Raw genomic sequence first — 103,194 nt, forward strand, 5'->3', positions numbered from 1 at the left:
CAGAGCGAGACTCCGTCTCAAAAAACAAAAAAAAAAAAAAAAAAAAAAAAAAAAAAAAAAAAAAAAAAAAAAAAATTTTCTTCAGACCAGGCACGGTGGCTCACAGCTGGAATCCTAGCACTTTGCGAGGCCGAGGCGAGCAGATCACCTGAGGTCAGGAGTTTCAGACCAGCCTGACCAACATGGAGAAATCCCATCTGTACTAAAAAATACAAAATTTGCTGGGCATGGTGGCACATGCCTGCAATCCCAGTTACTCGAGAGGCTAAGGCAGAACCGCTTTAATCCCAGAGGTGGAGGTTGCAGTGAGCCGAGATCGAGCCTGGGCAACAAGAGTGAAACTCCACCTCAAAATAAATAAATAAATAAAATAAAATAAAATAAAGTGTCTTCAAAGTCTCTTAGAGTTTAGATTAATATGTAGATAATTAGCTATATAATTATTTATTTGTATTTCCAAAGTTTATGGGGAACAGGTGGTGGTTAGTTACATGAGTAAATTTTTTTTTTTTTTTGTATTTTATCTTTATATTTTCTTTTTTTTTTTTTAATTATACTTTAAGTTCTAGGGTACATGTGGATAATGTGCAGGTTTGTTACATATGTATACCTGTGCCATGTTGGCATGCTGCTCTCATCAACTCGTCAGCACCCATCAACTCGTCATTTACATCAGGTATAACTCGCAATGCAATCCCTCCCCCTCCTCCCTCCCCATGATAGGCCCCGTGTGTGATGTTCCCCTTCCCGAGTCCAAGTGATCTCATTGTTCAGTTCCCACCTATGAGTGAGAACATCCGGTGTTTGGTTTTCTGTTCTTGTGATAGTTTGCTGAGAATGATGGTTTCCAGCTGCATTCATGTCCCTAAAAAGGACACAAACTCATCCTTTTTTATGGCTGCATAGTATTCCATGGTGTATATGTGCCACGTTTTCTTAATCCAGTCTGTCATTGGTGGACATTTGGGTTGATTCCAAGTCTTTGCTATTGTGAATAGTGCCGCAATAAACATACGTGTGCATGTGTCTTTATAGCAGCATGATTTATAATCCTTTGGGTATATCCCCAGTAATGGGATGGCTGGGTCATATGGTACTTCTAGTCCTAGATCCTTGAGGAATTGCCATACTCTTTTCCATAATGGTTGAACTAGTTTACAATCCCACCAACAGTGTAAAAGTGTCCTATTTCTCCACATCCTCTCCAGCACCTGTTGTTTCCTGACTTTTTAATGATTGCCATTCTAACTGGTGTGAGATGGTATCTCATTGTGGTTTTGATTTGCATTTCTCTGATGGCAGGTGATGATGAGCATTTTTTCATGTGCCTGTTGGCTGTATGAATGTCTTCTTTTGAGAAATGTCTGTTCATATCCTTTGCCCACTTTTTGATGGGGTTGTTTGTTTTTTTCTTGTAAATTTGTTTGAGTTCTTTATAGGTTCTGGATATTAGCCCTTTGTCAGATGAGTAGATTGCAAAAATTTTCTCCCATTCTGTAGGTTGCCTGTTCACTCTGATGGCAGTTTCTTTCGCTGTGCAGAAGCTCTTTAGTTTAATGAGATCCCATTTGTCAATTTTGGCTTTTGTTGCCGTTGTTTTTGGTGTTTTAGACATGAAGTCTTTGCCCATGCCTATGTCCTGACTGGTATTACCTAGGTTTTCTTCTGTGGTTTTTATAGTATTAGGTCTAACATTTAAGTCTCTAATCCATCTTGAAATAATTTTCCTATAAGGAGTAAGGAAAGGATCCAGTTTCAGCTTTCTACTTATGGCTAGCCCATTTTCCCAGCACCATTTATTGAATAGGGAATCCTTTCCCCATTTCTTGTTTCTCTCAGGTTTGTCAAAGATCAGATGGCTGTAGATGTGTGGTATTATTTCTGAGGACTCTATTCTGTTCCATTGGTCTATATCTCTGTTTTGGTACCAGTACCATGCTGTTTTGGTTACTGTAGCCTTGTAGTATAGTTTGAAGTCAGGTAGCGTGATGCCTCCAGCTTTGTTCTTTTGACATAGGATTGTCTTGGAGATGCGGGCTCTTTTTTGGTTCCATATGAACTTTAAAGCAGTTTTTTCCAATTCTGTGAAGAAACTCATTGGTAGCTTGATGGGGATGGCATTGAATCTATAAATTACCTTGGGCAGTACGTCGATTTTCATGATATTGATTCTTCCTATCCATGAGCATGGTATGTTCTTCCATTTGTTTGTGTCCTCTTTTATTTCACTGAGCAGAGGTTTGTAGTTCTCCTTCAAGAGGTCCTTTACATCCCTAGTAAGTTGGATTCCTAGGTATTTCATTCTCTTTGAAGCAATTGTGAATGGGAGTTCATTCATGATTTGGTTCTCTGTTTGTCTGTTACTGGTGTATAGGAATGCTTATGATTTTTGCACATTAATTTTGTATCCTGAGACTTTGCTGAAGTTGCTTATCAGCTTAAGGAGATTTTAGGCTGAGACGATGCGGTTTTCTAAATATACAATCATGTCATCTGCAAAGAGGGACAATTTGACTTCTTCTTTTCCGAACGGAATACCCTTTATTTCTTTCTCTTGCCCGATTGCCCTAGGCAGAACTTCCAACACTATGTTGAACAGGAGTGGTGAGAGAGGGCTTCCCTGTCTTGTGCCAGTTTTCAAAGGGAATTTTTCCAGTTTTTGCCCATTCAGTATGATATTGGCTGTGGGTTTGTCATAAATAGCTCTTATTATTTTGAGATATGTTCCATCAATACCGAATTTATTCAGAGTTTTTAGCATGAAGGGCTGTTGAATTTTGTCAAAGGCCTTTTCTGCATGTATTGAGATAATCATGTGATTTTTGTCTTTGGTTCTTTTTATATGCTGGATTACATTTATTGACTTGTGTATGTTGAACCAGCTTTGCATCCCAGGGTTGAAGCCCACTGGATCATGGTGGATAAGCTTTTTGATGTGCTGCTGGATCTGGTTTGCCAGTATTTTATTGAGGATTTTTGCATCGATGTTCATCAGGGATATTGGTCTAAAATTCTCTTTTTTTGTTGTGTCTCTGCCAGGCTTTGGTATCAGGATGATGTTGGCCTCATAAAATGAGTTAGGCAGGATTCCCTCTTTTTCTATTGATTGGAATAGTTTCAGAAGGAATGGTACTAGCTCCTCCTTGTACCTCTGGTAGAATTCAGCTGTGAATCCATCTGGTCCTGGACTTTTTTTGGTTGGTAGGCTATTAATTATTGCCTCAATTTCAGAGCCTGCTATTGGTCTATTCACGGATTCAGCTTCTTCCTGGTTTAGTCTTGGGAGAGTGTAAGTGTCCAGGAAATTATCTATTTCTTCTAGATTTTAAAGTTTATTTGCGTAGAGGTGTTTATAGTATTCTCTGATGATAGTTTGTATTTCTGTAGGGTCGGTGATGATATCCCCTTTATCATTTTTTATTGCATCTATTTGATTCTTCTCTCTTTTCTTCTTTATTAGTCTTGCTAGCGGTCTGTCAATTTTGTTGATCTTTTCAAAAAAACAACTCCTGAATTCATTGATTTTTTGGAGGGTTTTTTGTGTCTCTATCTCCTTCAGTTCTGCTCTGATCTTAGTTATTTCTTGCCTTCTGCTAGCTTTTGAATGTGTTTGTTCTTGCTTCTCTAGTTCTTTTAATTGTGATGTTAGAGTGTCAATTTTAGATCTTTCCTGCTTTCTCTTGTGGGCATTTAGTGCTATAAATTTCCCTCTACACACTGCTTTAAATGTGTCCCAGAGATTCTGGTATGTTGTATCTTTGTTCTCATTGGTTTCAAAGAACATCTTTATATCTGCCTTCATTTCATTATGTACCCAGTAGTCATTCAGGAGCAGGTTATTCAGTTTCCATGTAGCTGAGCAGTTTTGATTGAGTTTCTTAGTCCTGAGTTCTAGTTTGATTGCACTGTGGTCTGAGAGACAGTTTGTTATAATTTCTGTTCTTGTACATTTGCTGAGGAGTGCTTTACTTCCAATTATGTGGTCAATTTTGGAATAAGTGTGATGTGGTGCTGAGAAGAATGTATATTCTGTTGATTTGGGGTGGAGAGTTTGATAGATGTCTATTAGGTCTGCTTGCTGCAGAGATGAGTTCAATTCCTGGATATCCTTGTTAACTTTCTGTCTCATTGATCTGTCTAATGTTGACAGTGGGGTGTTGAAGTCTCCCATTATTATTGTATGGGAGTCTAAGTCTCTTTGTAAGTCTCTAAGGACTTGCTTTATGAATCTGGGTGCTCCTGTATTGGGTGCATATATATTTAGGATAGTTAGCTCTTCCTATTGAATTGATCCCTTTACCATTATGTAATGGCCTTCTTTGTCTCTTTTGATCTTTGATGGTTTAAAGTCTGTTTTATCAGAGACTAGGATTGCAACCCCTGCTTTTTTTTGTTCTCCATTTGCTTGGTAGACCTTCCTCCATCCCTTTATTTTTAGTCTATGTATGTCTCTGCATGTGAGATGGGTCTCCTGAATACAGCAGACTGATATGTCTTGACTCTTTATCCAGTTTGCCAGTCTGTGTCTTTTAATTGGAGCATTAGTCCATTTACATTTAAGGTTAATATTGTTATGTGTGAACTTGATCCTGCCATTATGATATTAACTGGTTATTTTGCTCGTTAGTTGATGCAGTTTCTTCCCAACCTCGATGGTGTTTACATTTTGGCATATTTTTGCAATGGCTGGTACCGGTTGTTCCTTTCCATGTTTAGTGCTTCCTTCAGTGTCTCTTGTAAGGCAGGCCTGGTGGTGACAAAATCTCTAAGCATTTGCTTATCTGTAAAGGATTTTATTTCTCCTTCACTTATGAAACTTAGTTTGGCTGGATATGAAATTCTGGGTTGAAAATTCTTTTCTTTAAGAATGTTGAATATTGGCCCCCACTCTCTTCTGGCTTGGAGAGTTTCTACCGAGAGATCTGCTGTTAGTCTGATGGGCTTCCCTTTGTGGGTAACACGACCTTTCTCTCTAGCTGCCCTTAAGATTTTTTCCTTCATTTCAACTTTGGTGAATCTGGCAATTATGTGTCTTGGAGTTGCTCTTCTCAAGGTGTATCTTTGTGGCATTCTCTGTATTTCCTGAATTTGAATGTTGGCCTGCCCTACTAGTTTGGGGAAGTTCTCCTGGATGATATCCTGAAGAGTGTTTTCCAACTTGGTTCCATTTTCCCCTCACTTTCAGGCACCCCAATCAGACGTAGATTTGGTCTTTTTACATAATCCCGTACTTCTTGCAGGCTTTGTTCATTTCTTTTTCTTCTTTTTTCTTTAGGTTTCTCTTCTTGCTTCATTTCATTCATTTGATCCTCAATTGCTGATACTCTTTCTTCCAGTTGATTGAGTCTGTTACTGAAGCTTGTGCATTTATCACGTATTTCTCGTGTCATGGTTTTCATCTCTGTCCATTCGTTTATGACCTTCTCTGCATTAATTATTCTAGTTATCAATTCATCCACTTTTTTTTCAAGATTTTTAGTTTCTTTGCGCTGGGTACGTAATTCCTCCTTTAGCTCTGAAAAGTTTGATGGACTGGCACCTTCTTCTCTCATCTCATCAAAGTCATTCTCCATCCAGCTTTGATCCATTGCTGGCGATGAGCTGCGTTCCTTTGCAGGGGGCGATGCGCTCTTATTTTTTGAATTTCCAGCTTTTCTGCCCTGCTTTTTCCCCATCTCTGTGGTTTTATCTGCCTCTGGTCTTTGATGATGGTGACGTACTGATGGGGTTTTGGTGTGGGTGTCATTCCTGTTTGTTAGTTTTCCTTCTAACAGTCAGGACCCTCAGCTGTAGGTCTGTTGGAGATTGCTTGAGGTCCACTCCAGACCTTGTTTGCCTGGGTATCAGCTGCCGAGGCTGCAGAAGATAGAATATTGCTGAACAGGCCGGGCGCGGTGGCTCAAGCCTGTAATCCCAGCACTTTCGGAGGCCGAGACAGGTGGATCACGAGGTCAGGATATCGAGACCTTCCTGGCTAACACGGTGAAACCCCGTCTCTACTAAAAAATACAAAAAAAAAACTAGTCGGGCGATGTGGCAGACGCCTGTAATCCCAGCTACTCGGGAGGCTGAGGCAGGAGAATGGCGTGAACCCGGGAGCCGGAGCTTGCAGTGAGCTGAGATCCGGCCACTGCACTCCAGCCTGGGTGACATAGCAAGACTCCGTCTCAAAAAAAAAAAAAAAAAAAAAAAAGAATATTGCTGAACAGCGAGTGCAGCTGTCTGATTCTTGCTATGGAAGCTTCCTCTCAGGGTTGTAGTCCACTGTGTGAGGTGTGGGGTGTCGGTCTGCCCCTAGTGGGGGATGTCTTCCAGTTAGGCTACTCAGGGGTCAGGGACCCACTTGAGCAGGTAGTCTGTCTGTTCTCAGATCTCAACCTCCGTATTGGGAGATCCACTGCTCACTTCAAAGCTGTCAGACAGAGTCATTTGCATCTGCAGAGGTTTCAGCTGCTTTTTGTTTGTTGTTGTTGTTGTTGTTGTTGTTTAGCTGTGCCCTGTCCCCAGTGGTGGAATCTACAGAGAACGGCAGAACTCCTTGAGCTGCTGTGAGCTCCACCCAGTTCGAGCTTCCCAGCCACTTTGTTTATCTACTTAAGCCTCAGCAATGGCGGGCGCCCCTCCCCCAGCCTCGTTGCTGCCTTGCCGCGAGATCGCTGACTGCTGTGCTATCAATGAGGGAGACTCCGTGGGCGTGGGACCCTCCCGGCCAGGTGTGGGATATAGTCTCCTGGTGTGCCCGTTTGCTAAGATCCTTGGTAGAGCACAGTATTGGGGTGGGAGTTACCCGATTTTCCAGGTGTTGTGTGTCTCAGTTCCCCTTGCTAGGAAATGGGATTCCCTTCCCCCTTGCACTTCCCAGGTGAGGGGATGCCTCGCCCTGCTGCAGCTCTCACTGGTCGGGCTGCAGCAGCTGACCAGCACTGATTGTCAGGCACTCTCTAGTGAGATAAACCCAGTACCTCAGTTGAAAATGCAGAAATCACCTGTCTTCTGTGTCGCTCGCCCCGGGAGTTGGAGACTGGAGCTGTTCCTATTTGGCCATCTTGCTCCGCCATGAGTCTTCTTTCTCGTTTTTATCTGATTATATTTCCTTTTCCACCACAGCCTTCAATGTGCTCCCAATTATCACTTTGCATATTCTACGAGAAGAGTCTTAGCAAACAGTTTCAGGAACAGAAAGGTGGAACTCTGTGAGATGAATTCATACATCACACAGCAGTTTCTCAGAAAGCTTCTTTCTGGTTTTTATGTGAGGATATTTCTTTTGGCCGTATAGTATTCAAAGTGATCCAAAATATCAGGTCTTAGATTCCACAAAACCAGGACTAGCAAACAGCTCCACGAAATACAGCTGTAACTCAGTGAGTTGAATTCACACATCACAAAGTAGTTTCTCAGAAAGCTTCTTTCTACTTTTTATCTGAAGATATTTCCTTTGTCACCTCAGGCCCCGATGCGCTCCCAAATATCACTTTGCAGTTTCCACGAAAACAGTGTTAGCAAACTGCTCCATGAAGACTAAGATGTAACTCTGAGATGAATTAACGCACCACAAAGAAGTTTCTCAGAAATCTTCTTTCACATTTTTAATTGAAGATATTTCCTTTCTTAGTGTAGGCCTCAATACGATCCAATATAGCCCTTCTCACATTCCCCAAAGACAGTGGTAATAGACTGCTCCATGATGTGAACGTATAACTCTCTAAAATGAACTCACACATCATAAAGCGGTTTCTTAGAAAGCTTCCTTCTAGTTTTCATCTAAGGATATTACCTGTTTCACCATAAGCCTCAATGAGCTCCAAAATATCACATTGCAGATTCCATGAAAACACTGTTAGCAAACTTCTTCATGAAGAGAAAGGTGTAACTCTGTGAGATGAATTCACACATCACAAATCAGTTTCTCAGAAAGCTTCTTTCTGGTTTTTATCTGAGGATGTTTCCTCTGTCTGAGGAGTCTTCAGAGCGATCAAAAATATCCCTTCTGAGATGCCACAAAAACAGGGCTAGCAAATGGCTCCACGAAAAACATGTGGAACTCTGTGAGATGGATTCACACATAACAAGGCAGTTTCTTAGAAAGCTTTTTTCTTGTTTTTATCGGAGGATATTTCCTTTGTCACCGTAAGCTTCATGGCGCTAAGAAATATCCCATGGCAGATTTCAAGAACACAGTGTTGGCAAACTGATCAATGAAAAGAACAGTGTAAGTCTGTGAGTTGCATTCACACGTCACAATGCAGTTTCTCAGAACGCTTCTTTCCAGTTTTCATCTGAGGATATTTCCTTTGTCAACACAGGTCCCAATGCGCTCCCAAATATCACGTTGCAGTTTCCACCAAAACAGTGTTAGCAAACTGCTCCATGAAGACTAAGATGTATCTCTCTGAGATGAATTAACACATCACAAAGAAGTTTCTCAGAAAGCTTCTTTCACGTTTTTAATTGAAGATATTTCCTTTCTCAGCGTAGGCCTCCATGCGATCCAATATAGCCCTTCTCACATTCCCCAAAGACAGTGGTAATAGACTGCTCCATGATTTGAACTTATAACTCTCTAAAATAAACTCACACATCATAAAGCGATCTCTCAGAAACCTTCCTTCTAGTTTTCATCTAAGGATATCTCCTGTTTCACTATAGACCTCAATGCGCTCCCAAATATCACTTTGCAGATTCCATGAAAACACTGTTAGGAAACAGCTTCATGAAGAGAAAGGTGTAACTCTGTGAGATGAAACCACACATCACAAAGCAGTTCCTCAGATCACAGCTTTCCAGTTTTCATCTGAGGATATTTCCTTTTTCACCACAGGCCTCAGTGCGCTCCAAAATAACACTTTGGAGATTCCATGAAAACTGAATTAGGACACTGCTTTATGGAGAGAAAGGGGTAACTCTGTGAGATGAACTCACTCAGCACAAAGCAGTTTCTCAAAAAGCTGCTGTCTAGCTTTTCTCGAAGGATATTTCCTTTGTCACCGTAAGCTTCATGACACTAAGAAATATCCCATTGTAGATTTCAAGAAAACTGTTTTAGCAAACTGATCAATGAAAAGAACACTGTAACTCTGTGAGTTGCATTCACACATCACAATGCAGTTTCTCAGAACGCTTCTTTAAAGTATTCTTCAGGCAATATATCCTTTTCCACCATAGCCCTCAATGCATTCCCAAATATCACTTTTCAGATTCCACGAAAACAGTGTTAGCAAACTGCTTCATGAAAAGAAAGGGGTAACACTGTAAGATGAATTCACACATCTCAAAGAAGTTTCTCAGAAAGCTTCTTTCCATTTTCATCTGAGGATATTTCCTTCGTCGGAGGAGTCTTCACAGTGTTTCAAAGTATCACTTCTCAGATGCCACAAAAAGAGTGTTAGCAAACAGCTCCACGAAACACATGTGTAACTCTGTGAGATGAATTCACACATCACAAAGCAGTTTCTCAGAAAGCTTCTTTCTCGTTTTTATCGGAGGATATTTCCTTTGTCACCGAAAGCTTCACGGCACTAAGAAATATCCCATTGTAGATTTCAAGAACACAGTGTTGGCAAACTGATCAATGAAAAGAACAGTGTAACTCTGGGAGTTGCATTCACACATCACAATGCAGTTTCTCAGAACGCTTCTTTCCAGTTTTCATCTGAGGATATTTCCTTTGTCAACACAGGTCCCAATGCGCTCCCAAATATCACGTTGCAGTTTCCACCAAAACAGTGTTAGCAAACTGCTCCATGAAGACTAAGGTGTAACTCTTTGAGATGAATTAACACATCACAAAGAAGTTTCTCAGAAGGCTTCCTTCTGGTTTTTAATTGAAGATATATCCTTTCTCAGCATAGGCCTCCATGCGATCCAATATAGCCCTTCTCACATTCCCCAAAGACAGTGGTAATAGACTGCTCCATGATGTGAACGTATAACTCTCTAAAATGAACTCACACATCATAAAACGGTTTCTCAGAAAACTTCCTTCTAGTTTTCATCTAAGGATATTTCCTGTTTCACCATAGGCCTCAATGCGTCCCCAAATATCACTTTGCAGATTCCAAGGAAAACAATGTTAGCAAACTGCTTCATGAAGAGAAAGGTGTAACTCTGTGAGATGAATTCACACATCACAAAGCAGATTCCCAGAAAGCTTCTTTCTGGTTTTTATCCGAGGACGTTTCCTCTGTCTGAGGAGTCTTCATAGCGATCCAAAATATCACTCCTGAGATTCCACAAAAACAAGCCTAGCAAACGGCTCCACAAAGTACATGTGGAACTGTGGGAGATGTATTAACACATCACAAGGCAGTTTCTCAGAAAGCTTCATTCTGGTTTTTATCCGATGATATTTCCTTTGGACGTGTAGTCTTCAGAGCAATTCGAAATATCCACTCTCAGATTCCACAAAATTAGGGCTAGCAAACGGCTCCACGAAATGCAGGTGTAATTCAGGGAGTTGAATTCACACATCACAAATAGTTTCTCAGAAAGCTTCTTTCTTTTTTCAGCTGAGGCTGTTTGTGGTCTCCAAGCGCCCCCGTGTGTCTCATTGCACATTCTGCGAAAACACTCTTAGCAAGCTTCTCACTGAAAGCAATGATGTCACTCTGTGAGCTGAACTCACCCACAACCAAGCAGTTTCTGAGAAGGCCTCTCTGCAGTTTTTATCTGAGGATATTTCATTTTTCACCATAGGATTCAATGATATTCAAGCTATCACTTCTGAGATTCCACAAAACCGGCGCTAGCAAACTCCTCCAGTGGTTTAACTCTGTGAAATGAATTCACCATTAAAGAAGCATTCTGAGAAACTGCATTGTGTTGTGTGAATGCAGCTCACAGAGTTACGGTGTTCTTTTCATTGATCAGTTTGCTAACACTCTTTTCTTGAAATCTGCAATGGGATATTTCTTAGCGCCATGAAGCTTACCGTGACAAAGGAAATATCCTCCGATAAAAACGAGAAAGAAGCTTTCTGAGAAACCACTTTATCATGTGTGAATTCATCTCACAGATTTACAAGTTTCTCTCCATGAAGCAGTTTCCTAACACTGTTTTCGTGGAATCTGCAAAGTGATATTTGGGAGCGCATTGAGGCCTGTGGTGAAAAAGGAAATATCCTCAGATGAAAACTAGAAAGAAGGTTTCTGAGAAACTGCTATCTGATGTGGGAATTCATCTCACAGAGACACACTTTTCTTTCATGGAGCATTCTGTTACCACTCTTTTTGTTGAGTTGGGAAGGAATATTTCGGTTCGCTATGAAGACTATACAGACAAGGGAAATATCCTCCATTGAAAACGTGAAAGAAGCTTTCTGCGAAACTGCTGTGTGATGTGTGAATTCATTTCACCGAGTTAAACCACTCTTTGATGGAGGAGTTTGCTAGCGCCGTTTTTGTGGAATCTCAGAAGTGATAGCTTGAATGTCGTTGAATCCCATGGTGAAAAATGAAATATCCTCAGATAAAAACTGCAGAGCGGCCTTCTCAGAAACTGCTTGGTTGTGGGTGAGTTCAGCTCACAGAGTCACATCATTGCTTTCAGTGAGAAGATTGCTAAGAGTGTTTTCGCAAAATGTGCAATGAGACACACGGGGGCGCTTGGAGACAACAAATAGCCTCAGCTGAAAAAGAAAGAAGCTTTCTGAGAAACTGTGATGTGTGAATTCAACTCCCTGAATTACACCTGCATTTCGTGGAGCCCTTTGCTAGCCCTAATTTTGTGGAATCTGAGAGCGGATATTTCGAAACACTTTGAAGACTACACGGCCAAAGGAAATATCCTCGGATAAAAACCAGAATGAAGCTTTCTGAGAAACTGCCTTGTGATGTGTGAATTCATCTCACAGAGTTCCACACGTATTTCGTGGAGCCCTTTGCTAGCCCTGTTTTTGTGGAATCTCAGAAGTGATATTTTGGATCGCTCTGAAGACTCCTCAGACAGAGGAAACATCCTCAGATAAAAACCAGAAAGAAGCTTTCTGAGAAACTGATTTGTGATGTGTGAATTCATCTCACAGAGTTACACCTTTCTCTTCATGAAGAAGTTTGCTAACAGTGTTTTCGTGGAATCTGCAATGTGATATTTCGGAGCGCATTGAGGCTTATGGTGAAACAGGAAATATCCTTAGATGAAAACTAGAAGGAAGCTTTCTGAGAAGTCGCTTTATGATGTGTGAGTTCATTTTAGAGAGTTATACGTTCACATCATGGAGCAGTCTATTACCACTGACTTTGGGGAATGTGAGAAGGGCTATATTGGATTGCATGGAGGCCTACGCTAAGAAAGGAAATATCTTCAATTAAACACGTGAAAGAAGCTTTCTGAGAAACTTCTTTGTGATGTGTTAATTCATGTCAGAGAGTTACTCCTTAGTCTTCATGGAGCAGTTTGCTAACACTGTTTTGGTGGAAACTGCAACGTGATATTTGGGAGCGCATTGGGACCTGTGTTGACAAAGGAAATATCCTCAGATGAAAACTGGAAAGAAGCGTTCTGAGAAACTGCATTATGATGTGTGAATGCAGCTCACAGAGTTACGGTGTTCTTTTCATTGATCAGTTTGCCAACACTGTGTTCTTGAAATCTGCCATGGGATATTTCTTAGCACCATGAAGCTTATGGTGACAAAGGAAATATCCTCCGATAAAAACGAGAAAGAAGCTTTCTGAAAACTGCTGTGTGATGTATGAATTCATCTCACAGAGTTACACATGTATTTCATGGAGCTGTTTGCTAACACTCTTTTTGTGGCATCTGAGACGTGATATTTTGAATCGCTATGAAGACTCCTCTGACGAAGGAAATATCCTCTGATGAAAATGGAAAGAAGCTTTCTGAGAAACTTCTTTGTGATGTGTGAATTCATGTCACAGAGTTACCCCTTTCTCTTCATGAAGCAGTTTGCTAACACTGTTTTCGTGGAATCTGAAAAGTGATATTTGGGAACGCATTGAGGGCTATGGTGGAAAAGGATATATCCTCATATGAAAACTTTAAAGAAGCGTTCTGAGAAACTGCATTGTGATGTGTGAATGCAACTCACAGAGTTACAGTGTTCTTTTCATTGATCAGTTTGCTAAAACTGTTTTCTTGAAATCTACAATGGGATATTTCTTAATGCCATGAAGCTCACGGTGACAAAGGAAATATCCTTCGAGAAAAACTAGACAGAAGCGTTCCAAGAAACTGCTTTGTGCTGAGTGAGTTCATCTCACAGAGTTACCCCTTTCTCTCCATAAAGCAGTTTCCTAATTCAGTTTTTGTGGAATCTACAAAGTGATATTTGGGAGCACATTGAGGCCTGTGGTGAAAAAGGAAATATCCTCAGATGAGAACTGAAAAGCAGCGATCTGAGAAACTGCTTTGTGATGTGTGAATTCATCTCACAGAGTTACACCTGTATTTCGTGGAGCCGTTTCCTAGCACTCTTTTTGTGGCATCTGCGAAGTGAACATGTGGATCGCTATGAAGACTGCTCGGACGAAGGAAATGTCCTCACAGAAAAACTAGAAAGAAGCTTTCTGAGAAACTTCTTTGTGATGTGTGGTTTCATATCACAGAGTTACACCTTTCTCTTCATGAAGCAGTTTGTTAACATTGATTTCATGGAATCTGAAAAGTGATATTTGGGAGCGCATTGAGGGCTATGGTGAAAAAGGATATAACCTCAGATGAAAACTTTAAAAAAGCGTTCTGAGAAACTGCATTGTGATGTGTGAATGCAGCTCACAGAGTTATGGTGTTCTTTTCATTGATCAGTTTGCTAACACTCTTTTCTTGAAATCTGCAATGGGATACTTCTTAGCGCCATGAAGCTTACAGTGACAAAGGAAATATCCTCCAATAAAAACGAGAAAGAAGCTTTCTGAGAAACTGCTGTGTTATGTATGAATTCATCTCACAGAGTTACACATGTATTTCGTGGAGCTGTTTGCTAACACTCTTTTTGTGGCATCTGAGAAGTGATATTTTGAATCGATATGAAAACTCCTCGGACGAAGGAAATATCCTCAGATGAAAATGGAAAGAAGCTTTCTGAGAAACTTCTTTGTGATGTGTGAATTCATCTCACAGAGTTACCCCTTTCTCTTCATGAAGCAGTTTGCTAACACTGTTTTCGTTGTTCTGAAAAGTGATATTTGGGAACACATTGAGGGCTGTGTTGAAAAAGGAAATATCCTCAGATGAAAACTGGAAAGCAGCGATCTGAGAAACTGCTTTGTGATGTGTGAATTCATCTCACAGAGTTACACCTGTATTTCATGGAGCTGTTCCCTAGCACTCTTTTTGTTGTATCTGAGAAGTGATCATTTGGATCGCTATGAAGACTCCTTGGTCATAGGAAATGTCCTCACAGAAAAACTAGAAAAAAGTTTTCTGAGAAAGTTCTTTGTGATGTGTGGTTTCATACCACAGAGTTACACCTTTCTCTTCATGAAGCAGTTTGCTACATTGATTTCGTGGAACCTGAAAAGTGATATTTGGGAACGCATTGAGGGCTATGGTGGAAAAGGATATACCCTCAAATGAAACGTTAAAAGAAGCGTTGTGAGAAACTGCATTGTGATGTGTGAATGCAACTCACAGAGTTACAGTGTTCTTTTCATTGATCAGTTTGCTAAAACTGTTTTCTTGAAATCTACAATGGGATATTTCTTAGCGCCATGAAGCTTATGGTGACAAAGAAAATATCCTCCGAGAAAAACTAGACAGCAGCTTTCCGAGAAACTGCTTTGTGATGAGTGAGTTCATCTCACAGAGGTACCCCTTTCTCTCCATAAAGCAGTTTCCTAAAGCAGTTTTCGTGGAATCTGCAAAGTGATATTTGGGAGCGCATTGAGACCTGTGGCGAAAAAGGAAATATCCTCAGATGAAAACTGGAAAGCAGCGATCTGAGAAACTGCTTGTGATGTGTGGTTTCATCTCACAGAGTTACACCTTTCTCTTCATGAAGCAGTTTGCTAACACTGTTTTTGTGGAATCTGCAAAGTGATATTTGAGAGTGCATTGAGGTCTATGGTGGAAAAGGATATATCCTCATATGAAAATTTTAAAGAAGCGTTCTGAGAAACTGCATTGTGATGTGTGAATGCAACTCACAGAGTTACCCCTTTCTCTTCATGAAGCAGTTTGCTAACTGTTTTTGTGGAATCTGAAGTGATATTTGGGAACGCATTGAGGGCTATGGTGGAAAAGGATATATCCTCATATGAAAACTTTAAAGAAGCGTTCTGAGAAACTGCATTGTGATGTGTGAATGCAACTCACAGAGTTACAGTGTTCTTCTCATTGATCAGTTTGCTAAAACTGTTTTCTTGAAATCTACAATGGGATATTTCTTAGCGCCATGAAGCTTACAGTGACAAAGAAAATATCCTCCGAGAAAAACTAGACAGCAGCTTTCTGAGAAACTGCTTTGTGATGAGTGAGTTCATCTCACAGAGTTACCCCTTTCTCTCCATAAAGCAGTTTCCTAACGCAGTTTTCATGGAATCTGCAAAGTAATATTTGGGCGCACATTGAGGCCTGTGGTGAAAAAGGAAATATCTTCAGATGAAAACTGAAAAGCAGCGATCTGAGAAACTGCTTTGTGATGTGTGAATTCATCTCACAGAGTTACACCTGTATTTCATGGAGCCGTTTCCTAGCACTCTTTTTGTGGCATCTGAGAAGCGATCGTGTGGATTGCTATGAAGACTCCTTGGACGAAGGAAATATCCCCAGATGAAAACTGGAAAGAAGCTTTCTGAGAAACTTCTTTGTGATGTGTGGTTTCATCTCACAGAGATACACGTTTCTCTTCATGAAGCAGTTTGCTAACACTGTTTTCGTGGAATCTACAAAGTGATATTTGGTAGCACATTGAGGGCTATGGTGAAAAAGGATATATCCTTAGATGAAAACTGGAAAGAAGCGTTCTGAGAAACTGCTGTTTGATGTGTCAGTGCAACTCACAGACTTACACCATTATTTTCATTGATCAGTTTGCTAACACTGTTTTCTTGAAATCTGCAATGGGCTATTTCTTAGTGCCATGAAGCTTATGGTGACACAGGAAATATCCTGAGATAAAAACGAGAATGGAGCTTTGTGAGAAACGGCTTTGTGATGTGTGAATTCGTTTCACAGGGTTACACAGGTATTTCGTACAGCCGTTTGCTAGCCCTGTTTTTGTGGAGTCTCAGAAGTGATATTTTGGAACGCCATGAAGACTCCTCAGAGAGAGGAAATATCCTCAGATAAAAACTAGAAAGAAGCTTTCTGAGAAACTTTTTTGTGATGTGTGCATTCATCTCACAGATTTACACGTTTCTCTCCATGAAGCAGTTTGCTAACACTGTTTTCATGGAATCTGCAAAGTGATATTTGAGAGCGCATTGAGGCTTAGGGTGAAACAGGAAATATCCTCAGATGAAAACTAGAAGGAAGCTTTCTGAGAAACCGCTTTATAATGTGTGAGTTCATTTCAGAGAGTTATACTTTCATATCATGGAGCAGTCCATTACCACTGTCTTTGGGGAATGTGAGAGGGGATATATTGGATCACATTGAGGCCTACCCTGAGAAAGGAAATATCTTCAATTAAAAACCTGAAAGAAGCTTTCTGAGAAACTTCTTTGTGATGTGTGAATTCATCTCAGAGAGTTACATCTTTCTCTTCATGAAGCAGTTTGCTAACCCTGTTTTTGTGGAATCTACAAAGTGATATTTGGCAGCACATTGAGGCTTGTGGTGTAAAAGGAAATATCCTCAGATGAAAATAGGGAAGACATGTTCTGAGAAACTGCTTTCTGTTCTGTGAGTGTAACTCACACAGGTATACTTTTCTTTTCATTGATCAGTTTGCCAACAGTTTTCTTGAAATCTGCAATGAGCTATTTCTTAGCGCCATGAAGCTTACGGTGACACAGGAAATATCCTCAGATAAAAATGAGAATGGAGCTTTGTGAGAAACGGCTTTGTGATGTGTGAATTCATCTCACAGGGTTACACAGGTATTTCGTGGAGCCGTTTGCTAGCGCTCTTTTTGTGGAATCTGAGAAATGATATATTGGATCACTGTGAAGACTCCCGGATGAAGGAAATCTCCACAGATAAAAACTAGAAGGAAGCTTTCTGAGAAACTGCTTTGTGAAGTGTGAATTCGTCTCACCGATTTACACGTTTCTCTCCATGAAGCAGTTTCTTAACACTGTTTTTGAGGAATCTGCAAAGTGATATTTGGGAACGCATTGAGGCCTTTGGTGAAACAGAAAATATCCTCAGATGAAAACTAGAAAGAAGGTTTCTGAGAAACTGCTATCTGACGTGTGAGTTCATCTCTAAGAGATACACTTTTCTTTCATGGAGCATTCTGTTCCCACTCTTTTTGTTGAATCTGGGAAGGGATATTTGGGATCGCTATGAAGACTATACAGACAAAGGAAATACCCTCCGATAAAAATCAGAAAGAAGCTTTCTGAGAAACTGCTTTGTGATGTGTGAATTCCTCTCACAGAGTTACACCTTTCTCTTTGGGGAATGTGAGAGGGGATATATTGGATCGCATGGAGGCCTACACTGAGAAAGGAAATATCCTCAATTAAAAACGTCAAAGAAGCTTTCTGAGAAACTTCTTTGTGATGTGTGAATTCATCTCAGAGAGTTACATCTTTCTCTTCATGAAGCAGTTCACTAACACTGTTTTCGTGGAATCTGCAACGTGATATTTGGCAGCGCATTGAGGCCTGTGGGGAAAAAGGAAATATCCTCAGATGAAAACAGGAAAGAAGCGTTCTGAGAAACTGCATGCTCTTGTGTGAGTGCAACTCACAGAGGTACACTTTTCTTTTCATTGATCAGTTTGCCAACACTGTTTTCTTGAAATCTGCAATGAGATAATTCTTAGCGCCATGAAGCTTACGGTGACACAGGAAATATCCTCTGATAAAAATGAGAAAGGATCTTTGTGAGAAACGGCTTTGTGATGTGTGAATTCCTCTCACAGATTTACACGTTTCTCTCCATGAAGCAGTTTGCTAACACTGTTTTCATGGAATCTGCAAAGTGATGTTTGGGAGCACATTGAGGCCTATGGTGAAAAAGGAAATATCCTCAGATGAACATAGGAAAGAAGCGTTCTGAGAAACTGCATTGTTATGTGTGAATGCAACTCACAGATTTACCGTGTTCTTTTCATTGATCAGTTTGCCAACACTGTTTTCTTGAAGTCTGCAATGGGATATTTCTTAGTGCCATGAAGCTTACGGTGACAAAGGAAATATCCTCCAATTAAAATGAGAAAGAAGCTTTTTGCGAAACGGCTTTGTGATGTCTGAATTCATCTCACTGAGTTACACGTGTATTTCGTGGAGCCGTTTGCTAGAACTCTTTTTGTGGAATCTGAGAAGAGATATTTTGGATTGCATTGAGGCCTGTGGTGAAAAAGGGAAGATCCTCAGATGAAAATTGGAAAGAAGGTTTCTGAGAAACTGCTATCTGATGTATGAGTTCATCTCACAGAGATACAGTTTCCTTTCATGGAGCATTCTCTTACCACTCTTTTTGTTGAATCTGGGAAGCGATATTTGGGATCACTATGAAGACTATACGGACAAAGGAAATATCCTCAATTAAAAACGTAAAACAAGCTTTCTGCAAAACTGCTCTGTGAAGTGTACATTCATTTCACAGAGTTACACCACTCTTTGTTGGAAGAGTTTGCTAGCTCTGTTTATGTGGAATCTCAGACGTGATATCTTGGAAATCGTTGAATCCCATGGTGAAAAATGAAATATCCTCAGATGAAAACTGCAGAGAGACCTTCTCAGAAACTGCTTTGTTGTGGCTGAATTCAGCTCCCAGAGTTACATCACAGTTTTCAGTGAGAAGCTTGCTAACGGTGTTTCCGCAGAATGTGCCATGAGACACACGGGGGCGCTTTGAGAGCAGAAATATCCTCAGCTGAAGAAGGAAAGGAGTTTTTGGAGAAACTGTTTGTGATGTGTGAATTCAACTCACGGAATTACACCTGTATTTCGTGGAGCCATTTGCTAGCCCTGATATGGTGGAATCTGAGAAAGGATATTTCGAATTGCTTTGAAGACTATAAGGCCAAAGTCAGTATCTTCCAATAAAAAGCAGAATGAACCTTTCTGAGAAACTGCTTTGTGATGTGTGAATTCATCTCAAGGAGTTACACATGTATTTCGTGGAGCCCTTTGCTAGCCCTGTTTTTGTGGAGTCTCAGAAGTGATATTTTGGAATGCTATGAAGACTCCTCAGACAGAGGAAATATCCTCTGATAAAAACTAGAAAGAAGCGTTCTCAGAAACTTCTTTGTGAAGTGTGCATTCATCTCACAGATTTACACGTTTCTCTCCATGAAGCAGTTTCCTAACACTGTTTTCGTGGAATCTGCAAAGGGATATTTGGGAGTACATTGAGGCCTATGGTGAAAAAGGAATTATCCTCGATGAAAACTAGAAGGAAGCTTTCTGAGAAACCGATTTATGATGTGTGAGTTCATTTTAGAGAGTTATACTTTCACATCATGGAGCAGTCTATTACCACTGTCTTTGGGGAATGTGAGAGGGGATATATTGGATCGCATTGAGGCCTACCTTGAGAAAGGAAATATCCTCTATTAAAAACGTGAAAGAAGCTTTCTGAGAAACTTCTTTGTGACATGTGAATTCATCTCAGAGAGTTACATCTTTCTCTTCATGAAGCAGTTTGCTAACCCTGTTTTTGTGGAATGTGCAATGTGGTATTTGGCAGCACATTGAGGCCTGTGGGGAAAAAGGAAATATCCTCAGATGAAAACAGAAAAGAAGCGTTCTGAGAAACTCCATTCTGTTTTGTGAGTGCAACTCACAGAGGTACACTTTTCTTTTCATTGATCAGTTTGCCAACACTGTTTTCTTGAAATCTGCAATGGGATATTTCTTAGCGCCATGAAGCTTACGGTGACACAGGAAATATCCTGAGATAAAAAAGAGAAAGGAGCGTTGTTAGAAACTGCTTTGTGATGTGTGAATTCATCTCACAGGGTTACACAGGTATTACGTGGAGCCGTTTGCTAGCACTCTTTTCTTGGAATCTGAGAAATGATATATTGGATCACTGTGAAGACTTCCCAGACGAAGGAAATATCCTCAGATTAAAAAGTAGAAATAAGTTTTCTGAGAAACTGCTTTGTGAAGTGTGAATTCCTCTCACAGATTTACACGTTTCTCTCCATGAAGCAGTTTCTTAACACTGTTTTCAAGGAATCTGCAAAGTGATATTTGGGAGCGCATTGAGGCCTGTGGTGAAAAAGGAAATATCCTAAGATGTAAACTAGAAAGAAGGTTTCTGAGAAACTGCTATCTGATGTGTGAATTCACCTCTCAGAGATACACCTTCCTTTCATGGAGCATTCTGTTCCCACTCTTTATGTTGAATCTGGGAAGGGATATTTGGGATCGCTATGATGACTATATGGACAAAGAAAATACCCTCAGATAAAAATCAGTGAGAAGCTTTGTGAGAAACTTCCTTGTGATGTGTGAATTCATCTCACAGAGTTACACCTTTCTCTTCATGGAGCCCTTCGCTAACACTATGTTCGTGGAATCCGCAAAGTGATATTTGGGAGCGCATTGAGGGCTGTGGTGAAAAACGAAATATCCTCAGATGAAAACTGGAAAGAAGCGTTCTGAGAAACTGCATTGTGATGTGTGAATGTAACTCACAGACTTACACTGTTCTTTTCATTGATCAGTTTGCCAACACTGTGTTCTTGAAATCTGCAATGAGATATTTCTTAGCTCCATGAAGTTTATGGTGACAAAGGAAATACCCTCCGATAAAAACGAGAAAGAAGCTTTCTGAAAAACTGCTGTGTGATGTGTGAATTCATCTCACAGAGTTACACATGTATTTTGTGGAGCTGTTTGCTGACACTCTTTTTGTGGCATCTGAGAAGTGATATTTTGAATCGCTGTGAAGACTCCTCAGATGAAGGAAATATCCTCAGATGAAAACTGGAGAGAAGCTTTCTGAGAAACTTCTTTGTTATGTGTGAATTCATCTCACAGAGTTACCCCTTTCTCTTCATGAAGCAGTTTGCTAACCCTGTTTTCGTAGAATCTGAAAAGTGATATTTGGGAGCGCATTGAGGCCTGTGGTGAAAAAGGAAATATCCTCAGATGAAAACTGGAAAGCAGTGATCTGAGAAACTGCTTTGTGATGTGTGAATTCATCTCACAGAATTACACATGTATTTCGGGGAGCCGTTTCCTAGTATTCTTTTCGTGGCATCTGAGAAGTGATCATTTGGATCGCTATGAGACTCCTCAGATGAAGGAAATGTCTTCACAGAAAAACTAGAAAGAAGCTTTCTGAGAAACTTCTTTGTGATGTGTGGTTTCATCTCACAGAGATACACCTTTCTCTTCATGAAGCAGTTTGCTAACACTGTTTTCGTGGAATCTGAGAAGTGACATTTGGGAGCGCATTGAGGGCTATGGTGAAAAAGGATATATCCTCAGATGAAAACTGGAAAGAAGCATTCTGAGAAACTGCATTGTGATGTGTGAATGCAACTCACAAACTTACACTGTTATTTTCAATGATCAGTTTGCCAACACTGTGTTCTTGAAATCTGCAATGGGATATTTCTTAGTGCCATGAAACTTACGGTGACAAAGCACTCTTTTCGTGGCATCTGAGTAGTGATAATTTGGATTGCTATGAAGACTCGTCGGACGAAGGAAATGTCCTCACAGAAAAACTAGAAAGCTTTCTGAGAAACTTCTTTGTGATGTGTGGTTTCATCTCACAGAGATACACTTTTCTTTCATGGAGCATTCTGTTACCACTCTTTTTGTTGAGTCTGGGAAGGAATGTTTTGTTTCGCTGTGAAGACTATACGGACAAAGGAAATATCCTCAACTGAAAACGTGAAAGAAGCCTTCTGCAAAACTGCTGTGTGATGTGTGAATTCATTTCACAGAGTTAAACCACTCTTTGATGGAGGAGTTTGCTAGCGCCGTTTTTGTGGAACCTCAGAAGTGATAGCTGAATATCGTTGAATCCCATGGTGAAAAATGAAATATCCTCAGATAAAAACTGCAGAGAGGCCTTCTCAGAAACTGCCTGGTTGTGGGTGAGTTCAGCTCACAGAGTGACATCATTGCTTTCAGTGAGAAGATTGCTAAGAGTGTTTTCGCAGAATGTGCAAAGAGACACACGGGGGCGCTTGGAGATCACAAATAGCCTCAGCTGAAAAAAGAAAGCCGCTTTCTGAGAAACTGTTTGTGAGGTGTGAATTCAACTCACTGAATTACACCTGTATTTCCTGGAGCCATTTGTTAGCCCTGATTTTGTGGAATCTGAGAACGGATATTTCGAATCGCTTTGAAGACTACACGGCCAAAGTCATTGTCCTCGGATAAAAAGCAGAATTAAGCTTTCTGAGAAACTGCCTTGTGATGTGTGAATTCATCTCACAGAGTTCCACATGTATTTCGTGGAGCCCTTTGCTAGCCCTGTTTTTGTGGAATCTCAGAAGTGATATTTTGGATCGCTCTGAAGACTCCTCAGACAGAGGAAACATCCTCAGATAAAAACCAGAAAGAAGCTTTCTGAGAAACTGATTTGTGATGTGTGAATTCATCTCACAGAGTTACACGTTTCTCTCCATAAAGCTGTTTCCTAATGCTTTTTTCGTGTAATCTGCAAAGTGATATTTGGGAGGGCATTGAGGCCTGTGGTGAAAAAGGAATTATCCTCAGATGAAAACTAGAACGAAAGTTTCTTAGAAACTGCTCTCTGATGTGTGAATTCATCTCACAGAGATACACTTTCCTTTCATGGAGCATTCTGTTACCACTCTTTTTGTTGAATCTGGGAAGGGATATTTGGAATCGCTACGAAGTCTATACGGACAAGGGAAATACCCTCAGATAAAAATCAGAAAGAAGCTTTCTGAGAAACTGCTTTGTGACGTGTGAATTCATCCCACAGAGTTTCACCTTTCTTTTCTTGAAGCAGTTTGCTAACACTGTTTTCGTGGAATCTGCAAAGAGATATTTGGGAGCGCATAGAGACTTAGGGTAAAACAGGAAATATCCTTAGATGAAAACTAGAAGGAAGCTTTCTGAGAAACCACTTTATGACGTGTGAGTTCATTTCAGAGTTATACTTTCATATCATGGAACAGTCTATTATCACTCTCTTTGGGGAATGTGATAGGGGATATATTGGATCGCACTGAGGCCTACACTGAGAAAGGAAATATCCTCAATTAAAAACATCAGAGAAGCTTTCTGAGAAACTTTTTTGTGATGTGTGAATTCGTCTCACGGATTTACACGTTTCTCTCCATGAAGCAGTTTCTTAACACCGTTTTCGTGGAATCTGCAAAGTGATATTTGGGAGCGCATTGAGGCCTGTGGTAAAAAAAAGGAAATATCCTCAGATGAAAACCAGAAAGAAGGTTTCTGAGAAACTGCTATCTGATGTGTGAATTCATCTCTCAGAGATACACTTTCCTTTCATGGAGCATTCTGTTCCCACTCTTTTTGTTGAATCTGGGAAGGGATATTTGGGATCACTATGACGTCTATACGGACAAAGGAAATACCCTCAGATAAAAATCAGAGAGAACCTTTCTGAGAAACTAGTTTGTGATAGGTGAATTCATCTCACAGAGTTACACCTTTCTCTTCATGAAACAGTTTGCTAACACTGTGTTCGTGGAATCTGCAAGGTGATATTTGGGGGCACATTGAGGCTTGTGGCGAAAAAGGAAATATCTTCCGATGAAAACATGAAAGAAGCGTTCTGAGAAACTGCGTTGTGATGCGTGAATGCAACTCACGGAGTTACACTTTTCTTTTCATTGATCAGTTTGCCAACACTGTTTTCTTAAAATCTGCAATGGGATATTTCTTAGTGCCATGAAGCTTACGGTGACAAAGGAAATATCCTCTGAGAAAAACGAGAAAGAAGCTTTGTGAGAAACTGCTTTGTGATGTGTGAATTCATGTCACAGAGGTACACATGTATTTTGTGGAGCCGTTTGCTAGAACTGTTTTTGTGGAATCTGAGAAGAGATATTTTGGATCGCATTGAGGCCTGTGGTGAAAAAGGAAATATCCTCAGATGAAAACTAGAAAGAAGGTTTCTGAGAAACTGCTATCTGATGTGTGAATTCATCTCACAGAGATACACTTTTCTTTCATGGAGCATTCTGTTACTAGTCTTTTTTTTGAATCTGGGAAGGGATATTTGAGATGGCCATGAAGACTATACGGACAAAGGAAATATCCTCAATTAAAAACGTGAAAGAAGCTTTCTGCGAAACTGCTCTGTGATGTGTGAATTCATTTCACAGAGTTTCAGCAATTTGAAATGGCTGTTTTTGTGGAATCCACGAAGGTTCATTTGGGAACGCTATGAGAAATATGGTTGAAAAGGAAGCGTCCTCGGATGAAAACTAGAAGGAAGCTTTCAGTGAAACTTCTTTGTGATGTGTGCATTCCACTCTAAGAGTTAACACTCTCTTTTCAGAGAGCAGTGAAGAAACACTTTTGGTGTCAAGGCTACCAAGGGATATTTCGAAGCGCTTTGAAGCCAATGGTGAGAAAGGAAATATCCTCAGAAACAAACTGGAAAGAAACTTTCTGAGAAAGTGTTTTGTGATGTGTGCACAAAAACTGGAAAGAAACTTTCTGAGAAACTGCTTTGTGATATGTTCATTCGACTCATCAAGATAAAGCTTTCCTTACGTAGCAGTTTGGAATCTCTGTCTTTGAGGAATCCACGAAAGCACATTCAGTGGTGCCTTGAGGCCTCTGTTGAGCAAAGAACTATCTTCAAATGAAAACTGGACAGAATCTTTCTGAGAAACTGCTTTGTGTCGTGTGAAACAATCTCGCGGTGTTAACAGATGCTTTTCACTGGGGTGTTCGCTGAGGGTGTTTTTGTGTAAACTGCGCAGCAATACTCGGGAGTGCTTTCAGGCCTATGGTCAAAAAGGAAATATTTCCAGATAAAAACTGGAGAGCAGCTTTCTGTGAGTCTCCTTTGTGATGTGTGCACTGCACTAACAGAGTTATACCTCTCTTCTCATACTGCACTGTGGAAACACTTTTGGTGTATAAGGTACCAAGGGATATTTCAGAGAGCTTTGAAGTCTCTGTTGAGAAGGGAAATAATCTCAGAGAAAAACCGGAAAGAAGCTTTCTGAGCAACTGCTTTGTGATGTGTGTATTCGTCACCTAGAGTTAAGCAACCCTTGGGATTGAGCAGTTTGAAATCGCTGTTTTTGAGGGGGAACTTTGGGAACGCTATGAAAAATATTGTGAAGGAAACATCCTCGGATGAAAACTAGAAGGAAGTTTTCTGAGAAACTGCTTTTGATCATGTGAATTCTTCTAAAACTGCTTTTGAACGTGTGAATTCTTCTCACAGAGTTAACCTTTTCATTTCATATAGCAGTTTAATAACACTGTTTCTGTGTCACTTGAGAAGGGATATGCGGGAACCCTTCCAGGCCTCTGGTGAAAAAGGAAATATCTCCAGATAAAAACTGGAGAGAAGCTTTCTGTGAACCTCCTTTGTGATGTGCGCATTCCACGCACAGAGTTATACCACCCTTTTCATCGAGCACTGTGTACACGCTTTTGGTGTTAAAGCTAACAATGGATATTTCAAAGCGCTTTGAAGCCAATGGCGAGAAAGGAAATACCCTCAGAAACAAACTGGAAAGAAGCTTTCTGAGTAACTTCTTTGTGATGTGTGTGTTCATCTCATAGAGCTAAACCACGTTTTGGATTGAGCAGTTTGAAATGGCTGTTTTTGTGGAATCCGAAAAGGGTCATTTCAGAACTCTATGAGAAATATGGTGGAAAAGGAAGCATCCATGGATGAAAAAACTAGAAGGAAGCTTTCTGAGAAACTGCTTTGTGATGTGTGCATTCCACTCGAAGAGTAATACATTTCTCCTCATAGAGCAGGATGGAAAGACTTTTAGCGAAAAAGCTACCAAGGGATATTTCGGAGCTCACTGAAGCCTAAGGTGAAAAAGGAAATATCCTCAGATAAAAACTGGAAAGAAGCTTTCTGAGAAACTGCTTTGTGATATGTTCATTCAACTCATCTAGATAAAGCTTCCTTACATTGCGCAATTTGGAAACTCTGTCTTTGAGGAATCCACGAAAGCACATTCGGTGGTGCCCTGAGGCCTATGTTGAGCAAACAACTATCTTCAAATGAAAACTGGACAGAATCTTTCTGAGAAACTGCTCTGTGTCGTGTGAAACACTCTCGCAGTGTTAACAGATGCCTTTCACTGAAGTGTTCGCTGACGGTGTATTTGTGTAAACTGTGCAGTGATACTCGGGAGCGCTTTCAGGCCTATGGTCAAAAAAGAAGTATTTCCAGATAAAAAATCGAGAGAAGCTTTCTGTGAGCCTCCTTTGTGATGTGTGCACTCCACTAACAGAGTTATACCTCTCTTCTCATACTGCACTGTGGAAATACCTTTGGTGTATAAGGTACCAACAGATATTTCAGAGAGCTTTGAAGTCTCTGTTGAGAAGGGAAATATTCTCAGAGAAAAACTGAAAAGAAGCTTTCTGAGAAATTGCCTTGTGATGTGTGTATTCGTCACCTAAAGTTAAGCAACCCTTGGGATTGAGCAGTTTGAAATCACTGTTTTTGTGGAATTTCAGAGGGGAACATTTGGAACGCGATGAAAAATATTGTGGAGAAGGAAGCGTCCTTGGATGAAAACTAGAAGGAAGCTTTCTGAGAAAATGCTTTTGGTCATGTGAATTCTTCTCGCAGAGTTAACCTTTTCTTTTCATATAGCAGTTTGATAACACTGTTTCTGTGTCACCTGAGAAAGGGTATATAGGAGCCCTTTCAGGCCTCTGGTGAAAAAGGAAATAACTCCAGATAAAAACGGGAGAGAAGCTTTCTGAGAGACTGCTTTGTGATGTGTACATTCCACGCACAGAGTTATACCACCTTTTTCATCCAGCACTGTGTACACACTTTTGGTGTAAAAGCTAACAAGGGATATTTCAAAGCGCTTTGAAGCCAATGGTGAGAAAGGAAATATCCTCAGAAACAAACTGGAAAGAAGCTTTCTGAGTAACTGTTTTGTGATGTGTGTATTCACCTCATAGAGCTAAACTACGCTTTGGATTAAGCAGTTTGAAATGGCTGTTTTTGTGGAATCCGAGAAGGGTCATTTGGGAACACTATGAGAAATATGGTGGAAAAGGAAGCGTCCTCGGATGAAAACTAGAAGGAAGCTTTCTGAGAAACTGCTTTGTGTTGTGTGATTTCCCCTTGCAGAGTGAACGCTTACTTTTGTTTGAGCAGTTTGCTGGGACTCTTTCTGTGTAATTTGCGAAGGGATATTCAGGAGCGCTTTGAAGCCTATGGTGAAAAGGGAAATATCTTCAGATAAAAACTGGAGCGTAGCTTTCTGTGAAACTGCTTTGTGACATATGTATTTGCCTCCTAGAATGAAGCAACCCTTTGGATTGAGCACTCTGTATGCACTGTTTTTGTGGAATCTGAGAAGGGACACTTGGGAACGCTATGAAAACTATGATTGAAAAGGTAATACCCTCCGATGAAAACTAGAAGGAAGCTTTCTGAGAAACTGCTTTGGGTCATGTGAATTCCTCTCACAGAGTTAACCTTTTCTTTTCATATAGCAGTTTGATAATACTTTTTCTGTGTCGTCTGAGAAGGCATATCCGGGAGCCCTTTGAGGCCTCTGGTGAAAAAGGAAATAACTCCAGATAAAAACAGGAGAGAAGCTTTCTGTGAGACTGCTTTGTGATGTATGCATTCCACTCACAGAGTTATACCTCTCTTTTCAGAGAGCAGTGTGGAAACACTTTTGGTGTCAAGGCTAAAAAGGGATATTTGGGAGTGCTTTGAAGCCTGTGGTGAGAAAGGACATATCCTCAGAGACAAACGGATAAGAAGCTTTCTGAGAAACATTTGGGAACACTGTGAAAAATATGGTGAAAAACGACACTTCCTGGGATGAAAACTAGATGGAAGCTTTTTGAGAAACTGCTTTGTGTTGTTTGAATTCCCCTCACAGAGTTAACCTTTTTCTTTCATTAGGCAGTTTGCTAGTACTGTTTTTGTGTAATTTGCAAAGGGATATTCGGGTGCACTTATAGGCCTATGGTGAAAAAGGAAATATCTTCAGATAAAACCTGGAGAGAAGTTTTCCCTGAAACTGCTTTGAGAATCAGAAGTGGTCTTCTCAGTACTACTTTCAGTTTTTTTCTTTTTTGTCTTCGCTCCTGCCGGATCACCAAGGCTGTTCCTCTGCTGATATTCTTTTAGCTGTGGGAAAGAAGAGCAGTAATACTCATGAGAACTACCAGCCCCTACCACCACATCCTCCTTTATAGTTTTTGCAAAATACTCTTATACACCATCTGATTTAATGCCACCAACAACTGTACAAGGTGTTGTCACAATCAGTGTCTGTGAGGGATGGATATTATGGGCAAAAAAAAAAGTAGGGGGGCAATGATGGAATTTATACTCAGTCTTCTGACTCCAAGCTCTGGGGTTTTGCCACAAATCAGCAGCTGCCAGGAACCAAAACCGGAGTCAGAGATAGAAAAGTAAACATAAATTAGGCAGGAACTGCACTCTGTGGTTTAGTCATACATCCTCACACATCTGTTAGTGTGAAGAAGTGCACCAGTACCTCTCAAATTTTATATCAATGTGCCCTCCTGGCAGAAGCCAGCTTTTTTGTTAAATCTGGAAATTTTTCAGAAAGAGGATAACCCAAGTCTCATTTCAGAGAGAACTGTGATATACTCTTAGAAACCTCTGTGACTGTCATCCCTAAGTACTTTAATGTTTTTTCTTAGGAGAATCGAGGGAAACTGATGCTTCAGAAAGATCTCCCACATTTATCCTGTGGCACTCAAAGTACCCCAACTTGGGATGATATGAGGAAGATTCAAGCTTGTCAAGTTCAGTTTCCCAAGATCTATTCCACAGATGAGCAAATCTCACTTCGGAGACCACTGACTGAAGGGCAGTCTGGTCCCAGAACTGTGGAGAATTAGAATATGAGGTGGAGAACTCAGAAAAAAATGTTAAAGTCTCTCTGGAGAATAGAAACCTGGGAGACAACCAACCCAAAACAATTACCCCATTGCCACCCAGAGATACTGTCAACGTTTTTAGTTCATGGGGGATGTGTAGGCTTTTCCCACTGTCAATGTCTATGAGAAGGGAATAAGGCAGCCTGTAACCTCTTGTTCCTAGGTCCCATATTCCCCATTCCCCTTCCAGCTGGAAATTTGTGCTGCAACCAGAGGAACCAGAAATGGGGTGAGAATGTTCAGGGGACTGGGTCGTAAGATCAAAGGCTGGTCTTGCAGCAGCAATGACAGTTCCTAGGAGGACTGTGACATCACTACATTCCACTCCTCCTGGGGGTGGGAGGAACCACATCAGTGCAATGGCTGAGTCACTGAACCACGATGTGGGAAGGTGACGTAAGGCTGGGACCCAGGTCCTTAGAGACACCAGTCCAAAGAGCCCAGGGAGGTCAGACTTGGGTCAGCAGGAGGGAAGAGCAGAGTCTGCAGCAGGGAACCCCACGAGCAGCAGGGAACCCCACGAGTCACCAGCCCAAAGTCACCAAGGGATGACTGGCAATGGGGGTTGGCTGGGGCTGGGGGACCCAGGTCCTTAGAGAAGTGAGTCCAAAAAATCCAGGGAGGTCAGGCTTGGCATAGCAGGATGTGAGGGCTGAATATGGAACAGGGAGCCCCAGGAGTCACCCACCCAACATCACCCTGGGGTGATTGGCGAGGTCAGGGGCTGGGCTGCTTGGTGAAGGGGGGGGCTGACTGACAAGACTTTGGTGAGGGGAGCCCAGAGGCGCCGGGGTTGGGTGGCCCAGTCCGGTATTCCTCAGGACTGGTATGGACTCTGGCAACGGTTTTGTCATTGGAGGGGATCTGTGGCTGGGTTGGGGGGCCATGACGTGGTGAGTTTTACCTTTTTCTTGGCTGCTGCCAATTTGCTCTGTCGAGTTTCTTCTAACATCACGGGGTGGGGAGGGAAGCAGGGTTGGGGCCACATCAGCGAACACCTCCAGTCACCTACCAGGCAGCTGTGCCACTGAGCCAGAGGAGGCATAACCAGGGAACCACTAGACTGTAGAATAGGGGCATGGCCTTAATGCTCCAAGTCTATTGGTCAATGAGGAAGATGAAAGGGAAAGTAGGCGTGGCCAGGCAGCAGTGTGTCCAGAGAAACCTGTGGCATCACAAGGAAAGCTGACCATGCAACTGCTGTCCCCTCCCACTTTGGGAGGGGGCGGGGCCTGCCTACTCCAGGAGAGGAGAGGGGCCATCCAATCTCGGAGAGGGGAGGGGCTGGCTTTTGCTTTAAAACTTTAAAAATAAACTTTAAAAAATATATGTGTTTATCCTTTATATATGTGTGTCTGTGTGTGTGTGTGTCTGTGTTCCTCCAGAGCTGTCTTCATTATCCAGCATCTATCCATGGTTGATGATTTTGGCCTATATTTTTCATCTTCAGATGGAGCACAAGAATTATCAGTATTACCTCAATTGAAACACAAATCCTATAAAAACGGAAAATCCATAGCATGTTTGATTATTAATGAAGTGGACTTTTTATCCAACATTCCAATAAGGTAAAATAATCACAATGATTTCTCTTTTTTGGAAAAACATTATTCTTATTATCCTACATTATTAATTTTTAAAACAAGAAACATGTCTAATATCTTTAAAAACACAAAGCTTTTGGGCTGGTTGTGGTGGCTCACACCTGTAATCCCAGCACTTTGGGAGGCCTAGGCAAGTGTATCACCTTAGGTCAGGAGTTCAAGACCAGCCTGGCCAACATGGTGAAACCCCATCTCTACTAAAAATACAAAAACTAGCCAGGTGTGGTGGTGGGCACCTGCAATGCCAGCTACTCGGGAGGCTGAGGCAAGAGAATAACTTGAACCCGGAACGCAGAAGTTGCAGTGAGCCAATGTCATGCCACTGCACTCCAGCCTGGGTGAGAGTGAGACTCCACCTCAAAAAAAAATAAAATAGTAAAAAAAAAAGAAAAAGAAAATACAAAGCTTTCAATTTAATAAGCACTCTTCACCACTTGAAGGCAAATACAAGGCCTATTTTTCTAGAATCACCTGGCCTCTCTAAGCCTTTCAAATGAAACTGAATTTCTCACTTGATACTTGGCTATGACTTGCAATCATGAAAACCAAGAATTGTGTTACGTCACTGTGTATTGCTTGTTACCTGAATTCCACACTAGACTGGGATCAAGGGTTGACTCTTTCATGACTTCCTCCATAATCTGTGTACTTCTTTTCCCACACAAAACTAAGCTTTTTTCTAGAGTTCTGCAATTTACAGTTAGTAGACAGGAGTGGTTCTCAAAAATGTAGCCTCTGGACTAGCAGCACCAGAAGAACCTGAGAACTTTTTATAAATGCAAATTCTCAGGCCCCACCCTGGACCTGGTGAATCAGAAACTCTGGAGTAGGGCTCAGCAATCTGTGCTGCAGTAATCCCTCCAGGTGTTCAAGAACCTCTGGCATACAGCAGGTAGAAAAATGTTTCCTTCTGTAGGTCCAAAGCCAGGGATACTATATGTTCTGTCTTGATATGAAACAATGACATGTAATTAAAAGACATAAATCTCCTTCCTACTCCCACCCTCCATCCGATGTGTTTTATTTTTATGAGTTAAATAAGAAAACAAGTGGCAGTCAGAGATTCTGTCTAAAAAGGGTATTTACAAGTGTCAGTTCTCATCCAGCCTGATCTCACTCAATACCATTTACACTCTTACCTCTCAAGTTTTTAAAATGTGCCTTCACAATGTAAGTTGCAGGCACACTAGTAGTTCTATAATAAAACACCAAGTAGATCAGAATGTCCAAACTTACTAGAGAAGAAAAGTGGCATCACTGCCTATATTTTCAAATTGTATTCAACAGGAAATGTAAGTTTTGAATTCTTTCACCTTTACACTTCCAAGTTAATAGAATTAAATCAGAATACTCTTTTCTTTCAAAGCCAGGCAAAGTTTTACTGTATTACTTTTTGTTTTAAATGGATATAAAGCAGAGTTCTGGTAGGCACATTTTCTGTGCCTGCAAAGATGCAGAACTAAACAGTTCCATCTGTTCAATATTAAAACAAAAGTCCTGTAAACCTCGGATGGTGAGTGTAATACTCCAGCACTATCACCAAAGCCTCAAATATGAAAAGATACCAAGAACCCCATTAGCAAACAAAATGAGCTCTTGCCTGGAGCAAATTATATAGTTCACATCTATAATTTGGCTTGCCAATAATTTGGCAAGCCAAAGTGGGAGGATCACTTGAACTCAGGAGTTCAAGACCAGCCTGAGCAGTACAGTGAATTCACATCTCTACAAAAAATTTTAAAAATTATCTGGGCGTGGTGGCACACACCTGTAGTCCTAGCTGCTTGGCAGGCTGAGGTAGGAAAATTGCTTCAGCTCAGGAGTACGAGGCTGCGGTAGCTATGATCATGCCACTACACTCCAGCCTGGGTGACAGAGCAAGATCTAGATAATTATAGTCTGTCCTGCTCCTGTTTACATTAAAATCACTAAGTTAAAATGCTTTCAATCAACAGGATAAAAATTAAGTGAAATGTCACTTTGGAGGTTGGCCAGAAAATAGGCAAAGGAGAAACAGGCACTTCCCACAAGAATAAAAATGGCCAATAAGCATATAAAAAAAGATTCAAAGCCAGGTGCAGTGGCTCACACCTGTAATCCCAGCACTTTAGGAGACCGAAATGGGTGGATAGCCTGAGGTCAGGAGTTCAAGGCCAGCCTGGCCAACATGACTAAATCCTGTTTCTACTAAAAATATAAAACTTAGCCGGGCATGGTGGTGCACACCTGTAGTCCCACCTACTTGGGAGGCTGAGACACAAGAATCACTTGAACCAGGGCGACAGAGATTGCAGTGAGATGAGATCACACCACTGCACTCCAGCCTGAGTGACAGAGTAAGACCCTGTCTCAAAAAACAAACAAACAAACAAAAAACCCATAGGTAAAACTGTGCCTATAACCAGGAGAGAAATAAATCAATGGAAATAGGCCCAGAAATGACACAGATGATGTAATTAGCAGACAAGGATATTAAAAAACATATTATAAATATGCTCCATATGTTCAAGAAGGCTAAAAAGTTTGAACATGATGAGAAGAGAGAAATGGAAGATATATTGACCAAAAAAATAAAAATAAAAAATAAACACTGGCTGGGTGAAGTGGCTCATGCCTGTAATCCCAGCACTTTGGGAGGCTTAGATGCAAGGATTGCTTGAGCCCAGGAGTTCAAGACCAGCCTGGGCCACAGAGGGAGACCTAGCTCTATAAACAATTTTTAAAAATAGCCAGGCATGGTGGTACACACCTGTAGTGCCAGCTACTCAGGAGGCTGAGGCAGGAGGATCACCTGAACACAGGAGGTCAAGGTTGCCGTGAGCTGTGATTGCACCACTGCACTCCAGCCTGGGCAACACAGTGAGACCTTGTCTCAAAATAAAACAAAAAGAATGACTAGAGATGAAATAGTTACCTCTGCAGATATGGGATTAAAAGCAGTTGAAGTCAGTGAGGCTAGGTGTGGTGGCTCATGCCTGTAATCATTCCAGCAATTTAGGAGGCTGAGGCAGGAGGATTGCTTGAGGCCTGGAGTTCAAGACCAGCCTGATCAACATAGTGAGGTCTCATCTCTACAAAAAAAAAAAAAAAAAAAAAGAAAAACGGAATAAAACATTTTCAAAAAATTTAATGAACACAAAATGTAGACTTTTTCACACAAAGAAAAGCCAGGATAATCATCAGCAGGCCTGCACTCTGAGAAATGTTCAAAACAATTCTTTGGTCAGAAGAAAAATGACACCAGATAGAAATTTGGATCTACACAAAGGAATGAAGACCACTGACATAATAAATACATGGATAAATAGAAAAGATCCTATTTTCTCATTTTTTGATGTCTAGAAATAATTGAGGCAAACGTAGTAACATATTGTGGGATTTATGATGGGTGGAAATAAAATGATGATGAGAATAGCACAAGGGACAGGTGGGGAAATGTAAGAATACTATCATAAGCTGGCAGTCACAGTTGAGGGAGGTGCTAAATCTCTGTGATTCCACCTGGAATACTGCATTGCTCCTGGAAGTGGGAAGAAGGAGTTTCAGAGACTTCCCCCGGGCTCTTCCTACTATAGTGGCTCATACCTACAGCTCAGGGGGTAAAGTGAGAGCTCTGTTACCTTCTAAGCATACTTATATCAATTGCATATTTAGGGACAGATAAATGACAACCAGATGGGGCTGCAGCCTCTTAATCCAGGGATCCATTTATTACCTAATCTTCACACGTCCTCAGTCTTTTGGAGAGGGGACATCGTGGCATTGTGGGTCTTCTGGGGTCAGGGTCAGCTCTAATCCTATATAAACGGCCCTCAAACAGTCTGGGTATTCCCTTTTCATCAGCTACAGTTACTTTCATCAATGACCCCACATCCCTTTGGAGAATAATTAATGAATACCATGTAGTAATGTTGCAGGATCTTTTTCCAAGAATACCCAGCCTCCCCTACAATCAATGAGCTATAGGTCTCAATTGTCTCAGTCTGAAAACTGGGTAGGAAATTGTAACTTTTTGTTGCAGCCTTCTGCGTGCCAGATCTTATTATTGTTGTTTCCTGAATATACAAATCAGGAAATATCCTAGGGCTCACACCTGTAATCCCAACAATTTGGGAGGCCAAGGCAGGAGGATTGCTTGAGCTCAGAAGTTTGAGACCAGTCTAGACGACATAGCAAGACCGCATCTTCACTAAAATTAAAAAAAAAAAAAAGCCAGGCATCGTGGTGCATGCCTGTAATCCCAACTACTTGGGACGCTGAGGTGGGAGGATCACTTGAGCCCAGGAGGTTGAGGCTGCAGAGAGAGATGATTGTGCCACTGCATTCCAAACTGGCCTACAGAGTAAGATCCTATCTCCAAACAACAAAATACCCTAGTCAACTGCCTATATAACTCTCCCCAGGAATGCCATCAGTTTTTACCCAATACAACAGATCCCTGGAGGTCAACGCATCCTGGTTATCACTCTAGCCTTCCTACCAATTAAGTTAATTACATCCACATTGTTGATGATGGTGAAGTGCCACCACCTGGCATCTGCTGTTCTGGCCTTCCACCATTCCCACTGACACCACGAAGCCTGGTCTCACGGCAGCATCTCCTCTTGTCAATCCTGGCCTACAAAGGATAGTGCCCTGAGTCTCTGAAAGATTCAGGTGCCCTTCTCACTAGTGCCTTCCTTGTTAGCCTAGAGAGGGGAGTTCCTGTGAGGTTTCCAAGGGCACGTAGTCAAGTGGGGGATTCCGAATCTGCTGGCATATAACGAACCATTCCAACATTCCTACCTCCCTGTACTTTCCGGCTTCTTTGATGCTTTGCAAATGCAGTTCCATAATCTCCACCTAATTCCCTGCAGCAACTGTTCCATCCACATTTCAAGGAGCCACTGCAGCAGCATGTTAGAGCCCCAGGTGTCCTTGCCAAGCCATTAAATCCTGAGAGTGCTCCCACTTCAGTGTATTCTCATGTATACAGCCTTTAGTCTCCCCATGGTCCAACATCCTTATGTCCAGTCCTCCACCTCCTCTCCCAGATTCTGCCAGTACACACTCAGAAGCTATTGCAACATTTTTGGCAAAAAATCATTCTCCCAGACCAGACTGTGCTTGTGACCTTGGGCCATGATGAGGAATGACCATAGCCTGGTGTCAATGTGGGGCAGCAATGATGACACACTTCATCCTGCTGTAAGGCCTTGTTGGAGGCTCTTTGCCTAGTCTCCAGGCAAGGGACAGCTGCCCTTCTCTTAGCAAGGAAAGGGAGCTACTTCTTTTAGCCCAGAGCATTGAGTGGAAACTGGAGGTTCGAAGTTCTCAGATGTATCCACTTAAGTTTCCCCATACCAGATATCAAGATCCCACTGCTCCTTTCCCCTCTCCTCCCCTCCCCTCTTTTCTCTTCTCTCCTCTCTTTTCTTTTCTCCTTTCTTTTCTCTTCTCTTATTTCTTTTCCTTTCTCTTCTTTTTCTTTTCTCTTCTCTTTCTCTTTCTTTGTTTTTCACATGGGATCTCACTCTGTCACCCAGGCTGGAGTGCAGTGATGTGATCTCAGCTCACTGCAACCTCCACCTCCCTGGCCCAAGGGATCCTCAGTCTCCTGGGTAGTTGGGACCACAGGTACATGCTACCACATCTGGCTAATTTTCATATTTTTGTATAGGGATGGGATTTCACCATGTTACCCAGACTGGTCTCAAACTCCCAGGCTCAAGTGATCCTCTTGCCTCAGCCTCCCAAAGTTCTGGGATTATAGATATGAGCCACTGCACTCACATCTCCTTTTCCTTAAGTAATTCTAAATAGACTAAATCATAAAATAAAATTTGTATATTTTGGGGAAATGACACAAAACTGCCATGACAGCTAAAATTAAAAGAGTTTATTTCTCGATTTTCTGCTGTGTGTATGTGTGCGTGTGCACACTTGTCCTTGGTTGGCGCCCTATGTGTGTATCTGCTGTAGCTATTGGGTCAATCTGCACAATGTCTGACTCCACAATTTCCAGTAAACAAAAGCTCTACACGGCCTAATTTTCAAGCAGTCGAGACTGAAGCAGCAGTCTCCTGTTTTTAATTTGAATTAAACTGCCAAGCTGCACTTGTGTGGGAAACTGACAATATTCAACAAGAAGTTTCCAGGTGAGGCCTGTCACCCTCCAGTGTAACTCTAGGGCCTGCTTGGCAGGGGGACTGGCTTTGGCTGGAGGCTGGGTCAAGAGGGCTCTCCTGGCATGGCACATTCCCATCGTAGGGAGGGAACTCTGTTGGGAGCATGAGATGGACCAAGAAGACCCATCCATTAGGAAAGTGGCCCTTGGTCTGTCCAGTTTTAGTGGAGGAGGGTGATTGGTGCAACGACCACTTCTGATGGGAAAACTAGTCGGAGACATGGACGTTCATTGTCTTTACCATGTGTGCCCCACCAGGACCCAAACTGGAGAGGTGAAAAGTTCCAGAAGACAGATCAAGAGTGGTGGACATGTCATGACTGCCCAGGCTGGGATCCTCCCACCACCCCTTGATCCTGCCCTCTGGAACCCGGGGCAGGCTGGCGGAAGTCCTTTTTGTGGTCTGGGCTTCTGGCCAGGATGCCTATGGCTTCCTAACACCCACGTGGGGCAGCCTAGTGTAAAGATCCTGAAAATAGGGGAACAGCAATTGATAAAGTGAACCCAAGATATGACTAAAACTATCTCTGATGGCAAAGCCTTTGATGCTGAAGAGTCTGACTCATAGAAAGATGGCCCTGAGCATGGCAGCTCTGACCAAATCGCTCACTCTGACCTACTGAGCATATGAGCCTAGCTTTGCTCACAGTCGGGGCTGGAGGAAGATCTCATGGAGTCCACTTGATAACTGCACTTCCTGTGTGCCTGTCACAGCTGATTCCACCCACACTGTCCTCTACCACAGCCAGCCCAGCCCTGCCATGCCCTGCCATTGCAGTCAGGGCTCTTTGGGGGTGAGTGACAGAAAATTCACTTGAGTTGCCTTAGGCAAGAAGGGAAGTTCATTGGTCAGTAAGTTAGCCATGTGCAGGGCAGGGAACAGCTGGGCCTCAGGAATACCTGGTCTCAGAGTCACCAGTGCAGTCAGGATTTGCAGGCTCTTTCCCTTGTCTCTGTCTCCACCTCAGTCTGCAGATGAGTTTTGTGCTCTCAGAGAAACTTTCCCCACAAGGTTGGAGTCAGGCTGTTGGTAGCACGAGACTTCCATCTTCCTGGCTTTGCCCCCAACAAAGGATGGTGCTCCCCTCCATTAGTTCCTATTCAGAAAACTCCAGAAGAAAGTTTCTGCTTGGTGTGATCTGGGTTGGCTGGGTAGCTGGGACACTAAAACTGCCAACCCCTCTAGTGTCATGTGGTTGAAGTAGGGTGGGGAGATGTATTAGTTCACGTTGCCATGCCAAAATAACGCAGACTGGGTGGCTTAAACCACAAACACTTATTTCTCACAGTTCTGGAGGCTGGGAAATCCAAGACCTAAGTGCCAGCAAGGTAGGTTACATTCTGAGGCCTCTTTTCTTGTCCCGTAGCTGGTTGTCATATTGTGTGCTCACATAACCTCTTCTTTGTATTTGTGCAGACAGAGAGTGACTGCACTCTCTAGTGTCTCGTCTTATAAGGACACTAATGCTACTGAATCAGGGCCCCACCCTTAGGACCTCATTTAACCTTAATGACTTCTTGAGAAGCCTCATCTCCAAATACAGCCGTGCAGAGGGTTAGGGCTTCAACACATGAATTTAGAGGAGACAGAGACACTCAGTACATGATGGGAAGAAAAACTTCATGAAAAACGGGGTGCAGTGGCCAGAAAAGGGGCAAATTGTTCTCTCCATTTTCCAAAATACACATCACACACACACACACACACACACACACACACACACACAAAACATATGGTCCTGCCTTTGCCCCTTCCCAACAAGGCCACTCCCCACTCCGTGATTATTTACCTCCCTCCTATCCTGCTCTCTGGAGCTGCCCTTTCCCCTAAGTTGTCCTGTGGCTCACTGATTGCTACATGCAGGCAGGTGCACGTAAAGGTAGCCCAGGGCTGGGGGCCTCCTGGACCATGTGTGTCCTAAGCCCTACCATGGGACTGGGCAGGAAGTGGGTCTCACCCATGTCTACTGCCCTCAGGCAGAGCCTGGCCCTAGGACATGAGCTCAGTGGGTGCTGCAGCAGTTTTGTTGGATTCACTTCAGGCACCCTTTCCCCACATCCACTTGTAAGGTTCTCAGAGCCTTGATACCTCTTGTCCTTGGAAGAAAATAATGTGATTACTCAGCTCAGACAAACCTGCTGGTGGCTTCTTGTAATAGAAGGACATGATTTTCTAGTTCAAAAAAATCTACCAAGTGACCAACACAGTGAATGAGGATCTACAACAGGGCACATAATTGGGAAATTTCAGAAAACTAAGAACAGAGAGAAAATCCTAAAATCTTCCAGAGAGAAAAGACAGGTCATATATAAAGAGCCAAGACTCCACATGGCACCGACTTCTTCCCAACAACACTGGGAACTAGAAAATAATAGAGCAATGTTTCCCAATGTGATGAGAAGTTACATTTAAATTACAGCATTATATCCAGCCAAACTATTAATCAGAAGTTGGGGTAGAACAGTAACATTCTAAACTACGTGAAGGTCAGAAAGCTTGGCCTCCATTCACTCTGTCTCAGGAAGCTACTGGAAGATGTGCTGCAACACAATGAGAGGATAAACCAAGGAAAAAGAAGATCTGGGGCCAGGGAACAGTAGATGCACACAGAAGTAAGCAAGCAGAGTTGATCTACTGCCTGCTTGAAAACACTATTTAAAAATCCCTAACCCAAAGGAGGCCAGAGCTCCCATGAATCTGACCCAACAGATTTTGAAGCCAAAGTTGAGGACATTTGAAGCGAAAGCCTGGCCAGACAGAGATGAGGCTCCTGGGAGGGAACAGGTGCAGTCCCGCTCAGGCTGCAGTGTCCTCGGGCTACAGTTGGACAAGGACTCCCTCTGGGTCACAGCTTCTAGGGACAGAGTTTGGGGTAGTTCGACTGTCTGCATTGTAGGACTCTGGTGATGAGCTCAGCTGGGAAACTGTGTTGTAATGGGAAGGGAATGGTTTTGCTTTTCCAAATCATCTACCCCATGCATGCTTGGATCCACATTGAAATTCAGTGTAGAAACTGCCTTTAAACAGCTAAGCCTGAACAAAGCCTCTGGCTTTGTTCACTCCTTACCCCTACCCATCACCGATGCCAGATCCATCCTCCCAAATATCCTTTCATCATGTTACCCTCCCCACCACCTCATGGCACCTTCTATACGACAGGAAATGCCTCCCACCTCAGCCTGGCATTCAAGGTTCTTTCTGACGTGGCCCACCTCTCACCACCGCACCATATCTCCCTGTGGGCCCTGCCAAATTGGATCAACTTTTTCTATCCATGAGCTGACCTTTCCCACCTCCATACTGTTGCTTACACTGTGACCTTCCTGTGCGTGTTCTTTTCCTCCCTCTTCCCAAGTCCAAATGCTTGCACCACCCTGCACAGCCAACGGTGGTACCCAGGTAGTCTGCTATGGGCCTGGAAAAAGGCTCTGAGACATGCTGGCTTCAGGTGGGACCCAGCACATTCCCAGCTTTGGTGGCTATGGTGAGAGACCTCTTCTGCTTGAGAAAAGGAGAGGGAAAGGTAAAAGGGACTCTGTCTTGCAGCTTAAGTACCTGCCTGTCCACAGTGGGGCAGAGCACCAAATAGGCTCCTGTGGTCACTGATTTTAGGCCTTGTCACTTAGACGGAATTTCTTGACCTGCCCTGGGCTGGAGGGGAGCCCACTGCCTTGAAGGGTGAGTCCCAGGCCTGGAAGCATTCACCACAAGTGACTTAAGAGTCCTTGGGCCCTAAGTAAACATCAACAGTAGCCTGGCAGCACCCCCTGTGGGCCTGTGGTGGTGGTCACAGGGCGAGGCTCCTCTGCCTGTGGAAAGGGAAAGGCAGAGTGGGAAGGACTTTGTCTCATGGTTTCAGCGTCAGCTCAGCTGCCGTAGAATAAAGCACCAGGTAAGTTTCTAAGCTTTTTGCCTCCAGTCCCTGGCTCCTACACAGCATCTCTGGATGCACCAGGGCCTGAGGGAACTGGTTGCCCTGAAGGGAAAGACACAAGCCTGACTGGCTTTGCCACCTACTGACTGTAGAACCCCAGGACCTTGAGTGAACATAGGCAATAGCCACATAGTGTTGACAGTGGGCCTTGAGTGAGACCCAGTGCTTTGCTGGCTTTAGGTCTGACCCAGTGCAGTCCCAGTGGTGGTGGCCATAGGGATGCTCTGTCAGCCCAAGTGGCCCAGCTCCGAATGACTCAGCAGAGAGAGAGAGAGAGAGAGAGAGAGAGAGAGAGAGAGAGAGAGAGAGAGTGTGTGTGAGAGACAGACAGATAGACACATAGACAATTTTTTTGGAGAGAAATTACAGGTAGGGAATAAGAGTTTCTACTGCCTGGTAGCCCAGAGAATTCTTCCAGATCTTATCTGAGACCACCAAGTAGCTCCTCTATGAGTCTGCAAGAACCATAGCATAACTGGGCTTGGAGTGTATCTAATAAAGATACACTTTAGATCACCACACCCACCTCCTTTCACATACTTGGATAGCCTTCCCAAGGGTGAGTACAAACAAGCTCAGGTTGAGAAGATGGTGGCAGCTTGACATGAGCCATGGAACATTTGCACCATGGAAAATGGTAAACACTACAGAACAGACTTCTGTTCCCTCTCCGACAGAACCCCTTGTATAACAACAGCACATCACTGCCCCATCCCTGAGCAGAGCGCTGTGTGTTGCAGCAGAGTGGGGGCAGGTGTCTTCTCCCTTGGGCTACAGAATACACATTTTTTTTTCCTCAGCATATGGATCATTCTCAAGGATAGACCATATCTTAGGTCAAACGACAAGTCTTTAAAAATTTTTAAAAATTAAAATAATATCAAATGTCTTCTCTGACCACAATGGAATGAAACTAGAAATTAGTAACAAGAGAAATGTTGGAAACTATACAATCACATGGAGATTAAATAATATGCTCTGGAATGACCAGGGGGGTCAATGAAGAAATTAAGAAGGAAACTGAAACATTTCTTAAAACAAATGATAATGGAAACACAACATGCCAAAACCTATGGGACATGACAGAAGCAAGACTAAGAGGGAAGTTTATGGCTATAAACACCTACTTTTAAAAAGTAGAAAAGCATCAAATAAAAAACCTAACAATGCTCCTTAAAGAAATAGAAAAACAAGAACAAGCCAAAACCCAAAATTAGTAGAAGAAAAAAAATAATAAAGATCAGAGCAAAATAAATGAAATGAAGAAAGCAAAGTATCAATGAATTGAAAAGTTGGTTTTTGTAAAGGATTAACAACATTGAGAAACTTTTAGCCTAACTAAGACTAAGAAAAGAAGACAGAAGACCCAGACCCAAGTGAATAAAATCAAATATGAAAATGGAAACATTACAACTGATACTGCAAAAATTCAAAGGATCAGTACTGGCTATTATAAGCAACTATATGCAAAGAAATAGGAAAACCTACTAAAAATGGATACATTTCTAGACACATCTAGCCTAGCAAGATTGAACCATGATGAAATCCAAAACCTGAATAGACCAATAACAAATACTGAGATCGAAGTCGTAATAAAAAGTCTCCCAGCAAAGAAAAGCCTGGGACCTGGTGCTTCACTGCTGAATTCTACTAAACATTTAAAGAACTCATACCAACCGTACTCAAGCTATTCCAAAACTAGAGACCTTACCCAACTATTCCAAACTCATTCTACAAGGCTAGTGTTACCCTAATACCAACACCAAAGATGCGTCCAAAACAGAGAACTACAGGCCAATATCACTGATGAATATTGATGCAAAAATCCTCCACAAAATATGAGCAAATTGAATTCAACAACACATTAAAGTTAGGGTGCAGTGTCCCAGGTTCACTCAACCCTTCCCCTTCTCCTGTGTGCGTCTACTTTGGCTGTGCTGCCTAGTGGCAGTGGCATTAGCAATGTTGGTGCGTGGGCCTCCCAGGAGAAGGAGAAAGTGAGTATGCCTTTCTCTTGCCTCCTGCCAGGTGTCTGCAGCCTGGCACCAGCTCTGGCCAGGACTTCAAGCAAGGGACCTGGAGATGTTCTTTTCTAATTTCTGGATTGGGAAATGGAGGCAAATTCTGGGTACTAGAGTGAGAACTAAGATGAGGCTTGATCAGGGGAGTCTGGGGTCCTGAAATGCAGAGACCTGAAACCCTCTAGAGCGTGTAGGGAGCTGGGTGTGTGTTCAGTACAGTCACTTCTCTCTGCGCCTCAATGTTCCAGATATTTTGGAGGGGCTGAGATCCTGGGAATTCGTGGAGCCTGGCTGCATGGCCTGGCCATCCTGATGCCCTTGTGTTCTCTATGGCAGGCCCACAAGGCCAAGGAGAATGGCTCCGACAGCTTCATGCATTCCATGGACCCACAGCTGGTGCAAACAAATGGAGACCACCCAGAACCTGGTGGACTCCTACATGGCCATTGTCAACAAGACTGTATGTGACCACATGGTTGGTCTCATGCCCAAGACCACCATGCATCTCATGATCAACAATGTGCATGCACTGCTTCATGGGGGCAGGGGGCTCCTGTGGCACTGAGGATGCAGGTGGCCATGTTGAAGTAGGGTAGCTGCCGACCAGCCCTATGGGACCAGGTCCAGGGAGAGTGGCACAGTCCAGACCAGAGCTGTCCCATAGAAATATAACATGGGACTGAGCGGAGTGCCCCATGCCTGTAATCCCAGCATGTTGGGAAGTCAAGGCAAAAGGATCACTTGAGCCCAGGAGTTTGAGACCATGTTAGCAACATAGTGAGACCTGTCTCTACAAAAAAACTTTAAAAATAGCTGGCCGTGGTGGTGACACATGCCTGTAGTCCTAGCTACTCAACAGGCTAATGTTGGAGGATCACTTTGAGCCCAGGAGGTTGAGGCTGCAGTGAGCGGTGATCTCACCCACTGTACTCCAGCCTGCTGACAGAGCGAAATCCTATCTCCAAAAAATTTAAAACTGAGTAGACAGGTGTCCTGGTGGCATGATAGGAGCTGGGTTCCCTCCTAGATTTGTGACCTTGGACAGGTGACTTTTCCTCTAGACCTCAGTGTCCCTATCTGAGTGAGAAAATGGCAGTGGGAGAAAAGGGCAGACCCCAACTCTACAAAGAAATACAAAAATTAGCCAGACATGGTGGCACATGCCTGTGGTCCCAGCTACTCAAGAGACTGAGGCAGGAGGATCATTTGAGTCCAGAAGGTCAAGCCAGCAGTGAACTATGATCATGTCATGGCACTCCACAGCCAGTGTGGCAGTGAAACCCATTTCAAAAATATTTTTTTCTATTTTTTTCAGAGGGAGTCTCACTCTCTCACCTAGGCTGGAATGCAGTGGCATGATCTCGGCTCACTGCAGCCTCTGCCTCCCAGATTCCAGCGATTCTCCTGACTCAGCCTCCCAACTAGCTGGGATTACAGGCGACCACCACCACACCCGGCTAATTTTTGTATTTTTAGTAGAGTCAGGGTTTCATTATGTTGGCCAGGCTGGTCTCAAACTCCTGATCTCAGGTGATCCACCTGCCTTGGCCTCCCAAAGTGCTGGGATTACAGGCATGAGCCACTGCACCTGACCTAAAAAAAAATGTTTTTATTACAAAAATAAACTCCTATTTCTGAAATTCACTACTGATATGAAGTCACAAGGGAATATACCTTGCACTCTAGCAAACAACAACAACAGGCCAGATTAAATAGAAAATAAAAGATATGTTTAACTCATCAGAAAGCTAAGGACACAAAGAAATCTAGGTTGGATACAGTGGTTTATGCTTGTAACCCCAGGACACTGGGGCACCAAGGCAGGCAGATCTCTTGAGCTCAGAAGTTTGAGATCAGCCTGGGCAACATGGCAAAACCCTGTCTCGACAAAAAATACAAAATTTAGATGGGCGTAGTGGTACACGCCTATAGTCCCAGCTGCTCAGGAGGCTGAGGTGGGAGGATCAATTAAGCCAGGGAGGCAGAGGGACTGTAGTGAGCTGAGATCACTACAGGCTGTACTCCAGGCTGGGTAAGAGTGAGAACCTGTCTCAAAACAAAAACAAAAACCAAAGAAACCTAAATGATCCAAACTCCAGAAATTGGCAAGTCCTTCATAAGAGAGAAGAGACCCCCTAGCTCTTGTTATTCCTAGTTGAACTATGGTAGGAAGATGAATACTATGGGGGAGAAAAGAGAAACTTGCTGAAATTTAACAAAATTTTCACAACCACTTGGGGGCTGGTTTGACATTAGAACCTAGAGGACCCAAATCCACAGATGAAGGCTTTCAACCAATCTTACCCCTTAGATGATGAGGTACAGCAAGGTGTAGTACTCTAAAGGTGTGGATAATAGAAGGAAAGCTGACAGAGCTTGACTTCTCCCAAGGGCAAAATACCCTTTAAAAACGAAAGCAGAGGCAGGATTGTTGTGAAATCCAACACAGGCACTCTTGGAGGCTAAGTGGGGTCAGAAATGCTGAGAAACCCATCCCCTAGGCATTGTGGGCATTCCTCTACAAAAGGGCAGGGCACACATGAGAGTTGAGAAAAATATCCTCCTGTCCCCCAGCCCATTGATTAAAAAAACTCCTGGCAGCAAGGTTGTAAAGCAGGGAAAGATCTCCCACAGTGATAAAAGCTGGTGGCTTAGCTATGAAGCAAAGTCAGATCTCTGGAATCTTGCCAATGCCCAAAATTCAGGCCCTGGTGAGATGAGAGTTCTGATTCTACCTTCATTCAAAATATCTGAAGCTAGATGCAAACTGAATCAAACTAAACTAAAACTGCAATGAAGTCCCAATCTAGAACTCATATACATCAGATTGAGCCACCATTAAATTGGCCTAACAAAACAAAACAAAAACCAAAGGGCATGCCTTGTTTTAGAATATTTGCTTCAATTTCTCTTTTTTTCCCCAATATAAAACGTCCATCATCCAATCAAATATACAAGACATGCAAAAGCAAGAAAGTAAGATTCATGGTAAGGGAAAGGAAGGGCTCAATAGAAGCAGAACTAGAAAAGACCCAGATGTTGAATTATCAGTTTGGATCTTTAAAATAACTGATTAAAAGAAAAAAAAAAGGAAAAAAACCAATAAAATAACTGATTAAAATGCTGAAAAGTAGAGTGGAAAATGTGGAAAACATGCATGAAGTAGTAGGAAATTTCAGCAGAAAATTGTAACTATACAAATATAATGAAACGCTAGAAATAAAAATATTAGAAATGAATAATTCAGTGCAACTATGTATCCATAAATAACTAAAAATAAAAATTTTTTAATGGAGAATTCAATAAACAAGTTTAACAGGTTAACCTTGGAAAGCATCAAAAATCTTAAAGATGGTCAAATGGAAAGTATCCAAACTGAAAACCAAAAGGAAAAAGGGCAGAGGAAAAATCATCTGAGATCTGTAGGTTTATATCAAATCATCTAATATACACATAACTAGAATCTCCAAAGAAGAGAAGCAAGAGAGTATGAGACGAGAGAAAAATGTAAACATATAATGGCCAAGAAAGAACCAGTATTAATGAAAGACACAAACATAGATCCAAGAAGTTCAGTAAACTCTATAAAAAGAAAAACATCCCTAGACATATCCTAGTCAATCTGCTGAAAAGTAAATATAATGCACAGATGTAGCCATTGAGAACAACCACACATTATGGAAAGGGAAATAAAAATTAAAATGATGAATGACTTCTCACCAGAAACAAATGAGGCCTGAGTACAATAAAATAACTTCTTTAAAATACTGAAAGAAGAAATAAAAGGTCAACATAGAGTCCTATATCCAACTAAAATACCCCTCGAAAATAAAAGTAGGGACATTCTCTGATAGACAAAAGCTGAGAGAACTCATGTATATTAAAAACTGCAATAGGGCCAGGTGCAGCGGCTCACACCTGTAATCCCAGCACTTTGGGAGGCCAAGGCGGGCAGGTCACCTAAAGTCAGGAGTTCGAGACCAGCCTGGCCAATATGGTGACACCCTATTTCTACTAAAAATATAAAAGTTAGCTGGGCTTGGTGACATGTGCCTATAATCTCACCTACTTGGGAGACTGAGACAGGAGAATCACTTAAACCTGGGAGGTGGAGGTTGCAGATCGCACCATTGCACTCCACCCTGGGTGACAGAGCAAGAGTCAGTCTCAAAAAAAACAAAAACAGAAACAAAAAAAACAGAAAAGAAAAAAACCACTGCAATAGGCTGGCCACTGTGTCTCATGCCTGTAATGCCAACACTTTCGGAGGGCAAGGCAGAAGGATCACTTGAGCCTAGGAGTTCCAGATCAATCTGGGCAACATATCAAGGCATCATGTCTGCAAAAAAGAAAAAGAAAAATTAGCCAGGTGTAGTGGCATACACTTGTGGTTGCAGCTACTCAGGAGGCTGAGGCAGGATGATCGCTGGAGCCGAGAAAGTTGAGGCTGCAGTGAGCCACGTTCATGCCACCACACTCCAGCCTGGGTGACAGAGACCCTGTCTGAAAACAAAAACAAAAACAGTCCATGGGAGCCGAGTGTGCTGGCTCACACCTCTAATACCAGCACTTTGGGAGGCCAAGGCAGGAGGAGTGCTTGAGGCCAGGAGTTTGACACCATCATGGGCAACACAGCAAGACCCACAAAAAATTTCTTACATTTGCCTGGTGTGGTGACATGCACCTGAAGACACAGCTACTCAGGAGGCTGAGGCGGGAGGGTCGCTTGAGTCCAGGAGCTCAAGGCTGCAGTGAGCTATGATCGAGTCATTGCACTCCAGCCTGGCAGCCTGAGCAACAGAGTAAGACTGTCTCTAAAACAACAACAGCAAAACTGTCCATGGGCTGGATCTGGCCCATGGGCCCCACTTGTTTTCCAACCCCTATAATATATCAACTTAATAAAATAAAAAAGAGAAATACGTAATAATCTTACTAGAAGCTAAAAATGCAACTCACAAAATTTAAAAACCCTGCCTAATAAAAACTCAACAAACTAGGAATAGAAAGGAACTTCTTTGGGCTGGTCTATGAAAAACTTACAATTAACATTATACTTAGTGATGAAACATTAAGACCTTTATCCCTAAGATTGAGAGAACAAGGAAAGGTGTCTGTGCTCACCACACGTTAAATGTTGCACTAGATATTGTAGCCAGTGCAGAAAGGCAAAAAAAAAAAAAAAAAAAAAAAAAAAAAAAAAAAAAAGAAGAAGAATAGTCATAAAATCAGAAAATCAGAAAAAGAAGTAAAAACATTATTTGCAGACTAGACTGTTGTGTATGTATTTAATATAAAACTGTATGGAATATGCAAGAACTATTTCTAGAATAAATGAATTTATCAAGTTGGCATGATTGAAGATTAGCATACAAAAATCAGCCAGGCACACTGGCACATGCCTAAAGTCCCAGCTACTTGGGTGGCTGAGGCAGGAGGATCCCTTGAGCTCAGGAGTTTGAGATCAACCTGGGCAACACAGCGAGACTCAACTCTAAACAAACAAAAAATCAATTGTATTTCTAGATGCTAGCAACAAACAACTTAAAAATGAAAATTAGCTGGGCACAGTGGCTGATGCCTGTAATCCCAGCACTTTGGGAGGCCAAGATGGGCGGATCACGAGGTCAGGAGATCGAGACCAGCCTGACCAACATGATGAAGCCCTGTCTCTACTAAAACTACAAAAATTTGCCGGGCATGGTGGTGCATTCCTGTAATCCCAGCTACTCAAGAGGCTGAGGCAGAAGAATCGCTTGAACCTGGGAGGCAGAGGTTGCAGTGAACTGAGATCATGCCACTGCTTTCCAGCCTACCCAACAAAGGTAAAACTCCGTCTCAAAAAAAAAAAAAAGAAAGAAAGAAAATTTAAAATATTTAAAAAATCAAATGCTTAAGAAAAAGTCCAATGTAAGATATGCAAGTCTTATGCAAGGGAAGCTACAAAACATTGCTGAGAAAAAAATTAATACCTAAATAAATGACAAGACATAATGTGTTCATGGATTAGCTGACTCAATACTATTAAAATTTTCATTCTAAATGGACGTATAGACTCAACAAAACCCCATATCAAGATTCTAGCAGTTTGTTTTTCATTTTTTGTTTTTGTTTTTTTTTAGACAGGGTCTTGCTGTCACACAAGCTGGAATGCAGTGTCATAAACACAGCTCACCCAGCACAGCTAAGTTTGAAAAACAAGATGAGCTAATTATAAAACTTCTATGACAAAGAATCGAGAATAACCAAAGCAATCTTGAAAAAGAACAAAAGGGAAGGATTTACTAGTTTAAAGACTTACTAGAAACAACTGTATATCCATGTTGAAAAAAACTAAACCTCATTCTGTTCACAAAAATTGATTTGAGACGGATCATAGACCTAAATATAAAATCCTAAACCATAAAACTTCTAGAAGAAAATATGTTGTGACTTAGAGGTCATAAATACATAAAATAAAAAACTGATAAAGTCGATTTTATCAAAAAAATTTGTTCATAAAAAGATCCCAATAAGTGAATACACAGAGTCTTTAAAAAAAATCATAGCATATCTATCCATCAAAGGATTTATACCCAGAATACAAAGAATACCTACAATAAAAAGACTCCCAACTTTAAAATCAGAAAAGACATGAAAGACACTCCATGAAAGATATACAAGTGAAAAATAAGCATATGAAAAAGTGCTCAACATCATTAATCATCAGGGAAATGTAAATTAAGATCAATTATTTCATATGTGCTAAAATGGCTAATATAAGAACACTGACAATGTAAATGTTGACAGACATGTAAAGCAACTGCAACTCTCATACATCACTGATGGGAGTACAAAATGGTGAAACCACTTTGGAGAACAAGAGGGCAGTTTCTTTTTTTTTTTTTTTTTAATTATTATTATACTTTAAGTTCTAGGGTACATGTGCATAACGTGCAGGTTTGTTACATATGTATACCTGTACCATGTTGGCGTGCTGCACCCATCTACTCGTCAGCACCCATCAACTCGTCATTTACATCAGGTATAACTCCCAATGCAATCCCTCCCCACTCCCCCCTCCCCACTCCCCCCTCCCCATGATAGGCCCCGGTGTGTGATGTTCCCCATCCCGAGTCCAAGTGATTTCATTGTTCAGTTCCCACCTATGAGTGAGAACACGCGGTGTTTGGTTTTCTGTTCTTGTGATAGTTTGCTGAGAATGATGGTTTCCAGCTGCATCCATATCCCTACAAAGGACACAAACTCATCCTTTTTTATGGCTGCATAGTATTCCATGGTGTATATGTGCCACATTTTCTTAATCCAGTCTGTCATTGGTGGACATTTGGGTTGATTCCAAGTCTTTGCTATTGTGAATAGTGCCACAATAAACATACGTGTGCATGTGTCTTTATAGCAGCATGATTTATAATCCTTTGGGTATATCCCCAGTAATGGGATGGCTGGGTCATATGGTACTTCTAGTTCTAGATCCTTTTTAATCACCATACTGTTTTCCATAATGGTTGAACTAGTTTACAATCCCACCAACAGTGTAAAAGTGTTCCTATTTCTCCACATCCTCTCCAGCACCTGTTGTTTCCTGACTTTTGAATGATTGCCATTCTAACTGGTGTGAGATGGTATCTCATTGTGGTTTTGATTTGCATTTCTCTGATGGCCAGTGATGATGAGCATTTTTTCATGTGTCTGTTGGCTGTATGAATGTCTTCTTTTGAGAAATGTCTGTTCATATCCTTTGCCCACTTTTTGATGGGGTTGTTTGTTTTTTTCTTGTAAATTTGTTTGAGTTCTTTGTAGGTTCTGGATATTAGCCCTTTGTCAGATGAGTAGATTGCAAGAATTTTCTCCCATTCTGTAGGTTGCCTGTTCACTCTGATGGTAGTTTCTTTTGCTGTGCAGAAGCTCTTTAGTTTAATGAGATCCCATTTGTCAATTTTGGCTTTTGTTGCTGTTGCTTTTGGTGTTTTAGACATGAAGTCCTTGAAGAGGGCAGTTTCTAATAAACATGCACTTACCGTATGACCCAGTAATTTTCTACTGTTATTTATCCAAGAGAGATGAAAACATATATCCACAAAAAAAACAAAAACAAAAGTCTGTGTAAGAACATCGATAGCATCCTTATTCATAACTGCCCCAAACTGGAAACAACCTAAAAGTCCTTCACTAGGAAAACGAATAAACAAATTGTGGTATATTTACAGAATGAAATACTACTCAGCAATAAAGAGTAATCCTGAAACATACAATATGGATGTCTTTAAAGCATTATCAGTGAAAGAAGCCAGATGCAAAAGAGTACATTATAATATGATGCCATTTATATATAATCCAAAAGCAGGTAAAGCAAATCTTTAGTGATAAAAATTAGGAAGTGATCACTGGAGTAGGGAGGTGCTCAGGGGTGATTTAAATGTACTTGAGAACTTTCTGGGTGAATTTTAATGTTTTATATCTTCTATTGGTAGTTATTACACAGACGTATACAATTGTCAAAACATCAAACTTAACACTTAAAATGTGTGCGTTTTTTAATAATAGTAATTTCTATATATCAATTTAAAATAAAGGTGAGTAGTGGATTCCTATTCCAGGAGTGTTTGTCTCCGATTCTTCACTGGCCTGTTATCTGTTTGCTTCAGTGAGATTTTTGGGCTCCAATCTATTCAGGGCCAGGCCCTTGATTATGGAATTTATCTTGAAGGGCACAGAATCCAGTGTCCCAGAGACAGCATTTAGAATCTGTGAAGCAATTTTGTGGAAACAACAGTCATTTATTTCCATTGGTTAGTGAGCAACCACTTGAGCATTGTAAGGCACAGACTTGTACACGGACTTCCGTAAAAGTACAGCACTTAACCTACTTTGTTGCAAGCTAGTCAAAATGTAGTAAAAATTAATTATTCAAAGGCATGCAGAACACTATCACCTTTCATTAATCCCATTCTCTAGCATTTACTGCCCTGATCTTTACAACACTCCAAACTAGTACTAGGATTTTTGGATACAAAATCATTTCCTATCCACAGCAGACATCTTTTCCAAAGCAGGTAGACACTCAGATCATTCTTCCTTATTAGAAAACTCTTTAGTGTTTTCCCTAGCTAAATAGAAAAAAAACTACAACTCTGGGTATATGGTAGGAATTTATTAACAAGCAAACAACTTTGTTCATACCAGGAAGACCAGCAATTAGATTATAAATGACTTCAGAGCAAGTGCAAGAACTTAACAATTTTAGATCATTCCATGAGAATGTCTATTTGCCCAAGAAGGCCCACAAGAAGTGCCCTACAAATGCTGGTTATTATTTTACGCTGTACTTCCTCTGAGAAAATGATGTGACGTACAGAGGTGGGAGTACACATAGCAAGGAAGTCTCTCTGTAAAACGAAGCTGGGCAATTCAAGTAATGGTGTTTTTGGATAAGATGCCTAAGAAAACTTAGGACAAAATCCTGCTGTGCATGTGTTTGCTCAGTCCTCAGGAATCCCACTTGGCCAACTGACTCCAGAGAGCTACAGCCTCACTGCACAAGCCTCAGATTCATAATTCTAAGTACAGCCATTTAATGTGCACTGAACTGGCTTAAAGGGCACTACTCTGTTGTTATACAGAAACAAATTTTAGCTATCAGAAGGAACTCTGAAATCTATAGAAACATTTTCAGCCTAAAAAGCTTTCTGGGGAATAAACTGTCTACTATAGATAGTTGGTTTTGTATTTCTTCTTCTTTCTTCTTTCCTCTTCCTCTTTCTCTTTCTTCTTTCCTCTTTCCTCCTTCCTCCTTCTCCTTCTCCTTCTTCTCCTTTTCTTTTTTGACAGTCTCACTCTGTCTCTCAGGCTGAAGGGCGGTGGCGTGATCTCGGCTCACTGCAACTTCCACCTCCCGGGTTCAAGAGATTCTCCTGCCTCAGCCTCCTGAGTAGCTGGGATTACAAGCATGCGCCACTATGCCTGGCTAATTTTTGTATTTTTAATAGAGATGGGGTTTCACTGTGTTGGCCAGGCTGGTCTCAAACTCCTGACCTTATGATCCACCCGCCTTGGTCTCCCAAAGTGCTGCGATTACAAGGCGTGAGCCACCATGCCCGGCCTGGTTTTATATTTCTATAATCACCCTCCAAATTCTCATTCTGAAAGAAACTTGAATACTCCATGGATAAAGGCAGGTGACTTGGAGTAAACTACACCTTTAAACTGGTGTAATCAGTGAAGAGGGTTTCGCAGGTGCCAAATAAGACATAAACGGTTACTGAGGAAATATTAAGTATATAAAGCTAATGTCAACTGGGCATGGTGGCTTGCACCTATAGTCCCAGGTACTCAGGAGGCTGTGGCAGGAAGATGGTTTGAGTCCTGGAGTTCACAGCAGTAGTGCACCCTAATTGTGCCTGTGAATAGCCATTATACTCCAAATGGGCAACATAGTGAGACCCCCACCTCTAAAAAAAATAGTAATTTTTTGAAAAGCCAATGTCGTCAATCAAAGTAAGTAAGGTTGGACTTCTGGAAAGGGTTTAGAAATGCAGGGCTGGCTTGCTGAACTCATTAAAATGCTAGGGTGGCTCTCAAATATGAGGCGAAAGAATGAATACTTTGAGTACTTCTGAACAGTGTATCTGAGGTCACCAACAAAAGAGGCATCTGTTTTGAAGAGATGAGCCAAGATAAGAATTAAGTTTCCAGGGCAATCTTAGGTTGGAAGTCCCCTAATCAGTCTATATATATCATTTTAGCAGGTGCTTTTGGTGACTGAGAAGCAGATACAGTGTGGTGAAAATAATATACTGGTCAAACAGAAGAGCTGGCTCTGATCTTAACTGGTTGAGTGACCTTGGGAATTCCACTGAGTCTATGCAGAATCAAGGTTGAGAGCTTCAGACAAACCAACAGACCTTTTGTTCACTGCTGTACCGCCAGTGCCCGGCACTGTGGGTGGTGACCAATAAAACCTAGGTTTGTAACTTTATTCTGCCACTTACTAACAGGATGACCTCGGGGAAACTACCCATCTTCTTTGAGCTTCTATTTTCTTATTTATAAAATGAAAATAGTAACCACATCCTAAGATTGAGATGGAAGAGCCAGGAGCAGTGGCACATGCCTATGATCCCAGCTACTCAGGAGGCTGAGGCAGAAGGGTTGAGCCCAGGAGTTCAAGTTCAGCCTGGGCAAAATAGCAAGATTGTCTCTTAAAAAAATAAAAAATAAAAATGAACAAGATGGAAACAAAGCATTTGGTAAAGACTAAATAGCCACAATTATCTATCATATACCAATTCATTACATATATTTTAAAAATTAAAATTTCAGGGCATTTCAGTTTTGTCCGACAATTTCCATGATGTGAAGCCAGCTAACTCTGATCTCCAAGATCTCCTTCCTGATTGAGTAAGCTCTCAACACCCATGTTTGTATTGATGATCATGCCCCATGAATCTGATTGGTTCTCTCTACATGGATCTGGAACAGTTAACATGTTAACATGTAATACCTGGAGCTATGGGGTAACTGACAGGAAAAGCAGCAGTAAGAGCTGTAAGAGAATGATGTACAGATGGCAGACAATACCACTTTAGGGGTCCAAAATGGTTTTCTAGTTCCCAGTCCAATCTCATCCTGCCTTTGGGAGTCTCTTAGACAGCTCTGTATCCTTATCCTTTGCCCAAGTTAGCACTGGTGTGCTTATTATTGTAACTAGGCTTTGTTTTCACATGTTCTTTGATCCTCACAATATTCCTATGTAACAGACAAGAGCATAATAGAATGAACATATGGAATCAGACAAGCATGGCCCTGTTAGACACTCAATGTGTAACTTTTGAGTAAGTTAGTAGTGTATGAGTGTCTTTCCTCATAAAATAGGGTAACAACGCCCATTTTGCTTTAGGGCTGCTTTGGAAGATACAGACAAAAGTAAGGTATCTGGCAAAAAGCACTCAACAAATTACAGTGTCTATTAGTATTCCCATTTTACAAAAGGGAAAACTATGGCTGATAAATATCAATATTCTTACTACTATACCACACTTGAAATAAAAAATACAAGATTATCAAGTGAGAAACTTGTGAACTCTAAGTGCTTGATTAAACTGTGAGTCCACTTACATGTGGATTTTTTTCAATAAATACATTGAAATTTTTTTGGAGGTTTGCAACAATTTGAAAACACTTGCAGACAAACCAACATTAAGAAAAAGAGTTGTCATGAATGCATAAAACATATGTAGTCTGTTATCATTTACTACCATAAAATATACATAAATCTATTAATAAAGAGTACAGAGTTGTCAAAACTTATGCACACAAACTCTTACAGAATGTATATGGTACCATTCACAGTTGAGAGAAATGTAAACAAATGTAAAGATCAAGCCTCTGGAAAGGACTGTCAATGCTATCGAAGAGAACCCCGACAGAACATCATGGAAGTCTGGAAGGAGTGCACCACTGAAGACGTCATTGTTGTTATAGAAAAAATCATGGTATCATCAAGCCTGAAACTCTTGGTAGAGAAAACTGTGTCCAGATGTAGCACATGACTTCACAGGATCTATAACAGAGCCCATCAAGGAAATCATGAAAGAGATTGTGGAGATGGCAAAAAAAAAAAAAAGGTGGGAGGTGAAGGGTTAGCTAACAGACACCACACCAGAGGAATTAAAAGACCACTTGATGGAGATGAGCTGCTTCCAAACTAGTGCCAGATGATGAGGAAGAAGATGCTAAAAAAGCAGTGCCAGAAAATGAATTGACATTAGACAATCTGGCAGAAGGGTTCTGATTACTTAAGACTGCTTTGGACTTCTTTCATAAATGGACCCTTCTATTATACCGGCACTGAAACTAAAGCAAATGGAAGGAGGATTGCTACTATACAGAAACATTTTTAGAGAAACGAAAACGCAAAACAGATTATCAGGTTTTTCTGTAAAGTCACACCAAGTGTGCCTGCATCTCCTGAATCCCGTTCTATCTCCTCTACCTCTGCCACCCGAGACAGCAAAACCAAGCTTGCCTGTATTTTCTTCCTCAGCCTACTCAACATGAAGACCTTTATGATTATCCACTTTTTTTTTGAGATGGAGTATTACTCTGTCACCCGGGCTAGAGTGCAATGGCATGATCTCAGCTCACTGCAACTTTTGCCTCCCGTGTTCAAGCGATCCTTCTACCTCAGCTTCCCAAGTACCTGGGATTACAGGCGCCTCCTACCACGCCCGGGTAATTTTTGCATTTTTAGTAGAGATGGGGGTTTCGCCATGTTGGCCAGGCTGGTCTCGAACTCCCGACCTCAAGCGATCTGCCTGCCTTGGCCTCCCAAAGTGCTGGGATTACAGGTGTGAGCCACGGGAACCAGCTGATCCACTTCTACTTAATGAAAAGTAAGCACATTTTCTCTTCTTCACAATTTTTAAAAATATTTCCTAGCGTACTTCATTGTTAAGAACACAGTATAGGCCAGCCATGGTGGCTCATGCCTGTAATCCCAGCACTTTGGGAGGCCGAGGTGGGTGGATTACCTGAGATCAGGAGTTAGAGACCAGCCTGGCCAACGTGGTGAAATCCCGTCTCTACTAAAAACACAAACAAATTAGCCAGGCGTGGTGGCACATGCCTGTAATCCCAGCTACTTGGGAGGCTGAGGTAAGAGAATCGCTTGAACCTGGGAGGTAGAGATTGCAGTGAGCTGAGACCGTGCCACTGCACTCCAGCCTGAGCAACAAGAACGAAGCTCCATGTCAAACAAAAAACAAAACAAAACAAAAAAACCACACAGTATAATAAAACATGTAACCTACAAAATATGTTTGACTATGATATTGGTAAGGCTTCTGGTCAACAAGAGGCTATAAAAACAGGTAAGTTTTGGGAAAATCAAAAGTAGTATGTGGATTTTCCATTGTGGGGGTAGGGTGGGTTAGTGTCCTAACCTCTGCATTGTTCAAGAGTCAACTGTAATGGTATTACAGTTATGTAAAAAGAGTCTGTCTTTAGAGATACATAAAGTATATTGTTATCAAAGAAACAATGTATCTAGTTTAGGTTTGTTTTGTTTCATTACATTGTAAAAATTATTCATATAAGGCCTCTACCATTATACCACAAATCTCTAGAGGGAATGGACTTTTTAAAAGGTAAAGTATTTCCAGTACCTGATTTGCAGAAAACTATTAATAAATGCTACTAAATGCGACCACTATCCAAAGGGTTCTTAACACACATACGTTATTTCTTTTCCTTTATCCTTGCCTCCTCTTTCTCTCCCATGTTTTAAAGCCTACATAATAGGTACTACTTGGCCCTATGGTTGTTCCCTTGCTTAGAAATACTAATTCTGAGCTACATAATTAGCTAACCACATGATCCAGTATTATACAACAATGAAACACTTCAAAAAACCAACACAAGTTAGGCGCAGTGGTGCACACCTCAAGTTGCCTCTAGTTCCAGCTAACGGGGAGGTTGAGGCAGGAGGACCACTTGGGTCCAGGAGTTCAAGGCTACAGTGAGCTATGATCATGCCACTGCTCTCCAGGCTGAGTTACAGAGTGAGACCTTCATCTCAAGGGAAAAAACAAAACAAAACCACAGCCATGTTGTTTCAAGAGAGTCAGGTAGGTATCAAAACAATGCTGATGAACAGGAAAATTGTGCCAATCTGAAAATATGTGGAAAATCTGCTTGGCATTTTATCTTCCCCTAAAGTACTGATATTTTCAAGCCTGTCAAATTCCCCAAATGAAATGAAAACCCTCACTTACCGTATTGACATGTATGAGGCTATGGAACTTGATTTAATCTGAGAATCCTGAAACTGCTTCTCACTAAAATTCAACATGAAAAAAAAAAAAGAAAACCCATACCAACACTGCTAATAAAACTTTTTTTTTCTTTTTTTGAGACAGGATCTTGCTCTGTTGCTTGGATTAGAATGCAGTGGCACAACCATGGCTCACTGGGAAGTCTTAACTTCCCAGACTCAAGCGATCCTCTCACCTCAGCCGGCATGCACTACCATGCCTGGCTGATTAAAAAAAAAATTTTTTTTTTTTTGTAGAGACAGGGTCTCAGTTGTTGCCCAATCTGATCTCAAACTCCTGCACTCAATCCTCTTGCCTCAGCATCCCAAAGTGCTAGGATTGCAGGCGTGAGCCACCGAGCCTGAGCAAGACAAATTCTCCAATCAAACGTCAGAATCTGGAATGAGAAATGCAATCGGTGACCTGAAAACAGTTTGGGGAGTGGGGAAAAGCCTACAAACTTGACTGCTTAACAGAGGTATGCGAACTCTGGCCTGCATGAAAAATCCAGATTCCACCTGTCTGTAAATAAAACTGTTTTGTTTCTTTGTTGTTTTTGTTGAGATAGGGTCTCTGTCATCCAGGCTGAAGAGTGGTGGTGTGATCATGGCTCACTGCAGCCTGGAACTCCTGAGCTCAAGCAATCCTCCCACCTCAGCTCCCAAGTAGCTGAGACTATAAGCACATACCAACATGCTTATGTGCTGATAGTCTCAGCTACTTTAAGCTATTTTAAATGGCTAATTTAAAACCCTTTTTTTTTTTTTTTTTTGGTAGAGATGGGGGGATCTCACTATGTTGCTCAGGCTGGTCTTGAACTCCCAGCCTCAAGTGATCCTTGGCCTTGGCCTCCCAAAGCACTAAGATTACAGGTTTGAGCCATCATTCCCAGCTAGTAAATAAAATTTACTCAGAACAGTTACACCTATTTATTTAAGTCTATGACTGCTTCAGGATTATAAGGGCAGAGGTAGAGTTGAGCAGTCACAACAGAGATTATATAGTACGCAAAGCTAAAAATATATCCCATCTGATTCTTCACAGAAAAAGTTTGCTGACCCTAGTCTAGAGAACAAGAAGATTCAAATATCCACCGCTGTCGGCACTGTGGTACAATATAATGAATCAACAATTTTCTATAACACAGGTACATCTTTTGCAGGGCAGTCAAGGCACCATCGAGGATCTTTTGAAAATATATCAAACTTCTAGTAATTTTTCAGACTATGACTCCCAGTAAATGCTAGGCCAGAGCTTGGGAGTAGGGAAAGATGAGGAGGCCAGATAGGCTTGCAATGGTGTGATCCTTTCAGGGAGGCGTGGCTTCCAATCAGTTAATCAATCAATCAATCAATGGAGTGATAGGAAATATTTCCTTGTACTCCCACAGTTATAGAAGATTCTAGTTTAGTCCAACAGATGTGAAATAGAAAAATAATCTATTTTAGTGACGAGAATCTAAACCTTAGACTCTGGCTCAAAAGCTATGCACATAACCCACCCTCCCTATAGATCTCAGAAAGGGATTCTACCGGCATCCAAATAAAGACCTGGTGAGGTCAAGGATAACCCATATATATTTTCTTTGTTGATAAACAGCACATCTGGCTAGATAACTACATCAGGTTAATGGAGGAAAAAAAAGGTGATAAGAACATATATCCATAATACATTTTAGGCAAATCAAATAATGCATCATAAAAATTAATGTTGGAAATATAGAAATATATACAAAGTGGGATATGACTTAAGGGACATCATTTAAGAAAGAAAAGAAAATTGGTGGGGGAACAAGTTATCTCATGACATTTAACAGTACAGTAACAACACATTTTTAAAACCCCAACAATAGTATCTACCAAATTAACATTTACTTGCATTTCACTGATTTTGTGGCTCTCTTGGTTTGGTTGTAGAGTTGTGCAAGAGCATAAGAGTTTACAGCTGGTTTTTGTTTAGATACATATTTAAATAATATTATAATGAATATAATTTAAGCCAATATTGGAATTTGTAGGGATTTTTTTTTCTCCTTTAAATAGACCCAAACATTGTGAAGATCTGTGAAACATCATTTATAGTTACAAAATGTAATTTCCCAGTCATTTTATTATTTATTTATTTATTTAGAGACGGAGTCTCACTCTGGAGTACAGTGGCGAAATCTCGGCTTGCTGCAACCTCCACCTCCTGGGTTCAAGTGATTCTCTTGCCTCAGCCTCTTGAGTAGCTGAGATTACAAGTGCAAGCCACCATGCCTAGTTAGTTTTTGTATTTTTAGTAGAGACAGGGTTTCACCATGTTGGCCAGGCTGGTCTCAAACTCCTGACCTCTGGTGATCCGCCTCCTCGGACTCCCAAAGTGCGGGGATTACAGGTGTGAGCCACCATGTGGGGCCAAATTTCCCAGTCTTTTTAAAAAGGGAGAGACAAAACTTTCACTTCTAACAATACGACAGACTAGGTTACATATATATTCATTTCTATATATGATATTTTTATTAGAAATACATTTTGAAGATATGTTAACAAGTAAAACAGTAAGAAACAGATGCAAACCATGTTTTAGATTGTATCCTAGCTAGGAAAACCATTTGAAAAGAATATTTCTGGGACAACTTGGGAATTTCAATATGGAATGGGTGAATGCAGGAACTCTTAAATTCCAGGGTTCTACAATTATGATAAAATCACCAGACTGAAAGGAATGAAAAGTGCTTTAGAATCTAATCCACACCTAGTGTTCAGATCCCTTCTATAGTAGTGGGTTATTTCCCTGTCTAGCAATAGGGAATTTCTCAGCTCCTGAGACACTCCATTCCAAATCAGCTCACCTATAATCATTAGAGCTTCTTGATGAACAAAAATGTTTAAAAAAAGGTTGCAGTGAACTGAGATCATGCCACTACACTCCAACCTGGGTGACAGAGCAAGACACTGTCTCAAAGAAAAAATTATTCTCTAATGAATATGAACATACAGTGTGCATTCTTAGTCAACTATTATCCTGTAATACATATACTTACCTCCTGTGCATCTGTTGCTGCCTTTGCATCATCCTCATCATAGCGGTTACAGTTGTACCTTCAAGTAAACAAAGAGGATTCCATAAAGAAAAAAATCAATGAAAAGAAAAAAAAATCACAGAATTTTAACCTGAATTTACAGGTTAACACCAACATTGTGTTTTATAACAGGGAAACTGAGATGTTAAAACACCCAGGGTTCTAATGCTATAATGACAGAATTATCAGGCTGAAAGGATAATTGTAACCTATATCTAGTGTTTGAATCCTCTCTGTAATAAATTAGTTCTCTATCCAGTGATAGGAAATTCCCCACCTCCTGAGGCAGTCCATTTCAGATCAGCTCACAAATCATTATTGGAAAACACTGTCCTCCTAGAACTTTTATTGACTATTGTCTGAATTCCTAACTCAAGTTTTTGAGAAAGAGATAATCTTATCTCTTAGGCCATCTGTTATTTAGGCCAAATATTTCCTTTTTTTTTTTTTTTGAGGCAGAGTCTCGCTCTGTCGCCCAGGCTGGAGTGCAGAGGCGCGATCTCAGCTCACTGCAAGCTCTGCCTCACAGGTTCACGCCATTCTCCTGCCTCAGCCTCCCGAGTAGCTGGGACTACAGGCGCCTGCCACCACGCCCGGCTAGTTTTTTTGTATTTTTTAGTAGAGATGAGGTTTCACCGTGTTAGCCAGGATGGTCTCGATCTCCTGACCTCATGATCCACCCACCTCGGCCTCCCAAAGTGCTGGGATTACAGGCTTGAGCCACCCCGCCTGACCTAGGCCAAATATTTCTAATTTTCCAGGATTATTCACCTTATCTGCTCTTTCATAAACCATAGAAAACCAACAGTTGACAACCTACCATGTAATAGACACTGTGCTATGTGCTTTGCTATTACAGTTTTTCAGAGTCTTTTAAAAGTGCATAATATACAAAATGGTGGGAAGCAGAAACGGGAGCCTACATTATGGGAGCAGCTATTTCTTGAATGCTTACTACATACCATGCTCTTGGCTAAGGACTTTAAATGTACTAACACATTTAATCCCTTAAACATTTTATGAAATATGCATTATTTTCTTCATTGAGAAGAAGAAGAATAAACTTTAGAGAGGATGGGTAGCATACTTAAAGTCGCATAACTACAGAGTTTCAGAGCTTAAACTTTTGCCTATCTCCCAATGGAGGCTTATGCCCTTAACCAGTGAGAAAACTGCTCATATGCTGTGTAAGATTCTTTTTTTTTTTTAAGACAGAGTTTCGCTCTTGTTGCCCAGGCTGGAGTGCAATGGGGTGATCTTGGCTCACCGCAACCTCCACCTCCTGGGTTCAAGCGATTCTCCTGCCTCAGCCTCCCGAGTAGCTGGGATTACAGGCATGCATCACCACGTCTGGCTATTTTTGTACTTTTTATAGAGACAGGGTTTCTCCATGTTGCTCAGGCTAGTCTCAAACTCCCCACCTCAGGTGATCCACCCGCCTCAGCCTCACAAAGTGCTGGGATTACAGGTGTGAGCCACCACACCTGGCCCAAGATTCTTATATTAGTTCAAGTAAGTCATCAATAAAATGAGGAAAGCTATATATATATATATATTTATATATAGAGAGAGAGAGCACGCAATATATATATTTTTAAAGAAAAAATACGACAAAGCCTTTTAGCAAGGCTTTAAAGCATTCCACAATGTCTAATGATGTGCAGGGTAAAACCACCTGCAGGTTGGGTTTTGCCAACAGCATGTGAGTTTTCAATTTTGGTCTAGAGAGGCACACTTGATAATACAGTTATTCTCTGAAAAAGTCATGTATCTTCACAACATTCTGCCTTTGCTCATGTCGCAACTTTGGCCCTAAATATTTTTTCTACTACTATATTGAAGGAACACACCTCAAAATAATAAGAGCCATCTATGACAAATCCTCAGCCAATATCATACTGAATGGACAAAAAACTGGAAGCATTCCCTTTGAGAACTGGAACAAGACAAGGATGCCCACTCTTATCACTCATATTTAACATAGTATTGGAAGTGCTAGCCAGAGCAATCAGGCAAGAGAAAGAAAAGGCATCCAAATAGGAAAAGAGGAAGTCAAATTACATCTCTTCACTGACAATGTAATTTATACCTGGGAAACCCTAAAGATTCGGCTAAAAGACTCCTAGACCTAATAAACGACTTCAGCAAAGTCTCGGGATAAAAAAATGCACAAAAATCAGTAGCATTTCTATACACCAATAATCTTCAAGCTGAGAATCAAATCAAGAACACAATCCCATTTACAATAGCCACACACACTCAAAGTACCTGGGCATACATCTAACGAAGGAGGTGAAAGATCTCTACAAGGAGAAGGAAATCATAGACTACACAAATGGAAAAGCATTCTATGATCACGGATAGGAAGATTCAATATCATTAAAATGTCATACTACACAAAGCAATCTACAAATTACCAATATCATTTTTTTTTGGCAGAATTAGAGAAAAACTATTCTAAAATTTATATGGAACCCAAAAAGAGCCTGAATAGCCAAGGCAATCGTAAACCAAAAGAATAAAGCCAGAGGCATTACATCTTCTGACTGCAACCTATACTAAACTAAACTAAAGAACTAAAACTAGAATTACCATTCAAACAAGCAATCCCATCACTGAGTATATAACCAAAGGAAAATAAATCCTTCTGTCTGCACTGGTACATTCATTGTAGCACTTTTCACAATAGCAAAGGCATGGAATCAACACAGGTGCCCATCAATGGTGAATCATATAAAGAAAATGCAGTGTATATATACCATGGAATACTATGCAGCCATAAAAAACGAAACTATGTTATTTTTGAGAACAAGTATACAACTGGAGGTCATTATTCTCAGCAATTTAACACAGAAACAGAAAACCAAATACTGAATGTTCACACTTGTAAGTGGGAGCTAAACATTAGGTATACATAGACACAAAGATGGAAACAATAAACACTGGAGATACCAAAAGGAGAGAGGGAGGGGAACATGCAAAGGTTGAACAACTACCTGTTGGGTACTGTGTCCACTAATCAGATGATGGAATCATTAGAAGCCTAAATCTCAGCATCACGTAATATACCCAAGTAACAAATCTTCACATATAATCCCTGAATCTGAAATTCAAATAAATGAAATAAATGGTATTGGGAAAACTGAGTATCCACATATGAAGGAACGAAATTGAAGTCTTATTCCATAAATAAAAATCAATTCAAAGTGAATTGAAGTCTTAAACACAAGACCTGAAACCATAAAATTCCTAGAAGAAAACATGGGAAATTTCCTTGACTTTGACCTTGCCAGTGGTTTTTTGGATATGACTCCCAAAACACAGGTAACAAAAGTAAAAATAGACAAATGGGTTCAACCAAACTACAAAGTTTCTGTACATCAAGGAAACAATCAACAAAAAATTGGAACCTATGAATTGGTAGAAAATATGAGCACACCACGTATCACATAAGGGGTTAATATTTAAAATAATAAGAAACTTAATAGCAAAAAAAAGGTGCATTAAAAATGACCAAAGCACCTGAATAAACATTTTTTCAAAGAAGACATACAAATGTTCAATAGATATATGAAAAGATACTCAACATCACCAATCACCAGATAAATGCAAATCAAAACCACAATGAGATATCATCTCATACCTGTTAGGATGTCTATTATAGGAAAGATAAAAGATAGCAAGTGTTGGTGAGGATGTGGAAAAAAAGGAATCCTTGTACCCTGTTGGTTTGAATGTATATTGGTATAGCCATATGGAAAACAACATGAAGTTTTCTCAAAAAATTAAACATCGAACTTTCATGTGATCCAGCAACTTCTCTAGTGTATACTCAAAGGAAATGAAATCAGTATCTTGAAGAAATATTTCCACTCTTATTTATTGCAGCATTATTCACAATAACCTAGATAAGAAACAACCTAAATGTGCATCAATCAATGAATGGATAAATTGTGATGTGTAAATATATGTATGAATATATATATACACAGTACGCATATATTCCATTATATATTATGTAATAATATACATAATTATGTATAAATCTAAAAGAGTTGAATACATAGAAGCAGAGGATAGAATGATGGTTACCGGGGCAGAGAAGTGGGGGGAAATGGGGAAATATCAGGCAAGAGTTATAAAGTTGAATTTGTATAGGATGAATAACTCTAGAGATCTAATGTACAGCATCACGACTATAGTTGATAATACTGTACTGTATACTGGAAATTTCCTGAGAATAGATTTCAGGTGCTCCCCACACACAGACACACACACACATGCACACACACACACATGCACACACACACAAAGGTTACTGTGAGGAGATGGATATGTTTTTCACTTTAGTAATCATTTTACTGTGCGTGTATACACATGTTAAAAATCATGTACATTTTAAATATATACAATATTTTAAAATAAAATTGACTATATAAAAGGAAACTTTATAATCGAGAATTTAAAAAGCAATAGCATGAAAAACAAAATTGGTATACTAGACAAAAATATGAGATATCATCAGGGGAAGACACTATTCAGAAGAAAATTAGTGGAACAAACAGCGCTTCAAGAATTTAAACTTGGTAAGTTATCACTTCAGGCCAAGCTGGGAATGCATCAGAGACTAGTAAGTATTGATATGTAGAAAGAGGAGGGATATTCTAAAAACTAGAATGAAATGAGTAAAAAAAGCACAGAACCAGAAAAATGAAACAGTTATTCAGTAGACATGGTGAGGATCAGAAGTTTTCAGGGATGAGAGACTGGGGTGTAATTCTATAAAGGTAAATTGAGATCAGTTTGGGAAGACCCTTGACTGCCAGACTGAGGGGCCTGACATAAGTATAGATTTTTAAAAATCTTCTTTTAAGGGCACCAGACAGCTGTAGAAGCAAAACACTAAAATTTCAGAGAGCTAGGAGCCCTTCCTCAGTGAGTTGATATGGCCAGCCATTTACTTCTCTGGGAATACTTGTCAAGTCTAGGCCTATGCTGAGGATTGAGCTTGGCATAAGCAGAGAAATTCTAGTAGGGGAAAGAGAAAGCAGTGGAACACTTGGATGTGGGCTGGTAGGACTAACTGAAATCTAGAAGAGCCCCAGATACATATCTGCTTTTCAATGTAAGACATTCACTGAGTGTTTGAAGGGGAGAGGGTATGGTGTGCTGGAAGACTGGGCCAGAAAAATCCCACAGGAATATCCCACAGTCTTATTTGGGAGTAAATGCTTAGGAGAGAGTTCCACCAGAATGAGGGCCTTACTACAAACACACCTCGAGTCTTGTTCTTGAGACATTTGAAACTAGAATAAGACTATGTCTAACTAAAGGTACCACTGAGCACTGATCTAGCTCAGATTTTGGCAAGAATGAAGTGTTCTCCCCCGTATTCAAACATAGGAAAGAGTAAATTGTCTCCTGTTGAAAATAACACTGATTTTAGTTTTTATGATTCTCTTATAAACAACATTCAGCACATAGTAAAATGTTATGAGGCCTATGAAGAATCAGGAGATATTTGAAGAGATAATGGTCAAGACTTTTCCAAAATTGAAAGAATCAGCCCACAGATTCAAGAAGCTCAGCAAACTCCAAAATAAACATATAGGAAACCACCCTAAACAACTATTGTCAAACTTCCGAAAACCAAGTAAAGATAAAGTCTTAAAAGTAGCAAGTGAAAAACTGTACATTATCTACAAAAAGAAAAAGTTATACCTGACTTTTAAACAGAATGATACATGACTTTTCAGCAGAAACTATGGAAGTTAAATGATAATGAAATGACACTTTAAAAGTGCTAAAGGTGCGAGAAGGATCTAGAATTTTAAAGCCAGCAAATCTGAGAATTGTATATCTAGTAAAAATAGCCTTGAAAAATTAAAGCAAAGTAAAAACGTTTTCAGATAAAAAAAGAAAAAGCTGAGATACCTACTACAAAAAGCATTAAAGGAAATTCTTCAGTTAAAAGAAAACTTCTTCCAGATAGAAGCATGAAATGCAGGAAGGGATGAAGTACATAGAAAGAGCAAATATGTGTGTAAGTATAAACGAATATTGACAACATAAAGTCAAAATTACTATATTATGCTTTTACACAAGTATAAAAGTAAAATATGTTAGAAGAGTAGTACAAAAGGCAAGAGGATTTAAATAGAATTAAATTGCTTACAGGTTCTTCCATGCTAGTATTGGTAAAAATATCCGTTTAAGTTCTTCCATGCTAGTATTGGTAAAAATATCCATTTAAATTTGAGCCAGAAAAATCTCATAATAGGTTCAAAAATTCATTTTTATTTTTAAAATATAGAAAGTCAAAATTCTAATACTAAAGTGGAATAATACAAATGCCATTTATTAATGCAAAATAAGGCAGGAAATAAGGGGTATGGGAACAAAGAAGGGAAAAATCAAAAGCAAATAGCAATACAGTCAACTTAAGCCCAGCTAGATCATTACACTAAGTGTAAATGAACAAAATATTGTGATTAAAACTCAAAGATTGATTTTTCACACATTGAAAATATATTATTTTTTAAAATATGCCAATAATTTAGAACTTACTTAAAATGGATAACTTTTTTTGAAAAATACAATTTACCAAAAGTAACCCAAGAAGAAATAAAAAGTCAAAATAGCCCTATATCTGTAAAGGAATTTGAATTTGTAGAATTCAAGGTGTAATTTTAAACCTCACCATAAAGAAATCCAGAATTTTCAGATTCTGTGTAGGATGCATAATGCCAGAAATACTATGTTCCCTACACAACAATAAGAAAAAGCCAGATAATCTACAAAATCATAAATGTGTATGAATCCTTTAGAAAGCTGAGATCACAGGTTAACCAATTAGCCTGACATTTAGGGAAAAACAACTTCTACCCAGTTGAGAGAGGAGGCAAGCACTGTTTCACCCAAAGCAGGGCATGGAATGAGACTAGTTGTTACACAAGTGTATAAAATAATTCATTATATCTTTAACTAATTGCTAAAGATGAGTATGAGCTACTGTGAGAGTACAGAAGCTCTGAGAACTTCAGACACTAAAGAGGGATTCCAAAACGACTCATAGACACTTCCCTACGGATGTTCACTGTGTGACCATCAGAAAGATTGGGAGAAAGGTGGAGACCACAGAAAGTTTCCTTCATAGTGCAGGCATGGAGAGAAGAATGGTTGTTGTTGCAAAAGGAAAAAAAAAAGCAGGAAGCTCCATTTGGATGCCTCTAACCTACAGAACAAAAAAGGATAAATATCCACTGCAGGAGAGGCATCACTGTGACAGCCCCAATGAATAGGTGAAGATGTATTGCAACTTGATGAAACATAAAGGAAAAACAACAACAAGAAGCAAAATAACACTAAACCTTGAACATGAAGAAAGAACAGGAAACTGTCTTGGGACCAACAATTAGAGACCTACTACATCAAGTGAAGGGGCAGGTGCACTGAGAGAGCCCTGCTTCTGAGACCTAGGGGCACAGGGCCTGCCTAAGACTGAAACTGGACCAGGACAACAGAGAAACCACCACAAACCCACCTTCCACTTCCCAAACACAATATCCTAAGCTTCAAATACACAAAGCAAAAACTTATAGTACTAACATAAGAAATAAAAAATACGCATTTGTAGTTAGAGACTTCAACATTCTTTTTAAGTAATCTATAGAACATAGACGAGAAATGAATAAGGATATGAAAACCTGAAAAAAACTATCAACGATGTTGTCCAAACTGACATTTGTCAAGCACTTCTGCCAACAGTAACAGAATACACATTCTTTTCAAGTGCACACGAAACCTTCATCCAGATAAACTATATTCAGAGTCATAAAACAAACCTTAACAAATATAAAAGAATTGAAATCATGCAATGTGTGTTTTTGATCATAACAGAATTAAATTAGACATCAATAATAGAAAAAAAGGTGGAAAATACACAAATATTTGGAAGTTAAACAGCAAATTCCTAAATAACTAGTGGTTTTAAGCAAAAGTAACAAAAGAAATTAGAACATATTCTGAATTTAATGAAAATGAAAATATATCAAAATCTGAAAGATGCATCTAAAGTAATGCTTTGAGGAAAATTTATAGCATTTAAGGTTCATATTAGAAAAGAAAGTCTTAAATCATCAGTCTAAACCTTCATTGTATAAAACTAGAAAAATAAGAGCAAATTAAATCCAAAGCAAAGTAAAAGGAAATAAATGAGGATAACAGCAGGAATCAATAAATTTGAAAACAGAAAAACAATAGAGAAAAAAGTGAAACCAAAAATTGGTTCTATTAAAAGATAATAAAGTTAAAGCAAAAGAGAGACGACACTAATTACAAATACCAAGAATGAAAGAGAATAGCACTACAGACCTTATAGATGTTTATTTTACATTGTGACTTCTTTTTTCTTTTTCTTATTTTTGACAATTTTATCAGTTTGCCATTCATTCCATGTTTGCTTCAAGGAGGAAGAAATTAATATTTAGAAGGTAATATTAACAGTATTTGAAAACTACTTGAAAAGGAGAGACGGAAATGGGGGAGAGAAAGTCAATTAAACAGAATGTTAGCCTGAGATGCCAAATTTATAATAGAAACTTTGTTGACATGTTATTTCTGGGGAATGTGAGTCTGAGTGAGATAATCAATTGGGGCATGCTAGGTTTTCATTTATCTGAGGGACATCCAAATAAAGATGTCTAGTAGGCAGATAAATATGTGGTTTGGTGTTTGAAAGGAGGTCTGAAGTAGAGATTCAAGTTTGGGAGTCGCCAGCATACAGGTAGTATTAAAATCATGGGAGTCGAGTGGTGATATGTAGATTGAAAAAGATGAGGCCCAGGATGATGTCCCCTGACTTTCTGAAAGTAGTTTCCAATTCGTTGGTACCACAAGACACCACAGGGAGCATTCCCAAGTACCAGGAAAAAGAACTAGCATAAGCAACTCAAGACTTTTGTCCTCAAAGAAGAACCTAGAACAGCTCACTATATTAAAATGGGGTTGGCGCTATGTATACAAATAGTGCGCAAGTGCATGCAGGCACTTCTTGGACTTAAACCTATTCAGAAGAGAATAAACTTTCTAAATAGATTTTAGTGGCTAGACATAAAAAGTAAGCTGAGGAAACATCTAACGGCAATAATGGAGCTGCCAGATAATGTGGACAGCATTGATTGTTCTCGTTTGTTTTTTTCTTAAGTATCATAAAAAACTAAAAACAGATGGTAAAGATTATGATGTTTTAAAGATATTGCTAGAATGTTATCAATAAATATTTCAGAACAGATAATAAATATTCCACGCATATGAGCATAGGCATATTTAGAGGGAGAAAATCAATTTTCTGCAATTAGCTAGAACTGACATTCATACTATTGTATACTATTACATCCATCTCTCAGTGTCCAAATTCTTGCTTCCATTTTGAAAACCAAGGCTGGTTTGGTGAGGGAGAGAGATTTGCTTCTGTTTACTCTCTTATAATGAAAATCTTTTTTTCTCTTGTGTGGTAGCAAGAATTCTCCCTATATGATTGTGTGGAACTATAATCCTTCAATAACATCTGTGATTCATTTTAGTTAGTGAAAAATAGTGTTTCACTTTTATACTTTACTTTGCAAAGAAGAGAGATTCCCTCATGGTAACTCAAGAAAAAAAGACTCTGGTAAAGCTTCCAAAATTGTGTATCATTTGCTTGTTGCAAAAACTCACTTTTGCACTTATAAAATATTAATATAAAGCAATACAAAGCAATATAGAAGTTACTATTTTCTCGTCAGCAATTTAATCTTGCAAAATGGATTGGCAGCTTTTAGATGCAAGAACAATGTTTTATACCCTTTTGGATCGCTAAAGAACACAGGAAATGGTTCATTACATTGTTGACAGCTAATACTGAAATGCGACAAGTATTTATAAAATTAGAACATACCTTGCCTGCTAGGCGGCTGCAGATGATTCCATTGCTAGATATAAGACAGTCAGTCAGAGTAGTTTTTCCTGTTAAATAAAATAGGGACATCAATTCAAATCCATGTCTTTCTTAAAAGGGGTCATGGATCATACTTATAGATTTAAAATCTGGTCAGAAGAACTGGTTTAGTAAAGATTTTCAATTTACCTGTGCTAGGTGACAAAAGACAAAAGAGATTTATTAGACTTTTGAACAGAATATCATCTAGAAGGACACAGATGCTAGCACTCTATATTGCTGTAATCTTATCTCCAACCCTGTGGATCTAATCACCCTCATCTGAAAAGTTGTCAAGCAACTTAAAGCCATTTCAAAAACAAAAAATTCAAGTTCCGGTTTAAAAAACAACATGACATACTACAAAGAAGAATGCTACTCACTAGGTAACTGTGTTCATTTCAAACGCTTTATAGCAAGGCAGGCTTCCCTAACATCACAGAAAACTTTTAAAGGAAAGAAGACTCGCTTCTTAGCAAACACCACTCTCAGCTGCCCACAGCTTCACTCCACTGAGACATACAGAGACACACCTCCCTTATTTATCAAAACAAGCACTTTTAAAAAGGATTCTTACCATGGTCAACGTGAGCCAAAACACAAATATTCCTGATGTTGGCAGTGTTTTTCTGGAGATGAATCATCTTATCCAAACTGTTGAGCACCATGGTTACTTATTTCCTGTGACTAAAAATTAAGTATTAGCCCAGAGGCTAAAGGTCGGGGCAAAAGAAAAAAATAATAAACGCTAGGAGGTGGCAAGGCTTCTCAAACCCCTTAAACTAAGAACCCAGTGAATGTTTATTCATGAGACACACCACCTAGGCCTAAGTCCCGTTCGAGCACTAAAGTCAATATCCTGGCACGATTACACTTAAGGAGTTTGCTCATCCTTCCGGATCCGAAGGCTGCGATGAATCACGCAGCTCGAGGCGGCTGGGTGCACAGTGACACCAGTAACCCTGCCGGTGGAGGAGTACTCGGGTAAACTTCTCCAGGCCAATGACCACGTACAGGAAGGGTTGCATGCAGGAGGGAGAGAAGATGCTGAAGAAGATGCTCCCTTTCTCTCCTCAGTCTTCCCCCAAGTCCCTCATTCTGACATTCTCGCTAGTCCTTGCGCCAGGTCGAATACCCAGCTTTATTCCTGCCCACGGAGCCCGAACAAACTTTTGGGTCACGTGCTTATTATCCAAGCAGGTGCACTGCTGGTCTTTCATTCCTCTCTAAATAAAAAGGAAAAACCTCTACACTACATGCCCTTCATTTCGGCAGGGTCCCGGATTCGTTCTCTGAGAATCGCTGGTCCACACAGACATGCCACCGCCCCGGCCCCAGACTGGAATCGACACTCCGGGGACTACAGCTCCCAGCCAGCGCTCGGCCCCAGCCCCGGTTCCCGCCTCAGAGCCGCAGCTAGCGGGGTCCTCCAAGCACCGCCCAGAGGCTGGCCGAGGAGGATGCCAGTCCCCAGAGCGAGCCCGCACTCACCGGCGGCAGCAACCCCACTAGCCCAGCTTCTCCTCTCGGCTCGGCTCGCAGCCACACCAAGAGCTTCCGAAACGCAGAGATCTCTGCGGGTCCTGCACGCCCGCGCGCCAGGGGGCGGGGCCGGCTGACGCTCGACCTTTCACCCGCGCGCCTCTGGCGCCACCGGAAGCCGGCACAGGGTCTGTCACCAGGTGTCCCTCTGTTGCCTTGACTACGGCGGGCGCTGTGGGAGTGGAGAAGCCGCAAGTGCTGAGGCGCGGTGGAGGAAGGCATGGGAGCCAAGAGCATGAGGAGCTGGTGTCTTTGTCAGATTTGTACCTGCGGGTAAGAAATGGCTGGTGTAGTGGCGGGCCGGGGCTTGGGAGCCGACTCCTCGGGAACCCTGAGAATGGCCGTCCCCCGCAGATCAAGGGACGAGGACGCAGCGACATCCCCACTTATCTCATAAGCTCCACGAATACTCGCTCCGCACCCGCCGGCTACCTGGGGGTAAAACGTTTCTTCGTAGCCCCTGAGACTCCCAAGCAAGGATGCAAAGTAAATAATATATGTGAAGCAGCGACGGGATATAAGACTGGGAGAATGCATTTCCACCCCGTCATCCCTCACCACAAAGATGAGAAAGAACAGTGCTCAAGGCCCTGAGTCTGCAACCCATATCACACTTTCTTTCATCTGCTTTCTGTCCTCCCAGCCAGACCATATTCCCATTCCCGTCCAGGCAGCAGTTCTTTGGGATTCGCCTGACTGAAAAGGCAGTACAGTAGTCCCCACCCTGAAACCTAGAATCCAACTGAGTCCTGCCTAACAACCTTCCATTACCTAGAAACAGTCTTCTCCTTCCTCAGCTTCACTGTTGACCCAGGGATTAGATCATTATTTGCTAAGTAAATATGAACGTGTCAATCCCTTCGTATTTGTAATCCCCTTCAAAGAAAACACCTGCATGTTGATGGAAAGCAGTTTTTTTGATAGTCTCATAATAAACACAGTTCGTAATTAGAAGTAGATTAAAATATCAACAAATTAACTTTGGGTGTATGAATCTGCAGACTGCTGTGCAGGAGACAATTTTTACTTTTTTCCTAATTTACATTCAACGCAAGTTCCTTTCTCATTCAGCTGTTAGGAAATTTGGTCTTCATTATGTTGAGGGCTACCCTTGGAATGGTGTGATTTTACTTTTTCTTTGTTTTTGGTTGTGGTTGTTTTGTTTTTTAAGGGTTTTATTTTTATTTTTTGATAATGCAATAAATACACAAGAGGTGTCATAAAAATCCATAATATTGTAAAATATCTATATTATAAAACACCTTCATAATTCTATCTTCCACAGATAACAAATGTTCTTTAAGACTTGTTTTACATGTGCATTGATTTTTTTTTTTTTTTTTTTTTGAGACAGAGTCTCACTCCATCGCCAGGCTGCAGTGCAGTGGCGTAATCTCAGCTCACTGCAATCTCCGCTTCCCGGGTTCAAACAATTCTTCTGCCTCAGCCTCTCGAGTAGCTGGGATTACAGGCTCATGCCACCACACCCAGTTAATTTTTGTATTTTTAGTAGCTCTCCTGACCTCCTGATCCACCCACCTCGGCCTTCCAAAGTGCTGGGATTACAGGCATGAGCCACTGCGCCTGGCCTGCATCGATTTTATTTTTTTTAAACAAAAAAGAGAATATTCTGAGCATACTATTCTACAATCCAGTTTTTTACTATTTACAATCTCACCATCTTCCAGTGACCATGTAAAGGTCACCCTCATTCTCTTAAATAACTGTATACTATTAGCTTATATGATATATTGGTCAAGGTTCTTAGTTATGGATAACATAACCTACTTTTGTTAGTTTAGGCAAAAAGGAATTTATTAAGGAGTGTATATATATATAGTTCATTTGGAAGAACTTAAGAAATCATTTTCAAAATAAGCTTCCAGGAAAAACTTCCAAAAATTTTACCACAGAACAGGACTGACAAGAGGCCACTGCCTCTGCCATAATCGAAAATTGCAACAGAGCTGTAGACTCCAGAATCACTCGTCTCTTCCATGGTCAAGAAGCTGCCAAGTTAGGAAACCAGCTCGCAAATCAAGATGCCACCTAACAACTTCTAACTCCAATCTCTTGTTGCCTCTATTACATTCATGCAAGCAAAATAAATGTTATGCCTTGACTCTCTCCTTATGTAGCTCTGTTCTGAGTCAAAGTGTCATGTGAATACATGTAGCAGGTGAAACCTAATTTGTATGTGGAAACTTTCTGCAAGAGCCTGGGAAATTCCCTATTAGCTTTTCAGCTTCTATAGTGTAACAAGACACTAAATTGTTATGAGACACTTAATTGCTGTGCTTCCACCACATAGGGATAGACCATTATTTATAGATTGTTTCTGTAAACACCATTACAGAGGAAACAGTTTTTGGGGTTTTTTTGTTTTTGTTTTTGTTTTGAGACAGAGTCTTGCTGGGTCGCCCAGGCTGCAGTGCAATGGCGTGATCTTGGCTCACTGCAAGCTCCGCTTCCCAGGTTCACTACATTCCCCTGCCTCAGCCTCCCGAGTAGCTGGGACTAGAGGCACCCGCCAAGCCCGGCTAATTTTTTTTGTACTTTTATTAGAGACAGGGTTTCACCCTGTTAGTTAGGATGATCTCGATCTCCTGACTTTGTGATCTGCCCGCCTCAGCCTCCCAAAGTGCTGGGATTACAGGCGTGAGCCACTGCACCCAGCCCAGTTTTTGGTTTTTCAGTAAAGCCCTAGAATTTAGAAACTGTGAGTTTATTGGAGGTCTCTGATTAAAATGCAATTACAACACAAAATGTTTTTTGAAGTTAATCTTTCCATTGATTTTTTGCACAGGTGACATCATTGTCCACATGGAATCACAAGGATTTATGAAAATTCTGGGGTGTTTTGCCCTACAACTGAATATTTGGAAAAATATCCTATGTATGACAATGTTCTTCCAGCTCAGAGTCTTAAACCCAAGCAAGAAATTCGAGCATGCCGTGGTAAAATGGAAGGAATAACTATATTTAAGTAAATATTTAGTAACTATTTGCTTTACTTATTTTTCTCCCAACTCTTCTGGTGTCAATAAAGTTTTCTAGCTTTTTAAATTACTGTTTAGTTGATTTAAGTTGAACCAATTTGATAGGCAACCGACTAGTTAAATCACAACTTGAAAAAAAAAAAAAAACAGAAAAATACGAATTAAGTTAGGTTGACAAAGTGTGAGAAGAAAAAAGGGATATAAAAAGTTCTATTTTTTTTTTAACTTCCTAAAATATCTCGTATTTATCTACTTTCCACTGTTACCACCACCTAGACCAGGGTGTCTTATCTTTTGGCTTCACTGGGCCACATTGGCAGAATTGTCTTGGGCCGCACGTAAAATACAATAACACCAACCATAGCTGATGAACTAAAAAAAAAAAAAAATCACAAGAAAATCTCATAATGTTTTAACAAAGTTTATGAATTTGTGTTGGACCTCATTGAAAGCCATCCTGGGCCGCATGCAGCCCATAGGCTGCAGGTTGGACAAGCTTGACCTAGAAGAATGCAGTCACTTTATAATAATATCTGAATCTACTCTAGTTTTTGCAGTTTGATCTGTTTTCAATACGTCAGCCTGCCCAAATGATTTTAAAATGCAAACCAAACCCTATCACTTTTTTGCTTAAAATACTCTTAAACTTTCCCATTGTGTTTAACACAAACTAGAATCCTTATCAAAACCATGTAGAGGCATGGTTTGCTCACTACTTAATTCTCTAATTCATTTTCACTGTAGTGCCTTTTTCACTTTTATGCTCCATCCCATGGGCCATTTTTCATTTCCTTGAAAGTGCCAGGTTTCCCTTATCTCAGAGTCTTCCAAGATACTATTTTCCCTACCTGCAATTTTCCTTCCCTCTCTTAGCTAATGCTCATTCAATCTGTAGATCTCAACTACATTATCACTTGAATAAGCCTTCTCTGACACTTCCTCCAGTTTTCAGATTAGGTAAAATTCTTCTATGTAAGCTCACAAAGCACCTTCCTATTATTTATCGTTAGACTGGTTTCAGTGTTTCATGAAAGCAGGAGCTAAGTCTTTTGTTATCTCAGCATTCTATTTTTAGAAAACTGGTAACAATGCCTACTAGCACATAGTAGGTACCCAATATTTGTTCAGTGAGTGATGAACACAAATCTTCTTAAGCCTATACTTTTCATTTGGACTGACCTTTTTTGATCTGTCTGTATTTTTGTCAGTTAGGTGGATTACATATTATATTTACTCATTATTTTATTTAAACTGTTAATGTATATACTATATTCAAGGTACAATCTTGGTGTTAAGTATAAAAATGTGAATAAGTTTATGAACCCCAAATATCTGAGATAGGTCTCAGTTAATTTAGAACGTTCATTTTGCCAAGGTTGAGGGTGCGTGCTGGTGACACAGCCTCAGGAGGTCCCAATAATAGGTGCCCAAGGTGGTCAGAGCACAGTTTGGTTTTATACGTTTTAGGGAGACACACATCAATCAACATATATGTAAGATGAATATTGGTTCATTCCGGAAAGGCAGGACAACTCGAAGCTGGGAGTGAGCTTGCAGGTCATAGGTAGATAAGAAATAAATGGTTGCATTCTTTTGAGTTTCTGATGAGCTTCTCCAAAGGAAGCAGTCAGATATGCATTTATCTCAGTGAGCAGAGGGATTTGAAGAGAATGGGAGACAGGTTTGCCCTAAGCAGTCCCCAGCTTCACTTTTCCCCTTAGCTTAGTGATTTTGGGGCCCCAAGATTTATCTTCCTTTCACAAGTTGAAGTTCCTGCTTCCTAGTGACTTGTACATCATATTTCTATAATTTAGAGTTTTAAAAATGCTCTGTAACAGCTTTAGATTTTGGTGTTAGCCATTTTCATTTCAGATGCAGCTCATTCTTATATAGCAAAGATACAAACTTTCTTTTTTTATTATTTATTTATTTTTATTATTATAGTTTAAACTTTCAAACTTTTAGTCTAATATTTCTATTTTTAACATTTCAGGCATTCCTTGCAGTAATAATAGTTTGGTGACTCTAGTTACTTGTGTAGGTGTATGGCTCTACCACAGATGGAAGATTTTACTTAAGACCTCAGATTTTGGTATGCAGTAGTGCCATCTAGAAGTGTTACAATTGCAGATTCCAGGTCTCCATCTAAAAGAGCCAGTAGATAATAGAGTGGGTCTCAGGAAACTGCATTTTTAACCAGCATTGCTAGTGACTCTGTTGCCACTGATTCAATGCAGTAGGTCAGGAACTGGACTGCTCACTGAGGATGACATGGAACATAAAACAGAGACAATCTTTGCTTTACTGTTGTTTATCGTGTTGTGGGAAAGTCCAAATATGAAAATATCAGATAAATAACTAAGATAATTATGGATTATAATAAGTGAGATGAGGAAATTCAGTAACTGGTTGAGTGATTAAATGGGAATGGTTGTTCTTTTTTCTTCACTTTATTAATATTTCTTTCTTAATGCCTTAATGGTTCATATTAGAGATTTGAAATAAATTTTACAATATTTGTGTTTATTGAACAAAGATTTTGCTTTTAACCAGTTCTAAATGTAGAAATTGAGAAAATTTAACCTGCCATATCTTTCTTTTAAAAGGCAATTGCTTTTTAATTCTGAATTTCCCCAGTTGACTTACTCAAATAAGCCTTAATAATTGGAAAAAAAAAAAAAAAAGCAAGAAATGTCCGAAAGGTCCAAATATACCAATAAAACTAAAATATTCATTTCTTAAATTGTCATCTCTTCACTTAGTATGACATTGGATCTTTTCTTTATATTTTCACTGGGAAACTAGCAGTATTTCTAAGAGTCATAATCTAGGAGCTTGAAACTCTTGCTTGACTCCCTCATGTTGACTGTGGTGACTATGCAGTAGAAAGTGGATTTATCTGTACAAACAAAGAAGCATTCTGTACCTTTGTATAGTACAGGAAGTGACTGTGTAAAGAGGTGTCTGAACTTGTACAAGATTTTGGATCCCTTATAGCAGTCCTGTTGTAGCTCACTTAAATGACTGCCAGAGTTGGCAGGAAGCCTGCCCTGAAGGAGTAGGATTCTAGACACATCAGATGTTTCAGGATATATCAGATGAATAAGACTGCATTCACCCTCTACTACTACATAGAAAGCAGCTTTAGGTTTGGAGGTATACTTTCTAACACTTAACTAGTCTAACCAGAGAAACTGAGAGTTCTAAGCTTTTGCTTTGCTTTTCCCTTCCTGATTCTCTCACTTCCTGACTTCATTTTAGCCTATTCCCCTCTAGTTAGTATTTGAGAAGAGCAAAGAACAACTGACATGTCTTGGGAGGCAGAGGTATGTGATTTCTACTACTCTTCATTCATTAAATAAAAAATTATTAAGCATTTATTAAGCATCAAGCACTATACTAGACACCTGGGATATAGTGGTGACCAAAAGCAGTCATAATCTCTGTGCTGACAGATGTTGCAACCTATTAGAGATGGCAATCAAAAACATTACTCAAAATAAGTCTAAAATTGCAACAGTGATAAGATCTATGAAGGATAGGCACAGGTACCTTGACATCCAGAACAAGAGTTTGACTTTATCAGGGAAATAAGAAAAATAAGTCAAAACCTGAAGGATGTTAAATTAGCTGGATTAAGAGGCGGAAAGAAATGCATTCCAAGCAGAGAGAGAGAGAGTAGCATGTAGCAGGAAGGAGCAGGGAAAGGAGAAAAGTATCAAAGAGGGCCAGCTGGAGCAGAGAAAGCAAGAGGAAGCATGGTGAGAGCTGAGGCTAGTGAAGGAGACCAGGCAGAACCTTTAAGCCATGTTCAGTGTCATCTATGTCTTTACAGTAATAAGAAGCCATAAAGGTTTTTCTGCTTTGTTTTTTTGGTAGAGGGTGAAGTTGGGGAGGAAGGAAGTTAAGGAAGAGGCTAGCGAGATAAGGGCAAGAATGACCTGATCAGATTTACATGGGAAAGAATTACTCAGGTTCCATGTGGAGAAAAGATTGGAGGGAGAACTAGAGTGGATGTGGGTAAATGAGTTTTGAAAGTTATTAAAGTGATTCAAATGAGCTGTTGCAAGAACTTTGCATATTATGGTAGTGGCAGATGTGGAGAAAAGTGGTTAGATTTGAGGGAGATTTATGAGGCAAAATTGACGGTAGTTGATGACAGACTAGATAGGGGAGAGAATTGACGTTTGAAGGGTGAGTCCTAGATTTCTGACTATGCATCTGAAGCGATGGTGATGGCATTCACTTAAATAGAGAACAAGCAAAAAGGACCACATTTATTAAGGGGAAATAACGAGTTGATTTGGGACATATTAAGTTTTGAGTTGCCACTGAATATCCAAGAGACCATCATAGATGCTGGTATGGAGCTCAGAGAAGAGGTCTAAGCTGAGATGTAAATTTGAGAGTTTTTTCAATCTAGGTAGTAATCGAAGCTGTGGGAGTAGAAGAGTTATCCTCAGGAGTGAACAGTGGATGAAAAGAAGTATGTGTAGGTAGGTCTAAGTCTTGAGGAATGCTAACATGTATTTAATGACCGAGTAAAGGTAGATGAAGTTGCATAGGAGACTGGCAAGAAATAATCAGGAAGTCAGGAAGAGCAAGTTTCCTAGAAACAGACAGTGTGGACAATAATGTCAATTACTGCTAGAGAGGTCAAGTAAGATGAGGATTAAAAATGTTCGATGAATTTAATCACATGGAAGACATAGTGAACCTTAGAGCTGTATTAGGGAAGTGGCAGTCCTGGAAACCAGATTGAAATGGATTGGAGTGGGTGAGAAAACAGTTAATTAGTCTAAGAAGTTATGTTGTGAATAGAAGAATTCAGTGAGGGGTTTGGGTTCTTTGGAGAACTTACAGACATATGCAACAAATATTGGTTAATACAAGATAGTTTAATCACAAAATGAGTGATGTGCCAATAGAGTCCAGAAGAAAAAAGCAATCCATGAAGTCTTGGGGTAGTAACAGTAGTGGCTGCCATATTGATCTTACTATGTACCAAGCAGTCTTAAAAGTGTGTGTGTATATCCTTAAAAACAACTCTGTGAGATAGAAGATATTATTGTCCCATATTATATATAAAGAAACTGGGGCATAAACAGGTTAATGAAGTTATCCAAGGTCCTGCAGCTAGTAAATGACAGAGCCAGGATTTGGACGTAGGCAGTCTGATCAGTTTAAGTTTGTGTTCTTCTCCATTCCTCAGTTTTTACCTCAGTGTCTGCAGTACTACCTCTGTCACATAATGTTATATAGTGCCCAGGTTGGCTGCATTACCAGCTGGCATCCATCCATGACAAGGAATTCTGGGAGATCCAAAGATGAGGAACATTCACATCTATAATCTGAATGTGATTTATGTCTAAAGACCAGAGTTACTAATCATTTAACAATAAGCGAGAAAACAGCATGAATTCAAAAAGAAGAAAGTATGCCAAAATAGTTTGCTGGAGACTTTAAGTAGGATGAATAAGGACTTTGACAAAGTGGACTCGGGGAATATATTTTTTAAGCTTTTCAGGTTTAGTAAATTTTACCTGAAATTTCCTTCCAGGTTAGAAAATAAATCAATTACTTGAGGATAGTGTTTACTGAAGATCCAATTAACTGAGATCTATTGTAATGATGTTTTCAAAACTAGAATTTTTGATATATTTACTTTTCTCAAGATACTTAGTCACTGGATAGGACCTTATGAAAATTCATTTACTTCTTTCAAGTAGTTTATCAACTATTACCATTTTAATATCTTCTCAGACTTTCCAAGTAAAAAAAAAAAGCCTTGACATTTTCCATACTTCATTGAAATAATTAGAAATAAAAGAACTTGCGAGGCTATGTTTCAAATTTATATATTTCAGGTTGGATTATCGTCCTTATGAAATATTTAAACAGCCTCGCCATGTGCCAGAAGAATATAAACCAAAACAAGGGAAGATTGATCTTGGTATTACCTACAAACGGAATTTTAATTCGTACAAAGTGCAGCCTGTGGCAATAGTCCGGCCTTTGGAGAGACAACAAGTTAAAAAAGGAAAGTTGGACACTGTCCCGACTTATAAAGGTAACTTGCCATTTCATAAATGAAGGAGCCAAAAACTAAAATTCACTTCCAGCTTTAACATCTAATATCAAATTATAACTTTGGTGTGCTGCCAAACTTAGCCTCCATGGCTCAGGAAAGAACATTTCTCTCTTTGGCAAAATAGTATTGTATAGTAACAAAAGAAAATAGACCATTTGTCTGATTGAGAGGTAAAAGACCCACATTCCCATCCAAAGTCATCTACTTTATTAGTTTTCACTGTCTCAAAACATGAAAAACAAAGGATGCCATTAAACAAGCATTATGTCACATTTGTCACTTCATGTCACCTTTAGTTGGCATTGTTCTTTTCTTCCCATCCTAGAAAAAGTTGAAATGCTTCCGAGAGTATTGGGATCTTTGAGGTCAAATAAATAGCAATGCTTTTCTCCATTCAAGTCCTGAACCAACCTATAAAGCAAAAAAGTTACCAGATGGAGAAGCACAATGTTACTTTTACACTGATAAAGGACAAAATAGAGAATGAAGCTTTCATCTGTAAGCAGGTGATTCCTGATATTGAGCCTCAGAATTAGATAGGCTTATCTACCGCATGATAGACAGTGCCAAATGGGGTCCTGCTCCTCTAAGAATTCTGGCATGGTGGAAGAGTGAGAATACTTTCCCTTTGCAGGCAACTGACTTAGAGGAGTATGAGTTGAGCCATGTATGTTTTTCTTTCCAGAAACCTGTTTTTTTGTTGTGGTGGTTTTTGGGTTTTTTTTGAGACAGAGTCTTGTTCTGTCGCCCAGGCTAGCATGCAATGGCACGATCTTGGCCCCCTGCAACCTCCACCTCCTGGGTTAAAGCAATTATCCCACCTTAGCCTCCCAAGTAGCTGGGATTACAGGTGCACACCACCACACCCAGCTAATTTTTTCTATTTTTAGTAGAGATGGTGTTTCACCATGTTGGCCAGGCTAGTCACGAACTCCTGACCTCAAGTGATCCACCCACCTCGACCTCCCAAAGTGCTGGGATCAAAGGCGTGAGCCACTGCGCCTGGTCCAAAAACCTGATTTTAAAATACTCCAGTACTTTTGAGGAGTGGGGTCTTTGTTTTTTTAAAATAGGCTTTTTTTTTTTTTTTCTTTCAAAATGGAGGCTTACTCTGTTTCCCAGGCTGGAGTACAGTGGTGCAGTCTTGGCTTACTGCAACCTCTTTCTCCTGGGTTCAAGCAATTCTCCTGCCTCAGCCTCCTGAGTAGCTGGGATTACAGGCATCCGCCACCACACCTGGCTAATTTTTGTACTTTTAGTAAAGATAGGGTTTCACCATGTTGGCCAGGCTGGTCTGGAACTCCTGACTTCAAGTGATCCACCCACCTCAGCCTCCCAAAGTGCTGGGATTACAGGTGTGACCACTGCACCTGGCCTAAAAATAGGCTATTTTAGGCTTATTTTGATTTTGATTTATGATAGTAGGTATATTTTTATATCTTTTTATTAATAATGTAATTACATATATAGGATTACATTATTTCCATTGGTTATATAAAATAGCTGAATGGATATGTCCTAATATAAAACACTTTTGTAAGAGTGATACCATCAATAATCAAAGTAATGATTCATACTTGATTTAGGTAATAGTTAAATGCATACTTTTTCTTTAAATTTCATGCCTACCTGTTCAACAAGTAACTAAAGTGCAGGATATCAGTATACTTTCATCTATAAGCCTACCCATTAGGGAGGTCAAGAAATGTTTTTTCTGTTTTTTAAATCTTTGAACACATAACATACTACACAAAGAACAAATTGTGAAGACTATGTGAATGCCGAAGAAGTATAATTAAATGTAGCATAGAGCAATTGCTGATATAGATTGATATGCACAGGAGAAAATGTACTGTGTAAAATTTGACATAAAGAATAATTGATGAAGATGAATTTGGTCTTTTTTCATTTGTTTGTTTTTTGAGATGGAATCTTGCTCTGTCACCCAGGCTAGAGTGTAGTAGCACGATCTCGACTCACTGCAACATCTGCTTCCCGGGTTCAAGCAATTCTCCTGCCTCAGCTTCCTGAGTAGCTAGGATTACAGGCACGAGCCACCATGCCCAGCTAATTTTTATATTTTTAGTAGAGACAGAGTTTCACCATGTTGGTCATGCTGGTCTTGAACTCCTCACCTTGCGATTCGCCTGCCTCGGCCCCCCAAAGTGCTGGGATTACAGACATGAGCCACAATATTTGGTCTCTTATACAATCATATTAAGATTTTCTTTTTTTCTACAAGATCCATAAGAAATATACCAGTAATACTGTTGTCCCCTGATGCTGGGAACATGTACACACAACACACGCACACACTTATACCAACACTACTAGCTTTCCATGACCTGAGTTTCCTGTAGATTCCGATACTTCCACTCCTATGGTTATAGTTCAAGGATAACGAATTTTGAGTTCCTCTGACTACTGAACTTTCTCACTACTGAACTTTCTTAGTCAGCAAAGGTGATGTTTTGTATTTCAGGTTTTCAGGCATGAGACAACAAAAACACTAAGAGCCAAGGTTCTACTTCCATACTCTGTATGATTGTACTGCAGGTTTTGTAGATAACCTATTTAAGAACAATTATGCAGCTGAAGAGAAGTCATAGTAGGAAGATACTCTCACTGTCCTCCTTTGGGAGGCAAAGGTGGGTGAATCACAGAGTCAGCAGTTCGAGACCAGCCTGGCCAACATGGTGAAACCCCATCTCTACTAAAAATACAAAAAATTAGCTGGGCGTAATGGTAGGTGCCTGTAATCCCAGCTACTCAGGAGTCTGAGGCAGGAGAATCTCTTGAACCTGGGAGGTGGAATTGCAGTGCACCAAGAACGCACCACTGCACTCCAGCCTGGGCAACAGTGCATTACTCTGTCTCAAAAAAAAAAAAAAAAAAGAAAAGAAAAGTATTTGAAATAAATGAAAATAGAGTCACAACATACCAAAACTTCTGGAATGTGGCAAAAGCAGGGTTAAGAGGAAAGTTTATAGTGCTAAATGCCTATATCAAAAAGATAGAAATAGCTCAAATTAACAACCTAACCTTGCAACTAAAAGTACTAGCGGCATAATAACAAACCAAACCAAAAGCTAACAGAAGAAATAATTACAATCAGAGCAGAACTGAATGAAATGAAGACCCCCAAAACCATTCAAAGGATCAGTGAAGCAAAAAGTTCATTTTTAAAAAGATAAACAAGATGGATAAACCACTAGCTAGATTAACAAAAAAAGACATCCAAATAAGCACAATCAAAAATTAAAAAGTGACATCACAATTGATCCCACAGAAATACAAAAGATGCTCAGAGAATATTATGAACATCTCTGTGTACACAAATTAGAAAGTCTAGAGAAAATGGATAAATTCCTGGAAACACAAATTCCCAAAATTGAACCAGGAAGAAACAAATCCTGAACAGATCAATAATGAGTAAGGAAATTGAATCAGTAAAAAAAAAAAAAAAAAAAAAAAAAAAAAAAAAAAAACCCTGGACCAAATGGGTTCACAGCTGAATTCTACCAGACATAGAAAGAACAGCTGGTACCAACCCTACTGAAAGTACTCCAAAAAATTGAGGATGAGGGACTACTTCCTGGCTCACTCTATGAAGCTAGTATGATCCTGATACCAATATTTGACAGAAACACAAAAAAGAAAACTACAGACCATTGTACCTGAACACAGATGCAAAAATCCTCAGAAAATACTAGCACACCAAATCCAGCAGCACATCAAAAAGTTAATTCACCACAGTCAAGTGGGTTTTATTCCTGGGATGCAAGGATTGTCCCACATTGCAAATCAATAAATGTGATTCACCACATAAACAGAATTAAAAACAAAAATCATATGATCATCTCAGTAGATGCAGAAAAAGCATTTGATAAAATCCAACATCCTTTCATGATAAAAACTCTCAAAAAAAACTAGGCATTAAAGGAACATACCTCAAAATAATAAGAGCCATCTGTGACAGACCCACAGCCAACATCATACTGAATGGACAAAAAACTGGAAGCATTCCCTTCGAGAACTGGAACAAGACAAGGATGTCCACTATTATCACTCATATTTAACATAGTGTTGGAAATGCTAGTGTTGGAAATTATTTCTCTTCACTGACAATGTAATTTATACCTGGGAAACCCTAAAATTTCTACCAAAAGACTCTTAGACCTAATAAATGAATTCAGCAAAGTCTCAGGATAAAAAAATCAATGCACAAAAATCAGTAGCATTTCTATACACCAGTAATCTTCAAGCTGGGAATCAAATCAAGAACATAATCCCATTTACAATAGCCACACACACTCACAGTACCTGGGCATCTAACAAAGGAGGTGAATGATCTCTGTAAGAAGAAGGAAATCATAAACTATACAAATGGAAAAGCATTCTATGATCATGGATAGGAAGATTCAATATCTTTAAAGTGTCATATTACACAAAACAATCTACAAATTACCAATATAATTTCTTTTTTTTTTTTTTTTTTTTTTTTTTTTGCAGAATTAGAGAAAAACTATTCTAAAATTTGTATGGAACCCAAAAAGAGCCTGAATAGCCAAGGCAATCCTAAACAAAAAGAATAAAGCCAGAGGCATTACATCTCCCAAATTCAAACTGTACTATAAAGCTACACTAACCAAAACAGCATGGTACTGGTACAAAAATAGACACATAGCCCAATGGAACAGAATGGAGACTCCTGAAATTAAGCCAGACACCTACAACCACCTGATCGTCAACAAAATTGGCAAAAATAAACAATGGGGAAAGGACTCCCTATTCCATAAATGATGCTGGAAAAACTGGCTAACCATATGCAGAAGGATGAAACTGGACTCCTACCTCTCACTGTATACCAAAATTAACTCAAGATGGAGTAAAGGCTTAAATGTAAGACCCCAAACTATAAAAATCCTAAAAGAAAACCTAGGAAATACTCTTCTAGACATTGCCTTAGGCAAAGAATTTATATTTTAAGCACTCAAAAGCAAATGCAATAAAAATTGACACATGGGTCTTAAATTAGAGAGTTTCTGCACAGGAAGAAAAACTATCAACAAAGTTACAAACAAGTTACATAATAGAAAATATTCACAAACTGTGCATCCAACAAAGGACTAATATCCAGAATCTATAACTAAGTTAAATAAATCAAGAAAAGATAACATTAAAAGATGGGCAAAGGACATGAGAAGACAGTTCTTGAAAGAAAACATACAAGTAACCAACAAACACATGAAAATATTTTCAACATCACTTATCATCAGAGAGATGTAGATGAAAACCACAATGAGATACCATCTCATACCAGTCAGAATGGCAATTATTTAAAAAGTAAAAAAAAAAAAAAAAAAAAAAAATGATGCTGGTGAGGGTCCAAAGAAAACGGAACACTTATATACTGTTGGTGGGAATACAAATTAGTCCAGCCCCTTTGGAAAGCAGTTTGGAGATTACTCAAAGAACTAAAAGTAGAATTACCATTCAATCAAGCAATCTCATTACTGGGTGTATAACCAACGAAAAATAAATCATTCTGTCTGCACTTGTATGTTCATTATAGCACTTTTCACAATAGCAAAGACATAGAATCAACATAGGTGCCCATCAATGGTGAATCATATAAAGAAAATGCAGTGTATATACACAATGGAATACTGTGCAGCCACAGTAAATAAAACCATGTTATTTCAAGAACAAGGATACAACTGGAGGTCATTATTCTAAGCAATTTAACACAGAAACAGAAAACCAAATACTGAATGTTCACACTTATAAGTGGGAGCTAAACATTAGGTATACATGGACACAAAGATGGAAACAATAAACACTGGAAATTCCAAAAGGAGAGAGTGAGGGGGCATGCAAAGGTTGAAGAACTACCTGTTGGGTACTGTGTTCACTAATCGGATGATGGAATCGTTAGAAGCCTAAACCTCAGCATCACATAATATACCCAAGTGATATACCTTCACATATAATCCCTGAATCTGAAATTCAAATAAATGAAATAAATGGTATGGGGAAAACTGAGTATCCACATGTGAAGGAATGAAATTGGAGCCTTATTCCATAAACAAAAATCAATTCAAAGTGAATTGAAGTCTTAAACATAAGACCTGAAACCATAAAATTCCTAGAAGAAATCATGGGAAATGACCTTGACTTTGACCTTGCCAGTGGTTTTTTTTTTTTTTTTTGGATATGACTCCCAAAACACAGGTAACAAAATAAAAATAGACAAATGAGTTCATCCAAACTAAAAAGTGTCTGTACAGCAAGGAAACAATCAACAAAAAAAAATTGGAACATATGAATTGGCAGAAAATATAAGCAAACCATGTATCACATAAGGGGTTAATATTTTAAAAAATAGACAATAGCAAAAACAAAAAGGGGGGGATTAAAAATTGACCAAAGTACCTGAATAAACATTTTTCCAAAGAAGACATACAAATGGCCAATAGATATATGAAAAGATACTCAACCAATCACTAGATAAATGCAAATCAAAACCGCAATGAGATGTCATCTCACACCTGTGAGGATGTCTGTTACAGAGAAGATAAAAGATAGCAAGTGTTGGTGAGGATGTGCAGAAAAAGCAATCCTTGTACTCTATTGGTTTGAATGTAAATTGGTATAGCTATATGGAAAACAATATGAAGTTTTCTCAAAAAATTAAACATGGAGTTTTTATGTGATCCAGCAACTTCTCTGGTGTATACCCAAAGAAAATGAAATCAGTATCTTGAAGAAATATCTTCACTTTTATTTACTGCAGCATTATTCACAATAATCTAGACAAGAAACAACCTAAATGTGCATCAATCAATGAATGAATAAATGTGATGTGTAAATATTTGTATGAACATATATATAGTACACATCTATTATATATTATGTAATAATATGCATAATAATGTATAAATCTAAAAGAGTTGAATACATAGAAGCAGAAGATAGAATGATGGTTACCAGAGGCAGGGAAGTGGGGGAAATTGGGGATATATTGGGCAAGAGGTATAAAGTTGAAGTTGTATAGGATGAGTAAATCTAGAGATCTAATGTACAGCATCATGATTATAATTAATAATACTGTACTGTATACTGGAAATTTGCTGAGAATAGATTTCAGGTGCTCACACCACCCACACACACACACGCACAGATGCACACACATGCACACACACAGGTTACTGTGAGGAGATGAATATGTTTCTCACTTTAGTAATCATTTTACTGTGTGTGTATACATGTTAAAGACCAAGTACATTTTAAATATATACAGTGTTTATTTAAAAATAAAATTGACTATATAAAAAGAAACTTTATAATTGAGAATTTAAAAAGCAATAGCATGAAAAATGAAATTGCCATACTAGACACCAAAATGAGATATCCTCAGGGGAAGACATTATTTACTACAAAAATAGTGGAGCAAACAGTGCTTCAAGAATTGATACTTGGTAAGTTATCACTTCAGGCCAGCCTGGGAATGCATCAGACACTAGTCGGTATTGATATGTAGAAAGAGGAGGGATATTCTGAAAACTGGTACGAAATGAGTAAAAAAGCATAGAATCAGAAAAATAAAACAGTTATTCAGTAGACATAGTGAGGGCCAGAAATTTTCAGGGATGAGAGATTGGGGTGTAATTCCATGAAAGTAGATTGAGATCAGTTTGGGAAGAACCTTGAGTGCCAGGCTGAGGGGACCTGACATAAGTATAGATTTTTAAAAATCTTCTTGGAAGGACATCAAACAGCTGTAGAAGCAAAATACAAAAATTTCAGAGAGCTAGGAGCCCTTCCTCAGTGAGTTGATATGGCCAGCCATTTACTTCTCTGGGAACACTTGTCAAGTCCTAGGCCTATGCTGAGGATTGAGCTTGGCATAAGCAGACAAACTCTAGTAGAGGAAAAAGAAAGCAGTGGAACACTCGAATTTGGGCTGATAGGACCAATTGAAATCTAGAAGAGCCCCAGATACATGGCTGGTTTTCAATGTGAGACATTCACTGAGTGTTTGTAGGGGAGTGGGCATGGTGTGCTGGGAGACTGGGCCAGAAAAATTCCAGAGGAATATCCCACAGTCTTATTTGGGAGTAAATGCTTAGGAGACGAAGCTCCACTAGAATGAGGGCCTTACTACAAACACACCTCGAGTCTTGTTCTTGAGACATTTGAAACTAGAGTAAGACTATGTCTAACTAAAGGTGCCATTGAGCACTGATCTAGCTCGGATTCTGGTAAGAATGAGGTGATCTCCCCCATATTCTAACATAGGAAAGAGTGAACTGTCTCCAGTTGAAAATAACATTGATTTTAGTTTTTATGATTCTCTTATACACAACATTCAGCACATAGTAAAATGTTATGAGGCCTATGAAGAATCAGGAGATATTTGAAGAGATAATGGTCAAGACTTTTCCAAAATTGAAAGAATCAGCCCACAGATTCAAGAAGCTCAGCAAACTCCAAAATAAACACATAGGAAACCATCCTAGACAACTATTGTCAAACTTCTGAAAATGAAGTAAATATAAATTCTTAAAAGTAGCAAGTGAAAAACTATTCATTATCTACAAAAAGAAAAAGTTATATCTGACTTTTAAACAGAATGATACGTGACTTTTCAACACAAACTATGGAAGTTAAATGACAATGATATGACACTTTAAAAGTGCTAAAGGTGCGAGAAGGATCTAGAATTTTAAAGCCAGCAAACCTGAGAATGGTATATCTAGTAAAAATAGCCTTGAAAAGTTAAAGCCAAGTAAAAATGTTTTCAGACAAAAAAAGAAAAAGCTGAGATACCTACTACAGAAAGTATTAAAGGACATTCTTCAGTTAAAAGGAAACTTATTCCAGAGAGAAGCATGAAATGCAGGAATGGATGAAGCACACAGGGTAAATATGTGGGTAAATATAAAATAATATTGACAACTTAAAATTACTATGTTTTTACACAAATATAAAAGTAAAGTATGTTAGAACAGTAGTACAAAAGGCAAGCGGATTTAAATAGAATTAAATTGCTTACAGGTTCTTCCATGCTAGAAGTGGCAAAAATATCCATTTACGTTTGAGCCAGAAAAATCTCATAATAAGTCAAACGTTCATTATTTATTTTTAAAATATAGAAAAAATTCTAATAGTAAAGTGGAATAATACAAATGCCATTTATTAATACAAAAGAAGGCGGGAAATAAGGGTTATGGGAACAAAGGAGGGAAAAATCAAAAGCAAATAGCAATACAGTCAACTTAAGCCCAATTAGATCATTACATTAAGTGTAAATGAACAAAATATTGTGATTAAAACTCAAAGACTGATTTTTCACACGTTAAAAGATATTATTTTTTAAAAATGCCAATAATTTACAACTTACATAAAATGGATAAATTTTTTGAAAAATACAATTTAACAAAAGTAACTCAAGAAGAAATAAAAAGTCAAAATAGCCCTTATCTGTAAAGGAAATTGAATTTGTAGAATTCAAGGTGTAATTTTAAACCTCGCCTTAAAGAAATCCAGAATTTTCAGATTCTGTGTAGGATGCAGAATGCCAGAAAGAGTATATTCCCAACATAAGAATAAGAAAAAGCCAGCTAATTTATGAAATCATAAATGTGTATGAATCCTTTAGAAAGCTGAGATCACAGGTTAACCAATTAGCCTGACATTTAACGAAAAACAACTTCCACCCAGTTGAGACAGGATTCAAGCACTGTTTCACCCAAAGCTGGGCATGGAATGAAGACTAGCTGTTACACAAGTGTATAAAAATAATTAATTTACATATTTAATTGCTAAAGACTTGAGTGTGAGCTACTGTGAGAGCATAGAAGCTCTGAGAACTTCAGACACTAAAGGGGCAGTTCAAAACGACTCATAGACTGTTCCCTATAGATGTTCACTGTGTGATCATCAGAAAGATTGGGAGAAAGGCTGGAGACCACAGAAAGTTTTCTTCATAGTGCAGGTATGGAGAGAAGAATGGTTGTTGTTACAAAGAAAAAAAAAAAAAAGCAGGAAGCTCCATTTGGATGCCTCTAACCTACAGAACAAAAAAGGATAAATATCCACTGCAGGAGAGGCATCACTGTGACAGCCCCAATGAATAGGTGAAGATGTATTGCAACTTGATGAAAGATAAAGAAAAACAACAGCAAGGAGCAAAATAAAACTGAACCTTGAAAATGAAGAAAGAACAGGAAACTGTCTTGAGACCAACAATTAGAGACCTACTACATTAAGTGAAGGGGCAGGTGCACTGAGAGAGCTGTGCTTCTGAGACCCAGGGGCACAGGGCCTGCCTAAGACTGAAGCTGGACTGAGACAACAGAGAAACCACCACACACCCACCTTCCACTTCCCAAACACAAGATTCTAAGCTTCAAATATACAAAGCAGCAAACACTTATAGTATTAACATAAGAAATGTAAAAATATGCATTTGTAGTTGGAGATTTCAACACTCTCTTTAAGTAATCTGTAGAACATAGACAGGTAATAAGTAAGAATATAAAGACCTGAACAACACTATCAACAATTTGTCCAAATTGACATTTGTAAAGCACTTCTGCCAACAGTAACAGAATACACATTCTTTTCAAATGCACATGAAAGCTTCATCCAGATAAACTATATTTGGAGTCATAAAACAAACCTTAACAAATATAAAAGAATTGAAATCATGCAATGTGTGTTTTTGATCATAACAGAATTAAATTAGACATCAATAATACAAAAAAAATGTAGAAAAATCCCCAAATATTTGGAAATTAAACAGCAAATTACTAAATGTTTGTTTTTTCCTTAAGTATCATGAAACATTAAAAACACATGATAAAGATTATGGTGTTTTAAAGGTATTCCTAGAATGTTATCAATAAATATTCCAGAACAGATAATAAGTATTCCAGGCATATGAGCATAGGCATATTTATGGGGAGAAAATCAATTTTCTGCAATTAGCTAGAACTGACATTCATACTATTGTACACTATTACATCCGTCTCTCAGTGTCCAAATTCTTGCTTCCATTTTGAAAACCAAAGCTGGTTTGGTGAGGGAAAATATTGTCTTCTGTTTACTCTCTTACAATGAAAATCTTTTTTCTCTTTTGTGGTAGCAAGAATTCTCCCTATATGATTGTGTGGAACTGTTGATCTTTAATAACATCTGTGATTTCTTTTAGCTAGTGAAAAATGGTGTTATACTTTTATACTTTACTTTGCAAAGAAGAGAGATTCCCTCATGGTACCTCAAGAAAAAAAAGACTCTGGTAAAGCTTCAGGTGAACTGAAAATGGAAAACTATCAGGTGCCAGGGAGCTTCAAGGAAGAGCTTTTCCCTTCATCTCCACAGTGAGCTACATGATTTCTCTCACAGCACCTTCACTTCACTCATCTGCTCTGATTGCCACTTTACTAACTGGCCGCCTCTGACTAGTTATCTTTTCTGTTTCTTTACAGGTCTGTTTTGAATGTAACTTCAGCTTTCCATGGCTCTTCAGCACTACCTCCTGGCATCCTTTTCAATTCTCTCATTTCTATCTCACTCATTATTTTCAATTTTAGGTTTACAAGAATAAGAATGCTTGATCTAGCTCATCTTTTCTGTCAGTTTGTCTTCAAGGTCTCTGCTGGCCTAAAGGTCGCCTATTCTTGAGTCAGGTGCCCTCTCTCATCCAAACATCAGTAACTTGATCATTTAGTCCAAAAGTTGGCCATTTTGGCAGAAATGGATAAACATTTTATCTCTTTGAAGAAGATATCCACATAATAAGTTTTCAAGGTTTGACCTTTCCTGTAAATACTGCATAGACTTTAGTTCTGATTTTAGTATGTTATCTTGTATAATAAATTTCTGTCATTTATAAATTCATTTTTGGTATTTAGAAATACATATTTTGAGGTGAAGTCAATTTTTTTTTTTTTTGAGGCGGATTCTTGCTCTGTCGCCCAGGCTGGATTGCAGTAGCATGATCTTGGCTCACTGCAACCTCCACCTCCCGGGTTCAAGCGATTCTCCTGCCTCAGCCTCCTAAGTAGCTGGGATTACAGGAGCCTGCCACCACGCCCGGCTAATTTTTGTATTTTTAGTAGAGATGGGGTTTCACCGTGTTGGCCAGGCTGATCTAGAACTCCTGACCTTATGATCCACCCACCTCGGCCTCCCAAAGTGCTGGGATTACAGGCATGAGCCACCGTGCCCAGCCGGTGAAGTCAATTTTCTGGTATTTCCTAGCTTATTATCTTCCTCATCTAGAAATAGAAAACACAAATAATCCTTAGTTGAAATATAAACATTTCAGTTTTAGTGAAGTGTACCATTACCAACTTGTAATGGTATTACAAGTCATCACCCTGTAGACACCAGAGTGACCCAAAATGCTCCACAGTCTAGGTAAACTGCAGGAAGTAGGCTTAAGGTTATTTAACTTCCAAACTCCAGATCTTTGCTCTGATGGTCACTTCAAATTCTACAATTTCAAACACCTTTGAAGGTATTCAGTTAAGGCCTCTGGCCTCTAGATGGCCCTCTATCTTTTGGGAATGCCTTAAAGTCCTTTTCATGAGGGAAAGTTGAAGCCAGAGATCTTTCTGGGAGATCTCCTTGAGCAAAGATACAAGTTACCCTGTATCTTTGCTCAAGGAGTTCTTTCTGTAGCTTCCTAGAGTATACCAGAATTAAAATTTTCTCTCCTTTGATGAGTCTCTCCAAAGCAAGGAGTAATATCTGTATTACTTTTGTCTACACATGAGGGCACTTGATTTTATTTCAAGCCCTGGATTTTAGACATACCTTAGCATTTTGTGAGTTGTACTTAAAATCCCAACCACTTCCTAGGAATACAACCATAATCTCCTAAACTCTGTCCTCACCTACAACACAGTCCTTTTGGCTTTCAAGAACTATCCACAATCAGGCTCAGATATGCTTTTCCTTTGTTATGTAATCAGATGAATTTGAAAGTGGAAAATTATATCTATTAAAGTGAGGAGATGGGTAGAGGAAGGTGAAAATGAAGAAAAAGAACAAATCTGAAAGGAATCAGAGAAACTGTATTCTGATACTATCGTTTAGATTTCCAAAGGAAATGGAAAGATGTTTGGCAATGAGAGAAATCAGTTATGATTTTTAGAAGATGGTTGTTTTCTTCAGCGTTTAAAAATGTTTTTACTTTGTTTTAATTTTCAAGATGATTATAGAGCTTATGACCTTCATAAAAGTGAACTTTATAAGCCAGAACAAACTTATCAACCCCCTACTGTGAAATTTGGAAATTCAGCTACATTTCAGGATGACTTTGTTCCTCAAGAGATAAAGCCTAGGCAAATCTTTCTTTAAACCCTCCTCTGTGGTCAAACGTTCTACAGCCCCTTTTAATGGCATTACAAGTCATTGCCTTGATTATATACCTCATCAGCTTGAACTCAAGTTTGAAAGGCCAAAAGAAGTTTGCAAACCAACTGACCAATGCTTTGAGGATCTCACAGCTCACCGGTATGACTTTCAGGGTCTTATTGGTGAAACTGCAAAAATCTGCAGACCTGTACACACCAGAGTGACCCAGAATGCTTGGTTTGAAGGAAGCACTGAATTCCGTGAATGTTTTCAACCATGGGAAATCCCACCATCTGAGGTCAAGAAAGTACCAGAGTATGTGCCTCCTACAGGTAACATCTATTAAACAGCACAAGCCATCTTGACTATGTTCCATATCAGACCAACCATGTAGTTCCCATCAGGCCAGTTTCTCATAGAAGAAGTAACAATTTTCCTTTCGAAGGAAAAAGCACCATGAAGGAAGATTTTCCAGCATGGGAAAATTGTCGTCAGGGACTTATTAAGAAGCAGCAGATTCCCAACCCATCTGGAAAATTTGATGGTTTGAGCACTTTCAGATCTCACTATGGGCCACACAAATTGATTCCAACAGAGAGTTGCAAATCTTTAAATATTGCTTTTAAGAGTTCTGTTCCATTTGATGATGTGACTATGTACTCTGTAGAGTACACACCAAAAAACAGGAAATTTGCCCAACAAGTTACTCGTCTCTTCCAGGTTACATTTTTGAAAATGCCAATTCCCAAGGTCATAAATTCTTTCACAAGATTTCTCCCACAGTGAAGGCCTTCTAATAACCAAAATATGCTTAAAAGGAAGCTACTAGCAAGTAATTGTTTTTCCAAGAGAAGACTCAATTTTTGGAGTGAAAAAAATTATGATATAATAAATCATTTTTTATATTTTTAAACAAGAAAATTGGAAAATGTATTATAAAAACTCAGAATCTTAAAACCATTTTGTATTGATACTTTAATCAAGATCGTTCTTTAATATGCATTTCAGAAGGTTCAATAATATACATTCCCATGTGAACTCTTTTAATATTTAACATATTGCTTAGTAACTTGTCCCCAGTCTATTATCATTTGTAATTCTGTTTATAATTATGGCAATTTTATGGTTATTCACATACCAGTTGTTATTTATCAAGCACATCAGGATTATCTAGAACAACATTGAAAATGATACATGAATTCCTCTTCCAAGATAATAGGATTCATTTTACTCAGACTTCCGTGCATCTACATAGCATCTACTGAGTCAAGTTTTGGTTGGTGGTATACAGACTGCTGCACTGCTCCTCACCATGTTCAGGTTAGCAAGAGGCACTGTGGTGTGGCAAGGAAAGGCTCTGTGTGCTGGGAATCAAAGGACTTGAGTTCAAGTTCTAACTAATTATCATTATTTTTAGAGACAGGGTCTCACTGTCACCCATGCTGGAGGCCAGTGACGTGATCACTGCTTACTGCACCCTCAGCCTCCTGAGCTCAAGTCATCCTCCTACCTCAGCCTCCCAAGTAGCTGGGACTACAAGGGTGTGCCACCACATCTGACTATTTTTTTTTAAATATACTTTGTAGAGACAGGTTCTTGCTATATTGGCCAGGCTGTTCAATATATTGGCCAGGCTACTCTTGAATCCCGCCTTGGCTTCCCAAAGCACTGGGATTACAGGCATGAGCCACTATACCCAGCCAGAGTTCAAGTTCTAATAATATAGATTTCTACTTGTATTACCTTAGACAATGACTCATATCTCTGAGCCTCGGTGTCTATTTGTAAAATGATGTCTGTTCTCAAAAAGAGTTTGTTTTGAGCATCAGACTATATGGTACATTTTAGTCCTTAAAGTACAAGTGTAGAGGATTGTTAAAAAAAAAAATCGCTCAATCTCTTTTTGTACTTGTTTTCTCCTTTTCAAATGAGGAAAATTACTTACTCAATCCTCATTTACTGGCCTGTAGCAAGGATTGTAAACTAACCTAATTTGCTTTGAGCTTCTGAGTAGTATGTGCTTCTGAGAGGAGTCTTGTCCTTTAAAACTTCATGAGCACCTGAGAAATTGTTAACAGAGAATGGAAAGCTTGGAATGGGGTAAATACAGTGGTTTGAGTAACAGTATTTGCAGAAAGGAAAAAGTATTTGCTAGGGTAGTTTTAGGAAGTTTCAGGAAGACTGACAGCTCTGAAGAAATCTTTAGGGTAAATGTAGGTAATTTTGAACCTAATTGCCATGCCAAGTCACTGTTCAGAGGCAGAACCAGCCCCCACAGGGGGCATAATCACCTGGTTCACCTCTTCCAGTGTGAAGATAAGTGCTAAGGAAAGGAATGATGCCAGAAAGTATAGTAGAAACACTCTATTGCATTTAGAAATGCTGAAAATTTCCTAATGAATTAAACTCTTATTGGGTGGTTCCTTTTTTAAAAAAAAATAAATAATTACATTATGAGAGAATATGATTTATTTTAGCATAAAGTGAATTTTAGTCTTTCATGGCTTCAAAATTATTTCAAAATATACTTTATTGAAAATCATCAATATTTGGTTATTTTAATTGTTCAAAAGTAATTTGTTCTTATTTACATTTGTTAGTAAAAGTATGGTGTGTGAAACTTTATATTTCTATGCAACATTAATAAAATCAATAAAAGGAATGGATTTTCAAGAAGTCATTTCTGTACCTAATTTTTTTTAAAGAGAGCATTTTAATAAAGTGCTGTCCAGGTTAACCTATACATAAGTAGATGTTCTCACTTTTTACATACAAAACAATAATGTATAATCAGAATTAAAAATAAGGGAACACTACAGCACTCTGTCATCCCGTCCCATATTCCAATGCTGGATATTCAAATCCCTCTGTAATTTAATGGGGGTGGTCTCCTCCCAGGACAAAGGTCACCCTTAATAAGACATCTACTAGAGTTTCCAGAGGCAATTTGCCATGGGATAAGGATTGAAGATGAATAATGGTGTTTCCCCATAATCTAGCACTCAGTAAACAGGTGTGAAAATAGAGATTGAAACAGAGAACAATGTAAGACATTCAGCCTAGGAGTTCAGGAAAGTCTTCCTATGGAGAGGATAGACAGGTGAGCTGAGTCTTGGAAGATAAGTAGGAAATTGCCAAGAAAAACGAGAAGATGGGAATAGCATAAAAATAGGTACAGAGGGACTCTCTATCTCTGTGAAAGAGTTAAAGGAACTTCCAAGCTATGTTGGTGGACAGCTAGCAATCCCTGATTCATTCTCCTCTTAGGTCTTCTTGAAATGCTATGTGAGAGCTCACACAAAAAAACATTTTAGCAGGGCTGGAAACTACTAATATTACTTAGCAAACGGCTGGATTCTAGAAGGAATTTCCACTATGCCAAATTTGGATAAATCTAATGAAGGAAGGAGGAAAATGCAGAGAGAAAAGTTGGTAGATTTCTACCCCAGCCCCATCCCATTTCCACCCTATCTCTCTGGAAAAACTTGTTGTGTAAAATAAGACCACAGACATATTAGAAATAAAGGCTGTACAGACAATAGAAGGAGTGAACCCTAATGTAAACTATGGACTTTGAGTGATAATGTGTCCATGTAAGTTCCTCTACTATAACAAACGTACCACTCTGGCTGGGGGTGTTGATGGGGGGGAGGCTGTGCATGTGTGGGGGGAGGGGCATACGGGAACTCTGTGTTTTCCACTGTGTTTTGCTGTGAATCTAAAACTGCTCTAAAAATATAAAGTCCAGGCCAGGCGCGGTGGTTCGTGCCTGTAATACCAGCACTTTAGGAGGCTGAGGCGGGTGGATCACAAGGTCAGCAGATCAAGACCATCCTGGCCAACATGGTGAAACCCCATATCTACTAAAAACACAAAAAAAATTAGCCGGGCATGGTGGCAGGTGCCTGTAGTCCCAGCTACTCAGGAAGCTGAGGAAGAATGGTGTGATCCCGGGAGGCTGAGCTTGCAGTGAGCCAAGATCGCGCCACTGCACTCCAGCCTGGGCAACACAGCGAGACTCCATCTCAAAAAAAAAAATAAATAAAATAAAATAAAGTCTATTTTGAAAGTTTTCTTAAAAGCCCTTCAAGGCAGGAGGGAAATGTTCACTCAGAGGCTGGAAAACCCACATCCCAGCTTCTGAATATCTCACGTTTGCAGGCTTGATTTTATACAAAACTACAAGGCCTTTTCTGAGAATTGCTGTGTGAGAGGATCCTCATGATACTCAGGAAGTGGAGGGGAGACCTCTGGAAGCTCAGGAGTCGAGGAAAGTGAACCTTGCAATCATGAGTTAGTAACTTCAAAAAGGCTGTTTAAAAACATGCTGATAACATGCTTTTGAAAGGGTTGCAGTGTACAGTAAAACATCAGAACTCCTTCATTTTGTTAAGGCTTTTGCTTTCTTTCCTTTATTATTCAATGCTCTTTTGCATGCAACTGCAGATTTTCATCCTGTATCACAGACACAGGGCTTTCATCCATACTATCCCTCCCCAGCCTTCTCATAAACACAGCACACAGTTTGATAGATGCTCTCTAGGATGACCAAGGGTACTTTCCCATCCCATCAATATCTGTGTTAAGACTTCTTTTTCTTTTCTTTATTTATTTATTTTTGTTTGTTTGTTTGTTTGTGATGGAGTCTTGCTGTGGCGGCCAGGCTGCAGTGCAGTGGTGTGATCTCAGTTCACTGCAACCTCTGCCTCTTGGGTTCAAGCGATTCTCCTGCCTCAGCCCCCCAAGTAGCTGGGACTACAGGTGCATGCCACCACGCTTGGCTAATTTTCGTACTGTTAGTAGAGATGGAGTTTTGCCATGTTGGCCAGGCTGGTCTAGAGCTCCTGGCCTCAAGCAATCCACCTGCCTTGGCCTCCAAACATGCTGGGATTATAGGCACAAGCTACCACACCTGGCCAAGACTTCTTTTATTATAGCCATCATGGAACTATAATGACTGAGAAGGAAATGTGGCTAGGAGTTGCTTACAGACAGTAAGCAAGCAATAGGAAAACCAAACCAAACCACAAAAACATAGGTAAAAGTTCTAAACAGACACTTCACCAAAAAAGATATACAGATAATGTATTAATTTGCTAAGACTACTATGAAAAGTACACAAACAGAGTGGCTTAAACAATAGAAATGTATTATCTCTCAGTTCCAGAGACCACAGGTCCCAAGATCAAGGTGGTGGCAGGGCTGGTTGTGGGGCTCTGCCTTTATCTTCACACAGCATCCTCCCTGTGTGCATGCATCTGTTTTCAAATTTCCCCTCTTTATAACGACATTGGTCACATTGTATTAAGGACCATCCAGATAACCTCAGCTTAACTTGATATTTTGCAACGACTCCATTTTCCAATAAGATTCTATTCATAGACACAATTCAACCCAGAAAAGATGGCGAAGAAGCACATGAAAAGATGCTTAACGTCAATAGTTATTATGGAAGTTCAAATTAAAAGCTGAACTAAGATACCACTACATACCTACTAAAAAGGCTTTAAAAAATCACCACCACACACACAAACCTGATAATACCACGTACTAGCAAGGGTCTGGGACAACTGGACCACTCACACATTGTTCATTAGAATGCAAAATGGTACGGCTACTTTGGAAATCAGTTTGACAGTTTCTTATAAACACGCATGTATCATATGACCCAGCAAACTCACCTCTAGGTGTTCATCAAAGAGAAGCAAAAATGTAGGTTTATGCAAAAATGTGTATATGAATGTTTATAGAACTTTATCTATAATCATCCCAAACTGGAAACAAGCCAGATGTCTTTCAACCGGTAAATGAGTGAACATCTACCATATATAAAGCCAGTTCAAGGAACAAACAACATTTTGTTGTTTCGACATTTGTTGATTCACCCAACAGCATGCATAAAACTTAAATGTATTTTTATAAGTGAGAAAAGCCGGATCCAAAAGACTACATGTTATATGATTCCATTCATATAAATTTCTGGAAAACGCACAACTATAGGGACAGAAAATAGTAAATGATTGCTGGGGGTGGGGGTGGGAGCAATTGACTACAAAGAAGCAGGACAAAAGAATTTGGGATGGAGAGGAACTAAGAAATTGGTGGTTGATACACAACTCTGCATTTGTCAAAACCATTAGAATCCACCAAGTTAATTTCACAGTATATAAATTATAAAAACTGTCACCCAGGATGTGGGATTGTGAAGAAAGGAGATTACCTAAGTAACTTTGGACAACCGTTCAGATTGGCTACTATAAAGCTAAAGACAAAAATGATTGTATGTAAACACTGTACTCTAGTTTGTAAATTTTTCTCTGACAGAGTTATGTGTTACCAATTGTAAACTATGGGTATAATAGGGTTGAACTGTGAAAATATGGTGTAAATAATGAGAGCCAGGCTTCTATCAGAGAAATGTTACAAATAAGAAAAAGATGCAGATAGCACTATTCACAATAGCAAAGATATGGAATCAACCCAAATACCCATCAATGATAGACTGGATAAAGAAAATGTCATACACATATACCATGGAATACTACACAGCCATAAAAAGGAATGAGATCATGTTCTTTGCAGTCACATGGATGGAGCTGGAAGCCATTATCCTCAGCAAACTAATGCAGGAACATCAAATACTACATGTTCTCACTCATAAGTGGGAGCTGAAAGATGAAAACACATGGACGCAGGGAGGGGAACAACACTTACTGGGGCCTGTCAGGGGAAGGTGGTGGGAGAGAACATCAGGGAAAACAGCTAATGCATGCTGGGCTTAATAATTAGGTGATGAGTCGATAGGTGCAGCAAACCACCATGGCACACGTTTACCTATGTAACAAACCTGCACATTCTGCACATGTACGCCAGAACTTAAAATAAAATAATAAAAATATAAAAAATAAAATAAAAATAATTTTTAAAAAGATGTGGATTATAATGAATCCTATGGTGCTGAAATAGTGTCCAGGGTTTCGGTATGAATTCATAGATACACAAAAAAATAGATGTGTGTGTCAGCATTCACAGGTTAGTATATATGCTCTCTATATATGGGCAGTTTAATCAGAGATAGAAATGGTAAGAAAGAACCAAAAAGAAATGCTATAGATTAAAAACACTGTAACAAAAATGAAGAATGCCTTTGACAGGCTTATTAGTAAACTGCATTTTGCTGAGGAAAGAAATCTCTGAGCCTGAGAATATCTCATGGAAATTACCAAAACTGAAAAGGGGGAAAAAGACTGAAAAAAAAATACAGAGTATGCAAGAACTGTGAGACAACTGCAAATGATGTAACATAGATGTGATGGGAATTCCAGAAGCAGAAGAGAAAGAAACAGGAGAAATATTTAAAACGATAATGGCCGAGAATTTCTCTCAATATGAGACACCAAATCACAGATCCACAAAGCTCAGAAAACATCAAGCAGGATAAATACCCAGAGAAAAACTGCATCTAGCCACCTAAGTGACAAACTATAGAAAAAAAAAATCAAAAGATGAAGAGAAAATTCTGAAGGAACCCAGAGGGGAATAAAACCACCTTACCTATGGAGAAGTCAAGATAGTAATTATACCCAACTTCTCCTCGGAAATCATGTAAGCAAGAGGAGAATGGAGTGAAATATTTAAAGTGTTGAGAGAGGGGAAGGAAAAGCACCACCAACCTAGAATTCTATATTCTGTGAAATTACTCTTCATAAGTGAAGGAGAAATAAAGACTTTCTCAAGCAAAAATTGAGGGAATTAGTTGCCAGTAAACTTGCCTTGAAAGAAATGTTAAAGAAAATTTCCTTGGGAAGAAGGAAAATGATATAGGTCAGTAACTTGGATGTATATCAAGAAAGGAAGAGCACTGGAATAAGAATAAGTTAAGATAAAATGAAAACTTTTATTTTTCTTATTCTTAATTTATCTAATAGATCAATTCAGATCAAACTGATCAATAGATCAAACAGATCATTTGTTCAATATAACAATTTGCAATAATATATTTCATTATGTATATATCTTTAGTATATAAATTATTGTGTATGTTTGTATGCGAGTGAAATGAATGATAATAATGATACAAGGGACAGGAGGGAGGAATTAGGACAATTTTGTTATTATAAGGTACTCACTCTACTTGTGAAGCAGTAGAGTGTTATTTAAAAGTGAACTTAAACTAGTTGTAAATGTATATTGCAAACCCTAAGGAAAACAATACAAAAATAAATATAACTGACTGATATGCTAAGAAGGGAAAGAAAATGGAATCATGAAATGCTCAATTAAAGCCACAAAAGATGGAAACAGAGTAGAAGTCAAAAATGGAAACAAAAGCAAGAACAACAAATAGAACACAGTAACAAATATGGTAGATATTAATCTTACTATATTGATATAATAATCACTTTGAATGTCAATGGTCAATCACCAGTTAAAAGACAGAAATTGTCAGTCAACCAAAAACAATACCTAACTGT

The 103,194-nt window shown here is 39.7% G+C and overlaps 1 protein-coding gene, 1 long non-coding RNA gene and 1 pseudogene across 17 annotated transcripts; 2 read left to right on the forward strand and 1 right to left on the reverse strand.

Annotated features, from left to right (window-relative positions):
• Nucleotides 1-13,867: 13,867 nt before the first annotated feature.
• LOC106999260 (uncharacterized) lies at nucleotides 13,868-72,330 on the reverse strand. 15 transcript variants are annotated; one of them, XM_077940112.1, is made up of 9 exons: nucleotides 72,209-72,330; nucleotides 71,295-71,404; nucleotides 70,679-70,746; nucleotides 60,703-60,760; nucleotides 33,657-33,813; nucleotides 30,043-30,201; nucleotides 28,224-28,356; nucleotides 27,353-27,423; nucleotides 23,121-23,420 (listed from the first exon to the last, which is right to left on the reverse strand). In XM_077940112.1, the coding sequence occupies exons 6-9, from the start codon at nucleotides 30,181-30,183 to the stop codon at nucleotides 23,331-23,333; spliced, it is 435 nt and encodes a 144-aa protein (XP_077796238.1). In that variant the 5' UTR covers nucleotides 30,184-30,201; nucleotides 33,657-33,813; nucleotides 60,703-60,760; nucleotides 70,679-70,746; nucleotides 71,295-71,404; nucleotides 72,209-72,330; the 3' UTR covers nucleotides 23,121-23,330. The 15 variants fall into 15 exon arrangements, 1 of the variants encoding a protein (XP_077796238.1); XR_013395865.1 differs by lacking the exons at nucleotides 23,121-23,420; nucleotides 27,353-27,423; nucleotides 30,043-30,201 and adding exons at nucleotides 13,868-19,969; nucleotides 22,954-23,047; XR_013395867.1 differs by lacking the exon at nucleotides 27,353-27,423.
• On the forward strand, nucleotides 32,642-41,888 carry LOC144330041 (uncharacterized). The gene is made up of 2 exons (XR_013395876.1): nucleotides 32,642-34,837; nucleotides 36,545-41,888. It is a non-coding gene; the product is annotated as an uncharacterized LOC144330041 (long non-coding RNA).
• An 87-nt stretch (nucleotides 72,331-72,417) lies between the features above and the next one.
• Nucleotides 72,418-97,400, forward strand: LOC713942 (stabilizer of axonemal microtubules 2-like; annotated as a pseudogene). The gene is made up of 4 exons (XR_013395861.1): nucleotides 72,418-72,532; nucleotides 72,614-72,792; nucleotides 81,126-81,328; nucleotides 94,575-97,400. The product of XR_013395861.1 is annotated as a stabilizer of axonemal microtubules 2-like (transcript).
• The last annotated feature ends 5,794 nt before the right edge of the window (nucleotides 97,401-103,194 follow it).

Source organism: Macaca mulatta, chromosome 7 (assembly GCF_049350105.2).
Source record: "Macaca mulatta isolate MMU2019108-1 chromosome 7, T2T-MMU8v2.0, whole genome shotgun sequence".
Classification (NCBI taxonomy): Eukaryota; Metazoa; Chordata; class Mammalia; order Primates; family Cercopithecidae; genus Macaca; species Macaca mulatta.

Excerpts from the sequence above, each read along its gene's own strand:
- LOC106999260 (XM_077940112.1), bottom strand. The coding sequence starts at position 30,183 with ATGCCTCCTCTGGCTCAGTGGCACAGCTGCCTGGTAGGTGACTGGAGG. Across the intron at positions 28,357-30,042 it reads TGGCAGCAGCCAAGAAAAAG|CTAAAAGAATATCAGCAGAG; the intron begins GTAAAACTCACC and ends TCTTTCCCACAG. Across the intron at positions 27,424-28,223 it reads CAGGGAAAACTTCTCTCCAG|GCTTCAAAGCGCTCCTGAAT; the intron begins GTTTTATCTGAA and ends TTTTCACCATAG.